The sequence below is a fragment of the Falco cherrug genome, chromosome 7 (genome assembly GCF_023634085.1).
Source record: "Falco cherrug isolate bFalChe1 chromosome 7, bFalChe1.pri, whole genome shotgun sequence".
Lineage (NCBI taxonomy): Eukaryota > Metazoa > Chordata > Aves > Falconiformes > Falconidae > Falco > Falco cherrug.
Window position 1 is genome coordinate 44,756,415 of NC_073703.1, and position 144,179 is coordinate 44,900,593.

Sequence of the window (144,179 nt, forward strand, 5' to 3'; positions counted from 1 at the left end):
CAAAGTATTTGTCTTTTTTGTTTGAGGAGGTGAAAGTACATTTGGGACAGAACTGTACGGTCAACAGAAATCCAGCCTCTTTTACTGCCTTTCTACTGATATGATCCATAGATGCTTAAACATTCCTGTAGGCCAGAAGCCATTCTCTCTGAGCCAAGATAGCCATGATAGAAAAGGAGATCAGTGTAGGATCAGACAAGATAGTGCTAGGAGCATGCTGCACTAAGGAAGCTATGCAATGATTTTGAAAGCCAAATGGGGTGCTGGAGGCTTTAGGATGGATTGAAAGCCATGAAGCTTTCTCAATAGAAGGCATGAGGAAGTCTGAGGTGGGAGAAAATTTGATAATTATATTCAAGGTACTATTGGAAGCTCTGCCTAGACCTAGTTATGCTTTTGGACATTAAAATTGCTCATGTATTTACAGGGATTTGTAGAGGTTGTAAGCAGGCAGCATCTTGTCACCTGCTGTTAATAGGAGTGGGTTCATTTGGGAGGCAGGAATGGAGAAAATGCTTCTAATTACTCTAAAATAAGAGCTGTGGAGATTACAGTGTGGGTGATCCAGAAACAACCAAGGAAGTACATGTAGTTGCTGTCTGTTAAGAGTACCATGTTTTTAAAACGATCAAACAGACCAATACAAAGCATTATTTTTCATAATGCAGGGCTTGATTCCTGATTCGCCTTGACTTAGGGAAATATACAGTGGGTACAAAGGTCATTAAACCAAAGTGTTGCATCTTTTCACTATTGGAAGATACAATCAGCAGATCATGCTGTGCTGGTGGGCATATTGGGAGGTTACAGTCCCCATACACAAGTCAGGTGATGTAGATACATCCTTTGGAACCTGTTTTCTGTGTGCCAAGGAGCACTCCCACCTGCAGTGTGACTCTGAGGGTTTTGGCTGTGCCTTTGTCATGGTTTTGAGGTCACACTCTAATATATGGGATTGATTACATTATTATTCTGCCTTAATTAGTACAAACTGTACATTGATGTCAAGACTTCTTTCTTCTAAAATGGAAAAAGAGAAAAAAATCTGTTGTATATCCACAGTGGTCTATTCTTAACCAAATAGTAAATTCATGATGGCTAAAAAGGTAATATAGTGAATACCCTGCAGGCTCTTGTTCCAGTTAAACTTCTGGGAGAGATGGATGTTCCTTTCAAATGTTTTTATTGGTTAAAGGTAATCACATGAAATAGTCCAGTCCTCACAAATTTTTAGAAGATTATATTGCAACCCATAAAAAGAATATATTAGTCTTTATTAATTTTCACATTAAAGACTTTCACTTTCTATTAGAAGGTAGCTTTTTTATGAGTTGTTTGAAAACAATGAAACAGTGAATTTTTACTTTTGGTTGAACACAAAGGACATTGTATGCTGTTTGCACAATGCTAAATGTTTTTTGGTGAATCCAGGATAGGAAGAAAAAGGGAGGCTAGTAAGAGCAACAGATGGAGTATACACTGTGACTGGGGATAGGGGATCATCATAGCAACGTAAGTGTTTCTGACTGCTTTTCTGTTTTAATGGTATTGTTGTTCAAGAAAATCCTGAATAAGGACTGCCGCGAGCTTGTCTTTTTACACCTATTCTGTGTGAATCAAAAAGTCCAATAGTTCTAGCATACCTGGATGCAGTTTGCTTGGATTTTCATCATGGGAAGAGAATTGTGCTTTAGCGTGGTGACAGCAGAAGCTATTAACACTGTGCCAGGCACAGAAGGTGGCATGTGGCTGAAAGGAAAAGAAGACAGCATGGATTAAAATAGGGTTTAGGCACTTTTGAGGGTGTTATGCATGGCACTTTAAACAGTTTAAAAGTCGGTAGTGGTCCACATAGTCATTTGGAAACCATCACTTTGTAGTCAATCACAAGGGCTCATGAGGCAGCGGTCATCCACATCTTCTGCCTGGGTACGTGGTGGGGACTCCAGCCCCTTTTTAGAATGATAGCAGAAATTTTGCAGATATGTGACTGCTGGCACAACACTAGGAGTGATGGGGAGAACCAGTTTCTTATTTTTCCTTCCCCACATGGACTATCAGGGTAGCAGTTGAAGAAAACCAGTTACTGCTGTTTCCCATACTTCAATTCCCTTCGTGTACTGAGAGGAAGTGGAGAGAGTGTGCAAAAGAGGAACAGAAACAAAGCTGAATAGCAAAGAAGGTCAAATATCAGCTGATGACTGTGAATCTTGAAATATATGTCCATCCCTAAAAGACATGATTCGAGGTGGCCACCCCACACTTTACCCTTAGTAAGTGAGAGAGATTAGCATAGCTGATGATCATGCGTAGTTACTGATATTCCTTTCATTCCCTCTGCACAAACTCTTCAGCTCCACATCTGCCTTTCCTTAACCTATAAATTCAATGCCCAAATCGAAACCTGTCCTTTTCTGCATCTCTTCGGTCTGTTGGTTTTTTTGGTGTGGTTTTTTTTGTTTTTGTTGGGTTTTTTGTTTGTTTGTTGTTTTTTTTATAAGAGTTTGTTGTAATTTTTCCTTTTTCCTGGCCTTTTGGGCAGGGTGATGTCTGTGTTTTCTTGTACCTGGCATGGTTGGTGCAGGTGAAAGGCTGGCTTGATCTGCAGCACCTCTCTGCTTTCCTCCAGCCCTTGCTCCTGGGAGAACAATGCGACTCCAAAAAGGAGTTCTTTTCCCCATTTGAGGAAGACGCTTCAAAGTGGCTTCCCAAAGGAAAACTGGAATTCATGTGAGGGCTGGGGACCAGCTTAGCCAGCTGCAACCACAGTGGCGTGACTTGAGAACAGCACAGGCAATGCTGTAATGAGCAAGATGCTGCCAACTGTTACTTCATCTGCCTTGAGAGTTTGGGAGTAAAGAAACAGAGAAAGGAAAGTGCAGCCAAAGGCACTTAAATATCATTAGAGTTATGTAAATCAGGCAAGTTAAAAAGACAGAACTGAAGTGTTATTTCCCTCTTGGGGACTTCTGGGGATAACTGGAAAGGGGAGGGATGTCTTGAACAAAGATGAATTAACAATTTTTCTAAAATGTGAGATTTTGTGGGTAGACAGGAAATAAACTCATATTGATGTCTTATTTTTCATGGTTGATAAATATAGATACATGTTGCAGCACAAACAAACAATCAAGCTACAACAAGGTCTTTTACCATCTCATACCATCATACTCTTCATACAGTCCCTCTGCTGCCTTCTTCACATCTCACCTCATCCAGGGCATGTGTTCTCTCTCTTCTTGCTTCTTCCTCAGCTGCTCTCTCTTCATTGGCTCTCAACTACTTAACATAACCAGCCACACCTGCACCTTATCCACATCAGCCAACCCGCCAGCCCACAGCTGTATATTATCAGTGTTAGTTAACCCAGCTTCATTCCTCTACAGATACAGAATATAATCCTTTAAGAATAATATTTTTCAAAAGGTTCATACCTGGCTTTAACAGTTTAACTGTGATGAGTATATTGATTCATGAAAAAAAACTTAACCCATTTATGTGATTTTTTTTTTTTTTTTTTTTACTCTCCCAAAGTGATTAAAGCAGTTTATTCTTAACTGCACGTTTTTAGGTTGTATGTAAGTAATTCAGAGCTCGGAGTAGCTAGTAAAAACAGGGCTATTGAAGACCACAACAGGTCATCTACTTCCCCAAGTCTTCTCATCCATGGGCAGGACCCATTACACCTGTGACTTTTCCCTACAAATAAGTGCTATCAATGATGATGTTCAGCCGGGGTACAGAAGACCGGTGCAAAGCAGCCTGTCCTGCACACCTCTGCTGTAACGGGGGGTGTGTGTGGGGGGTGTGACTGATGGGAGTGACTGCTTCTGCCCAGTGCTTGCCCTTTGAGGAGTTTTGCTCAGGTCAGGATGAGGTGACTGTATTTATAATTGTATGTCTCGAAATGCCGCAGAGCTTTGTGTCAACATTCAAAATTAGGAGGAGTTGAGTTGTGGTAGTCTATGAAACAGTAATCAGAAAAGCATGGCAGATTACTAAATATTTGTCTGGTCCACGTGGCAAAGGACTGGCAGCAGCACATTATGAAACTCTTGATCAGGTTGATGTTACAGATTCTAGCTCATGCCTCTTCCTATTCATTATATTGGAGAACAAAAATCTTATCTGAATTAAGGTGTTAAGGATTGAGAGATTAACGTGGAGATAAAACTTTCTATGTGTAACCAACCTTCTATTGTTGGTTGCGATGCCACCTGCAAAGAGAGAGACATACTGTAATGATGGCTCTCTGCAGCGTGCAGAGAAGTAACAGATGAAGAGGCAGGAGCTGACCTAAGTGCCGAGGAGCACTGAGCCGGGGCAGTGCCAGTTTTTATGGGGAAAAAGAACATGCATAAAGGGGTCAACAGCTAATGGAACATGGGCAAAGCCTGGGCCCAGCACATGGAAGCATTTTTGCCTGAAACTGCTAGTACATCTGCACTGCAAAATACTGTGCCACAGAGAGAACCAAGAAAGCTGACTGTGGCTGCAAGCAGTTCTGCATGGGATTGCTTTACTTCTTAGGAGCATTTAAAGCCTGCCCTATGCACCTAAACCAGCTAACATAAAGCTTCACCTTGCAGGCTCCCATCTGTTGTGGACATACCCTGATTCACAAAGTGTAGAGGTTGAGGCTGATGAAGGTTATGACAGCTGATAAATCTGAGCATTTGTTACAAGTAGTGGCTTTAGCATAATTTATGGCCGAGGCCCTGGCTTTTCACATCAAAGCAAATTGAGGGATTCAGAAGCTATTCATAATAGTAAAAAAAAAAGTATCTGATATTAAATGAGGTTATCTTAACAATGTATCATGGTACTAAAAATGTGCAATTATTTTAGCCATCTTGAACAGGTGTTAGATTTCAAATGTTTGAGAAGTGATGTGCTACAATAACTAGTCCAGGGGTTTTCAGTGAACCACAGTATACTCAGCTCTAGATGTGCAGTTACAGATTGATGACTGGGTGGAGATTTCTGGATTTGTTTTAATGGTTCAAGCAGCAAATGAGAGTGTAGGCGCTGCAGTTCCTGAGACAGGACTTTTTTTTGGAGACAGTTTTTGGGGTGGATTTTAGCAGCTAGTTCACCTGAGCAGTGAATGCCATCTCTAGTGCAGTCCTTGTGAATGTGCAAAACCAGGAGTTTGGACAGACAAACAGCAGCATTGTAGCCTACTTGCTGTTTTGGAAGTACAATTTTCTTCTCCAGTGCTGCCCACTGGACCTGGTCAAAGTGGGATTTCTCAGCTTTTTTGCAAGAAGAGAATAATCAAATCCTGAATTTAAGACTTAAATCCCTAGGAATGAATATCCCTAGAATTTAGTAAATGAACTACATATGAAGAAAAACACCTAAATGTTGAGAATTTTAATGACCAATGAAAGGATTTGAAAGGATTTTTTTGCTTTGTGTGGATATTGTGTACACACCACAGTGTCCTTGAGAACCTTCTGCTCTGGGGACAGAAGTAGTGCGACAGAGGTGTTGTACATTGTGCATCAGGGTTAGCCTGTCTGCTTTGCCCACTGATTCTGAGGGGACACTGGATGAAAGCTCATATTTAAACTCTGGGTCTTTCCAACACAACTGGTTGTTCTAGCTTTTTCATGAAGTTGCATGAGTTTCTCAGAGCTGTTAGACTAACCAGTAAGACAAAATTCACGTTAAGGAGCAATGCATGACACTGCTTAGAGGAGGCAGAAGATACCGTGTTTCGAGAATGACAGAAAAACTGTCTTGAAAGAAAACCTGCTGTGCTTCAACCTTACAGTAAGATGCTGCTTGGATAATATTGCAACAAGGCTGTACTTTTCAAAAGTATCTAAAAGATGTCTTTAAGTGTGAGCAATAGGAAACTGCACAGGTACCTGCTAATTGGGCCACTCTACTTGAGAGGCTTTTGACATGAGTCATAGGTGAAACCAAGTCATACATTTGTAACACTGTTTTATTCATAAATCTTAGCAGAGAGATGCAGAAGTGAATTATGCTTTTAGACATACAGGAGAAAAGATGAGCAATGGGGTGCACTTTTTAGAAACCTGAGAGTTGTGCTGAGAAGATGGAAAATGATTCCCAGCTCAGCAGAGCCTCACCTGCAGAGCTGCAGTCCGCAGAGGTCAGCTGTCCAAGGGAGACCACAGCCTTCCCCTCAGACAGGCAAGTGGGTAACCTTAGCGAGTCTGGACTCAGGCAAGTTGGGCTATAAGAGCAGCTGCTGCTCACACAAACAAAGTATGATACAAGGCAAGGATTTCCACCTGATGGTGAGTTCAGGACTCGGGCGAGGCTTGTAGGTCCTGATGCACAGTGGAAGAGAAATTGTGTGGTCTAAACCAGCAGCAGCTGCTGTATTACAGGCTTAGTGATTTCTCACACCTGTGACAGGCAGCTGTTTGGGATTTGGTGGGGTATGTAATGCTCTCCAGCACCACTGTGGTGCCTGCTGAGTTCCTGCAAGTGTTGTAAATGGAGATTTTTCTGCTCTGAATAGGCAATGGGACTCTTTCAAAACCAAGGAGGTGATCATGTATGCTGCTCTACCTTGGTGCTGTCCGGAGGTGCAGGGGAAGAGGCAGCTGGCTGGTTTTGGTCCTGCCTTGAAGTGCTGTCTTACGCAGTTCTCCGGGTGAGTAACCTGGGAGCTGCTCATGCTAGTGCTCTCTGTGGTGCAAAAAAACCTGGCTTACCCACAGGGCAGCAACAAATGCCTGGCTGAGGTGTGCAACAACCCAGTTGCCCCAGATAATCAACTGCCTCTCCACCGAGTTTGTGTAAAACGTGCTCCAGTACATTTTTGTAGCTTATTTGCAGAGATGTAAATGTTTATCCAGAGTGTAAAATCACGGTGAATCTGAATGTACATCTCAATCTCGGTTATTCTGTAGCTTCGTCCAGAAAAGGAGCAAGTCAGTCACTGTGCAGAGGTGCTGCATACCATCCCTTGAACACACTGGCCTTGTCTAATATTCACCTGAACTGAAACTGTGACTTAACTGCCTGCAGGTGTGGGGACTTTCTCCTTGAAAACAATGTAAACCTATGGAGATTTGATTCATAAAATATGTCTTGACTCTGTTTCACAGCTTTTATTGAAGTAGCTAACACTTAATGAGGCCTCGGAAACATTTGTATGATTTTTTACTTGAGGACCTAAACCAAGTCCTGACTATGTGATTCCAGTTTGATTCTGTTGCGGTCAGCTTATTAAGTTCTTTTCCTGGGAATAACCATCAGTTCCTTGTTTTTTCTGTTTTGTTTGTCTTTACAGTGCTCTATGAGAACATTGACCTCATGCACTGCTTTCCTTGGCAAGTGATGTCTTCAGCTCAAGTTGGAATGTGCAATTTGTATAAGGAAAGTAAAAATCATCTCACACCCTATTGAGAAATATTTGTTAGAAAATAGAGCAGTATAATACAGAGGGAGGCTGCAGAAGAAAACACATTTCTCACAAAAAAAGGTCATTAAAAGCAAAAGCAATATATACTTAAATTGCAAGAAAATACCCTCTAGAGGGCCGGGAAAGACAAATGCACAAACACTCTCAGATCAATATCAGGAAAAGCAAAAAAACCCAAGCAAATAACATAGCACGTCTCTTGCAGACACAGGGAGAACACAGATCTAAGGGGCACGATGTGGCTGGGGTGGGGGGCAAGGAGGGTTATATTCAGCCCTCAGGTGCAAAGAATAAAGCTTCCTCCTCTCCCGACAGGTGACCAGCTTTCCATAACCCAATGAGAACCTGTCTGCTCTAGCCCTGTCTAATAGTGACTTCATATTACCTACACCTGCTTCTCATGCTTAGCTGATTTGCATTTCTCTGCCTCTTTCAGTTTGAAAGCTGGATAATCCTGAGCTCTGTTAGTATGCTGAGGTCAAGTGCTGAAAAGACTACTAATCTGTTTCAACTTGGTCATGTAGCAAGTGGGCAGTATTTGAGGTATGGTCTTTCTTTACTATTTTTATGTTTTGCAGATAGCTACTGTGTGTATCAGTATATTCTTTTAATCAAAATTCCCTTTCTCTTGATCCTGTGAGTGCCTTGAGGTCCTCTTGTCTCCTGGGACAGGCAATTGTATGGTGACGTTACTGAAGTGTAAGGATCACTGTCTCTGAATTTTTGACTCTCTTCTAGAAGCTAAGAATTTGCTAATGTGTTGTGGCTGGTTTTGCATATCTTCTGTGATGCTTAATCCTGTTTTAAATGACTATCTTGCCGCTGCTCTGTATTAGAGGGCACATGGCCATTGAATTTCTCTTCTGGTAGACCTAGTGTGTCAGTCCTGGTGAACAGGTGTTTCCTGTGTCAAGTTGTATTGTTCTGGCCTTGCATTCGTCGATTTGTCTTCAAAGACAACCATTTCTAGCCTGGTCAAGGGGAAGTTCATTTTTTGGATGAAAAAGGTATATGTAAGAAATTGTGAGGAAACCAGAAATCCTGGCCCAGCTGGAAGTTGAATATTGCCTTCAGTGGGGCCTGAAAATGAACCTGAGACTTGCAGCCTAATTACTCCAAAAGGCAAAGCTTAGGGCTTCAAGTTCATTATCTCTTTGCTGTTCTTCTTTATTCCTCCTCCTGCCTCCTTTCTTCAAATTATTTCCTTAATATAGCAGTTCTGCCTGTATTTTTCTTCTTATTATACCTAACCCTAATTTTAGGCATAGGCAGAATGGAAGGTGGCTGCCTACTTGGCTTTATGCTCACATTAGACTTGGTGAAAGTGGCAGTGGCTGCTGCTGAGAGAGGCGTTGGTGTCGGTAGGGTGATAGCAACAGTTGACCAAGGGGGAAAAAAGGTAACAGAAAAAAAGCTTTTCTCAAATGTTTAATGCTGCTTTTCATCCCAGTTTTGTCCTACCTGCTGTGATAGCAAAAGTAACCTGTCCCTGTCTTCTCCTCCTCCAGTGGTACTTAATATTGCTAAAAATACTTAAGTCAGTTCTACTTACAGGCTGTTCTGCAGTAACAGTCAAGGCTAGTTTTACTGGAATTAAAGAAAGGCCCTTCCTCTTTTGACTTGAATGCTTGTTGGATCTGGGTTACAGCTTGTTAGAGACCTGTGTCTTGATTTAGACTCCCATCAAATAAGTTAATGCTAGTGGGAGTCCTCTCTGCAGGATTCTTCAGTGTCTAAAGACATTTTTGGTGGTTCCATGTCCTAGTAGCTTAATGCGTCTCAATTGTTTTACTGTTTGGTTTTCTTTCTTAGCTTAAAGCATTTTCCCCATTTGCCCCTATTAAGTGGTCTTTGAAGCCTACTTTTTGTTTAGATATTTAAAAAGCTGAAATGTTAATAAAAATGTTGCTGCTTGCCTTACTTTTATTAAATTCTAGGCTGTTCATATAAACTAAGGTTGCTCATGCCAAACCTGTAGGCTAATTGCTTCTGGGCCGTGCTCCAGGCTTGTCTATCATTGTGCGCCGTTATTCCTCTGGCCTTGTTGAACACGTTTTGCCTTTGGTTATACTCATTTCAGTTGGTGCAATAGTAAAAGGAATGAGTTGCTCTGAAGATGGTTGGCAAAGATTACCCAGATGTTTTTTTAAAGATTTATCAAGGGACAATAGGAAATGCATTTGTCTCCTGGTAAATTTATGAGGCCACAGCACCAGGTGGTTGCATTATATGAAGACTGTTCCTTGAACAGTCTGCTGTCTTCTGGGTAGTTTTATAAGTGATTTTTTTCTTCAAAGCTTCTGTGTGTTTGTGAACTGAAAAGTTCTGTAACAACATTTATGCAAGTTTGTTTTTTTCTCACAGCAAGTTGAATCAACTTCAGCTGTGCACTTACCAGCAACACAACACTTCACACGCAGAGTGCCCGCTGGGCAAAATTAGCTTCCAAAAGCAGTTGTGTTAGAAGTGGGAATATATTTTATCCAGAAGAACCTCAAGTATAAGAAAAACCCAAACGGCTTGCAGGTGGCCTAACAAATCACTGGCATAACCAGGACTTTTAATTTGTTGACACCCTTTTTCAAAGTTACGAGCCTGCCCACTGGCAGCTCGCTCTAGTTGATGTGACACCCTGAAAATCAGCCTAGGCTAAGGTTCTTAGCTTATAAATGCATCTCAGACACTAGGCTTATACAAATATGCATATGCTTCATTCAAAGTTGGTGTCAAGTTAGCTGCAGTCACCTTGTGCTGGTTCCCTAAGGATTTATTCTGTTTCTTATGTTACTTGTGCAGTCCATGTTGTTACAACTGCTTAGCTACCGCTGCCCAAATGAGTTAGCTTAAACCTGCATTGAGCTGCATTGTAGACAGCCTAAACATCTCTCAGCGGAAGAATGCTTACTCATGATTTTAAAAATGCAGTTTACTGGGGTAACGATCTGGCTGTGGGATGAGGAGGCTGTCTATCTGTGGTCCTGCTGTTGAGAGTGCTGGCCCCTGGGTTTATCAGTCCTTGTGATTTGTGTAGTTATAAAAAAAGCCCTGCTTACTAGTGTTTGCATTAGAGATGTCATCTTCATCTGTGTGTATAAATGTGTTGCTGTTTCTATTATTTCCACAAACTGTCGATTGTTCATCTGTCCTTTTCAGTGATCACACCCACTGAACTCCAGTGTGCAATAAATTACCTTCTGAACAAACTGGGTTCATTTGCCAAATGTTGCAGGGAAGCAGCCTGGCAGAAATTTATACTTAGCTGATAAGAAATGTCAGAGCTGAGTATTTATGTGTTAATTGCTGTAGCAACAATATGCTTACATCCATAATCTTGCCTACAGGATCACCACAGAATTACTTCAATTAAAGGCAGAAAAGATTGGTGTAGACAGATCATGTTAAACCATTCCCACAGTCTATTGCAGGATTCCCCTGTCTTTCCCGTAATGGCTTCTCGGGGCTTTTCCAACCTACTGTTAAAGGAATCAAGAGATGGAAGATTTCACTGTGTCCCTTGGGAGATATTTCTACTCTTGGAATGTGGGGTTTTTTTTCTAATGTTCATATTGCATTCTTGTTTACTTACTTTCATTCCTATTAATATTCTTCTATTATAAATTATAGCAATCATTGATGTGTAAAATCAGTGTAGAATCAGTGCCATATTTAAACAGTACAGTAAAATAAATGTAAACTTAACTGCGCTCTGTAGATTCTGATTCTTTTTAGGTTTTTTTTATAGTTGATATGCTATCAAATATAAACTGCCATAGTGGGACCTAACATGAGCCATTGTTACCATTAAAAGTGCATGGAGATTAAAAGACACTGACTTTTTTTTTTTTTACTGGTGTTTGGATGCTTGAATATTTCAGACAAAAGCAAAGGCAGTGTAACAAAATGACTGTATTTCAGTATAAAGTTATGTATTGAAGAGAGGTGTGCCAAAGAGTAATATGGTTATTATTGCTATTAATGTGGCCATCCAGATATTTCTGCCTAAGTCAAGACTTGTGAAATGCCACATGGATAATCTAGCAATGCTCAAGAGCTCAAATTGGTCCTTCACTACCACCTTTATGGCTAAACAGAGCCACATGATCTGCAAAACCAGCAGTTCCTTTACCACATACACAGAAACATTGGGATGTTTTGTGGATTTGTCCAGTAAATAGAACAAAATTGCTACTTTACATTTGTATCACTATTTATTGAGGGTTGAACTGAAGGAACCTGTGTGTATTTCTTCTGCATATGCTTTTCAGAGGTGTATATGTTACACATTGAAGTACAGCATTGTCAATTTGTGCAGTGGAATCACTGTCAATTCAGATCACCTTTCCAAACAGTTAGCTGTAAACTTAGTGGAAAAAATGAGTGCATGCAGTCTGAGCAGAGATAGGAATTATGCATCATCAAAGTGATGTGTGAACTGCTGTGACGTTATTAGATTTATTATTTTTTTTAAAGGCATGCACAGAATCTTTAGTTGTATTACATGTTATTGTAACAGCTGGACGAAACCTGCAAAAAGTTCTATTTAATGCTATTAAAAATGTCATTTAGGTGACAAGAATCTGAATACTCTTTACCTTTCCCTTTATTCAGACCTAATTGTCTTCTCAAATGCTTTTCCTCATGTAGCTTTTGCATTCTGCTGGAATAAAGCAAATGCAAACCTGTGTGTTGCCACAGTTGGATTTGAAAAAGCTGTGCTTGGTTTTGCTCTTCCTTTAATGGGTGTTTGAGTTTCACTTAAAGTTTGTGCTTATTTTGATCTAGAAAGTGTAAAGTGTGCATGGCTGCTGTGTGCCTGCTTACTGTGCTCTCTACTGGCTGGAGGTCTGTTGTTTGATTATAACATTAACACTGGTGCTGTGTGTTGGTGTGGCATGTGAAGGCACAGACTCAGGTTGTGGTGCAGCCAGAGACACTTTATTGTACAGAGAAGCTCATATTTATGTCTCTGAGCCTGGATACAAATTCCAGCTGTATGCACCACCAGGCTCAGGGCAGAAACCATTCATGCAGTTACATAGCTATATATCTCTACAAGCATGCAGACACCTTTTTGCTACTCAATATCCATGTTTATCTTTCTTTCTTTCCTTCACAATACCTAGCTGTTCTCTCATCTCCTGCCCGGTCAGACATTCTCCATCTTCTTCTCATATATATCTCTTCAGACATTCTCTGCCCTCCTCTCCTACATGTTGGAAAACCTTAGATTGCTGTGGTGGTTGGAGCCAGTGAAATACTTGGAACAAGAAGTCATGTAGGATCACCCTTAGGTGATGGCTAGAACAGGCTGCCCAGAGAGGTTGTGGAGTCTCCTTCCTGGAGATGTTCAAAACCTGCCAGGACACAACTCTGCAACCTGCTCTAGGAGAACCTGCTTTAGCAGGACTAGATGATCTCCAGAGGTCCCTTACAACCCCAGGCATTCTGTAATTTTGTGATGGTTACCCCTAAACTCAGTAGTTTACATTCATAGGCGCTTTTGAAATTGTGCAGTGCCTCCCTAGCTGTCAGCACCTCCTCTCTGTTGTGTTATAACCAGAGGGTATTACTGCCCTGTGTATGGTGACAGTCTGCATACCACAAGTTGGGAAAAGAGCACAGTGGCTGCTCTGGCCATTAAAAGCTATTGATTCTTGCTCTTAATGATTTGCAAATAACAATTCAAATACTTGATTAAAAACATGAATGTGCTGCTGTTTGGTGTTATTGCCTGTAATCCCCACCTCCGCCCAATTCCTACAGCGATAAAGGCTTGACCACTTGCATTTAAAGCTTGCTTTGTCTGGAGGGAGCAGTGCAATAGAGAACTAAATGTGTCATTCCCTGTTTAACTACTGTAGTGTGCGCTTCTAATAGGAAACTATGGACATTTCTAGTAGAGCCCATTTCTGACAACTGTGATGGTGTAGGTAGGAGTGCCTCTGTAAGGCTGCCTCTGGGGCAACAGCATGTCATGAGCTTGTTATTGCTGTGGATGTCAGTGCTTCTGTGCAGGTATTGCTGACAACTGGCTTCAGCATTTAACCCTCGGCCTATTTTCAGCTCTACCCAACTCCTGCTAGGGCTCTCCACTGTAGCTAACCCTTGATATCCTCCGTTCATGCACAACAACGCTCTCCTTGATCCTTCTTCCATTCTGTTTCTCTCCCTTGCTGCTTATCTTTGCTGGGCTTTGCAAAGAACCCTCCATAACTGAATGCTGGGTTAGATCACTTATCAGAAAAAAACTGTAGTCCCAGCTCTTCCTTTTTGTGTGTGTCAGGGGTGTAAATACTGTTATTTTCATTTGAATCTGGTTTCTGATGCACATGTTTCATCTCTCTGTCTTAAGCAAACTGCCTTCACAAAAATTGAGAAGTTTAGCCTTAACCCTTTCAGAAACGGTCCTCTTAAATCCTTCTGTGGAGAAGGAGAAGGAAGAGAAATCAAGAACTTTATGGGGACGGGGAGGAAATAACTGGATATAATCTTGCAAAATCCTATAAACAACTGGGCACTACCAAGACAATCCTCTTGGTATCATCTCAGTAAAGAACAGGCCATGAGAGAGCCAAATTACCCTTCAAGCAAATAATCCTGGAACTGGGAAGCAGATGATTTTCTCTGTTTTCCACCAGAGTGAGAAATTTTCAAGTCAGTCAGAGAAGAACAGGAACTGTAAACTGGCTGCATGGTAACAGTACCTCAAATGTGCAGCAACAGCCTGGTTAAATAATACTGCTAAGGTTGCATGGCCAGAACTGTCAGAAATATTTCCAGAATGAAGTGTGGCTGTGCAACCTTAATTCACCTGTAAACATGTATCTTTCACAGTGTAATCCTTAATTGCATTTATCATAACATTGTTCCCCCTGTACGGTATTGCATCAGCCTGTGCACAGCAGCTATCTAATGTAGGGATGAATTAGGGGTATAGTAAAGGAGCATTGCTGCAGCAGGCAAAGTGTGTATATATAGGGTCTGTATTGGGACCAGTACTGTTTAATATCTTCAACAGCAGCATAGATAGTGGGATCAAGTACACCCTCAGCAAGTTTGCAGATGACACCAAGCTGAGCGGTGCAGTTGACACGCTTGAGGGACAGGAGGCCATCCAGAGGGACCTGGACCAGCTCGAGAAGTGGGTCTGTGTGAGCCTCATGAGGTTCAACAAGGCCCAGTGCAAGGTCCTGCACCTGGGTCAGGGCATCCCCTGGTACCCATACAGGCTGGAGGATGAAGGGATTCTGAGAGCAGCCCTGCTGAGAAAGACCTGAGGGTACTGGTGGATGAAAAGCTGGATGTGAGCCGGCAACGTAGACTCACAGTCCAGAAAGCCAACTGTATCCTGGGCTGCATCCCAAGCAGCCTGCGCAGCCGGTCAGGGGAGGTGCTTCTGCCCCTCTGCTCTGGTGAGACCACACCTGCCAGACTGTGCTGTATTAAGGCACGGACTCGGGTTGTGGTGTAACCAGAGACACTTTATTGTGTAAAGAAGTTATATCTCTAAGCCTGGATACAAATTCCAGCTGTATGTTCCACCAGGTTCAGGGCGGAAGCTGTTCATGCAGTTGCATAGCTATATATGGTTATAAACGTGCAAACATCTTTTGGCCAGATAAACATTTTTTTTCTTTCTTACTTTCCTTCATAAGACCCAGCTGTTTTCTTACTTCCCATTGGTAACAATCAGACGGTCTCCATCCTCCTCTCCCATACAGGACTGTGTCCAGCTCTGGAGCCCTCAATTCAGGAAAGACATGGACGTGTTGGAGCGGGTCTGGAGGAGGGCCACAAAAATATGGAAGGGATGGAACACCTCTCCTATGAGGACAGGCTGAGAGAGCTGGGTTTGTTCACCCTGGAGAAGAGAAGGCTCCAGGGAGACCTTATTGCAGCCTTTCCAGACTTAGAGGGGGCTTGTGTGAAAGATGGGGACACTTTTTAGTGGGGCCTGTTACCAACAGAACAAGGGGTCATGGCCTTAAACTAAAAGAGCGTAGATTTAGACTAGATATAAGGAAGAAATTTTTTATTATGAGGGTGGTGAAACACTGCCACAGGTTGCCCAGAGAGGTGGCAGCTGCTCCATCCCTGGAAACATTTAAGGTCAGGCTGGACGGGGCTCTGAGCAATTTGATGTAGTAGAAGATGTCCCTGCTCATTGCAGGGGTGGGGTGGACTAGATGACCTTTAAAGGCCCCTTTAATCAAGTCTGATAAAGAATTATTTACTAGTTTTGTGTGTTTGGCACCTAGAAAATACTGAAGCCAGGGGTTTGACTTGCAGAATAACTGACTATGTGGAGATGTAGTTGGAATCTAGATCTGTAGACGGTTAAATAATCAATGATTATGTAGTTAGAAGAAAACAAGAGAGATGTCTTGCATCATATGGTGGTATCAACTATACCTTTACTAGTCTTAGACATGGTTGTCTAACTTGTTCTTAATATCCTTCATGGCAGATCTTCCAAGCAGCCTAAGCATGCTATCATAGCATTTAAAACAAAATAAAAATAAAATTGCCAAGTGTTTTGTCTCGATTATTCATCTGGCAATAATGGATAGGACAAGAAAAATAAACTGACATTGACAGCATATTATTGGGTTGGGGTTTTTGGGGGGTGGGGTGGCGGGCGCGTAGCACTGTTTCACATATATGACGATTTTTGGCTTCCCTCAGCCTTTTAAGGCTGTACAGTGCTTAGCTGTCTAACCTACTTCTTATAGGTGGCATATTTTAGCTTTCTATCATTTTCCTTTCTCTCTATCTGGATGTTCTTTGGCTCGATTTTATCATTCTTCCCTCAAATGGGTAGAAATATTTCTAATGAGACTTTACCAGTGCTCAGTGCAATAGAAAGGTAACCGCATGTGTCTTGAAGGCTCTTTTCAGCGTGATACAGGAAAGCAGGAATTTGTACTCCTATCTCATCTTGGATTTTAGTAGACACCAAACAGCTGTTCCACTGGTACTGTTTTCAGAAATGGGTGAAACAATGTGACTGAAAATTTCCAAAATAATTCAGCTCAAGGGGAACAAAAATGCTTCAAGCCAAGTAGTTGGAGTCTGGTGATTATAGACACCAGAAAGGCTCAGGTCATCTTGAAATCAGCTTGCCTCAACTCTACCTGTAATAAAGCTCTGTGTAGTCTAAGCATCTTTACAGGCCTTCAGGCAGAATTTCCTTACCTCCTCAGAGAAACCTTAAATGTGTTTATTGAATGAAGATGGTCAGAAAGTGAGCACAACAACATAAACTTCACCAGCCAGTAACTTCCATGGGAAACTCCTTTAGTGTTCAAAGAAAAACAGTTTGCATAGTGAATTGCCGTCCTTGTGTCTTGCACCATAGGGGTGTGTATGTGTTTTGGTTTTAGTGTTTTGTGATCTCCCATGTAAGCTGACTAAAAACTCATATTGGATTCAATGCTGATAAAGATGTAGTCTGTCATGTTACAGCTGCTTTCAACATAGCAAAGTTGTGTACCTCTTTCATATATGAATAGATTTCTTTTACTAGAAAATAAATCTTTAGTACTGATTGGTTGGTATAAGCACATCAAATATCATATCCAGTATCTGCTTCCCATACTCTGAAAAGCATTTGACTATTCGAGAAGGCCAACGTTTGACTCGGACGCTCAGTAGTTCTAATGAATGTTTCAAACAAAAGGCGATGCAACTGTCAGCCATCTCCAACAGGTTTCTGGCTTTGTGTTGACAGGCCATGCAGGAGAGTGCACTGTGGTTCTCAACCCCTCATCAAGAATTTACAAGAATTCTTGTAATACTTTATTCTGTGGTTAAAACCTTCTGCTGTTTAATACTTGCTGTCTGCTTCCGAGTGATTATTTACTCAAAGCTGGCATAAGAGATGTACTTATGTAAAATGTTAGCCACAAATTCTGGTGTCTAATTTGTATTAAACTCCATCAAGTGAAACAGTGTATTAGTTCAGGGTTCCAGATAGTTTGTGGTGGTGTTCGGGCATTGTTGAGTCTTGTCACTGTAAGACTCATTAACAAGATTGCTCTAAGCTGCTAGAGAAACTGTTGCATTAATGTTATGTCATCGTCAATGTCAAGAGAAATGAGATTTGAGCTTTGAGAACAGTGGCAGGGAAAAATGAAGGACATAGTCTTAAAGGTGTCTTGCTGCCTCAATTCAGAGCAGCAATTACCTTTCTCGGACCCAGATACCAAGACTTGACTGGATACAAATGCTACAAAGATTAAAATTTTCTCTAATAAATATGATAGATTTCTCAGTGATGCTTCTGATATCCAGAAACATGAATGTCATAGACTTAGATGCAATTCAAGAGGAAGGCTGAGGAGATCCCCTACTTACATAAACACTCCCAGTTGCTTCTCCAGGATGTGAGATCTGTGTTCAATAGTACTAAGTTTTGCAAACCTTTGGTAGAACACTTCTTACAGAACATAGCCTGAGTCTTGCTATGTATATGGAATGTTTGTATTCTTCATTTAATTATCTGTCATGCATTTTTAGTTGCTGTCATTGATGTGACTAGAGCAGAAACAATTTATCATGGTTCTTAATGATCCCTAATTAGTTAATAGTCAGTGAAGCTCTGAAATGCCTTCCCTCAGTATTGGGGCTATACTGAAGTTATGCTAAAGCTCTTATTTTTGTAAGTGAATTGCTGTTACCTATTCTTCTTTTCTATTCACTCACCTCCTTGGAGTCCCTCATGTCTTAAGGAGACCGCAAGCATGCACTTGGTTAGATGAAGGATGATTTCACTTCATGACAGATACTGGCATTTCTCTCTTACCTCTTCCTGGGAAACTGCTACCTCAGATTGTAGTTGGTCACCTACATACCCTGGTCGTGGCTCTGCCTGAAAACTCCTGAGGACAGCTGCTTAGATGTGGATCCCCTGCAGTATTCACAGCCAGTCCAGTTCAGCGTAGTGAGGAGCATCAGCATTTCTGTGGTGTCTGGATTGATTTGACAAAAGCATGTAATGCCTTCACTTGATATACTCTCTGAAAGTTGGAGTGAATTGGACTGTTCTGATAGTCCTTTGGCCCATTCTATTAATGATGAGAGAGATCCTGTGCAATAGGAAATCCTCCCTCAGTGGGGTTTCTCATAAAAAATGGAGCGGAGCAGGGTTGTATATCCATATCTATTCAACTTCTCTTTTCAGTACTGCAGATCTTGACCTTAGCCTGTGACATACTGAGGGTAATTTGCTCAGCCTTAGCAAAGTTATTCAAATCTGAGTTCTGTGAAACCAGCTGGCAGTAGATCTACAGGGTTTCACTGGCTGCTTTATGACCTCATCCAAACACTTTCATCTTGTGATTGGTATCCAAAAGGCGAGGCCATATTTCAGCTTGCCCAAAGCTAGCTCTGCAGCCCTCTATTTGTTGTAGTTGCAGACTCAAAAATGTACTGTTCTTGATACTTTACTCTCTCCTAATTGATGATAAATACCTCTGCATCTCTGGAAAACAAGTGTATCTTGAAAGATATATGCAAAATTTTCTTTTGCATGGAGGAGTACAGTGATCAGTACATATCACTGATGTAAATATTTGGCTGTATTCACTTGCCACAGGCTGGGCACAACATCAGGGTGCACATTCCAGAATGCCCAAGCAGGTCTTCTAAGTTAGCTTGTTTGTGGTGACAGACCACCTGAGTGACAGTGCAAGAGCAACCCAAAGTCCTCCCTTACAACATGCCACATCAATAATTCTGAGGGATAAGCTCTGAGACACCTGGAGACAAATCTTTCCTTGTGTGCATAGCTCTTGACATGAAACATGCAGCTAAGCTAGAGGTCAAGAGAGAAAAGACGTTTGGAGAAATTCTGTTGCCACATCTCAGTCATCTGAAAGTCTCATGTTCAGCTTGTAACCATGCATGTTATGTGTGGGATGATGAAACTAAATATGGCTACTTAGCACAGAAGAAATTGAAATTGTTGATTAATAGAAGGAGAGAGAACTAGAGGGAGTTAACCATTTTTCTTGGAAATGTTCCTTGATATTACAGTATGACCAATGCTGTGCTGCAGTCAGTGCCCTTCTGACTGAACTGAAATGAGTTGTTTCTGACGTTTTAAAACGATGAATGTGCTCTATTTCTTAGCATAATACATACCTGCAGTCTTAAACATAAACTATATTGCCTTGTGATGGCAGCTCAATGGTGTCTGTAAAATGGTTGGATGACTCGAGCCTAGCTAAGGCTGGACTGGAGCCTGTGTTGCAAAACCCCCCTTAAAAGCTGAAAATCTAAAGCCCAACACCTTGTGCTAAAGGACTGAACTGCCCGTAGAAACTTTTGTTCCCTTCTCCTCTCCTTTTGGCCTCTACAACAGCAGCACCAATGCACATGTGAGAAGCCCTGTGTGTGAGTGTTATGCAGTTGTGTAGTTTGGACTCTAAACAGAGGAGTTGAGTCTCTGGAGCCTTTGATCTTTCCTTAGAGCTAAATTCAGGATATATTTTATGTTTTCCAAATTGGAGTGTAAGCTAACGGGCTCAAGCAAAGCTGAAGGGAATAATATTAAGATAGAGAGGAGGCATTTGTAGAGGAGAGAATGAAAAACAGTCTAATCAGATTGAAAGACACTTTGTACCCAGTGCTGCATACATCCCTTGCTGTATTGGGACTTTGTTGTACTGTGCATGGGTCGTTATTGTATTAAAAGAAGAAAAAAAAAAAAGGCGGTGGGTGGGGGTGGAGGAGCAGGGGAGTGGAGAGGCAACAGACTGCTTTTTGAGAATATGTGATAGAGGTCGCCCACAGAGAGGGCAACAGATCTGGTGTAACAGCTTCTCCACTGTTTCTCAATTGTAGATTAAAGTGTTCTGTTGACGTGGTAAAGAAAAAAACCCCACAGTTTCCCGGGGCAGTGGTGCTCTCTGGTGCTGTAACAGTGCCTGGATGTGTGCTGACACTGGCTATGAGACCTTTATTCCAATTAAAGGATTATTAAGCAGTGCACAGTTCAGCTCAAGACCTTGAGAATGCAACATATCTTGAAGCTTCTTAGCTGTGGACAGATGAACTTCTTCCTGTTATTGGTGGTGCTGTCTGATTTTAATTTCAAGGGTTAATTGCTTGTAGATGTATATAGCAACTGGATTTCAGTCAAGAAGACAAACTTTAGAAGTTGAGAGGCTGTAATGTATTAATAGTATATATGGCAGTAACATGTTCTGGCAAGTGAGATCCTGTAGCTTCATCATTGTTCTTAAGTAGAACTATTTGTAAATTGACTTGCTCTTCTGGGGAGAGACTAGTTTTGTGATTTTATTTTTATTTTTTAACTCTTGGCCAAACTTGAAATGTAAATGTGAAATATCAAGGGGGTTTGTATTCAGCTGATTGAACTCCCTTAGGTCTAAAGGCTGGACTCAGTAGTTAGCCTCAGCTCCTGGGAAGTGCCCCATAACTATTGGCATCTCACTTCTGTCTTGTACTTGCTCAGGAGGGCAGAGGAGCAGGAGATGTGCAAGACGTCTGGGCAGCAGAGGAGAAACAGGACCCTAAGCTAAGGTCATCTGTCACTGAGGCAGCACACTCAAACAATGTAGATTAATGTTGAACTCATCCAAAACTGAATGGGTGATTCTACTTCCAAAAAAAAAATCAGTGGTTTTGTTTTGCAGCAGCTTGGCTCAGTTTTTTTTTTTTGTTTAGACTTTACTGAACAAAAGCTGTAGATCTGTGTACCTTCCAAAATTTTCCTCCAGAAAATTTCCCTGAAGAAACAGTCTTTTTTTGCTGAAGAGTGCTTCTTTGTCACTCAAGTCTACTACTTCTCAGGGCTCTGTAAAAATGTTCAAGTTGTGCATATCTCTGTCCTAAGATCTATACAGTCTATGTATATAAATAGATAAGGGGTAGGGGGTAAAAGGAAGCACAGTGAAATGAATCTGCTAGTTGTCTGTCACATCTTTGCCAGATAAACATATCACATTTATTTGAAGATTCACGTTATTTTGACAAACTTCTACACTTGGTACCAAAGCTTTTGGGCCTGAACCCAAACCCCAAACTCTCCAAAGCTTGCAATACCAAAGGAAAAGGCAGAGCAAGCCTGAGTGCCTCTGGTAGGAGAGTCTAGGGTAACAAACATTTTAGAGAGGTCTGTGCGTAAAGGTGGAGGTCAGGATGTCCCGTATAAGGGCTCGTTCTTAGTGCCTCAGACAGCTGTGCTTTGTGATAAACTAGGCATGCTGTATAGCTGATACAGCTGAGAGAAGGCTGAAGGGCAGTGTAGAGAAAAAAGCCAAATTGCTCTTCTTGTGCTGGGATGAACTGGCCTTACAGAGACCTGTGCTGTGAATGGTAATACTGCCTGGAAGGCTGAAACTGCAGCTATTTTATTTTGATGTGGCTGGGTAAAATAGGTTGTGGAAGACATCTGCTTTGGAAGTGTATTTGGCACGATAAATAACATTTACATGTCTCTTCCAGGAAATATCGCTGTGACATTTACTGTTGGGTTTTTTCCGGGTTTTTTGTTTGTTTTGTGGGGGTTTTTCCCTTGATTTTGTGTTTTTTTTAACCTGTATCCTTCCCTAACCTTTTTTGAGACTGACAGATCAGCTGCTTTAAAGAGATAGTTCATACTTTCCTTTTCTCCTCTGAGAAGTGGTTTTATTATTATCACAAGAGTGCTGCAGAGATGTATGGCATTTTACAGACACTTCCAGTTTATTACTCACAAGGATTTATAATTTGATCCCTAATCCTACACTGAGTTTTTCAAGAACCATCCACTGGGTCTTGCAGAGTCATAGCAAAGTGAATGAGGTACCCCAAGGTTTTAGGGTCTATGTATAGTACAGCAAGGGAAAACAAGAACAGCAAATACCACCCACACGTCAGCAGCTGCCAGAGGATCTGAGCAGATAAAACAGCAATGCGTGTGTATGCAATTCTTATTGTTACCTCTGAATCTTTATAGTCCTTCATTTAAACAGAACACATACAACACAAATTAATTTGTAGGCTAAAATCTAGAAATACTGGAATAAAGAGCCATGTGAAGATGAGTGGTAGAAATAAATTTCCAAGAAGAAAATACAGGAATGAGAAACTAAAGTTTTAATTTTTAGATTATATCTGTGTAGCATGAATAATAGAAAGTCACATCAATTTTAGCGTTACTTTTCACAATTTGTTGATTTAACTCTCACCAATCCTCCTCCTCCTTCCCCTCTGCCCCTTCACCCAAACCTACTCCTGGCAAATAGCTTTGTGGGGATTTTAAACTCTTCAGGGTTTTCTCTTCTTGTCCCCATTACCCTTTCCCTCTTCTTTCCACACCTTTTCTTTTTTCAGTAAAGGAATTATATCGGAATGAATAATGAAAGGTGGTAGAGTAGTATGGAGTGTTTGTGTTAGCATGAAATCATGCCAACAGAACATGTACTCATATTTCTAAAACTTGTAGTTTCAGGTCTGATGGTTAGTAGCCCTTCTATCATGGAGGAAATTAGGGGAAAGATAGAAGGAGAGATTCCTTTATTTGTAAGGTCTGCTTCAAACCTTCTTCAGGTTAGCAATGCAGAAAACCTGCCTGTATTGCTTTTAGGGATCCCATAGGGAAGAAAATGGTACTTTGTTCTTTTTGGACAGAAAAGGCTAGGATTATATTTGTCATGGGTGACATCACTCAGCTCTCTTAAAAGTGAGGCTAAGACTCAATGGACACGTGAAATGAAGCGTCCTTTATATCTTTGTGTCATTTTCTCTGCCTACAAGTTGCCCATGATTTTGCAAGTGTACCGTGAATAACCATGTTGAATCTCTTGCCATGACAAGTAAAAGATGGCAGGTCCTAGAACTGCCCACCTAGATTTTTTGGTAGTATTATTTTGAGAGGAGTATTCGGAGAGCAAGATGTTTTGTGAACAGTTTAGTCTGTAATCTGGTTCCTGCTTATTCCAAGTGGCATCAGCCACAACACTGAACAAATGCAGAGCAATGCTTTTCAGTTACTCTGCTTTGTTAGACTGGTTAGGTGTCTTACACAGTCATGAGGGCAGCGGTTGCTGCATTTGGAAAAAGCAGTGAGGGGAAGGCTGATGACATGTGGCAATGAAGCAGTATTTGTGGAAAAAGCTATGGCAGGTGACCTCTTGGATATCTCCCCTACGCATAAACAGGATTTTTAGACCGGTGATTGTGTTGTGATTAAAACTGGTTATTTCCCCTGCATCCTCCCCCACTTTCTCCTACCCCCTGCAGTTTCCTTGGAAAAATACTCCATTTATCACAACTAGAAATTTCTGGAAATGTATCAGTTCTGATCAAACTTACCAAGAATGTTCTCAAAAGCAGGAAAAATTGTGGGGAGGGTTTGAGAGGATTGACTGCAATAATTGCTTGAGTTTTGCATGCTTGTTGCATATGACCAACTTAACTATTTTAGAGCGCATTCCACTCCACCCCCAGCCCCCACCCCCACCCCCTTCTCTCCCTTTAAAGATCTAGTATCATTCTGGTACAGAATAGAAATATTTTAAGAATCTTAAAAAAATGGCATTGCAATACCAAGAACATTTCCCTCTCTGATCTGGTTGAGACTGGAAATTCCAAAATAAGGTGATAGAAGATGTAGACCACATAGTGCTCTCATGAGATGTGATGTTTTCAAGCTGCCTATGTTCTGTGTGCAGCTAATCCATTTCCATTGGCATCGTGGCTGCAGATTAGGCATGGTGCATCTTCACACAAGCATTACCTTTTATAGGGCAGAAATAGTCCTGTGGGGCTGACAGCCTTCTGGTTTGCTGCTCTGGCCCATACAGCTCTGAGTCACAATCCCACATGGGTCAATGTCAGTCATTTGAAAGGCCTAGCTCTTACAGAAGTTAATCTAATTCTTAGCTATATTTTTAAAACCCCATACTTTGTATTTCTTTAGTAGCGAAACATCCTATATGTTAGCTCCCAACCTGTATTAGTCCAATAAAGGCAATTAGTTTTTCCTATGGCAGAAAGCCTGCTCAGCGTTTGGCAGCTGCCCTTGGAGCATATCCTTGGAGCAGATGGCTGCTTGCCTGCCAGATGAGATACAAATTAGATTTCCAGATGATTGAAAGACGGTGGCAGGAAAGCAGCCATTCATCTTGACTCCTCCTCTATTACCAATCTGGTTAATCAGCAAGAACATAACCACTCACGGTTAGTGCATGTGCTCTGCACAGCCAAGATACCAGCGCATGGGCCCCATTGGGAGGAGGTGGGATAAGTTAAAAGGAAATGTTTTGTTCTTTGTAAGCATTTGGTTTATGATGAATACCAAATCTGCCTTCTATGTGAATGAATTGCTAAGCCTGATTTAGTCTGTAAGGAAAGCAAGAAATCTGTGTCAACAGTCCCAATACCCTGTCTCCATCAAAGTCCTGCACTGGCTCGTAACTAGGCTGGGCTCCCATGTAGCAGGAGGATAACTGTAGAGCTGTGTTGTGCAGCAGATTTATTTATGATCAGCTTTTAGATTCAAGCACCAACTTGACATTACCTGCATTTGTGTATCTGTGATCAAAGTATATGGGAGCACGCTCTGCTTGGCGCAGGAGGACAGGCAAGCAACCTAGTAACCTGTGCTCCTCTTTTGTGGTGTTTCTTTCTGAATTTTAAGTAAGATGCATCTTTATCTTTGAACATGTATTTTCAACACAGTCAAAGGTGAGCAGGTGATTGCTGACAGGTAAATTTAAGAGCTGGACAAAGGGCTTTAGTTCTGTTCCAGCACCCTTGGAAACAACCACAGACTTGCTGCGCGCTTGTGAAGTGGAGCCAGGTTCCTCATGTTCTAGCTAGATAACTGGGAAAAAAGCATTAAAAACAAAATAGCTTTGAAAACATAGTGGGGGAAAAATAGAAATATTTTTATTTCCGTAACAGGTGGAAGAATAAATACAGTAGGGCTACTATATGCTCAGTTGAACAAATGTGTTTCCAAATAAGTTAACAGAGTTATACTGATACAGTTGTGAAGGGAATTTGGCTGAGCACAGAAGTCAGGGACTAGATCTTCAGTTGATGCAAGCAGATGTGATTTCTGCTGAAGTCCGTGAGGTTACACTGATATGCAGAAATGGAAAGGAATAGCCCCAGGACAAGTACGGTTCTAGGGACAGCCTCTGTTGTTCCGTGTTCAAAATGCAGGTTTCTCTGTATCTTTATCATCTCTTCCTTTCATATAAACAGTGGGGAGAGAAAGATTTGTAAACCTGTCCTAATTTTATGAATCTCGTTTTTAATATTCTTTTCTTCCAGAGGATTATTCTTTCTAGTTAGTGTATCAATGTGTATATAGCTGTGAAAACATCTGTGTTAAAGTTACCGTGCAGAAAAAAACCCACCAAAAAAGCTTAGAAAGGTAGAGAAAAATATTGCAGCTATATCTACAAATGGTTTGTCAATTTTCTACCCTTGATTAAAAATGCATTACCTTCCAAAGCTGTTCTTCGACCCAAAGAGACGTAAAGCCAAAGAAATACATATTGTTACTTATGTTTTAAAGAAGAAATCTGGGAGGGCGAGGTCAGAGTCAGCACAAAGCTTTTCAGTAGGGTCAGCAACACTCAGGCTTGCTGTTCCAAGGGTACCTGGGGCGTTGGCTGCTGAGGCAGGGTGGAGGAGAGGCAGGGAGGGCTCGGCAGCATCCGAGGTAGATGCAGGGCCTGGGAAAGGGAAGGACAGCTGGATGACCACCAGAGCTCTGTGCAGGGGGCAGAGCTAGGAGATTACAGATTACGTCAGGATGTCAAGGATTAGCAATAGTGTTGATAGGTCAAAATGTTTAATAATGGCTAGTATGGAAGATTAGGAGTCTTCCCAGCAGGGTTTGGGGAAGGTATGGGGGGGGGGGGGGGGCGGGGCAGGCATGTCTCTCTTCTTTCCCCCACTTTTTTCTCCCCCACTGTTTCCTGCCTTCTGCAAGGAGGGATTGCATGATGAAGTGGCAGGGCCAAGGTGAAGTTCCACAGGAAGGTCCCAGAGTTTGTGTTGGGGATGGGGCTGCAAATGAAGGTGACAGTCGCTGTTGCTGTGTGGGGCTGCCTTAAACATCCCTCAGCAAAAGCAGAACTGTGCTGGCAAGAGGCCCACTGTGACAGTCACAGAAGAATCACATAGTAGCAAAGCAGGATGGTTTGCCACCCCAACCCAATATGTATTTTTTGTGTATAGGTTCTCTGGATGAGAATTGAAGTTTGGCTGTGCTCTGAAAAGAAACTAGAAGGGCTTTAAAGCTTCTGTGTCTATTATTTCTCAAAAAAAACCCACAACGGGTGTTCAGTTTAGAAGTAAAAGAAGGTTCCTTGTCCTGCTGTTTCTTTGAATGTTCAAGCTGAACTTTTTCTCTGGCTTTCACCTGTTACAAAGGCATACTGCCCTAGATTTAGACCTTCTAAAGCTGTATCTGCATTTGTTGAACAGATATGGTTTTTTCCTAGTTTCATCTAACGCGTTTGTGTTCAAATCTTAAAAGCAGACAAAGTGATTAGCAATTCAGGTGTATTTAGCTAGCTGAGAGAAATGCGTAGATTGTCCAGTGTCAAATTTTCATAGTTCTTCTGTATTTTATATATATATATATGTATTGCCATCAATGCACTAGAGATTTAGAAGGAACTAAATAAAACTTCTGCAAAGACTCTTTTTTTTTTCCTAGTAAAAGCAGCGCCAATGTCACTCCATTGCCTGAAAGCAACCAGCTCTATCGATTCAGGGTCAAAAAAGAGCTCACTTAGCTGTATTGGCTCTGCATTGGTATCACAATAAAAAGCCAGTGGTAGCCTAAAATGAATGAGGCTAAAGTCACTGCACTAAAATCAATAAGCCTAATAGTCACTACATAAAGAAAATGCATCTGAAGCTAAGCCTATGTCCTCATAGAATCTGTTCACCTTGGAAATATTAGTGGATTTATTTCTTGTTTTGCAAGGTTGATAAAAGGTTATTGGGTTTTGGTTTTAATTTCTTGATGAGGAAAGTGAGGCATAAACAGTACAAGACAGCTGTTGTAGTGCATTGTCTGTGGCACGGGTAGTATTTGAACTAAAACTTCTGCAATTTCTATTTTTACCTTCCTATAGCATCTCTAACATCCAAGGCCTAAAAAAGGCACTATCTTGGTATGTGCTGGCTGCATACACTCAGTATGCATATCTGCACGCTGCCAGTAAAATCTGTTTTGAGAGCAGCGTAGGGGCAATACGCAGACAGGGAAGAGAAATCTTTCAGCAAAAGTGCTTTTCAGAAATCATGTGGAACTTTTAACTTCCCATGAACTTTATTTATTTATTCATTCATTTTTCACTATTACATTTTAATCTTCCCTCCCTTATGAGGCAAGAACTTGTACAGCTAAATGACATATTTGGAAAGCCTGACATGGATCACCAGGGTGAATTGGTGCTACGTACAAAACTATATGAATACTTAGAGGTGGTGGATGGTCAGTGTAACAGAACAGAGCCTGGCTGCCCACTCTGTGGAAGAATCTAGCACCTAAAATAACTTGGGGGTGGTACATGTTTTATTTAATAATTTTGTCTTTCTCTGTTATGAGTCAGGTGAGTGCCAGTTACTAAATGGTCCTAGGATGTGTTGTGCTTCTTTAGGACCAAGGACTTGGTTATAGTTAGAGAAGATGCTGGAACTTACTCACAATTGTCTTCATGCTCATAAATCAAAGTTTCACTGTACACTTAATCCTTCAATTCCCTTCTCTCCCATAGCAGATTTTTCATGTCAGTGCTGAGCTTTCCTCCCAAGCTCCCTCTCTCCTCTTCCCTCATTTGTTAACCCTTATTAGAATGAATCTGCCCTGATGGACCTGTTCTGACCAATGTATCGTGCTTGCTTCAAGCAGTCTCAGATCTATTTTAATTACTCTCTTTTTCGTAATTACTGTCTCTGTCTTCATGCTTTTTTATTCTTCTTTCCCCACTTTGCTGATTCAAGCCTTTGAAAAGAGGTTTTGCGATTTCACAGCATCAGATAGAAGTCTGTTGATCAGCTAATATTGTTCCAACTCCTTGGTGAATTGCAGTTTCTCTCTTAAGCTGTTGAGGAAAGCAAGAAAAGTTCATATTCTGTATTACAGCAAAATTCTCCGACAGTTCACAGGAAGGAATATCCATCACTTCTACCTATTTACAAAAGTTAGGCTTCTGTCATTTTGATAGAGAACAATAAGAAAGGACAGATATCAAGGATATCTTGATAGAAGTTTATCCTCAAAATTAAAGTCTAACCAATATTGAAGTACATGTCTTACATTTTCACAGCCACTTTAATCCTAAAAAAAACCCAAGCTCACAAATAAACAAACCTCACCCAAGCCCACAAACAAACCTCAAAAAAAAAAAAAAAAAAAAGCCCCTCGCTTCCCCATTAAAGTTGCTTTACCATGGATGCATGAAAAAATTAGAAAATGTTAAGTTTCATTTAAGGTTGTCATTGTCTGTTCAGTTAAAATCTAAAAATAGTCTTACGAAAGGTGGATGTTTGATGTTTAGATCTAATTTGAATTAAAATTGAATCAAGCAAGACTAGAAGGAACAGATTCCATAAATAACCTTAACTGATGCTCTGCTGCCTATCCTTGTGTGGTGTGAATCATATATACATATTCTATTGTAATGTGCTTGTAAGAGTTAATGAAGTAGCCAGTATGATGTCTAGGCTGTGATGCTACTCAGGGCATTTTTACGGTTAAGAAGAGAGAAACTACAGTTTGTTGTGTGTAGATTGTGATTAAAATGGAGAAGTGTTTGCAGGTATGGCCCATATGCAATTCATGTGGAAGATACTGATGACATTTTCAGTTTCTTGCAGAACTAGTGCTTAGACAACTGTAATAATAAAGTGCTATAAATCATTTTCTTTAGAGCTTTGCATTTCCTTGATGGTACTCTCATCTATGACCTACTATTAGTATTTCTTACAGGAGACTAAAATTATCAGTTCAGGAAAAAAACCCCACCTTTTAGTTTATTGAGCTGGGCATTTTATTGCTGTATCTATAATGTGTTGTCATTAAAAAGGGTGTATTTGGGAGAAGTAGGGAGAAGGCAGTAGGCTTTGATTCATGCTTAAGTTTCCACTGCTCTCATTACTAATTGTTAACCGATGAGACGCTGTAACTGGTAGCTAGTCTAAACCTGTTCTTAAATATTGGGGAGTAGGCTGAGACTTGCATCAGTGACAGATAATCTTCTATCTGGTTACTAAGATTATTATTTATTTTTTTTAATCTTCCTTAAGCGTTCGGTGTTGCTGTCTTTCAGCTATAGAATGCTGAACTAGATAAACCAAAAGCTTGAATTGGGTACAGCAAATAACAACTAGTCAGTAACATGTGTTTGCTTGATCAGTACTGGTCCCTGCTTCACAGTACTCCATATAATAGCATCCATATCATGTTCTTTAGAACCTCTAAACAGAGTGGGGAGTTTGTGTTATTCTCAATGGTTTGCTTTTTTTTTTTAATTATTCAGCTATAAGTTCCTGATTAAATGTTTATCCTAAATGGTACTACTACCGGGTCTTTTTCCAGTTTGCACAGATTTTCACTGAGATTAGTAATTTTAATTCTGTACTTAGTGTGATGTAGATACTAGCAGCTGCTCTGATTGCACTATTCCACTTTTGTCTATGATACATCCTGTTTTAAAGACTGGCATTTTATCTGGATTATGCCATTCAGATTTCAGTACTGAACTATTTGTGCTGCCGTTTCATTTCTTCAGAAGCCTTTTTGTAGTCTTGCTTATTCCTGCTGTAATGCTATAATTTGTCAGTTGTCTCCAAAAGCTATTTTTTTCACCAAGGAATGAATGAAAAAATTGCACAGGTTATTTGCTCTTCCTTTGAATATCGAATGCTGTGTCTGTTTACAGATGCAGTGTCTGAAGAGGGCTAACAGCTGACCATGACTTGCTAAGGGAGTGGGGGTGACTTTGGTTTTGCCCGTGTAACTTGCAGGGGTTTGGATGTCAGCAAATGCCACAGTGAATGGTATTTTCTCTGGTATTTATTTGCTTGGAAACGTTTCTAGATTCTGATATTTCTTTCTACATTTTTTTGTGGAGAATTTGTGTGTGTGTGTGTGTGTGTGGTTCCTTCAGTAATGGAAGTTTTCCTGCAAATGCTCTGCTACAGTCATTCAGGTACCTGATGCAGTTTCTAGTGAAACACCTCTGGAAGTCACTATAATCCCAGTGGCATTCATAACAACTGCTGTCTGCTAAACAGGACTGCAAAGGAGAGCCACTGTTCATAAAACTCTACATGCCAAAATCCATTTAGTGTTTCCTTTTAAGGCCCCCAGCTGAGAAAACGCTGAGTTTTGTTAAACTTGACAAAGTAACATCTCACTCCCCAACCAAACGCAACTTGGTAGATCTGTTTTAACAACATCATCGGGAAGAGAATTTATATGTTTAACAGTAGCTAGTTTAAATGCACGTTTTCCTCTTAGTATGCAGAAACCTACGCTCTGCCCTACTGCCTGTATGTAACTGTCTGTACCTCTTGACCTCTACAGGGAAAAAGTGAGTTTCGTGCACTTAAAAAGAACCATGTTTGTGTATCTCATTCCCTTTGGGTTATCTGCTGGGCTGGCAGGAGTTAAGGTAGGAAATCACAAGGAAATGCATAACAAGGCCCTAGAAAACAACAGGAGAAGTATTGATTAGGAACAGCCTTTCTCTGCATTGTTTCTGTGCCAAACCTCAGGTTGGCAGGATCCTAGTGACTGAAAATCCTGACTGAAGCAAGAAGGTGAGCAAACAAGTTGTGAGCAAATTGAAGCTGAGAAAGAAATACAGAACAGTAAGTGCCTGTCTGATGGACTCAGCCCAAAGATGGGAGTCAGCTGATCTTACCCAAATTATTCATTAGAGACTGAGCTTTTGTGAGAAATTTTGTTTAAATGTCTTTTGTGTTAAGCTAGTATCCCGAATTTAAGGATCCTTTTGATCATTGAATAAACTGTCTTTAAATGAAGGCAGAATTTTGGCCTAGTTAACGTTATGGGTCCCCATAGAAAGTGGTCTAAAAAGTGGTGCATTATTACCGCCCTGGCCAGGTCTTAACATGGTTGACAAATGTAGCAGGACCATGTTGTTGTCAAGCAAGGGAGATGCAGAAGCTGTGGCTGTTACCTGAGACATGCTTGAGACAGACTGAAAGTGTACAAGGCACAGTTAGACCTGTAACACCCTCCCTGTTTCATTCCCCTTCTACTGCAGAATGTGGTTGCTGTAGTAGTGTTCACATTTCTTGCACTTTCATCCACAGGATTTTTCCTCCCTTTTCTTTTTGTAAAGCTTACTCATTGACCACAGTGCACTGGCCTGCTTACATGCTTTTCATGACACACTGGATGTTAATCCCAAGAACATTTATCAGTCTCATTATGCTCCTTCTGTTCAGCTGGATGTTTTGGTTTTGGGTTTTTTTAAATGCAGAATGGGCTTCGTAACATTTAGTGCGGGTAGACCGCATCACAGATTTGTCTCATCCATGAATAGTTAGAAATGTACAACTTATGGGGTTTTGCCAGTATTCATAAAACTGTGGTTGTATGTTATGTTTCCTGGCTCCTGATCCACTGATGCCAATTTATTCTTTTTTATTGTTTCCTTTATTTGGAATTGTAGTATTCATAAATTATTATGGTTGTCTCATCTGCACCTGTCTGTCCTGCCACTTCCCCCTATTATGAACACTTGGATGTACAATGATCTTACTTTTAACCAGAGCACAAAATATTGTTGCTTCACATTGCTTTTTCTTTTTTAACTTTGTTCATTCAATGTAGAAACAGAATTCTTCTCTTGTATTACTCATGGAAAATTTTATTGCTACTGCACCATAGTCATGATCAAGCCTATGTTTTCTATCGATTAACATTTCAAGATTTTGAGAAAAATATGTACTGCTCCCATCTGAGATTGGAGAACAGCCAATATATTGGAGAACAAAGAAGCTTGATTCCCGGTAAAGCTAAGTGCTTTGGGCAGACAGACCTCAGCAGGCTTCCCACCTCTGCAGAACATGGAGAGAATAAAGCACTTCCAGCGTCGCCACTCCGGACCCTAGAGCAGCTTTTCTTGAATTAGTATTTAGAACCACATGCGAGGATTCATTTACTCAGTAAATTAAATGCTTTTATGTGAGCCTGGGTATATTTGGAGCTTCATTAAGGGGCTCCCACAGTAGTTTGAGTACTTCCCCCCTCTCCATCCTATTCCTATTGTCACTAATATCTATAAATCTTAATTGAAATTACAGAGCTGAAAAAATGTGCTAGTCTGTAGTCTGCTGGGATAAGAAGTGACTCCCCGGTCCTGGGCCAGCAGAGGAATCCACACTGTTTAACCATTTCTGACTGCAGAGGATCAGTGCTTTAGGGTTTGAAATAAGATTGTCACACCTCAAAGTTAAATGCAAGTGAGGGGGATGTGGGAGCGACAGGAAAAGTCCACTGCTCAGGGCTATGTATGATCAGTGTGTGGCTCGGAATGCTAACCCAGTAGCAGGCAAGGCACTTTTTATTTAAATGCTTATTTCCTCTGACTGCATGTTACTTAAGAACTTATTTTCAGAATTAACTTTTGGAGAATGGTCTATCTAAAATGAGGATCTTTGTATTTAATCATAGGTTGAATGATTTTCAAGTAGATGCTAGGGAACTGCAGAAAATACTTGTTATCTAGTGAATTACTGTAATCTTCTGGTATAGAAATGATGCTATGTTTAATTTTTTTGTTGTCAAGCTTGGTGGCTGAGGTGCCATGGCCAAGGTAAGTTGTAAAATGAAGGATTAGGACTCTGTGCAGGAATTAAGCTGTCTTACCCCAACACCGAAGGAAAAGATCTGAATGACCCACATTAGAATTCTGACCTATTTAATGGATGTAATTTCAGTTGCGCCTGTGTAACACTTTCTCTCATGCATCCAAATTCCCATTACAATGAGTACATCCATCTGTCTACAGCAGGAGTGTGGGATATGACCCTGCTAATCTGGTTCTGAAACTTCCATCTATTTTTTCATTGCGTAATTCAGTTCTCTCTGCAGGTGTACTTGTGTGTGTGTGTGTCAGAGGGAGCAGTCCTTTGAGGAATTATTCTGCCCTGGTTTTTTGTTTTTAGCTAATGTTGTGGGTCAAGAATGCCTTTTGGACTAATTCTCATTTGTCTCCTAGAGCTCAATTTAACTTTTACAGCAAATACCACCTCTGCTGTGCTTCCTGCTCTGAGCTATTTGCAGCTGTTAATATCTGTAAGTCTCAGTGAAATGAAAAGGTTTGTTTCTTGTGTTACTCCCCTATTTGAATTCTTACTGGGACACTCCACAGGCTCCACTGACGTAAGGTGCCCTCCTTTAAAGCCCTTGGCTTTATCATGCACCAGGTATATTTAATCTGCCCCCCAGCCCACCCTCCCAATGTGATCTGAGGGCTTTAGCAAGCTGTTGCCATCTTCCTGCGGAGAAAGGGCTCTAGGGAGAGATGTGCTAGACTGATGGTGGAGGGAGAGAAGGCTTTTAGATGCTCTGTGTGCTACCTGTCTGAGAAGAAAAACACCAAAGTTAGAATAAGCAGGAAGAGTCTCCACAGACTTGACAGTTGAACTTCTGAATGAGCTGTAAAGTGCTTTTTAGCTCTTCTATGTGTTGGCATTTAAGATAGCCACTGCTTCTGAAGATGAGCCTTCTCTGCCTTCTGGTGACTTCTAGTGTTCATCCAGAACACTATGGAAGGTATGAGGAAAATGCAGTTCTTAGGCTTTGCTTCAGGAAATGAATTATTCGTCTCGGAGGCTGTCCTTCAAAGGATAATGCTCTTTATAAGCAATTAGACAAAAAAAAAAACTCTCAACCACTCTTCAATGGAGGATCATATAGATTTGAAACAGATTCCAGGATTTAAGTGATCATCTCAAGGCTCTTTGAAAAAGTCAGTGCATCTAGATTGTTCTGGTAGATGGTGACAAGTCCATTAGGTTCTGTGTGAAATGTTGCATGGTGTTCCCCTGTGAGCATCTCAGCATGGGTACAGAGGGGGGGCAAGTCAAAAGACAGTGTCAGGGGAGAGGTTATCAGAACATGAAAAAAAAAAAAAAAGGGAAGGTACATACAGTATCCAAATGGTAAGGCATTGACATTATTCCAGTCCCATTTAGTCACAGAATCTAACTGTGAAGGCATGAGCAGTGATTAACACCACAATACAGACAAATCTCGTTTGAGAGTTGCTGTGCATAGATGCATCTTCCTCAAATGAATGGGTTTTGGTTTAAGTAAAACACACAGTGTGCTTTTAAGTAAAATAAGTAATAATGAATAAATAATAATTTAAAATAATGACTAAATTTTAAGAGAGATTGTGTTATGCATTAATTGTGGATCTTAAGGCTCACAAGTTCAAAGGAAAGATTTTTCTTATGTATTGCTCTCTATACATCTGAGTATAAGACAAATACAGATGTAAGAAAAAATGATATATTGTATATGAGTACAAATTAAGCATTCTGCTTATATCCTTGTGTCATAACATGTGAAGCCATGCTAAAAAGGGGAAGGAAATAATGACCAACTCAAATATTAAATATTTTTTTATAATAAAAAATAATCCAGATTTACTTTTACCAGTAATCGCTTGGGGTGATAGTCTTATAATGCCATAGGATTAATTCTTTACTATTTCTTATTACAGTATGTGCTTAAATGTATCAGTGAACTGTGTGGAAAATGTAGGTTAAGAATGGTGGTGATATTCCTAAAGCTGTACGTTACTTACTGAGTCAGTCATGCTTCTTGAATTTTGATCTGGTGTCAGCTACAAGAGATGTATAGAAAACGGACTTGACTTGTACAGTCAGATGATTGGCTCTGCTCTTGTCCCAAATTCTTATTTGCCTAAAACAGTTTTTCTTGGAGACAGTAAGGCTTCTCAGTTGTTTTCCTCCTCCAAGTCTATGGTCTTACGGAGCCAGTTTCTCCTGTTCAGTGATGTTTTCCTGGGGAATGGAGTGGTTGTTCCTTGTTTCCATGTTCAGGAATCCTAACTATTTATTTGAAGCAGCCATTACCTTTCATCCTTGGTGTTTCCTAAAGGCTTTTAGGTATCTTTTTGTGACGTTTTTCCTCTGACTGCTTTCTGATGCTTAAAAAAACCAGAGCTCCTCTGTAGACTCCAAATCTACTATGCAACCACTCTGTGTGCCTTCTCTGTCACTTTAGTCAGGATCTTTTCCTTAGTTGTTCATCTTGCAATACACTCCATGCTTTATCTGGGCTTGACAGGCTTTCCTTTTTTACCTTTTTATTGGGAAATCAATATGTAATCCAGACCTAGATTTTGCTGTGTTGTAGTTTTGTCTAATGCTTTAAGGAGTTGATCTTCCACACACCAATCCTGAAAAATAAGTACAGGTATTATAAAAATGCACAAATTATTCTGTTAATCTACAAGGAAAAGAAAGAATTTTCGTAACTGTATTTACAGTTGCTCCTTTTTGTCATTCAGAAAGAACTCCAGAGTTCTGTTTCAGTTGGGAGCTTTGTAGTAATGGAAAAACATAATTCCTTATATGATCCAGCAACCAGTTCCTTTCAGTAGTAATATGAATGCAAATTAAGACCATGCACAGGGTTATTAAGACCAACCTAAGAATGTAAAATGCTATTATTTTTAACTCCTTTTTATTGCTAAGAGTGCTGTTATTCTCATACCTTGTTTAGCATCACAGCGGTACTCACTTTTTGATTCACTTTACCTGCTTACAAATAGAGCAAAACCAGTTTTCTTTTGAACACAGGTAGTGTTTTATACAGCACAGTATTGAGATATGGGGGTTTTGAATATGAAGTATGCCTAGAATTTTAATAGGGTTCAATTTTCATTAAATCTGTTCTAGATGAAATATAATGATGTATTCTTTCATGATTTTGCATCCTAAATCAAGAGTTAGTCATGTTGAAATCTGAAACTTTGAATCTTCTGTCAAATGTGACAGTATATAAATAGATTCAACTAGTAGTTTGGCAAATATTAGAAGTGCTTCTAGATTAAGAACTTTGAGGCTGAGAGTGGCAGTTGAATTAGCCAGATTCAATGAGGTTAAGGAAGCTGAAGGAACTTTCTTGTAAGTAATTTTGTAAAAAGAACTTTTTTCTCTGCCATTTATAACAGATCTATCAAGGGTAGCAAAGTTTAAACATTTATCAAAATTGCCACAGATCTGTGACCCATAGAAGAAGAGCTATCAGATCTTAATTGCAGTAGCTCTGTAATTTCAGAACTTCCCTTCCCTTGTTCACCTACTGTCTGACCTTTATGTTAGCTTCTAATTTCCTTCTGTAATTGACTCTTTCTAGTACAGGAAACTATGGCAGCAGACACATCTTCTTAATATGGTGGAAGACCCAAACAGTATCATCAAATGCCTAGCAAATTTACTTTTATCAATTTTGCAATCAAGCTTTTGGAAAAAAAGTAGTTTGAACAGTTTCAGATAGAAAAGGAATGAATTTCCCTAAATCTTGATGTTGTGGCTGTTTTGTTTTTAATACATAAACATCAATAAGGACTTAGAACACTATCTTCAAATTTGTGCTGAAGAAACTGTTTGGTTCAAGACTGGCTTATTTCAGTGACACATGCTAATGGAAGCAAAACCGAAGTTTATTCTGTTTTAAGGACAGCTGATCAATTGAGACAGGACCTAAAGAAAGGAGTTGGGTTAGCCTCTGATAGTACACTGAAAATGCTTGTGTATTCTCATCCAAAGTAAGGTTTCTATATCATACATGTTTCTGTAGCTTTTCTATATCACAATACCTCTCTATATTTTTTTTCTTGAAGAGATTTCTGTTTCAGCACTACCTTTCCCAGCTTTCCCTGCACACCACTGTGTTTATTGACCGGCACAGGACAAAGTGATTTGTGGACCTACTCATGAATGCCCTTACCTTACCTGGTGATCAACAACACTGACAGTCAGTAACTGGAAACACAAAAATATGTAGACTTTACTTCCAGCTGAAATAGCCTGGAAGTAATGTTTAAATAAACCAAAGTATCAGTTAATAAGATAATGTCGGCAATTAGAATAACTGGATTCCTAGAAATGACCTACTTTTACGTACCTGGTAGCCACAAACTTAAAAAAATCAAGATAGTTAATTCTTGTCAAACTATAATCAAACAGGCCTACCTACAGTTTTACAGGACAGAGAAGAAAGTACGCTAGCAGGAAAAAAAAATGTTGTAACTTTTCACGTCCTATTCATGCCTGGGTTTAGGGGAACAAACCGCTAATACACTGTATTTGCTTTAGATATTGTACTGTCTTGTAGTCCATAAACATTTTCTGCTGGCCATGTCTTTTGTCACTTGTAATTAAAATGTTTAGGCCACCAGAGTGTAGAGGGCCAAGACTAGGTCTTTACTTGGGTGTTTGAATCGCAAAATCTATGTGTCTGTATATTCTATTCAGAATTCAAGAACAAAACCAATACTATTTATCATTATGAACTATTTATCAATATTGCTATATTTTTAATATAACATTTTGCTATATAATATTGCAAATACTATTTATCAATAGGAACTGAGTAGTCTGTATGACAAAAATTAATAAACCCAACCCCAGTAAAAAGTTTTTAGGAACTCACTCCTCTACAGCCACAGAGAGCTCATGGTGCACAAGGGGAATGGCACCAAGAATGCATGTGTGTAGGGAAAAGGACAGTGTAGTCCTGTGGCACCCACTAAGCACAGGACTCCTTACCTTGCCTTAGTTCTCTCTGTTTTGTTTTTTAAAAAATTAACTTACGACAGCAGAAAGAGCAGCCCTTTGCCTTGAGGAAAGAATGGATTGTTCTTCAGAGTTTAGAAGGCAGATATGTACTCTTGTATCTCTATCCCCCTCTTAAAGATAATTATCTTTATCCATGCCAGAAATAGCATAGGCCTCCCCATTCTTGTCTTTATTATCTTTTGTGCTCATGCTATATTTCACCACTTTGGGCCTGGATGGGGATATGTATCCATCTAGGAAAAGTCTACTTACCCTTCCCTGTCTGTATGATTTCCTTTCCTTTCAAGGGGTTATTCAAGACATCAGCTCATACCATCGTTGTTGAAAATCAGCTGTGGTTTAAAGAGCAACCATCTCTGGAGATCAAGTATCCATCATCAGTTTCATTCTTATCAACTAGATCACTTCAAGGTGCTCCTTGAACTATTAAGGTAAGCAAAAAATATGCATGTTTATATTATTTTCTAAAATTTCATAAGTCAGTGAACATTTCACACTCTTCCATGCCTGGCAAGATAGATTGACTGTCTCTGAGTATTTTAAAGAAAGACCGCATCCAAACAGGATGGAAAGAACCGAAGTGCAATCCACAGAATGAAAACTTAGACATCACTCTTTACGCCTATCAAAGAGTACAGGAACTTGTTAGGATTTAAAAAAAAAAAAAGCTGTGAATACCTACTGGACTAAAGCTGTTATACATAAGAAACTGGCACACAGTCTTCACTTTCCTTGGATCAAAACATTCCAACACTCCAGGAACACTGTGTACTAATCAGACCGTAGTAAGAATTTGCCAGAAATCAGTAACAATATCTACGTTTTGTTCATTATTTTTGGGGTGTTGTTGTTGGTATATTTCTATATTTAACAGTGCTAGTCTTTGATACCAACTTAATACAGGTAACCATCTAGCATTCTTGGAGTGTGGTCTAGGTATGCCACTTAGCAAAAGTACAGTGTGTATTCTAAGACTATACAGAATTAATCAATAACCTTCCTGAAACAAGTATCTTAGCCCTGGAGGTATCTGCCTGTTTTCATGAATTCAAGCGAGGCTACAGGATATGGCATAGACACCACATCTAGATTAAAAAGATGAAGTTGTGCAAGATGATTTAAATAGTAAGAGTATCCTATGAGTTTTAAGAAAGCACTAGGAAGCACCAGAAGTCACTTCAGTGAAATGGAAATGTGCATTCACGTGCAAAACTGTGAGTCAAGTGAGGTACAGCTGAAGGAACAGATTTGGTAAAAGATTAGATGGAAGGGGAAGGGAAGAAGTAATACACACCGAAAACAGAAATAGGATGCATGTTTTGTCTGATGTAATAGTGCCTCTTCGGACTGAGTGAGAGGTAGAAATGGTAATTAGATGTGGCTTGAGACATGCTGGGTAACCTGAGCAATGGAAACTAGCAGAAGAGATTAGTTTCCCCAGGGAACACATAGTGTGCATTGGTCTAGCTAGACAGCCTTGCTTCTGCACCTTGCTTGTAGTGCAGCTGCTCCCAGCTGTCAAAGAAAACTTTTTATGATAATCTCTAGGTATATTGCTATTATTACTTTACATATATTGAGGAAAGTATGAACTGACAACTTACTCCTTGGTTAAGGTTTCTTAAGCAGACAAAAGTTTCCTATTCAGCCTAAAAAGTGGTTTTGCTACTGCAGCTGCTGTCCAGTCCAGAATTAGTATGTTGATAGAGATTTTAAATGGCATTTTCTCTGCATATAAAGAAAGTATTTGTCCCATCATATTATCTGAAGATAAGCACTGATCCAAATGTGGCGATATGTTTACCTTTTTCATAGTTATGCCCTGTAGCTTCATATACAGACTAAAAATTGAATCTATCCCTTTTGTAGGAATGAAAAGCCATTGACAGCTGAGGATTGGAGAGCAAATTGATCCAATACCCATGGAAGTTAGTGTTTTTAACCTTTTTATCTATAGTATGGAATGGTAATACAATACAATGCTATGGTTAAGGGGGAAAAGTAATATTAAACCACTAGTTTTAGTTAAATACTTAGCTAAAACAATGACAACTCATATCTAATTCCCTCAGTCATAGATCCTTTGTAAGGATTATTTTATTCTTGAAATCACCAGCATAATCGTCAGGGACTACTGTTACGATGGCAAACTGTGATAATTAAATTCCCATTCTATGAAGTCTAGAGAGGCCTTGCAGGAAACACACAGAGATGCTTGGTAGACAAAACAGCAAGAAAGGTCCTTGGCCAAGGGAGAACAGGTACAGAACTTCCAGTTCCATGACGGTCACTTCTTTTCTTCTACTGAGTGCTAAATTTCAGTGGAAGATTTTCTTAAACCCTCAACCTTTTGTTCTTCTCTTCATTAGCTCCTTAATAATTTTTAAGGCAAACTCCCTTAGGATTACAATGTCTGAACTCTTTTTAGATTAAGAGCTTTTGTTTAACTAAACTTTCCACTTTTCATTAAAACCACTTTGCTCATGTTAATTTAAACCAACCTTTGGAGTATAATAGTGATTACAACCTGATCTTCTGCTCTGCATACTGAACTGGGACACCTGCTCTAGTTCAGAGTGATATAAAGAACTTATACTTGATCAGTTTAAACATGATCTTAAGTCTTTTGAAAGGGGGAGAACTAAACATGCTGATTTGTAAGCACAACTTGCTAAACATTTTAGTCATTTCCATGAAATAACTGAGATATGCTCCAAAGAACTTGAATCAAATGTGAAACTGGTTGTAAAATCAGTGAGGTAGCACTGAAGGAAAATTTATTCTGTAAAAAAATGCAGTTGCCATACAAATATGTTAATTTCCTCTTTCAAGAAATTAACTGTTTTCTAGCTAATATTGTTTCCATGCAAAACAAAGCTGCGTAATCCTTGTGAAATATTTCTAGTCAGAAAAAAACATGTTTTATGTAACACACAGCTCAACTAATTATCTAGCTATACTAGAAAGTCCTCTTTCTAAACATGAAAAGAAGGTGAATGCCTTAAATACTGTAACTTGTGCTTTAACACAAAATCTTGCTCCTGTTTGTGTGCCAGCAAGTCTTATAATCCATGGCGAAGGGAGGTTGGGGGAAAAATCACACCAAAATTGTACCAGAGAAACCTATGATCAAGCCCTTATGCTGAACCAAATTACAGAATTGCCTTTTTTGTTTTAGCTGTGTGTTCAGACTCACCCTGGATATAATCAGACTCATCCCTAGTTGAGCTCTAGAGACTCTAAGTGGAAGAAAAATGTTCAGAGTGGAAGCTTGGTTTCATATACTTAATTTCAGAGCATGCAGAAAGACACTTGTCTTAGGGGTAAGCCTAGGACAGCAGGGTATTTCTTACTAGGACGGTATTCAAATAGCATACGTCATCAGCTGGTGGTGTAAGTCTAGTCAACGGAGCCACTGGCAATTCAGGTAAGTTAAGAATCCTGCCTACAATTCTGTATTTTTCTTTCCCCCCTGCCCTTCTGGAGGATCTGGAGCAATTACCTGCTTTGGAAATTAGAACAGGGAGGTGCAAGTCCCGTATCTTGCTGACAAACTGAACAGCCTTGAGCAAGCAGCCTGGAGAAGCCTCCAAAATGGGATGTACTGTGCTTGTCACTCTAATTAAATGCGAATGGTGTGGACACAAAGCACGAGGTTTCCAAGGCAGCAAAACTAGGAAAAACATGGCAAAATGAGCTGGGCTGCATTCTGCAAGTGGCAACATCAAGCCATTATATTTTGAGGTGAGGGAAATATTTCTGTGTTCTGCTCTGTATTCTTTGAAAGGAGTTTTTTTAAGGAAGAGATAGCAGAAGAAAACAAGATATTGACATAAAGGTCAGGAAGCAAAAGCAGTCTAAGGTGAATTGGCTACTTCCATTTCCCTCCAAGCTCTGTTTAAACAGTTAAGCAAGACCAAAAAAAACCCACCACCAAACAAACCTAGAATTCCCAAGCAGAAAAAAAAAAAACCCAAAACCTAAACACAAGCCCACCAAACAAGCAAAAAAAACCCCAAACCCACAACCCCCCACCCCCAAAAAAAACCCACAACCCCACACCTTATCTACCACCTAGTGACTGTGTTGCTTTGGCTTAGGAGTGTAGTGCTAGATGCTACTGTAATAGAGACAACCCTTGCACTGTACTCACATGTACAATAGATACCAAATGCTGTACAGGTGTCAGAACTGGTTTTGTTCAGCAATTTTCCAGCTGTCAAAGTTACTGAAGACTAGAAAGCCTGATCTACTTACTCTAGCAACTTAATACAGTTTCAAGTAACTTCCCCCTGCCATCCTCCCCCAGTTTATTGCAGTTGAATCATATACCTCAAAATCAGAACAGTTTAAGAATCATGATTTCTGAATGATGGGAACTGACCCTATTGCTACACCTCTTGCCCTGGGTTTGGAGCAAGCATCTTACTGGAATTCTTCTAACAGTGCAAAATGCCTCTTAGGGGAATCCCATGTGACCCATTTAAAATGCCTAAATAGCAATTTTCAATTAAAAATTCTCTCTACCTCCTATTTACTAGCTGCATCTTCAAAGATAGCTTTGTATGCAACTAAATAATTCATCGATTTTTAGTATACAATAGAACTTTTAAAAATACAGAAGTGGTAGTATACTTTCTACCTAGACATTCAGAGTCTTCACTGGGACTTACCAGAAAGTGCAAATATAGATTAATCTATCACAGTCTTAAGTTCTAGTTGTTTCTTTAAATGCTAATTTTACAAAGGCTTTAATTCCCCATATGGAGGCACTAAGCACCAGCCCATTTTGTTCCTGGCAAAACTGGAGGAAAGCTTACTTCAAATTTCTAATTAAAATTCTTTCTTGCTGCCTAAGGAGCCCTGATGAGATTCCTCAGGGTAGTTGGATGGGTTTGTGATTGAATTACAACTGGCCCGATTGCGTGAATATTTCATTTAAATGTTGTGAACTGAAAACATCAATTAATGACAACCTGAATAATAAAAAGCACTACTTTACCTTCAATCCTGTCTTCTCCCACAGTTGATTCAAATTAGATGCTTAGTCACTGGGAGAAAAAACAAAACACAAACCAACCCAGAAACAAAAAGCCAAGCAGGAGTCACTACGTGGGAAGAAGAGGTGACTGAAGTCAGAAACACTTTGCCTGGAGATGGTTGTGTATGCAACATCGTTGGAGAACTGCCCTCATGAAGTGTGGCCATGCTCCTGATCTGCCATTTATTCAATATCCTACATTACTTCTGTTTCTGTCCAATCTCACTTAAGGTAATTTCAGTCTATCTTCACATCTTTTATTTATCATTATCATTGCCTTTTTGGTTTTTTGTGGTGGTTTTTTGGTTGTTTGTTTTTTTTTTTTTTTTTTTTTTTTTTACTAGAGAACCACCTTGCCTGTAGGTTCATTGGGGAACATATGCTAATCTGGTTAAAAATTCTGAATCATCAGATTGGCCAAACTCTTCCAGTCCTAGGCATGAGCTTTTGGTGAATTGCCCACACTTACAAGTGAACGTTTTAGCTAGGGTGATTAGGAGCAATCCATCTGTGTCTGATTCCCTGGCTGGATTATAGGTGTCTCCTAAAATACACAGTCATATGAGCTGCTACTTGGAGTGAAAATACAAGAGTCTGGGAAGTCTTAAAGTAAAACTAAATGCTGAGGGTTGATAAACTGATAAAGATGCAGTTTCTTCTGATTGGTGCTGGAAATCCACAATTGATGACTTTGACAGGTTCTGTGTGCACCCTGCCTGCAGGGAGTCTGCTCCTTTTGGTTTTTGTAGCTTTGTCAAAGTAGTAAAATTAAAAGGCTCATGACAATTGGTCTAAATCTGGCCCAAGTTCTGCTGTTCCCAAACTGTTCTTAATAGTTGATGACTGATAGGACCTTGACAACTTGAAGAAAATAATTTTATTAATGATAACTTTATTGTTAATTATTAGTGATCCACAAGTTTAAATTGTCAACTTGATTGTCATAACAGCACAGTGACTAAATCAGGATAAGTTTTAGTAGGATTAAGGTGTTCCTATAATAGAGTTTTCAATGACTGTATCGATATCCCTAGATCAGAATAAAAACCTTCCTTGTGTTCCTACATCAGGAACAGGTCAAATGAAGCTAGCAGAGCTATACCGGGGAAACAAAAACAAAAACAGAAACCAGAGCCAGTGAAAAAGACAGGAAATAAACCCACAACTTAATTAGTCTTCTGCAGCAGCCATGGTGATTTCCTACGTAAAAATGCAGTCAGCACAAAGCACTGCGTGAGGATCAATATTACAAGCCTCACATGCAAGGATATAGGCTTATTCTGGCAGCTGCAAACTGTTCTGGTGCTGTCACCTGTCAGCCACGGAAGAACGCCTTTCACTTTGTCTTAGTAGTGTACCATCTCACGGGCTGATTCTTCCACAGAAACATGACCCCCCCCTACTTAATTTCAGTACTCCTCAAATTAATTTTCAGCTGGAAATACACCAAAATTGCACTTAATTATTTACTGATGCCATTCTGCTAGATTTTGGGGCTTCCTTCTTTGTGGCAAAATTCTGTAGATTACAGCAAATAGTCATAACATAATCTATATTTATATATAATTATAGTAATATAATTTAGCAAATACAATTTGAAACATATTCTGCATATGACTTCCTAAATTTAGTGTTTTTTTCTTTTTCTACAGGATAAACGTCACAATTAGAGTGTTTATAAAGCATTTCCTCCCTTGTACAGTTTTTCCTTTGTTTTTGAGCTACTATCCTCACACTAGGAGCAGTTTTCTCAAATCTATTCTGCCTGAATTTCTCATTCTATTTTTAGTTCCAAATAAATCCAAATCTGAAAGCAAAACTCAGCTGAAAAAACATATGATTTGGATTTAAGAAAATCTCTTCACAAGAAACCTTATGGTTTGATGATGTTTTGGTGCAAGTCTGTGAGCTGATCTCGGTACTGCTGGGAGTAAACCACAAATTTAGTCTTAGATGCTGGAAAAAAACCCAAACCTGAATTGATAACCTGGAAACTGTAATTCAGACCAAAATCTCACACAAGTTGCTTCTATGTGTCAGTGGCCTAAGCAACATATTTCTAATCACCCTTCAATGGTAACTCTGATCTCAAAATTCCACCAATACTGAAAACAATCAGACTGGATTTGGATTCTAGACTACAGTCATCTGCAGAACAACCTTTAGGAAATGTTTAGACATGGATCCATTTTTATTTCAAACTGTTTGCATTTCTAAGAATATATCTGAGAATCAGTTTGGTTCAAGCCAGGCTTTGGCTTCTAGGGAAATGAGGCGGAAATACAGGCAGGAGTTTAATTGTTTTTTAATAAGGAAAATACTTGGCTTTAAATTCCTTCAAAAGTGCATGGGCACAAATTTTATGTCAAACTTGGTATTTGAGCTGTCTGCGATAATTAGTGGCTCAGTCTGAGTGAAGATTCAGTGTCAGATCATTGCCTCTGCATGCACTGATGTCAGTCAAAGTACCATCTTGACTGTACATTCAGATTATGTAATTTTTTTTGGTAAATGGGGTGATTTTTGGGGGTGTGTGTGTGCTGGTTTTTTTTTTTTAACTTCCAAGAATTACTGACTTTGTAAGAAATATTTTAATGGGACTAAGAGAAACATTGTATTAAGTCTGCATCTTTTTAAATATAGTTGCCCTAGACAAGATAATAAATTCCTCAATAAGAAAAGTGCCTCTTAAGAAGAGTTGTTGCTTTATTGACAAAGAATTTTATCTCCATGCCTCAGTGGAGATCATGGAGTAACACTGGTCAGTGAAGTTACGTGGGTTACAAGGAGTGGAGTAGGCAAGGTGGAAAATCTAGAGATACTTACCTTCCATTCCTGGAAATCACCCTGCCATCAATACCAAACTAAATTTTGCTAGCCTGTAGATGGGCTCATATGCAAAGAGGCAAAATTATTTTTCTGCCTACATGATGAAAAGCCTGGAAAATGCACACTCAGAAATTATGAAACACTCCTCAAAGTGCACCATACATTTTAGTTGTACTGCAGAACTGTTTTACTGAGTCCAAATCCCCCACCTCCACATTACGTTTTTGTTCCCTGTGGGATTAGATATGACCTTAAAAAACATGCTGAACAGCAGTGTAAGACTAAAACCTTATTTCTAGAGAAACTGGCTTAAAGATTTGCCAACTTTGTTTTTCATATGGAAAACATTTTCGTGAATCTTTTTATTTAAGCTATTTCAAAGAAGTTTCATTTTGGAAACACAGGAGAAACATTAAAAGCATCCTGTTTGACATTGTTGAGAGTAGAACATTTTGATTTTGGTCCAAAATAACATGTCTAAAACTAATTTTAAAACTTCTAGAAAATTCATAAGGGGTCAAATTAGGGTGACATATTTTCATTTTAAACCAAAATAATTTTGTCACCCAAAACCTCAGCTTTCCTACATGAATTTCACTTTATAGGAAACCTAAATTCCTCCTTTTGTTTGAAAATTTAAGAAAATTTATTCTTTAAAAGTCACAAACCCCACTAAACAGAAAGCCTGTAGTTCATTCCCATTTCTTATATAACAAAAGCTGCCGCATTTATGGCATTAGATTACCGTTTCAAAAGCCTACAACAACCACAAATTTAATATAAATCATCATTTTAATGATTACTCATCAGCAAATTCTGTAAAAGATACATTTTTTTAAACCTTCAAACTTCTCACATCATTCTAGGTATTAAATATTCTGATTATTTTATAGCTGAATTTAGAATTCTCAGAACTGCCAAATATGCAGACCCAGGATTACTCTAGAAAGTGTCTCCAGTTTTACATGACTGCATCCCTTTATCTAGACAGTTTATTGCTGCCAGAAAAGAAAATTTGTTTGTCTGCATAGGCAGCCTGTAGGTTGCGGGTACAAAAAGAGTGCAAGATGTACAGCCTCCTCTGTCTTACATGCAGTGGGCTCACAGCTCATTAGAGTTTAGATTGTAGCATTTTTATTTGTAGAAATGAGTCAGAGCCAGCTGTATTTCCAGAGACTAGTTTGAAGTTCTAGTGCCAACTTAATCTGTCTTTTCACTGTAGAAATAGTAAAACTAGGCAAACTGAATGTAAAAATCACATAGTGATTATCATAACTTACAAAAGCAAGTTACACTAAGCTTTTGTTCACTTTTTATAAAGGGATACAAGAGTCGTCACTTAAGGAATGTGTGATGACTGACTTTTTTAAAATAAAAAACTAGTTAGTTTTTCATCCTATGTCAAATGCTGAGGTCTCAAGGCTGTAATGTAAACAAAGTTTCTATTTCATTATCACGTAGATTCACACAGGGACCCAACTATTTAAATACCCCTTTAAACACATAAACCCACAATTTAGATCCTCAACACCCCTGCTCAGCTTCCACCCTGGAGAGAACTGAACTTGTGTGGCACTTTGTGTTTTCCACTAGACAGGCACAGTACAGCACAGCCCGAGTCCTGGTGACGATCAAGGTGCCTGGTCATTTTCCACCCTAGGCATTTCTCTTCCTAACTTGAGAAATGATCCAATGATACGTTTGTGGTTCAAGTACTCCAGCTGCCTTTGACTTCCCAGGAAATACGTGCTGTCTGGAATGTTCACCTTTTCTCCAGTATCTCCATCACTGAGGTACTCGCTCATCTGCATGATTTGGTGAACAGAACTGGCCACCTTTCTTAAAAGAGAAGGTACTAATCATTAGCCTGCAGCTTTTCTTCCTCTGTGGCCCAGCAGCTATGAAAGTCAGCACGTTTCACCTGTGTCCCATTCTTAAGACAATTTCTATTCATAACCTCTCCCTTACTAGCCCCTCCTCAAGGCACGCAGGCCTGTGCCAGTGTGCAAGGTCAATCCTTACTCTGGAGGCACCTGGGACAGTACCTAAAGTGGGGTGTCAGCAAGGACTGGGTTTTGCAGCTGTGCCCTACATCTCTTCTGTGCCATGGTCTTTCAACAGCATAGCCGATTTACTTGTTTTATACACAGAACAGCTTTCGACAGGACAGAGACACTGGATGGGAAAAGGTGAGTCTTCTGCTCCTCAGTCACATGAAGGCCATCTGTAAAATATCTACTTCAAACCTCACTGACTTCAATTTGCCAGCTGCAAAACACTCCTGAACACTGTTGTAGAAGACTAAAAGCCACAAAACATTGTGTCATAACAACCCCCAGTTCCTAGCCACCTGCAAAAGGAGTGACAGCATCCAGATAGATCAAGGAACGTAGATTTGACCATTACCTGTTAGGATGCAAATCACTAAGCAAGCTTGGCAAAACTGCTGTTTGTCCCTATTCTCATGAAATACGGACATTGTTATATTCTATTTAATATGTCTCCTCAGACATACTGTAGCTGTAATGCATTTGACACAACCTATTAAATAAATCAACATTTGGAATTTCCCCAGGTAGGGATTCTTTTTCCTCATAATTACTATAGGAATCAGTTTTACAGGTTAAATTGTACTTACATGGATTTCATTGTTTAATAAAGGGACGCCTTTCAATTTCAGCTTCCATAATGGTACTTAATTTTATATATTCTTGCTTAGAAGTATAAGAGCCGAAAAGAAAACACATTTACGTGCTAGAGTGCCTTTCCTAAAACTACCAAATTGATGTTTTTAGACAAGAGTAGTGAAATCGTATCCTGAGGGCAAGCAAACTATGTTTCAGTGTTTTGTTGATTTTCAGAAGAGGCAGAAAACAGCAGATCACAATGCACAACACTTCCCGAATTACCTTAATGTTTAGATTATGTGGATTCTGTATGAAAGGCTGTCATGTACCTTACATGCTTCAAATTGACTGCTATGTGAACAGCTGAGTATTTCCGATGAGATATTTCAAAACCTGGAGTTCATTAAAAAACCCTCCGATCAACTCCCCTCCCACCCCAATCCTAATCAAAAAGACCCAAACCCACTGAAACCGCACTGACTCTGAAACAGTGACCTGCCCCTCTGACTATGAATAAATTGCTTTCTCAGTATGCTGTTCTGCAGTTTTCACTTTAAAAAAAAAAGACTGGAGCATTTCCAAACAGCTTTTCAATTATAACAGAATTCTTAGTCTGGCAACTTATAGACTGTAGGTTAAGAAACCACATTTATTACTGAAGACCTGAGAATGCAGCAATTAAGTGGCACAATGGAATCGTAACTAGATGAAATCTCAGATCAGGTTACATGCACACAACTGTGTTCCTGCTCCCATACACACAACACACACACCTGACATAGCCAAGTAAATTTGCTCCATGCCACAGCAGCTGTGAGCAAGAGTATTTCCAGGAAAACTGGGAAATCAATACCATAGCATACACTGATCACGGACACGGTTGTTTTCCACTTACAACATTCGTATCTTGCTGAGTCACCCATGAAGCACTGATGTAACTGGGAAACAAGTATGAACTTCTGACTAGTCCAGCAGTCTCAGGAATCCAGAACTCTGTTTGGTTTTTTATTATCATTAATTTTATTTATTATAGTAGCTGTGTCAGAGCTGACCAGAATCGGGGCACCCCTTTTTGCTGAGCACTTTAAGACAGCATAGCTGAGGCAATTTCTGTGTGGGGAAACTCAGGAAAGCACCAAACTGAATTTCCAGAGCTTTGCATTTAATACATACTGGACCCCGCTATAGACAATCACTTTGAAATAAGCTTATTTTCATTCCATTGACTCGGCTCAAGTGTAATATTGAAGTATCTGCCAGTATGTTATAGCCACAAATATTCTCATGAAAGTACAGCATATATAAATCAAGTTCCTTCCCAAATACAGCCTTTGGTTACAGCCTTGGGATTGTTACCACATTTCAAATGAAGTACAAGTCATAGGAATTTGTGGTTTGTTTGGTTGGTTTTTTTCCTTCTGCCCCTTCCCCCCTCCCCTGCCCCCCACCTCCCCATGAAAAACCAGCAGCACTAGGGTTTTGTTGCTGACACAGCTCTTGGGTACATACTATTTTGCCAGTTTTTAACCAACAAAACACCGTGCTAGCAACAGTTTGCAGTACAAATTGGGTCTGTCATTTAAAACACACAAACGTCCCTTTTTAAATACACTTAGAAAAAGAAGAGAACAAAAGGAAAGGCACAAAGGACTATGGTTGCAAATGGGGCAAGCTGTTACATTGGGTACCGCTACAATTTTCCTTTTCTCTGATACTATACGTCCCTGTGACATCCATTTTCATCCTTTTTGCTAGTGACCACACAGCATGACACAAACTGAAACCTGTCATCTTGCTGCTACAGTTCTGGCAGGAGCACACATTGTGTCACACTTCTCCGCAATGTTTGACATTCTCAGAACATATCTTTCCCTCACAGGCAGCATAGAAAATAAGATGTCCCACCTGAAACTTAGTATTGAAATAGAAATTTTCTTTCTCCATATAGGAACACAAGTTCAAACGTGCCCAATCCCAAGTGAATCCAGTTCTTCTTTCAATGTACCCCAAGTTTCAGGATATTCATTGGAATCTCAGCATCTCCTGTAGAAGTTCTTTCACTTGCCATAAAATACTGAAATGGGGACTGACAAACAACGGGGTCTTCCAAACAAGTCTTCCAACAACCACTCTAGAGAGTAATAGTCTTGACTTGCTGAATCTTGTGAAATCAAACTAGAGAGGCAGAGATTTAGCCAGTGACTACAAAACTTTTTGGGGCAGGATACTGTCTCCTGAGCAGTACAACTAACTTTGTATGGAGTTAAGCAAAAGGAAAAAAAATATATTTATTTTGGTGTCTCACCAACCATATGTGTGTTTTAAGTATTAGCTGTTAAGTGTAAGTGAGGCACTGGTGCCCATCTTTCCTTTAGAAGAGAGGTCAAAGCTATGAAGCTGAATGGGATATTTCCCTGAACCCTGAAGTTAGATGCTTGGGTCTGGAAAAAATAGTTCAAGAAACCATGCTTAGAAAGATTCCTGGTGAATTTTCTGATTTGTGTGAATTCCATCAGTATTCTGCCTTTCTATACGATAGCCTGAAAGTTACCCTGAGCTTTCAATAGGCTTATGTTAAAAAAAAATTAAGATCCCACAATCACTGTATATGACATATAGGTCACTAAGTATAATTCTAAAGACAGAGCTGTGCAAACAGTGTTTCCCAACATTTGCATTTACCGATGCAAACCATAGGTAAAGAAAGAAAGAAAAAAAACAATCAAAATCCTGATTTTGTTTTTCCACAGTGCAGAGCATGATTTCTTGCTATTTCATTTGGTTCAAGCTTGGTTGCTTTTGTTATTCAAAGGTGCTGGACAAGCTCAGCAGCCAAAGAACATGGGAAGAAGTTAGTTTTGCAATTCTTATTTGACCTGAAAAAGAACTGAACCTGATATCTGATGGAGAATATTTGTTTTAAAGACAATTTTTTTTAAAGCACAAAATCCTCACCAAGTGTAAGGCAGCATAGCCCCTCTGCAGTAATTGTGCATTTGTGCCATCTGAGACTACTGACTTTTGTGCTTTTTTTCTGGGCTTCACCCCTCCCCACCTTCTATCATGAAGGCTGCATTGCTACAAGTGTCAGTTAAGACCCCATGAGATACAGGATGTCTCATTACATTTAAAATCCAGTTTAATCTTAGAATATAGATGGAGGATGAACCCAAAGGTTTTTTTGCTTCTTTTAAATTCACTAGGGGACTGCATAATTCCACAAACATTTGAACAATGATGATCTATAAAAGGACAAGGAGGGGAACCCAACCTTTTTTTGCTTTAATTCCTCTACTTCCGAGCACTGTTTTGAGATATCGAGGCTTAAAGTGAGAAACATACATCAAGATTTATTTGCATTTAAACTGCACTGATTTTTCCATGTCAAATCTGACAAAGCTGAGGGCACGAGAAGAGCAATATTTCACACAAAATACTCATAGCTTCCCAAATTTACTAAAAGCTCTGAGGAATTCTAAATGACTGGGTCTTGTTTAGCCCATGGAGACACAAACTCATCAATTCTGCTGTCATACATGGTACATCATTTTCTTCAGCTTCTACAAACACACCTGCTTTAATCAGGATCCTTCCCTCTCAAACAGGAGATTTTTGTTATCTCTTGGATATGCAGCTAATACACACTCTGTGTCCCCCTCCCCCCTTAAAAGCAGTATTAGTTCTCTGTCTCAAAGAAATGGTTAAATCAAAACTGTCTATCCTAAGCAGCAAATAGAATAGCAGAAGCTCTTTGTTTTCAAACTAATTTGCACTAGTAAAGTCAACCATTCCTTTCTCTGGTGTCTTAATTAAAAGTCTTAATCCCTCTGATTTCACACTAGAAAAAGGAGGAATGTGGTAGTGGGACATGAGCATATTTATTTTACACAGGCACACATGATTTAGAAAGTCCATTTTACACACAGTATTAGTGTTAGTGGCATATGTTCTTGCTAATGATAATTCCAGCCTTTTGCTGGAATATTTAACCATACTCAAATATAGTTTTAGATCAAGGATCCAAAGTCCCCTGCCCAAACACATTGGCCTGGGTTATGATCTGGATCTGTAGCCTAATTTCATAGCTACAAACAGCCTGTTGATACCTTAACCACTTTAACAAATCCATAGATGACAGTACTGAGCTGCACATAGCACCTGCCACTGGTAGACTTCCATAATCATCACCCTTAAAGGGAAAACTTCTCAAAATGAGCCAGAAAAGAAATTTTGTAAGACACTTACTACATTTTAGCAGAGAGTAATGCTCCATATTTGCATCACACTGTACATTGTAATATGATTAATGTTCTTTTATATCCAGTGTCTGAACATAGTTTCATGTAACAAGGTTTCCTGAATGTTTTTCGTCTCATTACTACATATTTCAACCCCAGCTAGAGAAACATTTAGATAATGACCCTTAGTCAAAAGTCTTTGTATTCTTCTGCAGGATTACATCTATTAGACTCTGTTAATCTAAACCTGAATGTGTAATTACAGTTCTGTGGAGTAGGGAGCAGATGCTTCTGCCCCAGCAAAATCCTGCTCAACCTTTAGAACATGCTAATGTACACCAATTTATAGACAGATCAAAATGTGTTATGTGGGATCACCAGACAATTAGCTCGCAGCATGAAATAAATGTAGAGTTAAAAAGGTGTTTGAAAATGTTTTTTGCCCGTAAGTACATAAATCATGGTTATCTGAAATGAAAATGAGGGGGAGAAAGAAAGAAAGAAGTCTATAAATTCAAGAATATACACATAAAAAAATTAGAACACTATAAGAACCAGAGGACCTACCATCAAACCTACTTCAGTTGTAACCTTCTCCTGGTTTCTCCAGTCACTGCAATTACCAGGAAGAAAACTATGCTTAGTGTATACTTCTGCTTTATGGCACACAACACCCTCCTGAAGGCATTTTTTGGATTATGAGATGAGGCATGTGGCAGCACTGCTTCCAACAGCTTTTGGCAAGTTTAACATACTCCTTTCTAGAAAATGTGCTCATGACCACACTGTCATCTTTTAGGTATAATCCAGAGCATAGGGAGGCTGCCTTTATCACTTTGCTAAGGGTAGCCAGTGTTTACCAGGCATAGATCCATTTCCAGAATTTGCTCATTAAGGCCACTTCATGCCTGAATTCAAAGACTAAAAGCTACTCCACACTTATCAGAAGCTCTCCTTAAACTGATACAATTGAATGCTAGTCAAGGGCTTTCATAGATATACACTGTTAAAAAATCAAGAATAGTTAAATGAAGTGTAGAAGAGATACAAATTCAATTCATTCAGAAATGAAGTGCTGAAAAAGTACCTATTAAAGCAGCTAAGTAATGCAAATGCCTAGAGAGTATGTTAGCAGACACCCCAATCTGACTTTACTCTCACTGAATGTTCACTGTTGCAGAAGAATCATTTTCCTTTTGTCAAGTCAGAAGTTTCTGTATAAAATGTCATCTAAATTAAACACTGCAAAAGAAATGTCACCGACAGCTTTTAAAGACAAAATGCATGGGAATCCTCCGGGTTGATTCTTACGCTGAGAGGTGGGGAGAGAAAGAGACTGTGGCAGGGATCAAAGAGAGGTTTAATACAGCATTGTATGTCTTCAGTGGTTACTCAGTTTTAACTACACTTTTGCAAGATTCTGCAATATAAATTTAATTTCCCAAGAAAAGCCTGTTTTTCTAACTGGTTCATGATTACCAAAGGAAGAGGTGTCTAAGCCCACAAACAGATGTTGCTCAACTGCCTCAGCTTTTTGTTTGATACAGAAAAATAGAAGTGTGACTCAATAGTTATATCCTATGGAATTAATAAGAGGATTTTATATAGATGCTTTAAAACTACAAAACTGAAGAAAGCAGCAAAATACAGCACTCAGAAAGCTGAAGGTTTTTTTAAGTTGTCAATTAATAGGAAGAGCGGCTGGTGAGACCATTTTCAGCTTGTCTAGCAATATTTGCAACTATTTAGAAAGGAAAAGCAGGTGAAGAATGCATGGGGGAGAGGTTATAAAAGTTACAGCTGTATTAAAGTCCTTCATCCAATTAAGCATATAAACTGGTGTTGCAGGTTTTACCTGCAAAAGTTTGTTTAATATCAAGAGATCAAAAAGAATGTTATTGTGAAGTAACTCTCCCCACCACCACCCCAAAACATGACTATTTCTCTGCAAAACTGAGCAGTCTTGTACAATTTTCTTAGCTGTCATTTCAGCTCAGAAGGAATGAGTTTGCTCTCTCCCTTCTGACACTCTCCTAGTCTCAGCTATTCAAACTTCTGAAAAGCAACTAGATAAAATGAACAAAGTGCAAACAAAACATGGCACCCACTCCTCCTTCGTCCTACAAATTAGTACATGCCAGGATCCACCATCCCAAACACCTGCCCTACATATTTTTTCAGAAGCCGCTTAGTACTACCCGTCATCCAAAGCCACAGAGAAATCGCTCAAAAACTTGTTCTGCTTGACCTCCTTGAATCAGTTCCTCTCATATTATCTGCTGCCTCTTGCTAAATTATTTGACCTAAGCTTTTGAACCGGTCACTTAGCATTTTGTCCTTATGGTATTTTTGATAAGGATTTCCTCTCTGTCTTGAAAATGAATTAATAAAGTTGTGACCAAGTTTCATTCCTAATCTATTAAATCCTTCTTTCTTTTCTTCTAGGGGACTTGGATACAAGCAGAAACTAGTCCATCCTGAGCTTAAAACTTACATATACCCCCTGAGATAGATTCTTTTTTCCCCTTCCAGTTATTCAAAGCTGTATTCAAATCTTATATTTCCAGCTTCAGTTTTAATTTGGATTGACAATAACAATCTTTCCTGAGTTCTTTGACCTTTCCCCTCCAGGAACTTATCCTAGTTATCTCCCAGGGAATACAAGGGACAGGCCATTACAGAGCTGGGACAAAGTGCTCCATTAGAGTTCAGTGCCTGAATCAGCAGTATGCCAGCTTAACGAGCTGACACAAATTATTGTGCCTTTCTGGAAACAAGTGGACTTCTTGTCTCAGGAGACCAATATGAAGTGACATATTGAGGCAAGCACTGGCATTTCCATCATCACTGTTGCCAGGGCTTAAGCTTAAGGACAAGCCTACCGCTGATCTAAACAGCATGCAGCATCAGTACATAAAGCCATAAGAAAATTGCCAGGTCATAGCAGTGAGGCATCACTTTGACTCTCTGAGAGCCGTGGGTTAAAATGACTCAAGGAAGCTTTAAAAAGAAATTGCATTTGTTACATAAACCTTTATATGGGGCTCTGTGTCTTCTCCCAGCACAGGGCTGGCAGCAGGAATAAAGCCTGGGAAATGGATACCAGGAAACAAAAAAGGAAACCCAGTCATTTTCACCATTTTCATGCCTGCTTGCCTTCTTCCCACCCCCTCCACCACCTACTTCTGTACATATCTTGGTCCAAGTAGAGCTATGGTAACAGAGAAAGAAACATATATTTCTGGATTAATAACCCTGTCCCACCATTTCAATCCAGTGTCTAATACTAACCTACTAGACACTGAGAACCTGGTACAACATCCTATGGGTATCCCATTGAGCACAAGCTGTTGTATCAGGTCTAACATAAAAGGAAGTTCACTTCAGTGTGACAGCAATGGGAGATATCAATGTGCTGCAGGTATTCAGGTTACCTTAAGGGCTCTATGACCTCCTTGTGCCAAAATCTCCCTTTAAAGTAAAGCAGCTTTGTAGACAAATAGGCAGTTTGTATCAGTTTGACCCACTTTGGGTTTATGCCAGTGTGCCTCCACTAGTAGGACAGAACATAGAGAAATGGAAGGAAGAGATGGAAAACTTACCAAAACATGACCTAATTTATTTTTTTAACATTGACTCTGAAATGGTTTTAAGGTTATTCCTTTTTCCTCTACCCTTATTGTCCCACCTTACTTCACACAGAGAAACACACAACACCAGAACACAGAGGTTCTGCCTGACAGCTCACTGTGCACAGCCACACCAATAAATAAAAAAATCCCTGCAGCCCAACAAACAGCAGTCAACTAAGGTGACTGGAGTAGAGAAGCACTCTTACTGCAAAGAAATACATATTATTACTAGCTTTGAGTAATGCCTTTGTGGCTTGCAACAAGTGTGGTCCCCATTGTGCAACACTTTGCCCCCAGCAGCATCTTTGGTCTCCTACCTTCCTCATTTTTGGTCATTTGGCGAGACATGAGCAAGGAGGATGCTGATCCACTGAGCAATGGGGCAACTGAACAATTTTTACTCATCATCTCTGTCTTTGGCCATTTCAGTTCTCAATAGATGCTGCCAGCAGACAAGAAGGCAATTTGAGAAGTAAGCTACAGCCTGTCTTGGGTAAACACAGGAAAAGAACGCTACGTTTTAGGAGTCCAGTCTGAATTCAACTCAGAGCAAAAACGTATTTCACTGCAGTCTACTGCAGTTCATTCTGGTACCACAAACCCTCCTGGAACAGGCCACTGTCCTCCTGGTGTACTCCTGTTCATGCCTGCGTGGCTTTTGTTCTGTAGCTAGTGGGAAGTTAGTCTTTTGCTAAATAGCAAAATTATTCTGTGCTGTTCTCCTCGGTCCCTGCTGTCTCACTAGGTGGTGGCTCTCCAGCACTTCTCTCAAAGCATAAGACAGTAATTCCTCATTTTAAATTATGTTTGTCTCAGTTTTTTAAGTGTGGTTGTTACTGTACTGTGAGCATACATAATACTTCGCAGACTAGGGGAAAAGAATTGTCTGTCCTGTCTGGCATATATCAAAAAATTCAAAGTGTGCTAAACAGAATACCTGTTGAAACAAGGGAAGACAGAGCTGTACTTGATTTCAGTTCAGCTTTTCCTCATACCTGCAGCTGCACAATGCTGCAATTCAGCTGTATCCCACTGTGCAAAGAAAGGATTTACTGACACAGAACAACTGAGTATTCAATATCTGCACATCACCTGGTCTTAAATAACCCAGCTGGGGTATCAGAAGCAGCTTACATCTGTTAGCTCAGCACTCTACACAGACCATTGTACTCTGCTTAGCAGGCAGAGCACAGCACAGCACTAGCACAGCTATGCTGCTGGTACCAGCACAGGTAGCTCTGCTTGACCCCTCACTGTGCTATACCTAACATGCTTCAGTCACAAAGTTTGATGCATAATGGAATTAACCAGGCGTAAGTGAAGCTCAGATGGTTATACTGGTCCAGGACCGGCATCACAGGAGAAAGTGAGGATTGTTAAGATCTGATAACGCCCGTCAGAAAGTGTTTCTGTAATACACTTCATGGGAATTCACTGATTTGCAGAGGGTTTTTTTGGTGAGGAAGGCTGAGTTTCAACATTTTTAAAATTTACATCTTGAAAGCATTTCAAAGTCATCTAAACACTTTGTTTTGACATTTTTTAAAAATGAAGAATTGTCTTGCTTTGGTTCAGAATGATTGCTTTAAAATTGAAGCAGTTAAAGTCTAAATAAAATATTTGCCTTCAGCTGATACTTTGCTTATCAACATTTTTATTCAAAAAATTCAAATGGGTCTAAAGTTTGATACAGGAATATCTAATACAGTAATATCTCAAATCCCTGGCTTTCTCAACCTGTAATATCCAACCCAGTTCTGCTTGTCAGCAAAGAAATCAGATGCAGAAACTTTGCTGAATCACTTGTGCTCTGTGGAAGGATCCAGGCTCTCACATTCACACCGAAGCGAGAGCACAGCAAGCGTAAGAGAGGTTCCAACACCATTGTTACCCTGCTTCAATGGAGACAACTTGAAAGTTGAGGCTTAAAGTGTCATAAGGATTGAAAAGTCGTGGTAGGTGAAAGGATCAAAAGAAGCAATTATATATTGGAGTAAGGGTAGGTGAGAGGAGCACATGAAAGAAAGTTTAAGCTGAAGCTCTGTGTCATTGCCCAAGGTAAGAGCTGCTCCTGTCCATGTGCTGTTTGAGAAAGGAAGACCTTACACCACAGGATCATGCTTGACATGACGCAGGATTACAACATCTTCATTTAACGTATTTCCTAGTCTGAACAATATTCAAAAGGAGCACATCTCACAAGAAAGCATCCATAAATCCAAATACTATTCTTAGCAATTTCCTTCAACCTTCAGTAAATTTAGTGCTGGGTAAAAGGCAGCCAAACTGACAGCCCTGAGAAATGAAGCCTTTAGTTATCCCAGAAATGCCAGAGAAGGTGTAATCGCAGACTTCCTACATTGCTTTGGTCATCTCGATGGAGGATATCCAGGGCTGAAGAAGAAATTCCAGACCAAGGTCTCTGTCTGCAGCATCTGTCATCAAATGCCTAGCGAGCCTGCTTTTTGTTTTCATGGAGATTCTTCTCCACTAGAAACTGAACAGAATTATTTTAGCAAATCCTCCAGAGACCCATTAGACAGGAATAAGCTTAATTAAGTGCTAGTCAATCCAGATGCAAACTGGTAAGGGAATCTGCAAAGCGCAGATCATCAGACATATCACATTCAATGAACAGAAATCCTTCCTCTGTCTTCTTGCTCTATTTTCTGAGCCCTCAAGGGAGTTCTTGGTGACACCCATACTCACCAGTACTGAAGAAATTATATTAGATGCCTTTTTTGTTTTGAGGTAGAAACATGCCGGCATGACGTTGTATGCAATGAGACCAGCAAAGCTCTTACAGACCCTGTGGCAAGACAAGGGTCACTAATCAGACAGAATAGGTTTGTGCATGTCCCCTCTGCTTGTGAAAGATACACGTGGTTTCTGGATGAACAATTAATGCTGCACTGGGTGCTACTCACATCTAATAGTAACCCTTTTGAGAGTTTTCTTCTGTTTTCCACTCCTCAGTTTGAGCCAGTCTCTCTCACATTGGCAGCATTTTCATCATGAAACATTTATTCATTTAAAGTTCTTAGTCATCTAGATACACTTCCTTTTTCATTTGCATACATAGCTTCCAACTTGTTAGCTTCCATGTGTAACCTGACCTGTCATACATGGCAGAAATTGCAGAAATCGGGCCTGATTGTTACCAGGCCTTGTAGAGATCTCTCCCTGCAATGCCTTGTAGATACTTTGTGTTTCGAGAATCCTACCCTGGAAAGACATGCTAAAACCAGACTTCATCCAAAGAAATTCAGCTTTAATCTTGCTGTGCCTTGGGTCCCCAGATAAGCAGAGGAGCACTATCTCACTTTTACAGATAGGGTTTTATGGGAATAAATATCACATTACTTAAAAACTATCTTGATTCTGTAGCATTCAGAGAATGCTAAATGTACATAGCCTAAACCAAACCAATGCACACATACATCTAACTTCCTATTTTTTTCCTTGTCACTTCTTTACAAAAGTTTATTCTGGATTTATGATGGCAACATTGACATACCAATCCATCATGGCATGCTACCAAAGTCCAAGCACCTATAAGAAGTAGGAGTTTGAGCAGTAAATATCTTGCCAATACAGCTTTGATAGAAGTTCACACTCTCTCCCTCTACAAGCAGGTAAGTGACAGGCACTGGCTATGATGCAGAGAGCAAAGTTTGTGAAGAGCAACAAAGTAGCTTTTAGGTCCCAGATTCCTTCATCACTTGCATGACTTGTATTTTCTGTTTTCTAGAAGTGCCTTAAAAGAAAAGAAGCAGTGGATGGAAATTCATTTTGGAAGTTACCCGAGCTCTGAGATCCCGAGCTCATCAGTCAGCACAGCTCTATACAGGCAGAGAATCTCACACCAATGTTTCAACTATGACCGGCCATCCTGAACTGGTAACAAGGTTTAATGAAAGCTCATGCCCTCCTTCCCTGAAAAGACTTTCAGATTCTGCTTTTCAGATCATAAATTTCACATGCAGGCCATCAATGGACTAAATTTCTCCCCCTTTTTGGTTCACCTTGTAGGACAGAAGAAGATCTTGCAGCAGAACCAACAGTAGAACCACTGAAGTCACTCAGTGACCAAAGTTACATGTTAAACCATGTACTTCTCATCCTATTATAAACCTTTTATGCCCATGTCCCACCTCAAGTTCAGATCACACACTATGAAGTGAACTTAGTTCTTTGATTATTTGCTGTACCTGGGAGGAATTTTCCCTTCTCAGCCCAATTCCACCATCAAGAAGGGCCGAAACTTTACCTGCAGATCATACTGCAATTTTGTGAGGCTTTTATCTTCCTGGGTTTTTTTTGCCACAATGAGCTTAATCTCATGTTGGAGCACAAAACCTGTCTTTTCTGATGGAGAAAAACAATGGGAGGTTATGAAATGATTCTGTAATTGACTGACTGCACATGCACAGGGGAATTATAAGCAGTCGTTAAGATGCTAAAACAGGAAAAATGCATCATGAAGAATTCACACTAGTTTACCTGGATATTTTCACATAGGATTTTAAATAGATCTTATTGCTTATTCCCAGATAAGGTTACCACCATACTGCCACAGAATACCTTGTATTCCTGTGTGGACTTTCTACCATTTCTATAATTCTGTTACTTTTTTTTTTTTTTCTGTTAAGCCGCATCAGCTAAGGGCAGTGCCTTGATAAGAGGTCTTGGGGGTGATGGTCAGGAGACTAGGTACATAGCAATGACTGATCACAGCATGTTTTCTCTTTTCCGTAGTCCTGGAGCAACAACACTTAAAGAACTTACATTGTTAAAGACACATGTGATACACCTCATGATCTTGAACACTTGCAGTTTTCCACACAGAGGCGTTATAATCACCTGGTTTAGCAATTCTGTGCAGCATCTTTGCAGGATGTTTTAATCCTGATTTGTACCTAAACTTGTGTAATGTTTCTATAGACTATTATAAATTGGCTGTACTCTCTAACTGCTGTATTTCAGTGGCTACAGAAGCGATCTCTCTGGAGCTCTTGCAGGAGAAGTACTGTATTTATCATATTTAGCTAACTACCTGCCTTCCAAACTGTCATACTCAGATGCCTCTCTACCTTTGGCGCATTTTCCCCTTCATATTACTGTTTCGATTAAGGAGCTATTATTATGCAGGCATACAGATTGGGACCCAACATACAGAAAATAATTAATTACCTGTAGCCACACAGACAGGGAGCTTGAATCAACATTTTTAGTTTCCAGCAAAGCACCTCAAAATTCTTCAGCGATTCAGTAACAGTCAAGCAAAGATTTTATAACAATGTTGACAACTAAAACACTTGCATTCTGTTTCAACTGCAGGGAACCTGGAGATCTCTGTTGCATTTATTTCTGTGTGAAACAAAGCAGCACATCAAGTGTTCTGAAGAATTGTTACTTCTTTCCAAAATTGTCCAAGTTGCCTAGTGTTTGCAAATATGCCTGCAATTACTCTTGAGACTGGGCAGAAACAAGCAATAGTATTGTAAGCTCACTCAGAGAAGCTTAGAAACAGAATGGACAGGTAAATTTAGCATACTGTATTGTTTGCACTGGACTTGATGTCCAAATTTCAAAGAACAACAAGAAACAGCACACCTCCTGCTAGAAGGCCCTAACTCAGGTCGCTGATTATAAAGATATGAGAGAGCCAGAGAGTAGGCTGGCTGAGTTTTCTCCCACCTTTGGATATTAGATATCACTGAAGTGGAACCAAAAGAAAGAAAATAGAAGTTTGGCAGGGAAATAACTTGTGTTGAAAGTACCTGTGTTTCAGTATCCCACTGCATCTGACTTTGATCTGACAGTGTTTGAGATCTCTTTTGCGTGACTATGCAATGCAGTGGTCTGAATACCCCATTTTTTTGTCAGCAGCATTCAGACTGTAGTCTGCATCCATTGCTCACACAGCCTGTTTCTGCATCAGGTGTCCAAGTCTACCATCCCTAATTAGTATGTTTAGGCTAAGCCACACAGACTGAGTATTTGAGCATAAGGGTGCTGTGGCACACACTTTCCAATGAGGCTGGGTGGCCATAAACTAACCTCAAGACACAGCTGAGCCCAAGCTGTGCAGTGGAGCACAGCAGACTAGATTGGTTAGGCCAAGAGCGATGTACTGTCCCTTTGCCACGCTGCCTGTAAGTCCCTTGTCTTGAACATGCCTCTGTCTCCATCACAATGAAACAGAAATGAAATTAATGCATTGATCCTAAATTGGTTTATGTAATTTGTTTTAGACATAGTATGTCATCTCCATATGAAGGGAATCATGTAAAGAATACATCATCTGTTCTTCTTCCCCAGACAAAAGACAGAGCCAAACTAGAAAGATACAAAAGAAAGCGCAAAGTGGAGCATACATGCAAAACAGACTGTTATTTGATAGTCTCTTCATCGTTCTGAAAGCCAGCATCTAATGCAGGCTTCTGGCACAAGCTGGATACCTGCTAAGAGTGGGCATATTGAATTATTCATGCTTTTGGTTATAAATAATGCACTGCCGGCATATATCTAATTTAAATAGACCCACAAACCCCAGCGGATTAGTCCCTGCATGCTGCCTAAAAGTAACAGATCATCTAGCCAAAGTCTCTTGGCTATTGCCTGCCCTCAGCAAGGCTCTTCTGGAGGATAACATTTTAAAGAATTTTTCTCTGATGTTTTGTTGATACAGCGATAATATTTTGTATGTAAGAGCTTAAGAGACTTCAGTAGTAGCACTGCACTATACCAGGACACTGCCTGCTTGGAACTGTTCCTGCATAATTTTCCTGTATGATCATCCCGTAATGACAGCACTGTTCTCGCTAACAATGGGACTGCACATCCCATACTGCAGACAGAGTTAAAGAGTTGGTAACCCTACCAAGGAAGGAAGCTATACCTCAGGACAATGGTTCTTAGACATTATTTAAACAACAAAAACAAAGCATGCACTTAGACCTTAAGTACCATGTTTTAATAAAAAGGCTATATCCCTTGCTTCTCTGTACTTGAATTTTGTACATCAGTATCTACCTCCTGAATCTTTGCTGTGACCAGCAAACAATAGGGTAGTACTAGCTCAACAACCCTCCTGTCCTCAGCATAAATCTTAATGTAGGCTACAATCAAGGGAAGTTGGGGTAACATTCATTTTGCAGTATCTCACAGGGAATCCAAGGAGGATTTGTACTTCTGAGATAACAAAAACCTTGTAGACTGCAAATTTACCAGCTTCTCTAGAAAAGATTTTTAAATTCTGACTGACAAAAACAGTCCTGTCTCACCTGAGCTCCCTTTGTGAGATCCTGAGAAGTACTGTCTATCCGAGGTTATGAACGCCCAGTATAAGCTCAGTTCTGGGCCAGACAATTGTCTCAGAACTGCATATTGCCCCCTGCCCTCCCCCCAGATCCACACCTCCAGTTCTAACACAACAATGCTCAACTACTATGCATTTTCACAGAGCACCCAAAAATCAGGCCATTGTCACACCAACTTTTAAAAGGACGTAGCAAGTGCGTATCTCCTCAGCTAGTGAGCCAGGTCTTGATACTGATAAATCTGGCTCTTGGTTTCTAAATAATGAATACTGAAGATCTCACCTAGTGTTTTCCCTATCAATCTGAAGAGGAATATTCTGATGAAATCAAAGTTCTGGTTTTACTGAAATCCAGTATTTTTAGGTGTAAATCCCTAAGGCTTCCTCCCACAAATTATTATTTTTTCACTTTGGCTTAAAAAAAAAAGGAGGGGGGCAGCAAGGTGAGAGAAATAGCATTTTAGCTTCCTCTGTCAAAATTTTTCTTTACCCAATGATTTCAGCACAGAATAGGACATAAAACATTACAAAAGTCATGTCTTGTTAGGCATTACTGACACAGTGATTACACAGCAGCTTAAATATTCTCCCCTTAATTCATAAGGGGAAGTGCTATTCAGTGTTGAAAATCTTTTATATTTAACATTCAAGTATTCCCTTTTTATGAGATTAGAAATTAAATTTGTTCAGCTGCCACAGAGTGAGAAGACAGTATCCTGGGCTACATTAGGAAGAACATTGCCAGGGGGTTAAGGAAGGTGGTCCCCTCTCTGCTCAGTACAGGTGAAGCCTTATCAGGAGGAGTGCTGCCTCTAGTTCCGAGTGCTCCAACACAAGACATGGACTTCTTGGGCAAGGTCCAGCAAAGGGGCAACGAAGACGTTAAAGGGACTGGGGCAGCTCATACAAGGAAAAGCTGAGAGAACTGGGACTCTTCAGCTTTGAGAAGGTTTGGGGCAGGAGGGGGAAGTCTATAAATGCCTAATGGGAGGGCTTAAAAAAGATAGAGCTGGACTTGTCTCAGTGATGCCATGTGAGAAGACAGGAGGCAATGGGCACCAAAACTGAAGCACAGGTGATTCCACGTGAACACAGAACAATTTCTTTACTGCAGAGGTGGTCAAACACTGAAGCAGATTGCCCAGAGAGGTTGTAAAGTCTCCATCCTTGGAGATATTTATGACCTGACTGCACACTGTCCTGGGCAACCTGCTCCAGCTGATTCTGCTCGAGTGGGAGGTTGGAGTAGACAGTATTAAGAGCTTTGTTCAAACCTCAACTATTCTGTGAAAAGAGAGAATGGTTAATAAATACCCAAGGTGAGAAAATCTGGTCTTTGGCCATCAGAGATATGCCCATTAACACTGAATTGGGGATTTAGAAGTTTAAAGGAAAACCTCAGCTTTCAATTTAAAATGAACCAAAAAACAAGCAACCCCACAAACCCAGCAGTTCTTTGTAACCTTAACCTATAAAGTGGAAATTAAGGAAAGCCAATAGCCAGGTTGGTTTCCCGTTCTTCTTCTCATTGTAGTTAATGCCTATTGCAGGTTCCCAAGGCTGCTTCTGGGGACAGGCAGAAGCCTCTCTTGTCAGGAGGGCCCCAAATAGATTTGTTGCTAGAAGGAGAGGATCCACTGACTTTCCTCCATCAATATCAACTGAGTAAGTCTTGCTTCTGCAGCTGGCTTTTAGCCATGATTTCAGCTACGTTACAGGCTGCATAGCCTACCTCAAGAGACATGGAGACCTATTCCCAACACAAAGTTCAGCATTAATCTTTGAAACAGCTCCTGCATTTACCAAGAAGCAGCAATGCCCTCCTTGCTCTCGTAGCAAATTAGAGACATGGAACAGTCAATGTATGTACAACCGCTGTGTTCATTAGCATTGAATACTATGCATTCACAGCAATCTGATACTTTGCAATATAGTGGCATCAAGAACATCAGGGATCAATTTTTCCCTGAAGAAAAAGGATGAGGTAAACCTTATCAGCAGACAGTGGATTAATTTCTTATTGAATCACTATTAGCTGTGTCTGCTCCTTTTGTTACAGTCCTGAGAATTCTCAGCTGGCCTTTATCCGACTGGTCACACAGCACACCATGGGCCAGTGTTTAGGAGATGGAGGGGAGAAAAGCTGGTTTTGTGGGGCCTCTCCAAAGGCTAAGATCAGCCTTCAAAGGCAACACTGGCTAGAAAGTGGAATTATGCTGCAGAATTCTACTAAAGACATTTATGTCCTCAAAAAAACCCCAAAGTACACTCTAAAAGTAAAGCCATATAACTTGAAGAGGGGATTGGGGAGGAGTCAGTGCAGGCTTCAGGAATGAATCCTACAATAAGTTCAGAAACAGTCCTCTCCAAACAGAAAAATCAAAGCTTCATGATGAAAAGTAGGGGGGAAAAAAAAAAAGAAAAAAAAAGGCAAAAAAAACCCCCAACACCCACCACCACCACCACATTACTAATATCAAAGGCGTGAAGGTAGAAGGAAGTACTGAAAATCAGGGATGAATGGAATTATATTGTCAAGTTAGCCCTTCCAACTCCAATAACGTAGATAATACATTCAAACTTAACAAGAGATCAGGCATTGTAGAATAGCACAATGTACCAAAGGAAATTGCTCAAATAGAAAACAATGCGGCAAAGCAATAATTAGACAGTACAGCCTTATGTCTTCTGTGACAAGGGTTTCAAGCGAGAAAATCGTGCCAGTTGTTTGCTTCATAGTTGGACATTTGTTTGATATCGGTTGCCTATGGACACATGCTTCAAAACTGAACCAGTTAGAAACCAAGGAAAAGCATTCATCATGATCATGTAGTTGTTATCTCACTTGCCACCCTATTATTTTTTCTTGATAGCCTTTGGATGTAAGGTTCTCATCTTCCCCCCTTCCACATTCTCACAGACAAATCCTAAACCACCCCGGATGCTAACAGAAGTTGCAGTCTGCTGCTTGTTGCTTCTCAGCAATCCCAACATACATACTTCTGACTTTAATTTACTACTAACCTTTATTTGGTATGTTTTCCAACTCTCATCTACTAATAGGAATTTTGACATTTGCACATGCCCACTCAATCCGCTTTATTTAAAAAAAAAAATAAATTAATCACATAGAATTTAGAATTAAACACTAAGTTGGTAATTATGGATTCATTCCAGACACAGTGATCGACAAGATCTCCAAAGATTTGTATTGATTCTGCAAAACTTTGAGGGCTGTCTAGGGCAGCATGTCTGCCCTGCAAGAGATGTGCTTTTTTACAAGCAAACAGACACCAACACCACGCCCACCCCAGCCCAGTGCTTTCACTGGGAAAGAAACATAAACACTGGATAAGGGTATCCACTTGTTAGACTGGAGGACTGACCAGTGCACTCAGTCTCATTCACACATTCTAAAACATGCTGTTTTCTTGATGAAGTCGCGCAGACTTTTACTTAATCTGGTCAAGAACAAGGAGGCATCAGGAGGGAAAGCCATGCACTATTTAGAAGGTATTTCCAAGAAGAGATACACCACATGCACTGCAGATGTGTAGTATCCAGTCTGAAGGAGAGCAAGTGACACACTGAAAAAAGAGCTGAGGGTGAGTTTGAGTGGGAAGGAAAAGAAAAACTTGCCTGAGGAAAGATCATCATACCATCCTGCTGAAAACCTTGTATAGTCTCGAGAGCATTTTCCTCTGTATCCTAAGGGCAGCCACTTCACAGATGACACCGTTTGGGGAAATCTCCTTTATTAGAGATGAAAGACTCCTTCAGCACAAGTATGTGGGTAATTTGGAAGAAAAGGTTTCCTGCTGGGCTCCTTCCACAGCCCCTCTAGACTCCAGTATCTTTTATACATCACTATTATGTTTTTCCTTTCCCTATCATATTTAACAACAGTACATGTGCCTGCAAAATGTTTAGGCATAAACGTACACATCGATTCCCAGATCAACAAGTTCCTCTGGATCCAATTTATATAGATCAATAACATTTCATCATCTCAGCACTGTAAAGCTGGCTTTATTTTAGCTTAATTAAAAAAATATAATAAGCCAACAACAACCACCAAAAAAAAACCCAAAACACCAGAGAATTTGAAAGCTTTCAGATTTCCTTAGTGGAAACCTACCCTGTTAATCCCACCACTTGCTAGCATACACAATCTATGTTCTCATTTCCCCAGAGGATTTCAGCACAGCCTGCTTCCAGGGTGTGAAATGTCCTCTTACAAAATGGTTTCCTGTCGCCTTCAGTTTTTCCAAAAAAACATCTGAGTTCCTGCAAACCAGGGATTATCATCTCTATCAACAAGAACTTTGTGGGTGACCATTAGATAGAAGTCACCAGAAGCAGTAATAGGTGTCTTGCCTACTACTTCTACCCACCACCAATAACACTCTCTCAACAAAAACCCAGCTCAACACAAACAATGCACCACCTCCAAAAGAAACCTTGTTAAAAGAAGATACTCATCTTTCCCTCTCTTTTGTCTCAAGTTTTCTCCCCTTAGTAAAAATGGGGTTAGTTTACCCTACTCTTTATCCAGACTGCAAATATTAATAATACAGAATAAGATTCTCAATTGCCTGAAGCAATTTTATTTTCCACTAGCTGCCCACTAAATAGCAGTTAGGAGCTATTCCAGCAAATGGAGTGCTCCATGGCCTAGGGGAATGACGTGCCACATTCTCCTTCACAGTCACTGCTTTAGGTCCCCTACAGATTATCTAAATTATCCATAATACAGCCTTCTTCATTATAGCTATATGAACAGAGTAGGACTTCATGAAAGTTAGGCATCACTAGCCCCCATCATCAGCTCAATATATTCATTAATATTTTGAATATTCAGAAGCAGAAGTTGGATAAATCTGTTGATCCACCAGATTATTTTTTTTTGCGGGGGGGGGGGGGGGGTGTGGGGGGGTTGGGGGCGGAACAACATGCGTTTCCACAGATAAATCAACATAGAATTCAGAATATTTTTGTTCTGTGAGACTCTTTAGCAAAACATTAGACACAAAACCCAACTGCAAATGTTTTCAACTGTGAAAACTTTTCTCTTCCTAATGTTAGAGCAGAAGTAAATCTTTTGTGATTAAAATGTGTCTTTTTCCTAGGACATATCTATTTGATATAGATGGAGTGTGAAGCCAGTACAAATTTATCTGGAGCACGAAACTCAGAAAGGCTGTTTTCATCAATTTATAAAAATACCTAGGCACACATCGGGAAAAAGCTTACATGAGAGGGATGGACTCCGTCAGAATTATAATGGGACCAAGCTGCTAGTACTTTAAACAGAGACTGCGAGTGAACTCTGATGAGTGAGAAGAAGCTAAGCAAGTGCGGAACTCCACATACTTTGAAATAGCATTTCTTAGTATGCAAATATGAACATTCTTTACCTTATCTAAATGATAGATCAGAGGATGAAAATCAGATCAGAAGAAGAAAGCAGTTTCCACTAGGTGGAAAGGGTGGGCACCTACAAAAATACAACCTCCTTTAGACCTCTGTACCATACATGGATACAAGCACAGGCTCTGTAGAGGGAAACCTTGTCTTTCAAATTACTTGAAGTTTTTTAAGAAATCACCAAGAACAGAAAAACAGTTGATATAACCAAAAGGTTTGGTTTTTTTTACAAACTCACCACAGGCTTTTAAGAAAACTAAGCAGAAGTAGAGTAAGTGGGCATGTCCAGGAATGAGTAAGCAATTGGCTAAGACAGAAGGCAGAGGAGGTGGGATACAGATAATTGGTGAGTACCACCAAGTACAGTAGAGGGAAGCAATTAGTGAAAATTACTAGGTCTGTGCTATTCATTTTATTTATTCATAACCTTGAAAACGGTGTGAGTGGTAAGGCAAGGAAACATGCCAGTGATACAAGTACATTCAAAGGAGTAAGGATGAGATTGGGCTGTGAAACTTGAAGGACCTAACAAGACCATTCAATAAAGCAGCAGGTGAAACCCAATAGGAATAAGTGTAAAGCGATGCATACAAGGAAAAAGAATCCTAGCTTTATACTTTAAATGATGTCTCTGAGCTGGTCATTACCGGAGCAAGAATTGGAGGTCACAGTACTCGGTTGTACAAAAAAAAAAAACCCAACAAACAAGCCAGTATTCAATAGCAGTGTAAATACTAAGGAAACATTTGGAATTAGGAAAAGAATGAAGAACAGAAGAGGTCACCATGCCACTGTTTAAATCTACAGTTCACCTTACTGAACATTATATATATATATATATATGTATAGACATTGTGTGCATTGCTGAACACCTTGGCTTGAAAATCATCCATTATTAGAAAACCAGAAACATTCAGAAGAGGGCAACAGGGATAGTCAAAAGCATGAAACAGCTTCTGTATGAGGGCAAAAGGTAGAAAAAACATTGGCAGGGATTAAAGTGTGATATGACAGGTGTACAAAATAATGAATGACACGGAAAGACTGGATAGGGATAGACAGTCTTCTCAAGGAAGTCTGGCAAATTAAACTAGAGGGAGCCATGCTCAAAATAACCAGGAGGCCCCAGGGCAGCATGATCCTGGAATACCTTGCTGAAGGAAGTTTTGAATGCAAAAACATTTACATGGGCTCAAAGAAAGAAGGGACAGATACTTTGAGGTGAGATTCATTGGGCATTACCAGACAGACAAACCACAACAGAACTGGAAAATCCCCTGAACTGAAAAAAGGAGGAGATTTGGAGAGAATGCACACATGTATGTTAAACCTTGTACATACTTGCCCCATTTTTACTCTTCCTTATGTATTTGTTTATGAGCATGGTTAATTTTTGTTGATTTAGGGATTAACTGTTTCACTTCAGAAAACCTTTAAACACCCTGACACCAAAATAAACCCTTCCTCTCCCCCTGTCTTGTGCTACCTCCCCCAGGAGAAGTTAAAGCCTAATTTTCTACCCCATGCACTTCAGTATCTGTACTTTCAATCTAGACTTCCACTGAAACCAAAAGAGTTTCCATACTTTCAGTGTCATTTCCTTTAAGATGAACACCAGCCCTACATTAAATATAGCTCCCCATCCCCAAGACAAAGCAAAACTATTTTTGTAAGTATTATCACCTTTATATTACAAGTATGCACTCTCAGTGGGGGCTTTTTTCTTCTCTGCCTTCCCCCCACCCCTGAAGTATCAGGAGTTCTGCTCTCCAACACTATAATTGCATCGAGGTGAGTAGTTAAACTAGTATAAAATCAATGAAATGGAGAAGAAAGCTTAGCCCATACTATACACAAATTACTTCATGCACTACGTTTAATTTATAATGCAGCCCGGCAGTTTAATAGTGAAGAGGAGAACAACTACACAGTTTATAAAGAAGGAATTAGAAGCAGAACAATTGCTAAGCTGAAATTTGGCTGCAACTACTACAAATAAAGACCCTTGCTCTTGGGAAAACAGCAATAACGTTCTTCTCCTGTTTAAGACATTGACAATGCCGGGGAGCTCAGTCAATTGTGTTGGTTCACATTTTTTCTATACATATAAAAAAAGAATGTATATGTGTAAATATTATATATATATGAATATATAAAACCACTTTAAAAAAATATTTTCCTGTTACTTAACTACAGAAGTACAAGAGGAAAGGAGAAAAGTAAAAAGAAAGATTTCCAGGGACAAAAAGGATAACATAACCTTTGAAAATTTGCTAAGGCTTAAGATTTGTCTACTCAGACACTGCTTTATACCTCCATTTAATTAGATTTTAATTTTATTTTTACACCCTTTTCCTCTACAGATTCTGAGAAGCAATTATTTCAGTATCAATTGATTTGAAGGAACAGTCCCAAGTCAGAATTAAGCAGCTTATGGAAGTTTGTCTTGTTCCTGGTTAAACATTCCTGCTATGCAGCTGGGTAAGCTGCTTGCAGTAATAAAATCCAGCTGAAATAATGGAATTGTGCTTGTGAGCCCAGACTTGGCCTGGCTAAGGGGAACTTCTCAAATGGCTGTCATCAATGTCAGAGATTTAGAGAAAGCCTTCCCAAGTAATCAAGCAGAGGCACAGAAACAAAAGTACAAGCTCAATCTCTTCCCTCCAGTGTGCCTTTCATCAAAACAGTATCAAATTTTTACATGTTTCATACACAGCGTATAACATAAGCAGTTAATCTTCTGCTTATGTTGTAATAGGCAATCAGGTTCACAAACAAATATGGTCTTCACATTCTGTATACAAAATGCCAATCCGCTGTAAAGAGAACTTCAAATATACCTGAAAGTAAGAACTGTCTAAGTTCAGAGAACTTGGCAAACCAGAAATATATTTAAAATAATAATTTTTAAAAAACTAAACCCAAAATAGTGGATATTTTTGAGGGGTTTGTTGAAAATTATTTGCAAGACCCAGAAGGAGAGGGAGAACTTGGAAATTCTAGAAACTTAGCCTTATGCTTTGGCTTTTCATCTCTTTTATCCTTTTACTTACAGCTGACAAAAATAGTAGGAAAAAGAAAGCATAAGACCATAATTTTTAATAACATCAGTTACTAAATGAAGTGTAACTAGGGGCTGTTCGATAATAACTGTAACAAACCACAGAAAAACAATGCCTCAGTATCACTTGAGATCTCTTAAATGCTCCTGTGATTCCTGCCAGTCACTTTGCCCAAGAGCTGCAGCAGCAGGCTGCTATCAGCACCCCTTTTCTACAAAGTGGAAATCTCTGCTGAGATTAGAAAACGCATAGTATATCTCAGGATCTATAACTGTGGGCTTCTCAAGACATATTTTATAATCCATTCCTTAATATATATATATTAAATATGCCACAGAAAGCTACTTTTAAAGCATCTGCCTATTAGCAGAAATGCAAAAAGCCATTCTGTGCACCCATGCAGACAGGACATTTTCTTATTATCAGGAAGAACAAAAACTTTGCTTTATGGAGGTCAAAACTAGAAGGCAGCATTGCACAAACAAAACTCAGGAGCACTATTTCTACAGCCCTGGTGGGCACCCTACTGGAATGCTTCCCAGACTTCAGCAAGAATCTCCATTCTCTGGATATCTCGTGTTCATAAACTGCAAGAAGTAACCAGATTCCAATGGTATTTCACAATTAGCACTTCTAATCGTGCTCTTTGGGGTTCAGATGGTCTCACTTTTGCTCTTTCCTGAAAACGAGGACTACAGTCTGACAGCCCATGACCACCTAATATTGCAATTTTCCAGACCCTCTTCAAGAGCAACTGCACACTCCCCCAAATTCTGGATTCTCACCGATTAAAACTGATGTAACAGCTGAAGCGAGACTGGGAGAATATTTTCTGTGGGACTCCTTAAAATAAATTATGCTTCACACATGGACACCACACACAATATGATCAGAGCTACCAAAATAAACAGCCAGACATAACTGCCTTTCAACATGTTCAATTTAGTCAGTCCTTTCATTCCTTTAAATCCTCCCTCATTTTCCTGTGCAAGCCTCTTCATTTCTCCTAAATGCCTGTTACTGAAGTGGCCCCTCTGTAAAGTTTCAGCCCCACTTAGTGACCTTTTCTGCCACCCCCAGCACAAGTCAGTCAGTATTTTTGTTTGGCTGCAGCCCACCTAAATTCCTTACTGTTCTCTGTAGGCTGCAGCTATCCTGCTGGTCAAGAACAGGAAAGCAGACTCTGCATTTCAAGCTAGCATCATACAATCCAGCAGGAATAAATACCCAGACAGAATCCAGGATACAGCGTCATTTATAAATCAAATCAGCATTCACAACCACGAGTAGAGTTCACAGACTGATATATGGCCATATAGTGTTCCAGCCTAATTTCTTAACAACCACCTACCCAAGATGTACAAACTGACCTTAAACAATTCCAGAAATAGGACAGGATAAATCCCATATCTGTCACATTAAAAGCACTGTGCAAAGAAAATAATTTACAGCACATAAGAGGATATTTCCTTGATCTTTTGAAAATTGGAGAGCATCATATATTGCTCACTACTTCATCCTTTCTATCCACTTCTAAATATAGTTCAGAAGTTCTAAGCACAAACGCTGATCATTTTAAAAACTGTTCCTACTGTTGCCTCTACTAGACTTTCCTAGGCCTGGAACAGACTTGGGGGAAGGGTCCACGACAAGGTGTCAAAAATAACTGCCAGGAAAGCCACCACCATACTACATCTTTCAATGAGGTCCCTCCTTAGATAAATTGCTTTTCAACTTTATCTGTACATTCACCTTCCTGTGGAATCACAGTCTTTTGCTGTTGACCTCAAAACAGCTTCTGCTCAGAAGACCTTGAGTAACCAGGTCATCACCACTACTCACTGGGGACTTTATGTATTTGTTTTTAAATTATTCTATATTGGGGTAGATAAAAACAGCAAAATGAAAAATACAGTCTTTGGTGGACAACTGTGGTCTTGGAGTAACACATAAATTTATATAATTTAACTGATTAATAGATATGTATATATAAAAAGTCATCATCTTAGGTGGAGATGGTTGCAGGCATAGTTTTGTTTTTCGAAAGAGAGCTAATAATTTGTATTTGTACCTTGCATACCTGAGCAAATTCTTGCCCTCACCCCACTTTCTTTTTTATTTAAAACCATTCATTCTCTTATCACAGACCACAATTCTTTCAGGGAGGGTACATTCCTTATTTTAGAGCTGATCAGTGATTAGTGGAATAAATTTTATTGAAGCTTTTAGGTATTACTGCAATACAAGCACATAACAAGCACATTTAGACTCCCATTAGACTAGCTACACACCCCTTTTTTCAGAGGAAAAATGTGGACATTTTTAGCTAATGTCTAATCATTTCATATACAGTGCAACCACCAGGTATATCCTGTATTGAGGCAATCATGGTGTGTTTTGAATATGCTACAATTTATAACATCTGGTTGGAGATGTTATAACAATCCAGTTGGACAACATTTTATGAAACAGTTTTCTGATTGAATCTATACTATTTCAGAGCCATTGCCAGGACAACACAAGAGGCAACAAGCAAGTCTCAGTACAAACCCACTCTGAATTACCCACAGGCTGCATATGCTAAATTGGATTGCTGCTCAGTCATACTAGGTGAGCAAAAGAAGATAATGAAGAAATGACTCACAGTTTTAGGCTCCAGAACTGGCTCACATAGGCTTTCTTCATCTGCCGCTCAAAAAAGGGTGTGTGTGTGTGTATAACCAACCAAAAAAAAAAAAAAAAGACCTTAGCAATATTCTTTCCTTCTCTAAACTGAAAAGTTTACTTCTGTAAACACTCTAGAAGCTCAGAGTAAAACCTGTTTCTTCTTTGTGGCCAAAGCTGATTAGGTAGTACCTACACATGTGCCCATCTCTACTGCTGCAGTATCACCTGCCCCCTTGGCTGTTCCTAGGAGAGTCAGGCAACACCTGCTGGCCCACGAACTGAAAACCATTGCACTTTTAACCTCTGTATAGTTGACCACCGCACAATACTGTTCAACCGCACTGAGCTGGACCTAGGCTTCAGAACAACTGGGCTGTGACTGGTCTCAGCCCTGGGGGCTGAGACTGCTTGGATTTGCAGTCCAGTGTGTCACCATGAGGTACTCCTTTACAATTGTAAATACCTCACTGACAGGCTGATGAGGCAACGTGCTGCACCCCCAGATAGCAGCATATAGCCACAGATTAGATTTTTAGTCTTTTTTTTTTTTTCCCTTGTAAACAAAGGTTATATGATCCACCTGTGAGGGGCCTTCTTCCAATGACTTTGGAACCACCTGGCTGATTTCAACCAAATTCAAAAGAAGATTAGATGGCAAAAATGTAATTGGGATCCTAAAAATGTCATGAAAGCTTTAATGCTCTGGCTGACAGAAGAGCTGCAAAGTGACCTCTTGTTAAACACCAGGCAATCCGTGTAGGAGAGAAGCTTCATTAACAGCCCCAGTAGTGACTGCTCACAACCTCTTAGAGATCAAACTTAATTCACCACAGGGTATTAACCTATAGGAAATATAGATTTCTTAGTTCTGGGATGCCATGAACTAGATTTAAAAAAAAAAACAAAACCATACTAAAAACTTCTGGGCTTCGTAATAATAATGAATATACTTTTCTATATTTAACCAGTTAAGGCAAGAGTTTCTTAGGTAAATAACTGAAAAAACAAATAAACATATGAAAGAAGTCTTCTCTTAGCTTTTGACACTGCCAGGTAAACAGAAACAATTGCTTTCATTATCTCTTGTTAGCATAAACAGGACAAAAACCAAACGAATGGTTTACGGATTAGGTTAGCCCAAGGGGATATCAGTTAGTGGGCTATTTACAGATGCCTCCTGGAGAGGTATGTAAACTTGAGGCAAGTATGTAACTCTTAAATTCTTTTCTTGTTTTACATCTGCATGTAATAGGGTCAGTCCAACATGTGAACATGAAAAAGCTCAAGAGCACTCGTCTTGCTGGTGTTGTGATTGACAGTGGTGTTGTTCTGGGATGGAAGCTATTGGGTAATCCCCATTCCTAGCTGTGAGGAGGCATGAGCCGGCACTGAGGAAGCCAGTACTGCTATACCTCTGGGCCCTGCTGAGTGTCAAGTACCTTCCCCTATCTAAAAAGGGGTAGAATGGGCTTGGTTTTGTCAGGGAAGTTATGGTTAGGCTCCTCTTTCCCCTTGAGTTTTGGCTAAAGTGATAAATGGTTTGAGACGTTCTGGTGTGGAGAGACTTTTATGAGTTGGCTCAGAAGCTGAGAGATCTTGTTTAATCCAGGCAAGCAGAAATAAAAAGCCTGTCTACAGGTTCTGAGTGTAAGGTGGGAGTAGTAAGCAAAGTTCAAGCTTCAAATTAGAATTATTTGTATGTTTGCTGCATAGTATTTGATTTAAATTTGTGGCGTCTCTCACTCTACTGGATAGCTCTTGTGTTATATAGTGCTTTATCTATGATTGAGTACTTTATACAGTTAAATTATGGAAATAATAAAGCCAATACAGCTATGGAAATGTGGGTGGGAATCCTACTGAATAATTCTGTGAGTAACAAGGATGGGACAGGGAGAGGGTGGGTAGTAAAGTGCCTCAGTGATTCTTTTAATTTCCTAGGTCTTGTAAGAAAGTGAAAGGCTCTTTGAAGAGATATTTATCTAGTTCTCTCCTTTTCCTTGTAAATACTAATTCAGATAAAGATGAGTTACATTTATTTATTGATAGTTGATGCTTAAGATCACCATGCTAAAATGTTCACAGCGCTCTCATGGCTGAGCTCTCTGCACAAGATACATCAACTCACAATGACAGTGATATGAAGTGGTATACATAGTGTTTGTAACCAGCCTGTGCTAGCATACAAAGGTTACACACGGGGTGTTTGGGGAAAGAGTGACTGAAGTTACCAAACCATTGTAAAAGAAACAGCAGTAGTTAAATTTGGGATTAAATACCTTAAACTGTGCAAGAACTGGAAAATATCTTAGATATTCCACGTGAAATGCCACATTTCTCTGTCTTGTTCTAGCTCAAAAGAAAAGCCCTTTAGTTCAGTACAAGCTAAGAACATGGTTCACGCTAAAAACTGTTCTGCCCATGTTTTCTTTGACCCTGCTTTGGGTGTTCACTGAAAACAGGACAAGGACAGGCTATAACAGCACAAGTGATTATGTATGGATAAACACAAAATGAACAACTTGACCCTGAGTGCCATTTTCTCTGACCTCAGCCAAGGAGCAATGCATATAAACACTATTACAGGAGTTTTGCTGTAGTACCAGTCAATTTCTGCAGATGAAGACTGAACGTCAGTGCTAAAGAAACAACTAATGGTCCTAAGAGGTTCTGCCCTACTCGTCCTTCTCTGTCTCTGTGATTGACTTAAGAGAAGCAGGTCAATCTAACCCTTGCACTGTAAGGAAAACAGTCATAAAAACATAATACAATGCTAATAACACATTTGAGTGACAGGGCTGCTTGTTGGATAAAGCTATGGCAATCCTCTGATGCGCTATCAGAAAGCAGTGCCGGAATACTCACTGAAGATCACATGAGCAATTGAGATGGTTGTACCTTTATGAGCTCATAAACAGAAATTCACCTTGGATCACAAAGATTATAAATTACAAGACATCAACAGTTAAAAATAATATACATTTTAAAGAACCTTAAAATATTAGACATAAATTACAGATTTGGTACCAATTTGGATTAAAGTTTTACTAAAAAACTGCATTCTGATTCCTGTTTCTTTTAATAAATTAGACTTAAATTAATATTCTGTATGTCTTACAACAGAAACAGGGGCTTGGAAGGTGGATGCATTTAAAAAAATGCTGAAATAGAGTGTTCCCAACTTAAGATATCCTTTTTTTCTCATCCACATGGGTAAAATGATGGCTGGAGCCCCCCAGCCTCTATAGCTCTAAGCCAACCAACTCTCAGGCCATTGCTTGCCTGTTGGAAGGATTTTCACCCAGGACTTAGTTGGAATCGGACACCATATCTTTTTAACTCTGCACTCTGGATTTTGTTGATTGCTCATAAATTGGGTATCTTGGAATATTTCTGCCTCCAACTGGCTTGTATGCCCCGGAGCTGCAGACTCTGGAACATTCTTCCAACACTCCTTCAGGCTTCAAGTGTCATATCTTTGATGGGAATTTGGAAGCTGAGTCCCAGTGCATATGGTTTGTGTGCAACAGGATCTCAGCAGCCTGCTAGGAATCAGAGTGTGTTTCCATGCTAGAGACATTAGTCAAAATGTTTTATTTGAAACATTTTATATCCAATAAAGATTTCAACAAAATGCTGCTGAAGATTTGCCGATCAATTGTATTCTTGAACTCTCCTGTCAGGCCACTAAAATAAAAATTGAAGGAAGAATGGTCTGCCTAGATCTTGATTCTCATGCTGCCACCATAAAAATGTTTAAACACTGCATCTTCTGAGCACTTCTCTATAGTATGAAATATCCCATTCTGTGGATAAAATAGTTCAGATACAGAATAATTAAATTATTTTCCCAAGGTAATAGTATCTCTTCAGAAAACTGGGGGGGTGGGGTGGGGTGGGTAATGGGGAATATCATACACAGCTGGTCTATTATGCTATCACAGGAGAAAAAATCTTGGAGTAGAAAATTTGTCTGTCTCTTCAAAAATAAATTGGACTCAGAAAAGCTAGAATAAGCTTGTAGTTGCATTTTGTAACGTGCAATGAAGTCTAATGAACATAAACATATCATTAAGGGGGGAAAATGCTTTTAACTGATATGTTCCTAGATAGATCCATCCAAATTTGACAAAAACAATAACAGATTAATTCTTTTAGTGTGCACCTATCATCTGTAGGGTTTGACTTATAGATGACATCCTGAATGAGAAATCTGCACCACACTCATCAGAGATGATGTAACAGAAGGAAAAGTAGCTAGAAAGATCCACTCTGAAACTCACTGTACTATACTCCGGTATTATAATAAATTACTTTCAGACCTAAAATTCTTGCATAAAATACTGAAATTGCATCCCAGAGCTCCCTCTGGTAACTGAAGATTTATCACAGGAAAGTAGGTATTAGGTAGTGCTGCGTTATCTGAAATAACAGTAGGCTAAAAAGATATTCTATCTGAGCACGTGAGGTACCATTATACTGAAACTTTTTATTGGTTTCCAAAGGTACAAGTGATTGTCAAAATCAATAATAAAATCTTTGATTGGTAAGAAATACATCAACATGCTGATTACATTTCACAAACACCAAAGACGTGCACACATTTGTCTTTTTATCTGCAACGACGCTATTTTAGATTATACTGTTCATTTTTCATGAGTGCCAAATGCCTTACTCTCCTTGTAACCATTTTAAGAAGTCCCCAATTGCCTTCTTTACCCCTGTTACTTTGTGTACAGCAATTAATTGGTACTTGTATAAATGAGGAGGAGGACCTTCTATGGAGAAGGCAAGTAGTGGCTTTGGAGAGGAGAAGAGCAAAATGTAGGTGAGCAGGAAGGAAGCAGCAGTAGCTAACCAAATAGAAAATGTCGCTGTTGGGGCAGTGCCATGCTAGGAGACTCTGAGCTGTTTGTTCCCTCTTTCCTACCAAAGGTTTCTACCCCTTATACATCACACAACACAGAAAACACACTGATCAGCTTGTTGGTCAAACTAATAAAACCAGGACAGTGTGCTCAACTTTATGCAAATGTTCAAGATGAACGTAATGCTGAGAAACATCAATTCAGCCAAACTTGAGCAAATGAATGACCTTAATCATGTGAATGTTCCCATTGGGATCAATAAACTGGCCTGTGCTATTGCCACAAAGCGTACGAGAATAAATATCCTTACTGAAAAACAGAAGGTGATACTACAGAGAGCCCAACATAACTGAAGAAATTAATGATTAAGCTACAGACATGAAAATAAAAGAAGAAAAATGAAAAATAATAGCAATCTGTTAATAGAGACTCTCAACATTTTACAGACATTCAAAACAGTGCTTTTGAATAATGCAAGATGGCACAGATGTGAACATACTTGACAAGTCAGGGCAGACAGCACAGGGTACAGAGACTTGAGCATTAAAATTCCAGTAGCCTACACAATAGCCAGGACATATAATTCCTGTTCCTTTATTCTACGGCCATTGATTGATCTGAAAACAAAGTGTTCTTTTAATAAACAGGAAGGATGATAAGTTTATGCTTAGAACCTTTTCCTGTAAGTAGTTTGCACTCCAGATCAAGAGATGAGTTTAGGAGTTCTTTGGTAGTCTAGGTCCTTATGCCCAACCACCCTCTTGCAACTGGCAGAGAGAGCAGGTGACACAGCTGGGAAATACATCATGAGTTTGGGTTGTCACAATGGTCTGTGCCTCAGAACTGCCCATTTAAGAAGTGAACATGGTTGTTCTAATCTGGTTTTGGAATAACCAACTCAGAACAGGCTACCGCCAACATCAACAACCATCTCTCAGCTGCCCCAACCATTTCTCAGCTCTAACTGAGGATCAAGGCATCATTTCGAGCAACGTGAAAAATACCTTGCCAGTGCCCTTTTTAAAATGTCAGATTCTCACTTTGTTTTTCACATATTCTTAAGCACTTTAAACTAAGATCACCCTTGGTATCATTTTCAGAGGATCAGTCTCTCTGGGAACAGAGATTTTTCTTTTGACCTTTACATTTATCGCTAAAGAACATATTTTTATTCCTGACACTTGCTTGGAGAAGGTTTACAAAAATTGTCTCTTTCCATGGTTACACTGTACTTCCTTCTGTAGTGATGCTGGCAGCTGCTCCCGCCCCGGTGGGGTAAGCGCTGACACGCCGCTGACTTTTCCACTGGAAGTGCAGCTACAGCGTTGGCTCCGGACCGCACGGGGACAGCGGAACAAATGGGAACTGAGAATGCCATCTCATGGTGGAAATATAAACTGCAAATGCAGCCTGTGGAAGTACAAAAATGGCTGTTTCTCGGCTAGGTAAAGCAAGTACATCGAGTGCTTAAGGATGCAGCTGGGTGTGGGTGTATGAATAATTATTAATCTCTAGCCTTTCTTTAAGTGCTTAACAACAACTGGATTAATTTAGATGCCAAAGCTGAAGACTGTTTGTGATGACAAGTGAATAGAGAAGAGTACAAGGGAAAGGAAGAGAGAAATGCTCTTACATTCTTTACTCACTGACTTGCTTTCATTTTCTCTTCCAACTTTTTTAGCTCCCTTAGCATGGAAATAGAACCCACTGAACACGCATGACATGGTCAATATACCAACGTCCTCACCAACTTATCTTAAGCAGCAAACTCAGACCAACAGTTATATCATTGTTAGATACAAACTGGCCATTACAAACAAGACTAAAAGGAAGAAGTACAGGCTACTTCAGTGCTGGACTTCCTCACCATGCACAAAGCATCTCCACACATATGGGAAGCAGCACTTTGTTCTGGAACTTGGGGTATCCAGCAGTTAGGACGGGGGCTGTTAGATGCTCAGAGGTCCAGAAGATTTTACTGTCCAAAACAGCAGGGCACAAGGAGCACTAAATGCTATAAAATGAGTCCATATTGGAGAGAAAATCTGTGAATAGACCCTGCAAATTTCTATGGGAACGACATGGATTTTTATAATTGGACTGTCATTACACTGGAGTTATGACCATAATAACTAGTTCCTGAAACAGTCCTGGAGGGATACTGAGACAAAACAAAGGGAATTGTTACTAATCTAATAGAAACTTATTGGTTTTCAAACTGCAAGATATATAGCACAGGTGAGGTTGCTTTCCTCAGTGTGAAGGCAGCCTAGGGGCATGTATGTGAATGTGTGGCTAACAGAACGTGGGCTTAACCCTGGTACAACTGTGGTGTCAGTGCTCTTGGAGATAAGAAGTTGGAATTCCGACAAGAGCAGATCACGGGAGTCGTGGCAGCTGCCAGTGGGGAAGCATCCTTACACATGGTGGGCTGTGGTTTCACTATTGGTTTTTTTTTTTTAGTGTTGGTGTTGGGTTCTGTTCCTTCATGTCTGATTTTTTTCTTAAAATGCAGTGAAAGTTCCTACATTAAACCACCATCTTTAGAATTTCAGGCAAATCTTGTCATGTGACAGCAGAAGTATTGTGAATTTAACCTGTCCTCAGTGCATAATTGCTATGTGAACCCTGTTAAGTCTTCAGCTGGGAAAGTGTGGGAATGTGCTTTTTTGGAGGCAATGATATAATTTCTACTTTTTTTTTTTTTTTATAATTTTTATTTTCCTGTTGAGATATTTAACTCAAGCCATTGCTCTGAAGCAGAGAGAAAACTTGCCCAGGAGAACCGCACACATGCTGAATATTTATATAGGATGACAATGACATTTGACTTCAGATTTTCTTTGACAGAAACCAGTGCCATTCAGCTGTGACCCATACCTCCTTGTCTTGACAAGCTGAGGAAAACATAACACCTTGGACCAAAATTCAATGAGGCCTGAATTCCTCATTCTGTCCCCCAAAAATACTAACTTAAATTTGATACATCTTAGAGGATGAATGTGTTTTAAAGGGCAAATTTTAAAACATTATAAATGCTCTTATTCTGGCTTCTATTTGTCCATAGTACAATGTATGAAAAGCTGTTCAAACACATGCATAAATTTAGTCTTTTTTGTAATTATTATTATTTGAGGAGATTGAGAATAGAAAACAAATAGATCAAGGATAAGAAGGATGTGACAGAGAAGAAAAGTGGATAATATGATCATTATTCGCATTTTGCTAAAGCTACATTTAATAATAGTGCCTTCTTGAGACTAATAAAACTTGTCCTACTTTTCCAAAATATTCTAGCATATCTGTGAGTACTACAGCTCCACTAGAATCACACTCTATTAGGGTTTGGCCTGATCATTTATGTGATTAGGACAGCTCTCCCAGAAAACTGAGGTAATATGGAAAATAATATTGATGACCTGACACATCATGATTTCTAGAGTAAAATCTTAATGAGTTGCCCTGGAGGCAGCACCTGAAATAACCTCTTTGAAATGAAATGGAAAGCCATAGTTCTGATCACACACAAAAAAACCCCTACACTTTGTAAGTCTAGGAATATTAAATGGACACCAGTTCTGCTGTAGAACCCTCTAGTTTTGTTTGTGACTTCATAGCCTGATTTCTTTGTGTAACTAAAATATCACATTAAGACAATGCTGGTGCTGAATACTGAGGCACTCAAGAAGCCACAGGTGTCAAAATTGAAGTAGCTTGTTCAACTTTCACTCACCACTTTGTGAATAATCGGTTTATCACATACCAAATCTTACATTATAATATACTACTTGAAATTGATACATTAATATATAATAATTTTCCTAGCACAGTAAACACAAATATCATCATTTATTTATACATACTACTGTGTCAAAGATAAAATTCACAGAAATCGCTTTATGAAGCACCTGCAGTAAATATCTCAGCAAGAATGTCTTTCACCCTCTTGTTCACAAAAACATTCCTGTGTTTTCATTAAAGAGTCACTAGCTTTAAATTCCAAATCAAAGCCTCAGCCGCAGCTCAGAAATTTGAATCTGACCTTGCCTTGCTCCTGAGCAGTATACGCTACCCACTATGCCACACAGCTGTGCTACATTTTTCTTGCTCTCCTATGGTGATGAATCTAAGCAATCTGCGTGTTAGCTGCAAAGTCACAAGGGTCACATAAGTATCTGCAAGATAGGCAGACAATGACTCTTCTGGAATTTTTGAAAAATAAGGGGAAACAACAGAAAACAAACCAACCCATCTGGAATCTAAATCAAGGGTTGTTTTCTTTTTGGTGCACACACACAAACCTTGCAAGGAGAATATTCTATCATTCTGGCTCTTTGCGTAATACCTCTGGGCCCTTTTATAACATGTAACTATCAGAAGCCAAAAATCCCAACCCACACAGATTATTATTGCAGTGCTTGGAAAGTTATTCCAATGAATCAGACACACACACCCCCCTCCCCCCCCCCCCCCCAAAAAAAAAAAAAAAAGGGAGAGAGATACCCCCGTTCATTCAGAGGCTGTCCCACAGCTGCTTAAGTTTATAGGCCGATTCACTTGGCTTCTCTTGTTTTTTCACAGCTAGCAGAGACCTTGGATGCTCTGAGACTCTTGTATGCCAATCAAAACAAATTCTTAATAAACAAAGAAATCTTGCCTTTGAAATCCAGAGAGAATCATGCTGGAGAGCAGCAGCTATACAATATTTTCCTTTCTGACAAAGCAGCAGTAACCCTCTTAAAAGAATTCACGAAATGTCAGAAAATGTCCCTTCCTCATGCTCCAAACTAGATTTTTTTTGCCATTATCTTCACAGGATGAGCTGTTTGTGAATAGCAAAATTCTGTTTGATTTTTAGCAATGAGGAGTCAAGCAACTTTTTGCATCATGAATATTCCAGTACCTGCCTCAGCAGAACTTGTAGCAGGGCTTCAAAGAGCAATTGCTCCAGTTTTTTTTCCTTTTAAGGTCTGAAGACACTCCACTTCTGATCATAGTGTACCTTTAGAAATCTTGAGTAACAAAGACAGCAAGCTGAGAGTAAGAATAGGTTTAGTTTTCCTTTGGAAAATATAGCTTTACTACCAAGGCTCTTTAGAAACCATTAGAAAGCAAAACTGGTGATTTAGGGTCCTAGAGTGTGAGGGTACCCACAGTGTTTTCAAAAAATATTGATAGATGATGAACCCTGAGAGCCCAGACGCAGCGGGCATGAAGGAGTTATGGGGATGATTAATCTTATCTCATCTTACATTTCTCTATGTTTGCCTATTGCAGTAATGTGTGAAATTGCTGTCAATTCTTTCCACTGCAAAATCTCTAGAAGACACTATAAAATCTATTAATTTCAAATTTCCAGTAGCCCAGACCAGAAGTCTATATGATACCCAAAGAGCTATTGTGATTCCACAGTGTTAGGGATACAGATAGCTCAGCTAAGAAAGACAGTATGCTCAATTTACAGCTATTCATTGACTGAGATCAATACCAACGTCTGACAGACCTTGTTGCACATTGATTATAAGGAGTTCCAAGTGTCCTGAAAAAATCTGAACAGCAGCAAGAGGCTGGGATTTATGAAAAAGCACAGAAAATAAGGGGAGAGAACACACCATTATTCTGGGAATCCAAGAAGACAAGGAATTGTGCTCCTTTGGATAAGAATAAGGAAATCATGCTGAAGAAAACTCTAGACTGGCTGTAACAAAGGCGCCTGCAGAAAGAAATGCATTTGCAATAAAAGCTTTTGGAAAGTCAAGAGGCTCAGTGAGAGTACAAGCATCTTTTCTCTCCAAGGTGACCTCTCTCCAAGGAAAGCAGATATAAGCATTGGAGGGTAACACAGGAGAGAAGTACAGGGAGCAGAGAGTTAACTCCTCCACACATTAGCCATGATTTTGTGAATATCTGTTTTGATCATGGAGAAAGGAATTATCCAATGTTGAGGTGCTCATACCTCTATGGTACTTTGCTTTAAAGGCAACATGTTCTGACTCAACAAATGAGTCTTCTGGAACAAGTGGCCAAAAATGTCAGCTGTCTCTCATCCTTTGCTTTTATCTTGCCAATTTAATCACTGTCTTAAAGAACAAACAAACAAACAAAAAACCCAAAACAAAACAAAAACAAAAAAGAAAATAAAGCTTCAGATTATTTTTGCAGAGCATGTAATTCCAGATTCCACACATGTTTACAAAGACATTTCTGAAGTACTTCCAGCAGAAGTTAAAAAATACCAATTTTCTTAGTTACTTCTTTCCCTGGTTTGGCCCTCTGCTCAGGTACTGCCTTGGGGGGTTACCAACAAACCTGCCGAGGGATCTGTGAGGACTCTGCTGAGTTGTGAATCATAACTAGAGCTGCAAAGTGAAACATCACTTGGTTTTGCTGTGATGCTGACCAGAAAGATGAAAGTAAGAATATTTTGTACAATGTGTCCACATATGCACATTAACAATTAATATACTTAAAGAAGTCTTTAAGGAAAATAAGGACAAATTTATACAATGCTGCTCTGTGAAGTAAGTAGTAGAGTTTGTTCTGAAAACGTGTGGTTTACATGCTAGCACTTACTAACACATCGGTGAGACAGCCTTGAACACCTTTCCCTTCTATGCCTGTGCTGCGCACAGGGTAACAGAAGAGTCACAGAGAGGAACGCAGATGTGCTGACTCAGGAAGCATGCACCAGGAGTCCTTCCATTGTAAAAATGTATTCCAGAACTTGCCAATGATCAACTGCATTTAACCCAGAGCTCTGCTTTCACTCTGCTGCAGTTACCGAACCCCAAGGCCTGGATCTGAGCACTGTGCCGTATTATGAATTTACTGCTGAGAATGATGGCACAGAGAAATATGCATTTAACTTCTGGCATCTGCAACATGCTCACAGTTGTCCTTGGTCAGTAACAGAACCAGGTAAATGCTCATATGTGACTTCTGTGCGCTCATTTATTTCACTTAACTTCTAGCTTAGCGTGTAATATAAAATCTAAAGAACTATATTTCAGCATATGGGTATAGAAATGCTTGGCCCAGTGGATTCTCATGCACACAGAACTGTGCATTACGCACAGCTATGAGCACTGCGAGAGATGAACATTCACACTTGACCCTTAGCTGTCTCTTGTAAATTTGTAGTATAGGCATTGGAGTCAAAACAAATCATTCATTTCTTCCAGAGCTCCTCTGTCCCTCATGTGAAATTTCTATTTAAGTGGCTGGTGATCAGTGCTGCCTGCAGGATGCTTGCTGATTTAAATAGGTTTGTGTCAGTTTTCTATAGCCTTGTATTTGAGCCAAAGGGCATGATAACGTATGTGGGTGAAACCTGTCGGGAGAGCAGGAATAAGCAGATCTGAGTTTGAATGTCTGTAATTGCCGTTTCCCCTTTGAGCAAGCAGTCTGCCGAGTCCTCCAAATTGCGGTTTTCTTTTGTTGTCTGCACAGTTCCTATTCAAGGATAAAAAAGGGTCATGATCTGACAGTGAGACTCACACTTTTCAAATCTAGAAATTGGCCACAGGGAAGGTGAATAATGATGCTGTAGCCCCAAATCCCACTTTTTTGGTAGACAAAGTTTAGCGCCCATAGTGTGTGTGTGTGTATAAGGAAACTCCTTTAGGTTCACTTTCAGAAGAACAGCCTAACTGAAAATGTTTCTCTTCTGCATGACCTCTGATGTGCCACCTCCCTGCTTTTCTCTGTATGCTATAGCAACAGGGAGGATGGGGCCCAGTGGGAGACAGCCCAAGTAAGAGAGGGGAGAGAAAGACAGCATGAGAATAGATGAACGTGGACAGCAGTCAGACTGGTCTTGTGTTCCCCCACTCCCCCCCTTTTGTATTTTAATTACACAGTTTAAAATAATCTCCTCAACTTTGGGAGGAAATCTGCTTGTCAATGGGTATTTGATCTGGCATTGACTCTGTCTGTATCTGCAACCCCGTTACTACAGGGAGATCCTGGGGTTCCTTTGGAAGAGAAGAGGAGATGAAATGGGATGTAATATGCTGGCAAAAAGTGCTGAATAGAATTGGCTAATAGCCATATGGTTTCACTTCTAGCAGAAAGACATTAAATGAGACAGGCTACATTTAATTGAGCTGCTTTCTGATTAAAGAAATAGATAAAGAAACCTCTGTGTATATGCATGTACATTATATATTTTATATATATTTTACCATTCTAAAATACTTTCCTCATTCCCAGCCTACTGTAGACTGCTTTAAATCTTACAATAAGGTTGGGAATACCCAAAGAATGAAAGAGGAGAAGGTTCATGTTAGGATTATGTTTCTTTGCTTATTCCATGTTATCCAGGGCCAAACCCACCACCACGTTGCACATCAGGAATCAACCCGGCCCACTGCTTTTGCAGGTCTTACATAAACACTGCTTCAAAAAAAGCCAAGATGAAGAGAGGTCTAATCTTTCTTCTGTGGGTATTTTGCTGCATTTATTCATTGATCCTTCTTCTGGATGGCTCTCATAAATACAAGATTGGCTAATAAATTGGTCGAGGTAGAACAGAAGTGCTGTCTTGCATAGAGGTTGTCTAATACTCTCTACTGTGACCCTCTTTCTTCAGCTGCATATAACATAAGTAAATGTTAACTATTTGGGCTTGTGATTTCTGTGTTTTATCTCTTTCTGAAGTTGATTTATGTATGCATCAAAACCAAAGATGTCTCTGTGGTAGCTCACCCGCCTCAGACACATATGCTGTGGAATCAAGCAGTAGATTATTATTGAAACTAAATTTTGTACATGAGGAGGACAAAAAAAAAGTTTTCAATGTCAATGGCAAACTTCTCTGCAAGGCATAGAACACTCTGAACATCAAGATTATTCTGCCATTTTAGAGTGAAGTTTCAACTTTCGTTACTATCTATTTCTTTGCTAAAAATGCTGGTCATCCAGGGATGTGTTAGCACTTAATTAATTTACTAAGTAGAGTACCATGATAACCTTTGAAATCATCAACAGTTAAGGAAAGCCCTTGGCAAACAAAAGTTGATGAAATGGCTAGATCTCTAATTTACATTGCTTTCCCTAGAAGTCTAAATTCTGCACATATTTTAGTGAAATATCACTAGATTTTTGCTGCAGATGTCGAAGTCCAGCTACCTCTTTTCAGGTTCAAGATTTGGTGCTGTGTTTATTTTATTTGGTGCAATTTCTGTCCTTTTGTTTACCACCATCTTCTATGTATTTAAATTGGTATTCTCTGACTACATCCTCTGCTGACAAAATTCCTGTGGGGTCATTTCCATTTCTGAAAAATTCATGCAAAGAGGGCGTAAAAAGCTGTCAAGATAGAATAATGGCATTCACTTTGATTTTTCTCCAGTTAGAAGTGACTGTCTAAGCTGCAGAGCAGGGAAGAATCAAATCCTAAGGTTCTCAAGTCAGTATGTTCAAGTGACCCAAGACTGCACTGTACTCCATAGCACTGCACTGGCTTTTGGCACTAGAGTCATGTTTGCAGAACTCCTAATACTTTAATCCCACTGTATTCCCCAGAACTGATTTAACAAACGTCCACTGGCTACAGGGAGACTAACATCCACACTAATTTGCAGTGATATTTAACACTGTTCTGCAGATGTTAAAAATTCATATATATATATATATATATGTTGTGTGTGAATGTGTGTTTGTATTTTAAGTTAAAAATTCTACTGACTTCACTTGAAAGGATGGTATTTAGAAAAAATAGTAGTCTTCTAGTTTTATCCAATGGTCTGCTGTTGTAAAATGCTTGAGTTAAAAACCAGCAGGTTTTTAGGGATAAAAATAATACTAATAGCAGAGGTTTGCTGAGATCAGAAGTGAAATTTCTGACTGCACCTAGCTGGGCACAGTATCTAACTTCAAAGAGCTGAGGGAAATGGAGGTCATGAGGCATTAGGTTGATGAAAAGTAGAAGCTTAGGTCTGTAGGAGCAAATCAGATTAGCTGAGCTGATTTCAAAACAACTGAGAATCTACTTTAACATCTTTCATTCTCTTATCAAAGAACTGAGACTGAGTATACTTAAATGATTCATGATGGGGTATAACAATTTTAATTCCCTGATCATTCACATGCCTGTACATTTCTTTCAATTTAGGATTTACTCTTAGATGAGCTAAATATTCCCTGTGGAATATTTCCCTGAGGGAAGGAGAGATCTCCTGCCTAACGTATCTGGCACTAGCACTTGGGAAATCAAACTTCCCACTAAAGGCTAGCGAGTACTTGGCAGGGAAATAAAGGGCAGCATCCTTTTGGTAACAGACCTGCCTTTCCACAGTGTACAGTATGTTTGAGTGCTGTATCTACGGCCCTAACCTCTATCCTGTTGCGGACCACCTTACAGAAAGTGTTATTCCATGGAGTACTGTTCCATGGTCTGATCTGTCACCTGTATCGCTAGTGGCAGCAGTAGTCAGATCAAGAAAGACTAGGTGGTCAGTGCAAAGGAGAACATGAACCACTGTGTGTGGGATTTCACACAGAGCACATTGGAGCAGTTATGGTTTGTATGTGAGGTGGACAGACTGGAGTGGACTGCAGCCCAAAGAAGCATGTGTAACTGAGATGAAAAGGGCTGTTGACAGCAATACTGCTATGGTTTGCCCATGCTAATGTGTAACACGGATGCAACGGTTCCATCCCAACAGGTCAGGAGACTTCAACAGCAGGGATGGAAGCCTCAGCTGATCTCTTGGCTAGAAACTGTGGGATACTTGCCCACATTTATTATTCCTTGTTTATTCTTTCCTTTTCAAATAGCTCCACTTCAGTGAAGTATACTCCTACAAAATGGGAGCTTACCATGAGTAACATTGTTAGAACAATAAAAGGAAGTGACAAAGAATTATAACTCCACCAATGTATATTTTACCACCATTATGAGGTATTTCTTTTGAAGTACAGGTTTTTGTCATTATGTTTTTCCTAGATTATTTCCAGAGGGCTTTATTTTCCCATAAAATAACCATTTCACATTCTCCCTTGCTCAGTTACACGCTGTTACCATAAAAGCTAGAATCTTTTGGCTTTTCTTATGTAAATCCTTTGCACTTGAATCGTGCAAACATTTGTAGATGGTAGGTTATCCTACCTTCCTCCTTAAGATACGGGATTGGAAATGCTTGCCTCTGCATTTGTAATATCAGCAGCATTCCCACAAAGACCTGAATTTTAGTTTTGGGTCAAGTTTGACTATAGGATAAAGTGTTTTTTAAAAGAATTCTAAAATAGTTTTTCACATCTTAGCCTGGTTCAGTCATTTCATTTTGTACTTTTCCTGAAATGTCTGCACAAAACCTTTCAAATCTAGCTTTGCAATGTATGCTTAAAGCTGTTGACATTCTGTATGGCAAGGAATTGATTCTGAAATACTGTAATGTAGCCATACAGTAAGTTGGTATTGATCATCTCCACAGACACAATGGGTGAAATTACACAGGTATTAAATAGTTTAATTTTTATTTATGTATTTAATTCCTATTCTACTTTATACAAACACCAGATTATGTGAGTGGTTACTGGCTAAAATAGTTAAATTGCTGATATCCTACCAGTTAAAAACCCTTGCTTCTTCAAACTGTGAAACTAAAACTAAATGAGATAAATGTGGTATAGGCTAAAACTTGACAAGTTTCATCTGACAAAAAAATTAAGAAAATAAGGAAAGAATGGGTAGTAAAATACCCAGAAAAACTTTAATTTTCCATCTTTAATGCAAACTGACATCCTCAAATTACTATAGATTCTTGAAGCAGATAAATAACAACAGAGGGAGAGGCACAGGCAAGGAAAATAAGAAAAAATTGGTAGTGCCAGTGTACTCACAACAAAGCCACAAGAAGAGAGACTCGAGAAGAGACTCAAGAGCCACAGAAAGACCAACTATATTACTCTCCTTAAATCTTTAAATCCGTCAGCAGTCCTTAGACTATTTGTGAGAATATGGTGCAGATCTTATCACATCTCACTAACCAGAGCATCTGCGTTTCACCTAAATGGCATTTTTAATTGTATGGAATGAATTTCTTAGGTGTGGAGTGCTGTTCTTTGTAATGCTTCACAGCCTGTAGCCATTAAGAAAGGTGATTTGACTATTAAATCAGTTGGTCATAATGAACCAAAACGGGCTATTCTAGAGGTAACAGAGGAAAGCTTCAGAAGTTTCTGGTTTCTTTAGCCACGCAGAATGTGACTTTCTAAATTCAAGCATCAGTAATTGCCTATGCCCTTTTCAAACAAAACCGCTTACTTTTGATTTCAGCATTTACTGTGTCTTTCTCACACAGCTGTGCACCATGCTAATACTGTCGCTTTATCAGCTTCTCTCCAGCATGCTCACCTCACCAGAGAAGCATTGTTCTTTGCAGAACATCCCCTGATGCTTTGCCAAAGCCTAAATTTGAACAGCTCCAGCGAAGGGATTTCCAATGCTTCCCTTAAGAGGCTGATAACACTGTAATTAGTCTTTCTATTTGGCAAATAATTCTAGCTTTTCAGCCTTAGTTTCCCCTTTCTTTGTTTAATAGATACTTTCTTTCCTATGTTCACAAGCAATACTGTTCATCTCTTTAATATTTGCCTTCCAGCATTTACAGGCAGATTTCCCACTTTCTCTTCCTCAGTTTATAGTTATTTTATGCATACTTAATTCTTTTAACCTTTTCCTCATGAGCTTCCTTAGCTTTTCGTATGTCTTTAAAGTAGTTAAAAACACTAGCTTTTCAGACAGGATGTATGTGCATTGCTGATCGTGGTGACTTTATTAAGAATACATAAAGAGCATTCTGCTGAAGACGTATTTCGCTAAATAGTTAAATGTTGCTGGAAAAGCAGATCCTTTCAAAGAAATGTTCTGCAACATCACCAGGCAATTCTTTGTTTTCTCAGAATTCTCTGAGGGCACTTACAGGAGGAAAATTGCCTTGAGCTAGGGATTAGAAGCCCTGCAATGTCCTCATTATGAATTATAAGAGGATGAAGCAGTAACGTGACATTTCTGACACACAAGATTTTATGTAGACTTCTCTTGAAGTATAGAAGTGTTGAGTTACACAGAAAAAATAACGGAATAAAGCACCGTACGTATAGAGATCAAAGAAAAAAAACCCAACAGTTAAGACACATAGTATTATATTACTTAAAATATTTTTTGTTATTGAAATTTTTCATCTAGAAAACTACACAGATATTTCAAATGTCTATTGGAGAATTATTGTGCCATGTTTTGAGATGCAATTGTTTTTTACTCAATTTTCTGAAAATATGGAACAGAAGAATTTGAAACTTCTTTAAGCAGAAATCTCAGTACAGCCTTAACTATAAAGTTATTCTCACATTTTCATCTAAAAAAAAAATTACCATGTGATTTATTAGGTAGGTGAAATATTTAAATTTAATTTTCCTTTGGTACAGTTGTGTGTACACATGCCTTGACGTGAGCTGCTAACAACAAAAGATGTACTCACATCTTTGCTGTGTTAAAGTCTCCTGTACAAGATGTTCTAACTTTTTTATGAGTCATCAATACCCAAAGAATAGAAGTAACCAAAGCAAAGGAAGACAGACTTTATCTTTCAGACTAACATCTTTAAACTCCAAACAGACAGGACTACTTTGCAAGCCAGCAGCTTCACCCAGCTAATGATTGTCCACAAACTGTTAATAAGTATAGCCCCATTCGTCCACCTTAGCTAAATTCAAAGTTGTGTTTCGTGTCCTAAGGATAAGTTCCAGTCACCAAAAAAATGTTGATGCAGGTGATGGCATTGGAACAAAAGTGTTCAAAACCCATTTATTTTAGGAGCCTGTGGTACATGATTCCAAGTTTTAGGAGGTGGGTAAAAGTGCTCAAGAGACTCTGTTCTTCCTGAAGAAGAAAAGGATTAATTAAGTGGGCTATTCTACAGTGCCCCACAGACAGGGCATACTTCTATAGCATACCGTTACTCTCCACAGGGGCCTAGAGATGAAATATAAACACTTGTTATGATAGGAGGTGTTATGATGAGAGGTTACAGGAAACAGCAAGAGACATTGCTTTCAGAAGCAGCAGGGGTATCAGCAAGTGGAGAGGCACCTCATTAGCTCCTGTCTATAGACTGCAGACAGTTTGCTTTGCAACTTCTTGTTTCTCTTTGTGAGACTCCTTATAGTCAACTCCCAGCTTCCTAGGAAGAGATGAAACAAGAGAGAGGCTTCTCTCATTCCATTTGGTTATTTTCAGAGGAAAAAAGTGAAAGAAATCTTTCAACTCTGAATGGAGAATGAATGAACATCACCATCCTAATCACAGTGTCATGGATCAGTTTCCAAGTTTGTCCCTCTAACAGCTTCTGTGTTGTAATGAGTTCTGCCTCTCTTCTCCTACTCAAAAATTACACTCACAGCTACTTCTCCTGCTTGCCATCTTCCTTTTTTTCTCACTTCTTGTCCCAGCATACTAAGCAACCTCATCATCGTGTGATAGTAGAATCCCTGGCAAAGTTCCTTCACTTTTGACCGTATGTCCCTTGGTACTGTGCCAAAGCTTTTATTATTTACACTTGTCTCCCCCTAAAAAGAAGCTTGATTGCTTTTAATTGACATTAAAGCACTTAAAATCCATTTGTTTTACACAGATCTAAGACTGCCTGTGAATCAAAGCTCATCCTGATAGCAGCCATGAGAATCTGAGTATGCTATGTGACACGCCTAACCAGTCACAGCTAACCTAGCTCAGTTTCTTAGCAGTGACAGCACATTGATTGCAAACAGCCAAATAAACAAAGTGATAAAATATAACATTAAACTTTGCCCTAAAGTAAGGATAACTCTAGGAGTTGCAGATTCTAAATGCTATTCCACATGCACAGTTACTCTTCTAATTAATCCTTCCAGTGGGTTTTGTACCTTGGCTAACTTGTGTTGAAAATAAATACAATACAATTTTCAGGAAGAACAAAGTAACTCTATTAACACTGCTTTTGAGACCTTTCTCTTCTCATTTTTTTCATTATCACTGTGTAAAACTAATAACACATGATTATTGGGTATTTTTACTTGACTGAATAAAATCTATGACTTCAGTCTGAGGAGAAGTAAATGATGTATCAGGAAATAAGACAAAGCTAGCTTCTACGCAAAGCAACACAAATCTTACTCTGGAGAAGTCCAGTCTTTAATAGTGTGTTACAATGGCAATAGCCATTCTTCATAAACAGATGAATCACCTCTAACAAATGACTGAGATATTTATTCCATTCTGTCATTATTCATACAGGACCTCTAAGCTGAAATGTAAATGACTTATGCTATATCACTTAAAATATCACTTCCTTTATACCCACCTCATCTTGCCCTCCATTTGACAAAATGTCATTAATTGCTGGAATCGGTTTGCTTAAATATTGTTTGTTCTTACTCTGAACAAAAGAATGTCAAATTTTAGTGATGGAAAGAGAGAAATTCAAACCTAGCCCAAGGTGATGATTCCCTGTGAATATCATATGGTGTTTTTAACAAATATACAATTTACTTACAAATAATAAACAAAAATAAAGCCCTGAACAGACTCAGGCACTTTCCTTTTACTGGAATAACTAGTGTGTTTCAGAAGCCTTAGTGGTTAAAGAAGCACATACTCTGAACATCTAAAAATTATTGTGTAGCAAATATGAGTAAATACAAGTAATATATTCTTTGGCTCAGTGCTGCCAGCACTTTAGTGGCTGACAGTGAAAAAAAAAAAAAAAAGAAGTATGCTTATCAGACTTACACCATGACAGAAACCATGTTCACCATTGTGTTGGTTTTGGCTGGGATAGAGTTAATAATAAAGTAGCCAGTATGGGGCTGTATTTTGGATTTGTGCTGGAAACGGATGTTTTAGTTACTGCTGAGCAGTGCTTACACACTCAGGGCCTTTTCTGCTTCTCATGCCACCCCTCTGCCCGGGGGCTGGCTGGGCATTGGCTGGTTGGTGGTGAGAAATCATTTTCATTTGCACCACTTGTCTTTCCTGGGTTTTATTTTTCTCTCTCTTTGTTATTTTTTCTTTTCCTTACAATAATAATAATAATAATAACTACTACTCCTCCTATTAATTTATTATTAATACTTAAATTATCCATTTTTCTCTCAACCCATGCGTTTTCTCCCTTTTACACTTTTGATTCTCTCCCCCATCCCATTGGTGGGGAGAGTGAGTGGGTGGGTGGCAGTGTGGTGCTTAGTTGCCAGCTGGGGTTAAACCACAAGAGCCATAAAGGGCAGAAAGGCTTGGGCTGATGTTTATATCTGCCATTAAGCAACTCAGAAGTGAGAACTGGGCTCTGCCACATCCCAGACCCAACAAGAGTATGCAGGGCCAAGACTGAAGAGGACAGTATGTAGTCATTCCTGCAGGTGGATTACACAGTTTGTCCTAGTGCCAGGGCAGGACTACCTACTGCAAGTGCTCCCCACCAAAAACACCATCTCCTGCGCAGGGGCACTAGAGTCAATTCATTCCAACAGGAGCAGCCTGTGTTCAGGCACCATCATTTTTTAGTGTCCTGCAACTCTAGGACAAGCATTGCTAAGACTGAGCTGTGAGCCAAAGTAGTTTTTCTGATAGGGCATGGATTCCTGTTCCAACATGCCTAGGTGCCCAATTCATACTGATCATATATGAGCTTCTACGCATAGGTGATATTGGAACTTTCATCAAAGCTTGAAACAAAAGACTTCTCCCTTGCAGTCACTGCAGAGTTCACTAGACCATTTAGCAAGTGTAAAAGCAAATTTGGGAAGGGGAGAACAATTACTCTGTGTGGGTGTAAGAATGGGAAAAAGATGGAAGAAAGGGCAAGGGAAATTGTGCTAGGACACACACCCCCCACCACCACCCTTTTAAATTACCTATTTTGTTGAGAACAAGAACATGTACTTTGATCACAGGCTTCCTCTTCAATGTGTCCCACCGCAGGTTTTATACAATCATTGCAGACAAATCTGATGGGCTTTTTATTCTGCATCCTGTGTTTGGAACAGGTCCAGTTTCTGATTAAGTCAGTGGATATATACCCATTAACTTCCTAAATTTAGAGTCAAACTCGTTTGTAGGTATGCATTTTAGTGGTGGCATACATCAGGTTGCTTACAGCTTGTTACTGCACCTGTTTGGGAAATACAGTTCAAACTGACCTTGCAAGAATTCACAGCCTGCAGAGACAAACCCTTTCTAGCAGTAACCTTGCTTTGACTCAGCTATTAATTACTCTGCATATAGCATTGTCATTAATTAGTTTATCTATTAATTTTTCAGTTCAACATAGAGCATAAGCTAAATCAGTAGTATATAAAATAAAGACCAAACATCTCATCTAATACATATTTAATGTAAGAAAGTTGTGCTTTTCCAAAGTAAGAGTCATGTGTGGATCTCTATTCTCAAAGAAAAAGTTAAAGGACTAAAATTTAAAAATGTTTTTAAGTGTCCTTGTAAACCAGGAGCCTGAGTTCCGTTTTCCAATGTGTCTTGAAGCATTTTAGTTTTCCATGGTATCTGGGAATCTAAATGTCCAAATCTCATTTTAAAATAGAATTCAGATACTTTTTGAAATTTTACTTCTTGTCTAATAGTTTGTAGTCTGTTACATTCATGGTATTGTCAAGGTGGGAAATCTTCTGAGCCTGCTATATGTATGGGTGTTTCAGATTTCTTCTTCAGTTACTCTTTCATATCACAACCTCTAAGGGATGTCTGGAAATATTTTTTATCTTCCTTCAGATCTTTGCAAATCTGTTTTGAGAAGGCAGGGATTCAGGAGGCATTATTATGAACATTTTAGTTTTCCTTGTATGCCAAGTAACAAATGTGTAAAATAAAGGACTGCTATCAATAAGCAGATACTTTATACATTGAACACATGTCATGGATCAGAGTTCTAAGACAAATACCCAGCCTCATGACAAAACCAGAATCAAATTACCTCAGTGGTTTCTGATATACTACCAGCCAGAAGCCAGAGGGCATTATTTTTCACTGGTAGACAACATTTCAGTTCCAGTAAATATTCATTGACTGTTAATTTTCTGAGTAGCTGTGGTGCTGTTATAAATTTTGCCAGTTTGTGTAAGTCAGCAAAAAGCCACGAAAGCTAGCTCATAATATCACACATGGGCAGCTTAAGTCAGCACTGCAGTTACCACTACAGGAGACCAAAGTGACACAGAATAAGCTAAGCTAAATTTTTAAGGAAATTTAAGAACAAGAAAGAAAGGAAAAAAGTTTTTCATGAACTTGTGCGCTTGCTCTGTTATTTTATTATGCCTTGTTCTTTGGACTCTACAGCTCTTCTCCATCTGGCCTCAGGCATATAACTCTGATTTCAACAGAAGAGAGACACTAACTACTTTTGAGAATTGGGCCTGAAACTTTTTTGGATTAGGCACGGTCATTAAAAATAAAACAACAAACCAACCCAAACATCTTTTCCAATGTATAACTCATCTAGATGACCAAGGCGGCTAGACATTATTGTAATTTAAAATTTTAAATACATTGTTATAGTTGATGACAAGAAGACACAAATCAAGACAAAAGTAACAAAATGAAAAAAGGAATAGGAATAATTTTGTGCAGATGCTGTTGATATACTGGTTTAGAAGTACTCCACTTCATTGTGCACGCCCTCTCCAATTTGTCATTTCCTTCATCTGCCCTAGGCACTTATTTCTAACAAAGCATACTATGGAATACAGTATGAGCTGGGTATTAAGAATCATGAATATAATGTTTTAATAAGAATTGTCCCTCTGACTTCTTGAGTGAATTGGGTAAATCACTTCACTCTGTATACTCAGTCTGTCCGTTTGTAGAATGGATTATAACTATACCTGGAACAGAACTTCACCTGCTAACATCACTTTGAGAACTTGGTACCCATTTAACAAATACTTAAGAGCTGCAGGTGTGATTCTACTCTAGATTTTCTTCTGCCTCTTCCTGCTATTTCTAAAGATCTTGAGGAGGTGAAATACGTGGACCATAAATTCTGCAGTGAAGAGAAAGAGAACCATAATAAGCCAGTGTTCTGGGAATGACTGGGATTATAGTTGGCCATTGTGCTGCCTCTATAAAGAGAGGTGCTAACAGCAAGTTACCAAGCCACATTCATGAGAGCATTTGGTAGTCACCACCTGTTGCAATTTGGCGTCTTGTACAGTTTATTCTTTGGGATCATTTGGTGTCCACAGGGACACTATGACACAGGTCAGAAGATGAGAGATCAGATTGGATCAATGATTGATTCTGGTCTACTATTCCAATTTCTATTCAGCATATTACACTTACAGAATTTTCCATTCAGTGACCTCAATAATTTGAAGGCACTAATGAAGTAATTTCTCACAAGGGTACGATATTACTGTCACCACTTCTTAAGGAAGACAGAACTCATACTAACAGTCACCGCAGTTCAGCAATAGAGCAAGGTGAAATTTTTGGACCAAGTATTTTTTATACCCCAAACAAGTAGCTTTGGGTCAACTGACGTATTTAATAAATTAATGTCTATTTTGTGAAATAGTCTGAAATTAGACGAATGGGGAGATGTTTTAAAAAATGCTAATAATTGGAATTCCAAGCAATTGCAACATTATTTTTAAATTAATGTTTTACCTTGAAGTTAAGTTCAATTTAATTTTTAGAAAATAATTATAAATAATCATCTATTCAAAGTTGAACACAAATGAAATAACATTGTGATTTTTTAAAAAAAACAAAATTTGCATGGATATATTCTCAACTGTGTGAAAATGAAATCAGATCAAGGAATGCTCTTTTCTAGCTTGGACCTTCTCTGCTGTCAGTAACACAGCAAATAATTTGGAGCTGACGAAAACTGGAATTGCATTTATAATTAAAAAAAACCCAAACCCAAAGACAAATGAATGTCCACAGAAATGTTATGTTTCTTTCAGAAATTAACAAATGTGTAAACTGAGTACTTAGAAACAAGGTCTTTGAATTTTACTGGGTTGAATGTTAATTGGAAGATCAATGAAAAGGTGACAGACTTCAGCCATCACCATTACACTTTCTAGAGAGAAAATTCTTCGTTGACATCAGTCTACATCTATCTGGTGAACAAAACCCTGATCTTCTCCCACCTGGTTTTTGATTAATTATTGTCTTGGATTATCCTATGAAAGCATCCTCCAAGATCACCCAAGTACTAAACAAAAACAATAATAATCCAGTGACATTTATGTGAACAAGTTAAGCAGTCTGAGGCTGTGGAATACCAAAGTCTCAATGCACTTTCATAATAAGAAATCCTTGTTTCAGAGAATAGCTCAGTGCTGACTACCGAGTGAGAAGGGTAAGTGTGGATGAGCTTATATCACCTCTTAAACTTACATCACTTGTTAAAACCCTTTCAGTCAGCATGGCAGATATAGACTATATTTACCATTGATGAAAATACACATTTCAGTTTATGGTAGAATGGAACAGATTTTTTTTTTTTTTTAATTTTATTTCATTTTGGTAGTATGAAGCTCCTGCTTTGGTTTTACTGACTTTAGAACTCATTTACTGAATTTATAACTTAAAGAATTAAAAGTCACTAAGACTCTCAAAAAATATTTTCTTTTCCTTTAGGAGAAACACATACATTTTTATTTTTTTTTAAATGATCATAGATGTAGTCTAATCTTTTAGACGTAGTCTAATCTTTTAGACGTTGTCTGATCTTTTAGACAGGAACCTCAAAGCTTGTCTGTGAGAAACCTCACACAATCAAACACTGTCTTAGAAGGAAATCTCTAGGATGAGCAAAGTTTTACATCCATAATGCCATGAGAATTTCAGACATGATTCTATTGGTGATAAGAACAAAATTATATCTAAAAATAGAGAGAACACAAATTTAACTTTGAAAGGGTTAAAGTGGGATGACTGTTAATTCCAAATTTGGGTTGTCATTTTGAAAGAGACTCTTTACTTTGTCCAAAGGAACATCCCTATTAGTGAAATTGGTTCCTTTCTGATGTGAGGAACCCTACTGCATTCTGGTTTATCTGTTCCTTCTTCCCATTCTGAAGCAAGTCAAGAAAATAAATAACAATCATTGTATAATAGAAGCCAAATTAAATGATTTGCCACGTGGTGTCTGATAATTAACTAAATAAGACACCCTCAAACAAGCAAATCTAACTTGTTTTTATAGCTACATTAAAATGTGAATCTTAAGCAAAACAAGGACATAAATCTCACTAGAAGATGTTATAGCAAAATTCAAGCAGGATTCTGAGTAAAGAGAAGGCTTTATTGAAAGCCATAAAACTTCTTCAGATGCCAGTGGAAAAAATTATGATAATAAAATCAGCTCCAGTTTAATGGCTTGGTAAATGAAGAGAACATTATGCAGAGTCCTGCAGGGTGCTTACAGTCCACCCCATTATCATCTCCTCCCCACAGTCACAGCGTACTTTCTCTAAATGCCTCTCACTGTTTACTTTGGGGGCCACCCCTCCCTCCCCGCTGACAGAGGTTTTGCTGGCCAGTGCGTCCTTTCAAGGAAGTACAACTCTGGGGAGCTAAAACCTGGTGCAAAGGCTGCAGCCCTGACACGGGTGCATAGCCATTGCTCCAGGGAGAGGCCTCAGGAGAGTACATACAGGACGCTTAGTCTGTTAGCAAAACACACAGTAAGATGGTGGTTGGCACATGGAGGAAGGGCCCATTAACAGAACTATAATATCCTAAACTAGCATTAAATTCTGCTATCTCCAAGAGTTTCTTTTTTCCCTTAAGTTAAAAAGGATCAGCACAGAACCAACTACAGAGATCTTACCATGAAGAGATCTTACCATGAAGTTGGGGAAAGCCTCTGGCTAAAAATTAAAAAAGAAAATAACATGATGTCTTTTCTGACATACAGTCTGTCAGGGTGCTTCAAATTCTAGTCTTCCAGTCCTGAGCCTTACTTTGGAGAGAAAGTCCAAGAGAGAAGATTTTGGTCAACATGCAAACACATCATTAGGCCCTTACACGTGTGCAAATTCTAAATTAGGAAATTAGAATTTCTAAACCAAATGCAGTTATAGAAAAGCACACTGAAAACACTCTCATTCATCATATCATGGAAAGCTCTCTCCTACATGCTAGTCAGTTTACCATACCTTTTATTGGACATAATCTAAAATACAAAGGAGTTGTCAGAAGTTGGAATTAGTTGATTTTTTTCAATAAAAAGCTTTTTCCAATTTTAATTTCAATTCCAACTGTCCATTTAGTATTCCCAATTAAAACAGAAGATTTAAGCTTTCATGGATTTATTTTTTATTTTTTTTTAAGAAAACAATTAGATGTTTCACATATATCGTAAAATTAGGCAGGGCAGATGCTGAAAAAGACTTCTACAGAATTAAAGAACAATGCATGAAAAGGAGATAAAAGTTTCTAAGCCTAAACCTAGCTGTTCAGGACACAAAACCAGAACAAAATTAGAACGAACCATAAGACACATCTTGTTCAGTTTAAAACCACAGTTTTCTTTTGGCCTAGACTAGTAATTTCTCCTCTGAAATGTAACCTTCCAAATATGATCACAGAATCATGGAATAGTTTGGGTTGGAAGGGAACTTTTAAGGTTGTCTAGTCCACCCCTGCTGCAATGAGCAGGGACATCTACTACATCAGGTTGCTCAGAGCCCCGTCCAACCCGATCTTTAATGTTTCCAGGGATGGGACAGCTACCACCTCTCTGGGCAACCTATGCCAGTGTTTCACCACCTTCACTATAAACAATTTCTTCCTTATGTCTAATCTAAATCTACCTTCTTTCAGTTTAAAATCATTACCCCTTCTCCTATCCCTACAGACCCTGCTAAAAGGTCTGTCCCCATCTTTCTCACAAGCCCCCTTTAAGTATTGAAAGGCCACTGTAAGGTCTCCCCAGAACCTTTTCCAAGCTGAACAACCCCAACTCTTTCAGCCTGTTTTCATAGGAGAGGTGTTCCATCCCTCTGATCATTTTTGAGGCCCTCTCCTGGCCCCACTCCAACAGGTCCATGGCTTTCCTGTGTTGAGGGCTGCAGAGCTGGATGCAGTCCTGCATGTGGGGTCTCTCCAGAGCAGAGCAGAGGGGCAGAATCACCTCCCTTGACTTGAATCACAAGCCACACTGCTTATGATGCAGTCCAGGGTCTGGCTGGCTTTCTGGGCTGAAAATGCACATTGCTGACTCATGTCCATTGTTGACTCATGATGCGGGGGCAGGGGGGAGTTTCTTTTCCTATCATTCATGGTGTCTGCAAAAATTACATTTAAATCAAGGAATTTAAATGCAATTTGCACATCGCTATTCTCAGGTCACCTGTGAGCCTGTATCTGTAGGCTATGAAACTGGACGTTTTCTGTAGCTCTTCTTTATTTAAGCCAGCTGATAGGAGCGTGAAGCACATAGGCATGAATACGTTGCTAAAAAACAAAAGATTGATGAATATAGTCTAGAACCAACTAGACAGTGCAAGTCAACCCTATTAGAAATCTTACATATCTTTCTGTGGTCAAAGCTGTGGATCATGTGCATTTGAGGCACTGATGTATTAAACAAAGTGTTGCTGTTACACGTACCAGCACCATCCCTCTATATTGTGTGAATTCCACATGAACCAGGTGAATAGCTTTATGCCCACTATTTTCTTGTTGCTGTGTTTACACTATTTTCTTACAAAGAAATTAATGATGGTAGTGTTTATTCTGCAGCCCAGAATGAGAGCTATTCTGACAGCCTGTGTCACAACTACAGTTTGTAAAGAGAAGGAAAGGTCTAAAGGGTAAGCCTCAAATATTACAGGCTGAGAGAAAGAGAGGGATGAATATGGGTCGTTATGCACTGAAACAATGTGGGAAGTGGGGAGCTAAAAAATTTCTTGAGACAGGAGGAAAGAGCAGAGTCAAGTTCTGATTTTGCAGGGTTTTATGTGAAATACTGGGAAATGGCCATTCTTGCTATCTTCACCTTTCCCTACCATGCACGCTTATCCTTGCCAAACGCTGGGTTGTTCTACACACATATTATGTCCTCCACCTTGTGCTTGTTTAACGATTTGTTGCTATCTATTCAGTCTAGGTAGCCCAAAACTGAAGTCAGAATGAATAGTTAGAGAGTTATTCTATACTGTGATGTGCTAGCAATAGGGTTAAATATGTATGTACATTGAATCAGCAGAGGTAACTGGAATGAGAGGTCAGTAGTATGTGTTGGTTGTTGTGCAAGCTTGCAATGTCACTGATTACTGGCAGGTTACGCTAACTTAGGCTGACTGATTAAAAATGAGCGTATTACTAATGTTTGCATCAATTTGCGTATCTTCTGGGTGGAATAGGGTGTCCTGCCCATTCTTCTCTAGTTGGAAACAAGCAAATTGGAAACAGAATTCTTGACAGTACATCAAGTGTTGTTAGCCAGCATTGTCAGCAACTCTGCCTTTCAGAGTTCTTTGAACCTGCTGTTTCCAAATTGGAGCAGCAGAACAATTTTAGATAATCTTTATATTTCATTTTAGAGAAGGATGCATCTTATCCTGCCAGGTAAGCACCTACAGAAGTAAAAGCTGGGGCTGGGAATACTTTGAATATTAACAGCGCTTGAATTCACTAGAATTAAACGATAATCTGTGAATAAGTCAACCTCCACAATGTAATGGAATTGTACCAATATGAGAACTAGAGATGGACAGCAGCATATGACACGTGAAACAAACCTGAGATATATTTTTAGAAAGATATGTAGTTTTCAATTTGACCCGATTTATTCCAAAACAAAACTGATTTATCAGAAAGACTGAACAAGGTGAACATCAGATTAATCATAATATCTCATGGATGTAGCTGACATTGCCCTATAAATCAGAAAGAAGACATCTGAACTCAGCTTTTCTGCATCTTAAGGTTCACTAAAGCAGCATAACTACAAAATGTACTGTGATTTACACAAGTTCTCTGGATGTTATATTCATTCCAGTTGTAGTAGGCAAATAAGAACCTAAACAGGTACCTTTTATATGTATATATATATATATATATATATATAAAATTCCCCTTATTAATCAATATAAAGAATTGAAATAACATTTTTGGAAGTATTCGAATATTTTGTTTGATTTTTTTTCGGAATCTGGGGTTTTTTTACTTTTTTCCCTCCGCCTAAACTGTTCACTGTGTGTGACCTTTCTCTAGGGATATGTCAAATTTATGCTCTGGAAAAATTCCAGGCTTGTTAGTTAGTATGTCTGAATGAATAACTGGTTTACAAAGTATTACTTCATTTTGGCATCTTGTACCATAATAAGAGAATTGAGTGTGTTTCACGAAAAGGAAAAGGGAGTCTATTTAAAACCAGATACAGCAAATCACCATGAAGTTCAATTTCAGCCTGTAGCTCTCTGTACCACTTATAATCATATATTTAAATATCAGCCTAAGAAAATGTTACATTTCTACCTGTTAAGCACTAGAATTTGCATTCCACAACACAGCTGTTAAAGCCTAAGAGCACTAGCAGTTCAGAATAGCTACAAAGAAAAAAGTGCAGGTGAGTCTGGGAAGGGAGAGCACTTGTTAAGTCCTATACACCTTCTAATTTAATATATTATGAATATATTCACTTATTCTAGAAGAAAAATGAAATCGATGGTAGAGTATGGAGAATGACCAGCTATGAACATGCCCAGTTTATTCACTGTTTGGTGTAGTGATATTCATCAGGCATAAGCCGACTGCCACAGGTGCTGAGACCAAAATTCATCCCAAGTAACCTTTCTTCCACATATAGTGCCATAAATTAGGCAAGAATATTTTCAGTGGGGATTGACTGTCTGAAGCACCAGGACTCAGCCACTGCTAGAGCCAAGAATGGAGGTAAGACTGGACTGCAGCTTGATCCAACACAACTGTGCCTATACAAAATCAGCAGTGAGAGCACTCATCAGGTTACAGCACAGCACCGATGAGCAGGACGTTGTCAAAGTCCTTGGCAAGGTATAGGCAGTAAGGAAACTTGCCTGCAGTGAGAATTTAGGCTGTAGGAATTGAGAAGGAATGAACTGAGGAAAGGGAGGTTTCCAAATTGTCAGGCATGCCTCCAGACATATCATCTACAGCGTTGTACCACCAGGGAGCTGTTTCTGATGTCTGTTGAAACTGCTATTCAGTTGTGACTGGAAACATGTAAGTTGTTGGTCAGAGTATCTTTAATCAACTGTTTGCTTCATATAGTTCTAATTTTAAGATTTCTGCCTGTTCTACCACCACTATGAATATATTAGATAATGACATTTTATTCTAAATTTGAATCATCTTTAAAGTTAATCACAAATATTGAAAATGTTGATTTTCTTTTGTAGCTGCCTGGAAAGAATATACGAGGAAGTCTGAAAGTTGGCTTTGTAAGTTTTTAGTGAAATGTTCTTGTCTGAAAACATTAATTCATTAAAACAAAATTTCCAATTGTCCAAATGAGTTTTAATGAATCCTTCAATAAAGGCCTTTCAGCTCCAGTTTGGGATTTGGAGTCAGAGGCAGGCAGAGCTAGCCTGATTCTCTAAATTATTTCTTATGTACTTCAGAGTTCTCATCTCAGTAGTGAATGCCCTCATCAATCCATTCCTGGCTGTTTTGGAAAATGCACTTTGTTATGATTCAACCATCATTTATTTTTATTTTTATTTTTTTTGTGACTGTACAGAGAGAAAAAACTCTAGTTCTCCGTTTCACAGGAAGAGAGACAAGAACCTTTCACAGATCTACTCTATCAATAGTTTTGCTAAGTAGGAAATTTGAGGGCCTTGGGAAGGGGCAGGGAGGGCACTGAGACAGAGGTCACTCTCTCTCTATGATGGTGTTACCTTAAGTTTCACTCCAGAATAATTCCAAAAAAAATGAAATTCCTTTGGCCACTGAGTCCTAGAGATTTGTCTGTATAATTCTCATGAATTTTAGGCTGTGGTTATGCTTATATTTCAGTTATTATTTCATCAAATACAGGGCGTATAGACTATCACCAAAAGTTTTCCTCTGCCACACCATATAGGTACAAATGAAAATGTAATAATTACTGCACTACGGTACACTATTATAAAAAAAATACATTAAGACTAACAAAATACTTACAAAACCAGTGAAAGAACACATTGCTGGTTCATGTTCCAGCATACAGAAACTCTTGTCAGCTTTGCAGCATATCCAGCTGGCGCCCAGTCACAAGTGGTGTTCCCTGGGACTCAGTATTGAGGCCAGTTCTGTTTAATATCTTCATCAATTATTTGGATGAGGGGATTGAGTGCACTCTTAGTAAGCTTGCAGATGACACCAGATTGGGGGGGAGTGTTGATCTGCTGGAGGGCAGGAAGGCTCTGCAGAGGGATCTGGACAGGCTGGACAGACGGGCCAAGGCCAGTTGTATGAGGTTCCACAAGGCTCAGTGCCGGGTCCTGCCCTTGGGTCACACCAGCCCCACACAGCGCTACAGGCTGGGGGCAGAGCGGCTGGAAAGCTGCCTGGTGGGAAAGGGCCTGGGGGTGCTGGTTGGTGGGTGGCTGAACAGGTGGCCAACAGCATCCTGGCTTGTATCCAAAACACTGTGGCCAGCAGGACTAGGGGGGTGATTGTCCCCCTGTACTGGGCACTGGTGAGGCCACACCTGGAATATTGTGTTCAGTTTTAGTCTCCTCACTGCAAGATGGATGTAGAGGTGCTGGGGCATGTCCAGAGAAGAGCAACGAAGATAGTGAGGGGTCTAGAGAACAAGTCATACGAGGAGCAGCTGAGGGAACTGGCATTGCTTACTCCTGAGAAGGAGACTTGGGGGAATCTTATTGTTCTGTGTAACTACCTGAAAGGAGGCTGTAGGCAGGTGGAGGCAGGTCTCTTCTCCCAAATAACTGGTGACAGGACAAGAGGAAACAAGCTCAAGTTACACCAGGGAGGCTTAGACTGGATATTAGGGAAAAAAAATCACTGAAAGGGTGGTCAAGAATTGGTACAGGCTGCCTGGGGAGGTGGTGGAATCACCATCCCTGGAGGCATTTAGAAAACATGTAGATGTTTAGCAACGTGATGGACTCTGCAGTCCTGAGTTAACAGTTGGACTTGATGATCTTAAAGGTCTTTTTCAACCTAAATGATTCTCTGATTCTATGATATAACCTTTCCTAGAACAGGAGGCTTTAGATTTCAGTACTGATGTCTTGCTGGAGAGGTGTGCACAAACATGTCCTAGGAGATGTTCCATAGTTTTCATCTCTGTGGAAGCTTCATTGAGAGGGAACCAGAAGGAGCCATACCTTAATGCCTTCAGTAGCCATTTCCTCTGTCCCTCACACTGCAAGCCATTTCCATAACAGCTGAGCACTTTGTGACAGTTCATTAAGTTTGTAAGGTAATGTGTAACTGAGCAATGTGAGTACTCAAGGGAGACAGTGTTTCAGCTGCAAACCCTTCAAAAAGCCTTCCCTACCAGTATCTTACCCTGATTTGGTTTCTGCCAGCCCATTGGAACAAGTTAATCTCAGCCAGCCCCTTGCCCACTTTGGTCATACTAGTATGGTTACACATACCAAAGCAAGGGAGAACCATTTTCACCACTTGCTGCTGGATTCCAGGTGAATGTTATTTAGCTTTCAAAAACTGTTTCTGTACAAGTAACAAAACCAACTAGAGAGTAGCTGTCAATCACTTGTAATTCATTTTTTCTTCTCATGCCAAATGGAAATACATGTATGGTTTGAAGAAGAGTAGACACTGGAAAAAGGCCTTTCCTTTAGAACTGCACATGACCACCTAGACCAGACTAGAAGGGCTTTACATTGGATTTTAAACCAAATAATTAAATAACTGTCAGAAGGTGAGCAAATTCTGTTGAGCAAGTACCTAGACTAGATAAAACCCAACAATTTTGGAAGAAAAGTCTCTGCATCCCGTTGTCTGTTTCCTGAGCAATACAGACCCTAAAAAGATCTTCACTTCAATAATTAGTGTTGGTAAAACTTCAATGATTAAGCTTAGTTAATACACATAAGTTCATACAGCTTTTTTACTACCTCTAATGCTACTTTAAGAGACAAGTCTCTATGGAAAAAAAAAAAGTCATACTTCAATTTTTAAATGAAAACAGATATTGAAGACAACGTCAAATTCTGCTCTATTTTCTTTGTCCTGCATGTCAATGAATGACATAATAATGGCCATAATCTTACAGAAATGTAGGTATAAAATTGTTTTAAGAGTCTTAATTGAGGTGTCAATGAATACTTCATCTATATAATTAGTCTAGGATAAATTGCTTATAATTTCTTCAACACTTACAAGAGACCTTAAGTCCAAGGCACATAGGATTTTGAAGATATCTGTCTTTGTCTGTCATTTTGATTTTTAGTATTAGATTGAATTAGCTTTTAATGAAAATATTCAGTGAGATATTTCTTTCATGACACCCAGGGAAGGATGCCTTCTCAGACTGTGCTTTAACAATGAGGGGCAAAGTCTTATCTAACCTCTGGAAGCCAGTAGTAATTGTCTTTAATTGGCTGGCATTTACTCTGATGTTAAATGGGATAAATGTGACAGAAATCTGATTAAACTGGTTTAGGCAAAAAGCATTAATTACTGAGAAGGGAGACAAAGAGAAGCATAAGAAAAGGAGGCATAGTAGTTTCACTTGGGGACAGCATGGACCTCACCACCAAAATCTTATTAAAGTAATAGTTAAAAAATCTGGATAAACCAAACAAACCATGGAAAGAACACTAAGAGTGAATGGAATGAATTGGAAACTAGGCTGTGTAAACTAAGTGCTAGTTTCCTAAGAGACAACCAGAAAGTAAGAAAACAATTACACTAACATGATGCCCTGTATTCTGTGGTTAATAAAGCTTCAACTGAGCTACTTGTAGGGTAGAGAGACTTGCAACAGAAGCTGAAGTGTCTGCTTTCAGACTCTTTGACTGCAAAGAAAATTTGGTACATGATCCATGCTTTAAAGCAGTGACATTTTAGCAGAATAGTGGTGACAACTACAAAGTTACAAAGATATCCAGAGTGCTTCCAACACCTTTATGTTGGTTAGCCATATAGGGCAGCAGGACTATTTAGCTTTAATTAGAAATATTTTAAGTTCTGTGTCCGGAACTTCAGAAAATCGGACACAGTGGTATGAAGCTTTCTTCCTTTTGTCTGTTTGTTCTTTGGTCTTAGTGATGCAATTCAAAAGACTGTCATGTTTCCAGAAGAAACATGTACCATAAGGGATGCACTGGTTCCAAAGAATACTCAACAAGCCAGTAAGAGCTGACTCAAACAAAACAGACTAAGGGGATATAATAAGTTTTTTGTGTGTCCAAACCGCCTTTAAAGCACACTGTTGCATACGTAAATATTGAATAACACTCAGTACTATAGTCTGGCTAGAAATACATTTTGCGTCAAAATCTGAAATCCAAAGAGACCATTCCTTTGTATTAGAAGGAGACTATACAAAAATGGGACAAAAAGTCCATTACATATCAACACCAAAAACAAACATCCAGGACCTTTTTGGCTAAGTTACAAAACATGATTCCACTTTGAAAAAATCAAAATGCTTTATCTGAATAATTGGGAAACCTGTATTTCAACCATTTTAATACAACTAATTTCAAGAGTGCTTTTTGACAAATGTGTTCTTCTGCAAAACATTATTCTTTTAAAAGATTTCCTACCACATTTTCTGTATGGCAGTCTGTACACCTGTCTTGGACTTGCAGGGGTTTTCTGGGCAGATTTCATAACTAAGGCCAGAATATGAAAATCCAGTTGGAGGAAAGGAATGCCGTTCAGTTCCCTTTCTTTTGTGAAGAGCAACATTTGATTTCTATTGTAGAAGAGGATATAGTTAGATCTTGATCTGAAGAGCCCACTCATTTCTTGATTTTAACCAATATACTTTTGAATGTGAAAGAGTCACACCTAATGCCAATTTTGATACATACTTATAACTGATGAGCTTGTATTAATATCTCGTTAGAAACAGGTACTTGAACTGATGAAAATTTAGGTAAAACTTCTAATTGCATTTTTTTCTTGTATTTGAACAAGTAGGGTTCCAGTATTACGCACTTAGAAGACAGAAGATGCTGACATGATAAATAAAATTTGCTTATGTCCAGGAGGATCTTGAAGAGGATGATGAAGGATATAAATTAGTTAGATACATGATCAGCAGGTTTTTTTATTCCTGTGTGTTTACTTTGTCTTGTGCTTCACTGTGGCTTTGCGGCACTCACGGCAAGCCTGTGACTGGCAGCTCAGCCACACCAAGCTCAGGCAGAGCAAAAGCCTGTGTACTTTATTGGTAGTCAATCATTAGAAGGAAACTTGAAGGGCGTTCTGTTTGAGAATATGGTATGGGAATAGCATAAAACGTAATTAGTATTACTATCACTATATCTTCTTGTGTAAAAAGATGAATAGAAAACTCTCATTATTGAACGGTGCTTTAAATAACTAAGAAGAAAACTGCTCTCTGGGAAATACTTACAAAATTAAGTATCTCAAATTACATTATTTTGATTAAAAACAGATGAGTAATTATAGATTCCAGACTTCATTAACATTTAGTAGAGCCAGTAGTAATGCTCCTATTGTGTTTATCCCATTAGTCCAACTATTTCACTGTGATTACCTTTCATCACTAGTGCCTGCAGAGCACCAATTAGAATAGCTCCATACCAGCTTATTTCAGCACAAACACCACACCACAAGCTGTGTGTTGGCAGGTTCCTGTAAGATACTGGGTGACTTAAAAGGGAACTCTTAGGAGCAATGGGAGTATTAAAACTTATAAGATGTAGTATAGAAAACCTTATAGTCATCTCTAATTTTAGAGGAAGTAGTAGACAAAGCAGGGAGTAAAACACAGGGAATCCTGCCCAGTTAGGAATGTGACTCAGTCTGAATATTTTTGTGGTCAGAAAATACCTGGACCATGGAGAATGAAACAGAAATTGACAATAATTTATGCTGCAAAAGCCAGTGCAAGGATAAGTTAGTACTACACAGGCTACTAATTACTCAGTGCCTTGGTTGTCCTGAGCTGAAGCAAAACCTGAGCCCCCTGAGTACTCCAAGGGTCTAAAGCAGGGGTCCTCAAACTTTTTAAGCAGGGGGCCAGCACGGATGCAGTGGCAGGCAGCCATCTGCGGCTGCTTGGTTCCCCCCCAGCCCCCGGCGGGGGGTGTCTGTAAATACCGGGGGCCGGATTGAGGACCCTGGGGGGCTGTATCCAGCCCGTGGGCCATAGTTTGAGGACCCCTGGTCTAAAGATACCAACTGGTCTGTTGGGAGTTTCACCCCACTGAGATTTCCAGACACATCAGGTCCCACACATTTAGTTAAACTCAAAGACACAGTTAATGAGTCTTTACATAAACTAAATCACCACTGTCCTTTAGTTAAAAACAATGGCCAGATAATATAGAATATATTCAAAGAAGCTAAAAGTAAAACCCCTACATTCTCAGATTCCTACCTACATAATTTTTTGTCTGGTATTAAGCTACCAAAGTTTTTACTTGTAGGCATTTGCAGAGTCCTTGAAAAATTTTGAGAGTATTTGTTCCTTGATGTGTATCTCAGGGCAACAGTTCTTCCACCTGCATCTTCAAAAGGTTCCATTTCAGTATTTAAGTTTGTAAAATTATGCTAAAATTATTTTCTGGAGTTAATATTTAAATAAGGAGTTTTTCAACTTATATAAAGTTCATATTGTATAGTACAACTTAATACTTGTTACTTTTATAAAATCCAGTTGGAAAAAGCTTTTTGTGTTATTTTCTTTCATTAAGCAACAAACACCTCAGAACAGCATTATAGCTGACATGTTTGACACCTAAGGATTATTCAGTACTTGAATTGTATGTTCTATTTCTTGAATTTAGTAGTTCATATAAAAACTCTGGGCACTGAAAATTCACTTGTATATTACCTATTTTCTGACAACAACCTAGTGAACTTACTAAAAAATATGAAAAAGAAACACACTCTGTCCAGAAGTACAGAGGATTCCATTGAAAGGAGTTAGTCTTTCTTGCTTATATCCCTTCAGAATGTGTGGTGCTGTCTCATTCAGCTCTATAGGAAGCCTCAAGATACACAGTTTGTGGTGCGGAAGTGACCAGTGACACACTGAACTCAAAATATTTTCCACTGGATATTTATGGATAATTTTCCCCTTTAGGCAATTGTTAATTTATAGGCCAGGAATTATTCAGAAAACTCTAGGGCTTACACAGTAGTCAGGGTTATGAAATCATAACAGTGTTCTCAGTCTTCCCTTCAAAAGTATGATTCAAAGACAGAAAACCATGTTTATGGTGAATTACTTATGGAGCTCAAATTTACCTAGCTTAAAAAAAAAAAAAAAAAAAAGTGTTACAATGATGACCCAGAGCAGATGAACAAGAAATTTGGGCAAGGATTAGAACTCATCATAAAATTCTTTAATCAAGCAGATAAATACTTCATGGCTAAAAAACAGTAATTGGAAATGAAACTAGAAAAAGACAGGTTGGAAAGAAGGTAGCATTTTGTTTTAATGGTAACTGTGTACTGACACAGTTAATCTCAGGTTATGCCTATTTCCAGTAGCTGAATTTGATTGTATTTCCAACAGAGATTCACTAGCTCAAACCACAAGTTACAGAGGTTTAATTCAGGAATTAAACAGGATGATTTTATGGCTGAAAGACTACTTATACATAATGGTGCTTTGTTGCTTCAAAAATCAGACTCAGTTCCCTAGAAGTTGGATGGGTGCTGTTTCTATCCTATTTCATAGGTAAAGTTTCATTATCTTGATTAAAGAAAACCTAAACCAGTCCTTGAAATACCTTTGCTTGGTGCCCATAGAGTAGCACTAAGCAAACTTAGAAGTAATATAGTTGTCACCTTTTCTTCTGACCCTGCATCCAGGATCCCTGCCACCAATCTCAAAACCTTTTCTAATTGTAAAGTTCATTGGTGCATTCAGTATAAAATGAGTAAGTTAGGTTTTGAAGGTTTGCTTTTTAGCTGACAAGGGAACAACTACAGAGGTTTTTAAGATGATAAGGTGGTTTATCTTTCAAGTAAGTTTGGTTAAAGATCCAGTAGGAACTGCTGAAGGCATATAGATGATCACTTCATCAAGTAGAGAAAAGATAATAAACTGAAATTAATCTCATTTTCTATTTCAATATGTTTCAATTACATCAAGACATCTGACATTATTTGTTGCCTCAGATCAGAAACTCTTTAAAGATGAAAGCTACCCAGAGTGGTCAGAGAAACTCCTTATCTAATGTGTGCAAATATTTAGCAAGCCTGAGACATGCTTTTGCATAAAGCTGGAGCTGAGTTATAAATATCTTTTGCTGAATTTTAATGAAAACCATTTTGAACCCATTGTAGTCTAATGACTTCAACTTCAAACCAAAAAACACATATCAGTAGAAATAAAATTTCTTCAAAATTCACTGGGGTTGAGATGCTACTCCTTGTATTAGTTTCCACCTTAGTTTCCTGCTATGATAGTATTTACTGAGTGTTTTACCTACTTTGTTATGCATTTTTTCTTTAACATGAAGTCTACAAAACAAGAAGAAAGGAAAGGAGGGGAAGCAGGGGTGACTCTTATGCCGGTGTGATAGTTCCTTCCCATGAAAGAACCTGCTGTAACAGCACTATTAGGGTTGCAGGTGCCAGGCCATAAGAAAAAACAGTACGTGAATAAAAGCAGAGAACAAAAAGGGAAAATGTTTCCACAGAGGCTCTGGAAAACAGCACTATAGCAGTCTGGTGGCACGTTACAGAGCTGCAAAGAACAAGCCCTTAGTATTACTAATGCTAAAAAAACAGGGGAACTTTAAGGTATTGTGAAATGCAAGACAACTACATTGTGTGTGTTAGGATGGAATTTTCAGACGTATACCAGAAACATGCTTATTTTGAGCAGTCCTACTTCCCGCGTGGAAGCCTACTGTCCTCTCGGAATGATACTGATACTTCTACATCACCGTGACTGTTGAGAATACCTGGCTCAACCATATGTTTTCCTGTCAACATATTAAGCGCCAGCAGGGCTCATCAGTCCTTGATTAACATCCAATTGCAGATTCAAATCTCGAATGCTTAAGCAGGCTTTTTGCCTAAGGACATTTTCCCTGAGCCACCACTGTTGGTTAATCATGGCAAGTGGAATATATTCATACAAAAGTTTCACAACATCCAGAAATGAGGGTGTTTAAATGGGTTTCATTGTATTCCTTGTGATGCAGGATTTATGAATGCAAGGTCTTTTTCCTTCTAGCTTTAACAAATATGACAGTTGCACACATAAGCAGATGTGATTTACTCCTACAAAGAAACTAATAACACTTAGGTCAATGGAAGATGGGATAGAGGCTCTGCACACCAATCGTCAAGTGTATAGGCACATCTGTTTCAGTCCAAAGAGGGCAAATTGTTGTGTAAAGCACCATCAACTACATCCGAAAGACCATGTGCTACAGTGTTGAAGAAGAGAGATTCACAGTGCCTCTTCAATATGCGTTATAATGCTAGGTTTCCCCAAAAACAAATAGTTCAGATTTTCCTCAGTGAAAATGTCCCTGAGGCAAGAATACTGTTTTTATTTTACACCCGAAAATGAGATGACTCAAGGCAGCTGCTCCTTCTGTTTCTGTTATCTTCACTTACACTATAGACCTTCAAGTTGCTTTTAAGAATGAACGTGCTCTGCTCAGACTTTGTAATTTTATTACCCTTGGGATAGTTTTGAAGCATAGACGAAGAACAGACTCTTCTTGCTTATAATTTAGTCTTTGATTTGCATTTCCATTAATTAGTGAGAGGGAAGGAAGTTCATAGAAAAGAACTAGCTCTAAAATAGTTAATTGTGTTTGTGCAGACAAATATTGCATCCAATCAGTGAGCTACGTGTCTATGCTACAGTCTTCTAAATGTCTACATGGTGCGGAGGCCAAGAGAACACCAGTGAATCAGATCCACTGTACCTGAGATGCACTGTCTGAACTCTGTGCAGGGACATGCTGGTTACAGCACAAAACATCATTGGGCATCCATGATTTATGGACAACCAACAGCTTAGTCAAAGAAGGAGCAAAAACTTGAACTATATGGTGCATATACAGCAAATCTGCCTTTTCCAGAAAGTCTGTATCTTCCCTACACAATAGCTGCCTGTGCAGTACAGTTATTTCTGCATTTGCTGTCTTCTCAATTTGTCTTTGATGGAAAATAAAGAAACTCTAGCCAGCCTCTTGCTTTCTTCTCTCCATTCACATCCAGGCTGAGTAGCAGCTATTTCCCCAAAGACAGCAGGGACTGCAATTCTTAGGGGTCATTGCACAAGCGCGTACAAGGAGGGAGTAACAGCTCCTCTGCCTTGCCAGCTTTATATATCTATGTAAGGCCAGGCATAGGAGGAAGCACGAGATACAGGAATTAATAGCTATCTACAGAAGCTGGAAAGCACTGAGAAAGCACTTGGCCCTTCTAGCTTGTCCTGAACTTACCGCAGTAAGAATTCATTTTCATTTATTAAAAAACATCAAAGATTATTAAAGGGAATGACATCTATTTTCCCAAAGCTGTATGTGTCAGGTTATCTCCTCTTTACACACTTTGTGAGCACTTGTACTCTCCATCAGGTAAAACAGCATCACAAAGAAAAAGCAACTGATGCTCCCAGAGTCATAAGCTAGATCACCCATTTTATTATATTGTTTCTTCAGTAGGTATCTGTCCCATATATCCATACCAAAACTTCTACCTCAGGTTTGCTGATGCAGGTTCACACTGCAGGTTTTTAAACATAAATATATATTGTATCACAGTGCCTAACCAGAAACGGATAAGAAAATTTTAACTTTCATACAGCCCTGACTAGTTACAGCTAGACTTGCCACCACATGACAGAGAAAAGACTGGACTGAAAAAAGCCACAGAGGCTGGATTGATGAAATGGCTAAATTGAGGGCCAAGGACACAACATACTTCAATACACTGAGATGTTACCTTTAAGAAGTAGTGAAGACCCTGTAGCAGTTACTACCATGATAATAAATAAAATAATAAAAAAAAAGGGGGGGGGGGGGTGACTGAAACCCCACTTGTATTTCCAAGTCAGTTGATCTTGGTGGTTGTGGATGTCTCAAAGACAACTTCTGCTCAGAAAAGTGTTACAAGCTTGAAGTTAGACTTTGTATGCAATTCATGTGGTGGCTGTGGGCAGTGCTGCCATGCCTAAGTAATTTATGGCATCCTCATTTTGAAAGAACTTGTGCAGCAGAAACACACCATCCAGACAAGAGTTCCTCCAGAGAAACCAGGCTGGGGGGGTCTTGCAGCCACACTTCCGTTCTCCTTAGTTCATACCCTTATCTCTTCAGCAGCAGCTTGCAGGGAATTGTAACTTCTGACCCAGAGAGCCTATTACTGAAGCTAGGACTCTAATGTCTGGAGAATACCAAGACTGAAATAACAGTCTGCGTGTGGAACAGGCACAAGATGAATAGCACTCTACAGCTGGTTTTGCTCCCATATCACAGCCACACTAAAGCTCTGCAGAGCTGTCACAAGTGCTTGCAGAGATTGCTTTTTTTTTTCCTCAGTCACAACACAAGGCCATTTATTTGCAGATTTCCACTATTTACAAAGTAGGAACATCACTGGTTTTATTTCCAACTTCCATAGGATTATAGATAGATACCTCTGGCGATTATGTAACATAACTTAATTTTTTTGATTTGGCCTGTCTTCCTACGAAAGTATACTTCACATGCTTGCGCTATCTGTTCAAGTGACCATTCAGCTATTAGTTTCTTCATAATATATTTTTTCACTAATCGCCAGTTACAGCCAATTTTGCCAGAGTAACTGAATAAAGGAGAAAGACTCAAACTGTGTCCTGTAGTGGGAAGCAGAATTAAAGCTTTCTGCATCCCCAGGCAGCCGTCTAACAGCACATGTACAGTTTAAAGGCACCCACAGCACATGCTGCCACTCTCTCAGGCAAAAAGGCAGGGGATGCAGGGGCATTCAGGGAACACAAAAGGAATTGAATACCTTGTTATGGTGTCTTTAAGGAATGCAGCACACAGATCTGCAAGAAATCATCCTTCATTAGCTCTATGGATCATGGAACAACTTGCTACTCCATACTTCATTGTGGCTTAACCTTGCAGGTGAAAGTCTAAACCAACTCTCTTCTCACCTGACCTAGAGGGGTGGCTTTTCACCTAGAACTCTCTCCCTCCACCAGAATTTAGTTAGCCACCATTGCCAGCACCTTACTGTTCTGGAAAAGTGTTCAGAGAGCACAGCAAATGCATTCACCGATTTTCCAATAATTGCTGACATACAGGGCATTAATAATTGGCTTGAAGGAGCTGATGGCCTGAAGTACAGCTCCAGTAATCAATAATCCTTAGAACACCCTGTGCCAAGGCTATTTCTGCCCACAGGAATTAAGTAGGAGGCAGGGAGATAATCTATTTAGCCTATTCATAAAAGCATTTATTTAGAGGTGTCTGAGCACAAAGCAATAAAAACTAAATCATGATGTTAAAAACAAAGATAAGAAGATAGAACATTTAAAAATAAAAGCAAATCTTGCTAACAAGTACAGCCAGTTGTTGTCAGCTAATCTAATCCAAATAAAGAACTGGTAGAACAACAAAGAGCAGATAGACACACAATGAAAGAGCCTAAGTATTATGAATAAAATTCCTCTGCTCCTGAAACAACCTGCCATATACTCTAAAATCAGCCATTAACAGACAGTCATGAAACCGATTTTGGAAGTAATTTCACACCTGAAGGTTTTCAGCTAAGAAAGATGTTAGTCAGCCAAAGTAGATGAATATCAGGTATTCATAGTTAACCTCTAAAATCACAGGAGATCCAGCTCAGCCTAATCCAAAGTAGGACAGCTACTAGATACAAAATGTTGAAATACTACAAGTTATTCACTTAGCACTATTTGCTTCTTATGGTGTTGCAGGATACATGGAGAGGTGCAGCTACTTCAGTGTAATACTGGTACATCCTTCCCAGTGTTGTACATTTCTAAAAGGACGTGAATTGCAGCATGTTTTAAACTAGGAGATATTATTTATTTCCTGACCACCTAAGAGTTCAGAAAATTTTACATATTATGTATATAGGAGATAATTAAAGTCTGATGTCAGTACTTCCCACTATAGACATCAGCAATACCACAGCCACATGTTTGTTCTGTTTGATCTTTCAGTTTCTTCTGTATTGCCTTTGAATTTTATTTCTGCAGGGCCATTGTAAGGGTGCTGGAGACTCTGGACATTATGCATCCATGCATAGTGCTATGCATATGCACGTGCAGATCAAGACCACCGTAGAGTTGCTCCCACAGTGAACAACCAGGCTGAAGTGTCAAGAATCAGATCTGCTTGTTTTGGCTATAGGTCCCTTTTCAAACCGAGTCTGGGGCCTGAGGCTGCAACCTTTGTAAAAAAAGCATCTGTGTTACTGACTATGGAAGAAGATGTTCCACCAGAGCTGGCTACCAAGCGGGATGTGGTGTTGCAGAAATCCATTTGCAGTTCTTCTCAGAGGTTAAAAGATTTTCATCTCTTTTGGGTGAACCCAGAAAATGCATCCAACAACAGTTCTGCCTCCCTGCATGAGCTATGTGCCTCTTAGAAATTATTGGAGGTTTCTCACCTTCTTTTCTACTGTTCTGTCATTTTACTAGCCATCTTGTTCATGAACTCCCTCTACATTCTTTTATGGTCTGGAGGGTTTAAAGGAAGAGCCACAGAAATTAGATTGTGTTCCTGTGATTCTAGCAGTACCTTACCAATGTAACCTTTTCAAAAGGTTCACTCTCTCTGCAGGTCCCAAGCTCTGTGTCACAGCCACTGTCTAACAGCCCAAAGGACCACCTGTGCTTTTCCGGTTCCAGCTGACACAAAAGTAACACCACAGATAGCCACCCTAGCTCAAAAAGGTGTAGTAGTAATTAAATATATAGCAGTTCTGTGACAAAAAGCGGCAGCATAAAAATGCCACTGTAGGCTTCTGTGTTTATCATGCTTCTTTGACTCCAGATGTACTCACTTTGCAGCTAAAAGATTTTCTTAACCTGCCTGTTTGGCCAAGCCAATGTGAATCAGCGTCATTACAAGGTCCTTTCTTCATTCCCTGCATTACTACTAGCAACAGAGGGCATAACTGGCCAAAATGGCTCTTCAGCAACACAAATATCATCCTATCACGTCAAAATTTATATGTTCAGGTCTGTCCGACCAGCTCAAGCCCAGTGCTTCTAGAACTGTTTACCTCAGAAGGTTCTACTTACTATCACTGATCATGGCTCTGCAGAGATAATATGCAGGAGCACATGCTTAATGTTAACATCAGCATATGCAACTGATAGAGGAAAGAAGCAGCTTTGCTGGGCAAGAAGGTGCCATTTCAACACAGCCATTTTTCTGACTGGGGTAGCACTTTCTATGAGCTCAGGCTCTAGAGCAAACCACTTTATGATGATGGTAAGTGAGCTGAGAGCCAGTCTTCATCAGCAATAAAATGACAGGATCAGATTAAGAAAGAAGTGGTGATCTATCAAAAACATGGAGTATATTTGACAAAAGATGCGATGTGGAAGCCAGAGGCTAAAGAGAAGGAAGTAATGAGAATGAGAAACTGGAAAACCACTAGATAGACAAAGATAAGGGAATCTAAAAGGGTTGGGTTGAGGACAGCAAAAATAAGGACTAGAAAGCCAACTGCAAAAACATTTAATAGGAAGTTAATTAAAGAAACAGAAGACAGAGATCACTAGAAACTAAAAGAATGAAGGAGACAACAGTGATAAGATCACAGTGACAGAAGGCTAAGGGAAAACACTCAAGGGGAAAGAAACAGAATTTTAGGGAGGACAGTTTAGGAAAAAACATTTTGCATCACTCAGATGCGGAAGCCTCATGAAGTCTCTTTCTTCTCATCTAAGAAAAAAAGAAAGCAAAACAATGAAAAAAAATAGGCTATTCATTTATTTAAGGGGCAGGGTGGGTATTTTGCCTTAAGGTGCACTTCCAAGGCAGGAATAGTTTCATTTTAGGGCATCCTCAGGGCTCTTGTGCTGCATCATTTAGCAATGTTGTAAAAAGGGTAATCCCACTGGCTGTTCTCAAGGGCACTTGACAGTGGAAGTTTCAACAAAGCAGAGTCATGTGGAGTCACGGTTATTTTGACTTTGTTCTTTTCCTAGATGACTTTCCTAGGGCAGTATGTAATTTCTTCTTGACTGCCCACCATCCTTCTTGCACTAATCTAGCTATCTCAGAAAGACTGTCTACTAATGTTAATTTTATGCTGTGAAAATTCACTTCTTAGTTTGTTCTCTTCATATACTATCTTATGCTTTTTTGAAAAGAATATCTATGCAAGTGAAGATGGTATATGTTGGTCTTTGACGCTTATCTTTTCATCCCAAACAATAATTCTATTATTCTACTTCATGCTCATAATCCATCTTCCCACTTGTCTGAGCTCAGTCCTCCTCTGACTTTACACTTCAGTCATCTCATCTGAAAGAATTAAACAAAGCAAGGTCTGACCTTATATATGATCTCCCAAAGGTGTATTTGCATTGTATGAGGAAAGATTTAACTGTCTGGCTGCTGCTGTCACTACTGTCATTATATCATGGTGATAACTTCTGAAAGATCAGATGCAGGACATATTCTGCTCGGACTTACCTAGAAAATTTATGAGTTCCACTCTACCTGGAAACAGTTTCAATCAGCATGCATCTAAAGCTCCTCTAGGGCTGGTACATACTACTTCTAACTGCTGTCTGGGTTGCACTTGTAGGATTTCAGACAATGCACAAAGCTAAACTACAGTGTCATCTTCTGAAAGTTTCACAAGCAGGTGGACGTTGTTCACAAAAAAAATACCTAAATCGCTAACAGTAACAAATAGCAGATAATGGGTGTATATAGGGGAGTGCATAAATGTCTGAAAACGAACTTTAAAATTCTCAGGCTGAAGTGTGCCACTTACTTGCTGTCACTGCTATAGGCTGGTTGTAAATTTTACTAACAGCTGGACTAAAGAAATAGTGTGTCCTGAATCCTCAAATTAATAGTGACATGAAAGAACCACTACTTAGGAGGCTAATTACATGTTGTACTTCTGCACATAGACTATGTATGCATAGACACATGTAATACTACAGGCTTGGGGAAGGGTGGCTGGAAAGCTGCCTTGCAGAAAAGGACCTGGGGGTGCTGGTTGGTGGCCAGCTGAACATGAGCCAGCAGTGTGCCCAGGTGGCCAAGGAGGCCAACAGCATCTTGGTTGTATCTGAAACAGTGTGGCCAGCAGGACAAGGGCAGTGATTGTCCCCCTGTACTCAGCACTGGTGAGGCTGCACCTCAAATCCTGTGTTCAGTTCTGGGCCCCTCACTGCAGGAGGATGCAGAGGTGCTGGAGCGTGTCCAGAGAAGGGCAACGAGGCTTGTGAAGGGTCTGCAGCACAAGCCTTATGAGGAGCAGCTGAGGGAACTGGGGTTGTTTACTCTGGAGAAAAGGAGGCTGAGGGGAGACCTTATCGTTCCCTACAGCTCCCTGAAATGAGGTTGTAGTGAGGTGGTCATCGATCTCTTCTCCCAAGCAACAAACAACAGAACAAGAGGAAATGGTCTCAAGTTGCACCAGGGGAGGTTTAGATTGGATATTAGGAAAAGTTTCTTCACTGAAAGGGTGGGCGAGCATTGGAACAAGTTGCCCAGGGAGGTGGTGGAGTCACCATCCCTGGAGGTACATTAAAAAACATGCAGATGCTTAGCAACATGGCTTAGTGATGGACTCTGCAGTCCTGGGTTAATGGTTGGACTTGATGATCTTAAAGGTCTTTTTCAGCATAAATGATTCTATGATTCTGTCTCAACCGGGTTCCCAGAAAGAAGTGGTCTCAAAGAAGTGGGTCTGGAAAGAAGGCAAAGAGCCTGGCTAGAGGACAGATCCTAGCAGCAGGGAAAGACCCTGCAGATCAGGGAGTGCATGGAGGCAAATGCTGGGAGATGCTGAAGGGCCTTGGCTGATAATAACTAAGACTAGTAACTGTGAGCAGCTGCACAGCACAAACTGGCACAACTTTCTGCTCAGCCTTCCTGGATTGGCAGTGATCTCCCTGCTAGGAACAGGGAAATGAAGCCCCAGGGAAGGTAATACTGGGCTGGGAATGAGCGAGTGAGATAATCAGAGTAAAAGCTCAAACCTCACTTTTCTTAAACAAACACCAGTACCCAGATCCGCTACTGATTGTGGTTTACTTTGTCTTCCTTGTGACAGCGAATAAGAAAGATGCTTTTTATAGCATATTGCATTTTATCACTCTTCAAAACCATGATTTCCTGCTAAGGATTCTCAGAACTTTAACAAACTTCCTATGCAGTATTACTTTGTAATATACCATAAATTAGGCCTCCTGAACTCAGAAATAACATAATAGTTTAAATTCTACCTCATAGTAGAATTTATGATCCTCTAAATAGGGCACAAATGACCAGTGCAGAATAACTTTATTACAGGTTTAAGTACAGTTGCATCCCCTTGAACCATCCCCTTTGCTTAACGTTACATGCTGGTACACAAAAGGAAGTTCAGAAATTCTATTTAATAGCGGTTGTGTTCTTGTATATTTTACAAAAGAGATTTAACTGTCAGTAAATTAAATGTTACATGCAAAATTACCAACTTTGTCAATCTCCACGTCCTTATTCCTTTTTTTAAAAGATACTGTAGACCGTGATGCTTAAATAAGGAAATAGAATTCCTAAATAGAATATGGTAGAGTAGTAAAATGGAGTAACTCATTTAAATGCTCTTTTAAAACTCACGCTGAAAACAGACTATGCTGAATAATAATTGTTCTAATTGTAGCTAAAAATTTCAGTGGGAGGATCTCAGATGCACATGAAGTGGAAAAAAAGAGAATCACTCTTACACTATTAGATGAAAAGCCTTATAATGAATCTACAAAGGTCGTGAAGGAAGCACAGGAAGTGGGGATCTGAGATAATATAGTTGGAAAACTGTATTAATGGTGGAGGTATATAACATATTGACCTATGTAAATGGAGTGCATAGAAATATCTCCACTCCTTTAATAAACACAGAAATTATGAGTGTAAGGTGAATATAAGAAACAAATTTTGTACTGCAAAGAAAATTGCTAGAATGTTCTTCTGAGAACATATGTATCATATGATGCTGGGTTTGGACTGTGAGCTATGTTGTGATATATCTGGCTATTTAAACCCATTAATTTTGTACACGATCTCTTATTCCAAGTTAAGTCAGAAGTAATCAAGAAGGACATTATGCTTTATTGGCATAGTTGCAACATGGGATACAAAGCAGGCTGTGGTTCCTGAATTCTTAGTCCCAGTCAAATTATGACCAACCAGGTCAGAGGGTGGAGAGGAACACCACCATACAAAAAAAAAACAAACAAACAAAAAAAAAAACAAACCACCAAAAAACCATTGGAGGTTCTCCAGCCTCTGGAATAAGAAAAATACTTCTTCTGCCTAAAGAAAAATGTCACCTGGATTAGAGCAGAGAAAAGAAGGAGAAACTTCTTTCTACTACTGCCACCACTAGGAGAATTATCATATTTTAATAGTCAACACAGCTTTCACTGTAGACAGAATCTAACATCTGCAGAACATTTTAAGACAAATCTACTTTTGATTTGTTGAACAATAAATGAATTGGAAAAAGATAAGCTGGGAGACTGGAACAGATCGGATTGTAGATATAGGTTAGAGAAAAACATCTTCTATTCCATATTCCCTTCCCCAACTAAACATGTTTCTCCCCATCAGCATTTCTTAGGTTCTGCTGCACTGCTGTGTAATTGCATTTCTATATATCAAGCTCTCTTCTCTCGTTTCAGTTGTACCACAGAGCTCCGACACCCCTGTCCCAGTTTTCACACACTATCTTACATAATCTCATAAGAATTTCATCAGTGACATGAACATCTTCCCACAACAACGTCAGTCTCACAGATCGTTTGCCAGAAAAGGACATAAGGTCACCCTGAAGCAGTGTTTCAAGCACCAAATGAAAAAAAAATTCTCAGGTTACTGGAGGAAAAAAAGAACAACGAAAGAAAGCCAACACACATATTAAAGGAGGAAACAAAGAGGGGCAGGAAAAGAAACTGAACAAGTAGAGAGCGTGTGAAGCTGATATGAAATATTGATTTAAAAAGTTAAATATTTTAAAGACTTATCTGTCTGAACAGGTGCCCTCAGTACAGCAATGCCCCTTGATATCCTGGCAGGAATGGGCAAGACTATGTATCTTAGTCTCCCTTCTCTCCCAAGAATTTTTAGTAGATTTAATGCTAATGAAATCAGTAGTTACTCCCCTCCAGCCATTGTACATTTCCAAACTAAAAGGCAAAGCTGAGTGAGAGTGTCATGCAGTCTTTGAAGCAGGCTTAGGCAGTTTATACAAGGATAAGTACATCAGATTTGTTAATACACACTGCCCTTTTACAGTACCTCATCTCAATAAACTTGGTATGGTTTATGAAGATTCATTTCCACAAATGTCATAATCTAAGCAAATCAAATAAGAGGTAGATAATGACTATCTCCATTACATAGGTGGCAAAGAAAAAAATTAATAAGCTGCTGAAGGCTTTACAGTGAGTTAGAGAGATCAAGGAACAGGACTTGGCAGACTGACTTTCTTCCCTTTGGCATCAGGGAACCAGTAAACAGAGATTAAGAACCGTTCACCATTCAGATTTAAAATGCCATACAGGACCTATTACATTCCTGGTATTCTGCTGATATTCCACCTTTTATGGTAATGGGGAAGCTTTCAAAACTTTAGAAAATTCCTGAAATAGTTTTGATTTAATGATAATGCCCTCTGCTGAGGGTACAGCTGTGGCAGTATGTGTAAACTGATAATTTACCTTTAGGCTTTCTAATATCTTGTTGGGAATACATTTGAATCTTCTTTAAAATGTCCCATTTTTGCTGGGCTATTCACTCAGAAGGCTGCCTTTGGAAATCCTGCTATATATTATTCTACATTTTAGGATTTCTTGCATCATGTGGATAAATATGGCAAAATTACTTATAGTGAGATGCTCAGGGAACTAAGCGTGACAAACCAGCTCTAAGGCAAAGATGGGAAACTCCTTTTTAGCCACAGAGAGAAGGATCAGGAATAAAGTAATGAGCTCAGAAAATGCCTGGGTGCTAAGGAAGCCTTTCAGTTCCTGAATTCTTGTCTTTAAATTTTGTCTTAATTTTGGTTGCTGCATGATTTAAACTTATTTAACAATAACTGATAATTTACAGAAAACATGCAAAAATCAAATATAAGCCTTTAAGAAATATGAGGTGTTAATATTTAACATACTTTGTTTTTTTTCAAATGCAACGAAGAAGTATTTCCCTTCTCGGTCCTGTCGCTAAATCAGGGGAAAAAATAATGTGAGAAAAGTAACAGATCTAGTACTTCTACTTAAAGAAATACTCACCTGGTCTTTCTTTTGGAGAGCAAGACAGGAAAGCCGTGGGTTTTTTTCCATTTAGAAATACAAAGTAGACTGGCCACAGTTAAGGTGTTTAAATACTTGCAGGGATAAACCCCATTCAGAATTGTTGATACTGTGTAAGGAGTTCCTGTTCTTTGGTCATATTATGTGATATTTCACTAGGATATGACTTCACAAACCTGGACAAAATAACCCAGAGGCCAAGGATTGAGCAGCCTTTAATATGTCCTTCATCCTCATCATGACCAGAAGTGACCTCCTCCTCCTCCTCTCATCGAGACAGAGGCATATTGGCAAGGGCTAAAACTGTCAAGCTGTCAAGCCAAGTAATACCCATTCAGGAGATAAACAGAGAGCTTCTGTATCCAAGGCTGGCAGCGTAGCACCAAATTCATTTTCAAATACAAGATTAAAAATAATAAAAAAAAAAACCCTTCACAGACATGTTTTGACTGTAAAATTCAGGATTCCCCCACTATTTACAATCCAATACAAACTGCATTTCATCTCATTCCAAGATCTACACGTGGGATAGTTAATATCTTTTGCCTCAGCTAATATACGAGTGAACTTAGATCTAATTAAAGAGGTTTCAGAAATAGCACAGGCATAAAAGTCATTCTAGAACTGATTATTCCTAATTGACAAATTATTCTGCCACCTCTGCAGAGTAGGTAACATATCCATTTCCTGTAATTGCACAACTTTAAATAAAGCGTCCAGAAACCATCTTGCTCAGGGGCAAGATCAATAATTCTGTATTAGGAAAAGACAATAATAAATAGTAGAATGACTTATACTATGTATCACTTCCTACTCTAATTAAGACCAAACTGGCCACTACCATTCACAGCCATGTTGTAGGTGTGAGGAGTAACAAAACAGATTTAAGTAACAAAACAGGTTGGTTGGGTCTTCATTTCTGTGCAGGAGTGGTCTTGACTTTGGTGAAAGACACTGACTGCACTATAGCCTTGCTAGAGTACTCTCTTAGCTCCACTCTCTAAGGCTATCCAGTTGGTACTTCCCAGCGATAAACTTTTCTTCAGAATTTAGCTAAGGTTGATTTGCTGTTTGGATGAAGCCAGCTGCATGTACTTTGCACAAATACCTCCACTTTGCCAACTGTCTTTACTCCCATGACAAGTTTGAGGGGATCTTATCAATGCCTATAAATATCTTAAGGGCAGGTGTCAAGAGGATGGGGCCAGGCTCTTTTCAGTTGTGGCCAGTGACAGAACAAGAGGCAACAGGCACAAACTGCAACACAAGAAGTTCCATCTAAGGAAAAACTTCTTTACTGTGAGGGTGCCAGAGCACTGGGACAGGCTGCCCAGAGAGTGTGCAGAGTCTCTTTCTCTGGAGGCGTTCAAAACCCGCTGGGACGCGACTCAGAGCAAGTGCTACAAAGAGAACCTGCTTTAGCAGGGGCTTGGACTAAATGATCTCCAGAGGCCCCTTCCAACCCCAACAATTCTGTGATTCTGTGATGAAGACAAGATATCACCCCTGTTTTCACCAAGGATGAATGAGATTTCTATGCACTTTGCAGTCAGTTCTCCTGAGTTTCTACAGTCCAATTACTAGAACCTTTTCATCACCACAAAAACCCCCATGTAAATAGAAAGCACCTACAATATTTTCAATAACACACACACAGAATCCTTTGCTGTGTAAATTGGAAGTACCTATTGACATCTATTTTTCTACTAGCTCTACTTTCAAGCCTCACAATGACTGGAGGTCCTGCCCAGTCTAACGGCAGTGCATCTGGAGAAGCTGAAGGCATTGCTTGCTGTCTCATCACACTGTACCATTTCACACTTTAGGATGAGATCAGGAAGCCTTATTCTGTATATCTTTGGAAATTGCCTCTGTAGAGGTGTCTTCTCCACAGTTACTAAGGTGGCATTCCAGCATCTTGCACCCTGCGTATTCCTGTTGTCCTCTTCCAATTAAGCATGGACAAAGGATGAAGGCAACACCAGTATTCTCTGCCACTTTACTGCCACCAGGAATAACCTGCAGGCCAAGGCACTATAGGTCTTTACTCTGGACCTGAAATGGCAAAGCGTTGTTTAGCTTAACCCAGCTGCAAACAACTGGATTCTCCTGTGCTCCAAAACTAGGTTGCATCATCCAACTTCTGATGAGGAATGTCCCTTATCCTGTTTTAGCTCTGATACGATGTCCACACTTGATTTGGGCAAGCACTAGTCAGTGTGGAGTGGCAATACCAAAATGTTAATACTAACCTAGCAACAGTTTAAGTGTGTGAATGGTAACAAGGCAATGCCCAAACCTAGGCTCTCTGGTGCCTAGGTAGTAACATAAGTGTAGTCTTAGGTATGAAAGCATGAGCATGGGTCCTTCTGAGCTGACCTAAGTGGGCACAGTCTGCTGGTTGGGCAGTACAAGATATATCGTTCAAGAATCAGTCATAAAATTGCTTGCTTTGTTATTGGGTTGCTGTATTTCCTCTCTTTCCCCAACTGATGTTAATTCTGAGGGTCATAACTGGGCTGCAATAACACAGAAACAAAATCATTTGATAGGACTGGTGAAAGAAAAGATGGTCATTTAATTTCCAAATAGGAAGACTTGTAACCCCCTTGGTGAGAGCCAAGGACTGTGTGACTGTGAAATTCATCACACCATTACTGTAGTAATGATGAAGAAAGGGCAGTTATATAATGCCATTAATCCAATGGTCCCAAAGTAAAGGGCAAACAATTAGTGATGTGCCCTGGGGATGCTTCCAGTGGAAGACCGCAAAAAGAAGGACAAATCAATGAAAATTGCTTATGGCTGTTAATTCACAGCTGCTGTGTTTCATCCTCCATCCCTACTGTGCAGGCGAGAGCCAAAGCAATAAAAGGCTGAGGATAGGATCTGAAAAATAGCCAAAAGCAAAGGCTCTCTGGGAAGTTCTGTGTCCTGCTCTAGCCTAAGGAATGTTTTCTTTTCTTGTATGGTATTCTTGAAGTAAAACCTCCTTTCTAGGTCTGACAAGACAGCTGGCTTCATGGCCATTAGGTTGAGTCCTTTAATAGCATCCACAAAATTTAATGTTTGCTTAGCTAAGAGCTATCAGTGAAAACATGTTGTCTAGGGAGGGTGCTGTTTCCCTATCCTTCCCTGTGTGCAAAACGAACTACATTTGCCTAGTTATCTTTCCATCTGCCTACTTCTTTGGCTTGTGACTACAGCTTACAACCTCTGAATGTTTTTATGTCTTTCCTTTAAAGCTGTCACGTACAGATCAAGTACTGTTAAGTAGCTGGGCAGGGTAGTGCTTTTTAAAGCTTGCTGACAAAGATATAACATCCAGTATCTGGAAACTGGAGTCAGATAAATTCTTGAAATAAGATACAGATTTTTAGCAATGAGAGTATTAAAAACTGGAATGATTTCTCAAGGGATGGGGATTTGGAGCTGCATGGAATGTTTAAGGTCAGATTCAGTACTTTTCTGAAAAAACTGGCTTTATTTGGAAAAGTTCTACAGATTGTATATCCTGAAGATTTGGCTAGGGAAAAAAATAACATATTCCCTTCTTATAAGGACTCCTGGGCAGCTCAGATTGGAACCCTCATTTTAAAACTCCATGGAAAATAGCATCCACAACAAAATACATTTATGTGCTCGTTTATTGTCTCAGTGTCACCTAAGAAATAAATCAGTCATGAGTAGAATTTTTATTGTCATTATTGTATGTTACAAATGAGACCTTTGAAGTTTTCAGACTTTAAAGTCCTGCAATATTTAGTAAATTAAAATATTCACTTTGGAGTTTTTGATGGGTTGGGTTTTTTTTTTTGTTTTTTGAGATCCAAAGATTTTCAAACATTTCTTTACAAGGCTAGAAACATACTTTTAGAAAAATGAAGACTAACATTCTGGCTGGAATTACAGGATATCAGAAACTGTGAATTTATAATAAACAAAAGTACTGCAAGTCTCCAATACTGCTTGTGATAGGCCACAGAAACTTTTTGGATTCTTCCCTTACTAATGCTATATAGACTTCATAAGGCAGTTTCAGTTCCAGTTGCTGTGTTGATATTTTTCTTTAACCAAGCTTACTCAAAACACATTGGCAGAAAGATAACTTTAAAATATTTTCAGTTCAATATTGTCAAACAATTGGTCTTTTAGTGTGGGGCTTACTTGTTTTCTTTATTTTGGTTAACCCTTCAGTTCAAATCACACAATAAGAACTTTTGACAATAAAAGTTGAGTTATATTTGTGTAGTAAAATAACTCTTCAGCAAGGCTGTTCATGTTTTCAAGTCTGGTTATTTTGGTATTCTAGAAAGTACAGGAAGGCAATAAGATGTTCCCCTTAGTCAAATATCCTTAAGAGTAATATATTTCTCATACTATGCAGGAAAATAATTTGTTTTAATGGTATACTCCTATAGCAGAACTATGGTGATGAGAAACTCAGAAGCTGATAAAGGGAGGATCACACTGATCATTGAAATGTTTTACATATTTCCCTGCTATAAAGATTGCAGGCCTCAAGTGGCAAAGAAAAATGGTTACAGTTTTAGGCTGTCAAATTTCTCTCTTATCTGAAAGGTATTTGGTGCATATACTTTGAAATCTTCTGCAGGCAGGAGTTGGTGCATCCTCTAAGAAACCTATTCTTACAGATAAGAAACCAAGTGCACATCAGAAATGATTAACGAGAAATGTATAATCTCTTCTAGTGATGCAGGGGGCAGGTGGAGGGCAGTGCAGCAAAAGTGTATGGAAAAATAGCCATGGCAACCCTGTGCATGGTATCCTGCACACACTAGTGCCACATCCAGCATTGCTGCAATGCCTGTCACTGCTTACACCCTCCATGAAATGGCTTCTGCCATTACCATGCTAGTGTAGTCATCATTCCAGCTCGCTCAATCTAGTACCCGTGCAATCAGCATACATTGAATTTGAAAACCCCTTCAGAGCTTCCTTGTTTCTCACCATATATCCATTCTCAAACAGCATCCTTGTGCAATCTATTCTACTGCATAGGCAAACTATATTGCTGTTGTAACTGTAACCAAAAGTAATTATTATTACTGCAAACCATTAACAGCAACACTGCCATGACCATCCTGGCAAGTACTGTTGTTATTAATACCACTTACCTTCGCATCCACCAACACTTACAGACTTTAGAGCTGCATCACTCATTCTATAGAGCTATTACCTTCTGTGATCTATTACTTTCAACTGTAATTCTTTTTACTGCATTTGCACTGGACTACAGTCTAACCATATGAGACAGACTTATGCATGGCTTAATTTATTGAGTTCTGACGTGCTGCACATTTTGTTTCCAATATCTAGGCTAGCTCATTAAAGACAGAATTGGTTATCTTTGTACTACAGTGCAGCATGCAGTATAGACAGCAAAAAAAAAAAAAAAAATCAAGCACTACAATATGGAGTAAACACACACCTGCCGAATTTCCTACAGCACTACTAAAAATTATAGTATTAAGTACATGAAACAACCACTAAAAAAATCCTAACTATAAAATTTTATTTCATACTTGGAGGTTAAAAATTAAGTCATCGATATCAGTGTCAAGGGGTTATGTTCTGTGACTCTAAAAATTACATTCCACAGGCATATAAGATATACCAAGCAGTATTTGCATTTAAGAACATGTTCTGTCCAGCAGCTATCAAATGACATTGAAAAAGCTGAAGAGTAAAAGAAAATCAACATTTTCCTTAAAAATGTTAAGCTTGCAACTGGTTAGCAAGTTCTATAAATTTTTGGTACCCTAGCTGACAACATAAAGTAACTTCACTTTCAAAAGGCTGGTGTGGAAAACAACAAAAACAATCTCCAAAAAACTCAGACAAGTCAATTCCCATCCACTTTAGATGACTTAGATTATTATTTTCTAGGTTTGTATTGTTTTCTATGCTCTCTAAAAGTATAGTCTGAGAAATTATCAAATATCTTTGAAAAATTGTTTGGGTTTTTTATTCCTTCAGGAATTTTTTTTTAACTAGCTGGAATTTTTCTGAGAAAAAAAAAAAAAGAAACTTTGTTTTTTAAAGCCACTCTTTTCCAAAGCCAGCAATCAAATTGAAAAATGCAACTAATATTTTTTGCCAGAAAAATATGGGCAGTTTAATTTATTTCCATCAGGGTATGATGAGGAAACAGCAAAAAACAAAATCAACAATTCTTTCAAGTTAATATATTTACAAAAAACGTGCTTCAGGTGTAGAATCTGTTTCACCTTAGAAATTATGTTGAAAATTTCCAGTAATTAATAACATGTTTCCATAGTTTGAATAGTCTTCCACTTGTCTTAATTTCTGCTCTCTCTACCCTCCTGTTAGGAAATATATCAGAGAACTCCTACAATAATTTATTTAGCAGCAACACCTGGAGTACTGCATTCATCTCTGGAGCTTCCAACATAAGAAGGACATGGACCATGGATGGAGAGGGTCCAGAGGAAGGCCACAGAGATGGTCAGAGGGCTGGAGCCCCTCTCCTGTGAAGACAGGCTGAGGCAGTCAGGGTTGTTCAACCTGCAGAAGAGAAGGCTCTGGGGAGACTTTACAGAGCCTTCCAGTACCTAAAGGGGCCAACAAGAAGGCTGGAGAGGGTTACAAGGGTATGTAGTGATGGGCAAGGAGGACTGCCTTTAGACTGAAAGAGGGTAGATTTAGATTAGATATTAGGAAGAAAATTTTTATTGTGAGGGTAGTGAGGCACTGGAACAGGTTGCCCAGAGAAGCTGCGGATGCCCCATTCCTGGAATACTTCAAGGCCAGGCTGGATGGGGCTTATAAGCAACTTGGTCTAGTGAAAGGTGCCCCTGACCATGGCAGGAGGATTGGAACTAGATGATCTTTGGGTCCCTTCCAACCCAAACCATTCTATGATTCTATGAACACCTGGTCCCAATTGTCTGCAAGGTTACACATGTATGGAAGGAAACACCTCTCCATCACATATCTTCCCCTACATACATACATCAACTTGAAAACCATGCTTCTCCTTACATCATTCTCCTACCACACACCCCTTTATTCTTGGCCTCGAACTCTATATTCCTACGCACTTCCACACTCCTAAGTGTCCAAAGTATAGGCATACTTGTCTTCTGCAGGACAGGGCTATAATTACTTACAGGATTAGTATAAACCTTAAACCACTAATATTATGATGGAGTTCTTCCTAGTACATGTAAAATTTAGCTTGCAGAAGAATGTTATTGCTAAGCTCATCTTGTCATAAGACCAAAGTTCACCTTGAAAATTTCAAATGTGCAATTCTTTTCATTCTAAAAGTACATATTTGTATCAGGAAGCTGCTCCTGTAGTGCCTGCTCACACAGGCATTACAGCACACACCTTCCACAGAAAGTCTTAGGTTCTTCAACATCTGCCATTGTGTTGGGTCTGACTTCAGGATAGCGAGAGTCAAACCAGATAGAAGTTGCAGCAAAGTATCTTACTGACTCACGAGAGGGGAAAAAAAAAGAACAAAACCAATAACACTCATGCAAATTTTTCACAGTGTTTTTTTCTGCCCTGCTACCCAAGTTTCAAAAGAACACACAAGTCTTTGCTGTCCCAGCTCTCCAATCCCAAGTGGGTTTTTGCAAGTTGTTGCTCATCAAACTAGATTACATGATACAATTGCCTTCTCATCACTTTGACCAACCTGACATTTCTCTGCTTATTCTAATACTTCATTTAAAATTTTGGGAATCACTCTGTGGGCATTCCCTTTTTCTTGATTAAAGAAATCACAGGTTTAATGTTAAAGGTATAAAATCTAGGCATGATCAAATATCTCCTTCTCTAAAAGGAGCTTGAGCACAAGGCTGGAGCCTCAAGTAATTTAGGAATGAAAATAGTGTCATGCTGCTTGGTGCATTCTTATAGTGTATTTGTATCATGTAATGGATGTTTCCTAGCATGTTGTTCATGCACAATAAAAATGGGACAAATTGACTATGCAGCTCTAAGTAAATTGGGTATTGTCTGTGATCTAGAACCAAGGCTCATATAATGACAGTACAAGAATTTCTCTAAGGATATTCTTCTGCAGGCAATGAAAAAAGTCCTAGTTGATCATTGTCATTGTGAAATTTCTTCTAAGTCTGAAGATGGAAAAAAACTGCAATGTGCATATCTTGACAATGCTAGTTACACAGCTTGGCAGAGTACTTTCCTTTACCCTTCTATTTCACCAGGTCTTTTTTTAAAGGAGATAAAACCAAGTACGAATGCTGGAAGACTTTTTTAATTCCACAGTCCAAGCATCTATAGCTATAATTTTAGTTTCAAACCTATACCCAGAGTTAAAGCAGACAGCTCCTAATTTCCATATTATACATGGAATATACATGTATATATCTATTATATATACACGCATATATCTACATTATACAATACAGTATCTATTCTCAGCATTAGCATTGATTTCTATGGGATCCTGAGGAGGTCACTTCACTTTGCATATTTTGTCTCATTTCAAAATATAATTATACAGCTAAATTAAAAACTAGTATTGACCTCAATATTAGAGGTATTGACCATAATATACCAACCTGTCAGTAAAGACCCCAAATATGGTTCTTGTTTCCAGGACTCCTCAGAGGAAGAAAATTCAACAGGATTTATCTTAGACTGCTAAATCCCCCACTGCCTTTGGAAGGAATCAGATTCCTGTTCTGAAAGCAGCTTGTGTGATCCCAAAGCACCATTTCTTTCCTACTTTTAATTATCTAATTATGTTTTTTGAAGGACTTTAACAGATGTTTTTGTACTGGAGTAGCATTTCCACAGAGCAGCATTTCATCTGTTATACTGTCAGTGATAAGCTTTCCAACTCTTTATTTTTTAATTCATATAACATTCTTATTTTCATGCTCCCTCCTCTAACTTCCACATTGCCATCAGGGCCAGAATTGCTCTAATAATTCACACTGACATTACAGATACCATTAAGTCTACATACTTCAATGAAATTGCCTTTTTGCTGTCTCCTTTATGGCTTATAAAGATTCCTCATGGCTCACAAAATCTTATTTTGTTGTGGAATCTGTTGCATTGTCCTCCACAAACCATATCCAAGGCTAAAGTGATTTTTTTCAATTAATCTTCATGCTGATACCCAATAAAAGTTACTCAGAACAATGAATGCTTTTTACTTCCTAAATTTTGGCCTCTCATGCAATTCACTCCTAGATATCAATGTAATTTGGTACTGATTCTCAGCAGTGAGAGTAAATACAAGTAAACAGTAATTGTGCAATGTGACCATATGGAAATATTCATGAACAACTGATTCTGCAAGAATGAACATTCACAGCCATCTGTATGAGTTCTTTGACATACAGAAGCACTCTGCACAGAAATAAAAGGAAGTGCAGCTTCTTCAGCATTCATCAAGACCATGTATTTTTTTCCTCCATTCTTTAACCCCTCCTGCAAGATCAGGATGACCTTGTAAAGTAGCCACCTGAAATGAGAAACAATCAGTCTGGGATAGTTCTGATCTCCTTAGCCACTAGTGCAAAGCAGATGGGAAAGAAGGAACAGCAGATGCCCTTTCCCTGAGTGCAGCACAAGGTGACTGCATATTCCACTAACGTAAGGACTTTCCTACTCTGCTGCTAAATAAGATAGAGGTCACTTCAGAAATATTAGTCAAAGGAGACTCAGAACAGTAATTCCCAGAGAACTGGAGTCAGGTCTGCCCTGGACACCTCGGTACCTGGAAACTATACTGTTGACATGAATTTGGGAGTGTGATGTAACCAATAGGGAAAGAGAAATTCAAGCATTAAGGAAATTTGTCTTTTGGATAGTCACAAAAGCAGGAGAAACAGATCACTGCCATGCATTTTGATAAGGGGTATATTTTATTCACCACTTAAGATTAGCTTTACTTTTTTGTCAATGGTAGTTACAGTAAATAATCATTTCATTCATGCTCTGTTTGTAAGGGAAGTTGGGGGTGTTTTTTTGTGTTTTTTGTTTGGTTTTTCTTTTCTTAGTTTTATTGTTTTGTGGTTGTTTCTTTTTAATGTTGCTATAACAACTTTAAAAAAAATTACTTCTTAAATCACCTGATAGGCTAATCACAACCTTATTTTCCATTCACAGTGCCAAAAAGACCTAGTAATGCTGACTGTTCAAATCTGCTTGTATACCAAGTTTTACAACAAGACTCATATTTGGAGGCATACTCACTATATGCCCCAATCCTTACTTGAATTTCAATCATTAAATACCTTAAGGTGCCATAAAGGAAATATTTTTTTCTTTTACATTAGAAAGTTTAAATTTAAACAGTTTTTAAAATCCTATTTACACAGTCTCTTGTTCTCAATATGAAATAGAGGAGAATGCTGTTATCTGAAAACCAGAGAGTGGAAGGATAGATTAGATTTCTGAGATGCATTCCATTTTAATAGTCCCATATTTTTTAGTAACATAGGTACGCATTTCTTATGATGTCATTTTTATCTTAAAAATTCTCCTTTAATCTATTCAGTTCTGTCTCTTTAGCCCTGGCCTTTTTCCTCCCACTCTGAGGTTTCATAATGCTTTTTCAACCATTATCTTTTCACCTAAATAATCCCTCATTTTCTGATTCTCAGAAGCAGTGTCTCAGCTGAAAGTGTAATCCTGGCTACTGGCTATAATAGCTCCCCAGGATAAGTAATCATCTGAGCTATTTGACATCCACTTATGTTGACTTTAGTGGGGCAGTGGAAGGAAAGCATTTTGCACCTCCTAACTTTCTTTACCAGCAGTATCTTGCTACACAAAATCCTTTGGACATGTACAGTATAGGTAGCACTGGTTCCCAGAAATCAGATCACTATCTGTAAAGGACTCTTTGGGTTCCTAAACCAAAAATATCATTAAACAGGGAAGAATTATTCACCGTTGCCTTCCCACTCAGGACACATGAACTCTGCCTGGGCATTTTATTAATCAATATACATTATCATTCCACTAGTGTGTGATCAGGCATGGCACCTACTTCAGCCTCCGCTCAAGTAGCGCCCATTCAGAACAGGCTGGCAAAGTTCCAATATCCTTTTATCCTTTAATGCTGAACTACACACTAGTGGTTCAGTAACAACAATAACTAACTTTTAACAAGTGAAACTTATCCTCCCCAAAATCCTTCAACAATTTTCTTCTCCACTGCCCTTTCTGGGTATCTTCCAGAAATGACATTTTCTCAAGTGTTTTCCCTGCAGAAACCCCAGAGTTTCCAACACTCCATCTATAGCCTCTGCAGCTGCTGTTTCTTACACCCCTGACAACCATCCCATGATTACTTGTAGCCACAGCACCAGCCCTGCAATTCTATGTACTGCACTCCAGAACAGCTCTGCTCTGAAGCAAAGTGGGGAGCAAAAACTTGTTGTGTCTGGTTCTATGTATAACATCAGAGCTACAGTTCCCTTACGCTCCAAAATATGATGACGAAAGTTTATTATTCACATGATTCTTCGGTGAATGTCTGTTTGCAGAAGGGCAAGGGGTTTACCCATTCAAAAACATGGGTATTCATTCTATCTATTAATTATTTTAATCCTCTCCCTTTTCCTGCTTATGAAGCTTCAGCTTTCTAATAAGGCCTTCTTTAAAAATGAAAGAGACAACACCCCAGGTGGCTTAAGTGATCTGTTGTTTCAGCTGCTAATGATGTACAAGTACTCTGAAGACATTTGTCAGAAGCACAGACTGTGCAGACTGCTAGACACACCTATCCGAAAACTTAAAAATTCTAGTGAAATCAGGACCTTCTACTGAGCAGCCATGACTGGGAGAAAAGGAACACATCAATAAATATAAAAGATTATATAATTCTGTCAACACCTACAACATGAAATATATTGTAAAAAGAAATCTACATGATGTACCAGATAGCTATATATAAGAACATTTCTGTTTAGCTGAAGAGTTGAAGTTGTTCATTGGTATTTACTAACATTCTTTCGATAGTCAAAGGCACCAGTTAAAATCTGGACCTTGTTAATCTGAGTTGATTTTATATGCCAAATATAAAAGAACCAAATCTTGCAAAACTATTTCAAGAGGCAGTCATGACACCAAGACTTAGAGATACTCATTTTCTCCCAGGACCAGACGCCAATCAGTCGTAGAGAAGCAGAAATACCAAGAGTAAAAAGAAAGGGAAAGCAAAGTAGTGAAGAAGGGGAAATATCTGGAAAAGTAAAGAAGAAATAACGACTGAGAAAGACATGTTGAAGGAAGATCAGTAAATGCAAGACACAGTAAAAGAGTAAGTCCCAGTTAAGTAGAGAGAAAGGGCTGGTTATGTGTAAACAAATCAACTAGGGATAATATATCAGTTTAGCAAACACGGCAATGTGAAGTATTATCAGATCTAGAAACCGTGAAGAATAGTTTACAGTAAAATAAAATCAAGAGTTTAGGCTTCTAATGGTTGAGTAATACAGTGCCTTGCATTGCTGTGCCTGAATTCCAGGACTGAACCTAAACCAGTATGTTAGAGCCCTCGCTCCCCTGACTGTGTTTGGGAAATAGCAGGTGCCTAGCAATGAGGAGCCAAAGCAGCCAGAAAACCAAGCAGGCAGCTGCTAAAACTGAGTAAACTCCTCAGACGTTTACCCCTACATTACAACTATATCACCCTGAGGAAATGAGACTTGGGGCCCAGAGAGAAAACACACATGCTAGAAGAAAGAACATTATTATGGACCAATCACTAAGATATCAGCTTTAGTAGAGAGATCAATATACAGCCTGTTTCCAGAAGTTCATTTACTTCAAACCATAGACACACAAGCAACAAATAACCCAAAACAAACCCCTTGCTATTGCCTGCCATTCGATTTCTGGGTAAAACTCTAGGTTTGCTAGTTTTTCAAATTAGATAAATTTAATCTGGAGTGATTTTAGTACTGGGGAGGTTAAGTTCCTCCAGAGTGAGGTGGCGACTTGGGCAAGTCTAAGTGTAGGTGCACACATTATGCTGTAAGTGCCTACAATATCACGTACTCAATCCTGCCAGTAGTAAGTTAGTTGGGCAGTTAGACTGTGCAATGCTCGGTAACTGCAGCTGAACTCATAGTTCAAGAGCCCTGACCCTGATGCTGAGCCTGCTGTAACTTGATGATGCTGTCAGCTGTCAGAAGAGGTTTGTATGACAGTGAAGGATCACCAGGGCAGAGCAGTGGAGCTCTTCTATACCTACTTTCTAACATTCAAGTCACCTTTGCTTTGTAAAGATAGCAGAGATGCCTACTTAATTGTCTTTTCCCTCTTTTGATTTATTACATTTAATAAATGGATGGGCTATACGCTTTTCTCAGTGAACATTATGTCACTTTTGACATGTTATGTATTTTACGAGATAATATCTGTCTTTAATGAGTATATTGAGTTTGGTTCTGGCTTGATCTGATTTACCCAGGTGATTTATGTGGTGATGATCCAACATCTGAATGATGGATTTGACAGGAAATCTGTCCCACTGGGACAAACATGGTCTGATAGACACGGGTGAAAATCTGGATTATTGCCAGGCAGTGAAGCACTCAAAACTCTCTGATTTGTTAGTATCCTTTAGCTCAGACCAATACACCTACAGTAAAGCACTGAGCAGAATGGATATTTTTCCATAACCTTAGTTATAACAGAACTGCAAGTCAACAGCAATGTGAGAGTTACTTCCTAACAAATTAATATAACCCAATGCTCAGGATGCCCTAAGCCTACAAAATAAGGCTTGAAGTCTCCCGTAAATAATCCTCTCAAGTACTTCCACTCTCACAGTCTACTCAAGGTGACAGTTAAAGCAATACACCTTCCTCAGCTTTTTCAACCATCCACTGTGACGACATCAACAATTAATAAAAATGCTTTGCATGTACCACATGACACGAAACTACTTTCAGCCAAAGAGAAAACATTTTCTTTAACAGCACCTTTACTGCTTCCTCATTATCAGAATCTTCCCGAAATGCAAAATTCAGGGTTTTAATTATGGAGTCCTGCGCATAAGGGATAGGTTTCAAAAATCTTCGTTTTAAGATTATTTTTAAACAGTTCCTCATCTTTTTAAACAGAGGTGTCTCTTCATCTAATACTTTCTTTTAGGGTTTGCAAACCAATTTGGATTCATTTATCTCTAACACCCATTAAGTTAGAAAATTAAACAGCTTGCAACTAGCTTTTAGATTTCATAATTCATTCAGTAGGGAAAAGGCTGCATACTAGAATGTATAAAGAAATCATACATGATCCATTTTTCTCCCGCTGGCCATCACATCTGCAGCAGCATTCCACTTTTCTTTATCTTCATCTTTACATGACACTGTGTAATTTTGTTATGTCACAAATTCTAGTCAGATTACTAGTTACTAGTGATTTGTGGGAAATACTCTGTCCTAGGATAGAAAGTAAGTGGGATCTGCTGAGAATGAAAAGAGACTTTTTTAGTTTCTTCACTTTCATTTCATACCTTTTATTTCTGAAGGTATGCCAGCGACCAATAGTTGCTGAATACTGTCCCATGTCAGGACATTCAGGTTGGAAGAAATCTCTGGGGGCCATCTGGTACAAACTTCCACTCAACACAAGGTCAGTGATATTTAAAACTCTCCAAGAACAGAGAATGTGTTCTTTTGGGACAGAATCTGACAGGAAAATCTTTTCCACTGTAGAAAACGTCCTAAACTTAGTGGTAAGACACCATTCAGACAAAATTAAACAGCTATTTGAGAATTCCTTTGTGCTTTTCCCATTATAGTCTCCCTATTACTTTTTCTTCTCAGCCTTCTACTTTCATCAAGGCCAACCTGAGGGAAGTGTTCTGGGGAAAGAGATTAGGCAGTACCAAGCCACACAGGGTCTGCTGCACAGGTTTCTGCAGGCAAAAGGCCTAATTGTTTATACATTTTTAAACTGAAATTAATAAGCTTAAGAGTAAACTCCTTATCCCTCCCCATGCTCCAGCTTTAGACTGACAGTTCAGGTTCACTGATTTATCTGATTTAGTTTATCCAAAATAACTAATAGCTTTTTTGCAACAAGGCAAAATGTGAAAATATTAAGTGAAAATGTAGAATCATAGAATTCATTTAGGTTGGAAGGTACCTTCAAAGATCATATAATCCAACCCCCCTGCCAAGGGCAGGGGTATCTTTCACTAGATCAAGGCCCCATCCAAACTGGCCTTGAAGTATTCAAGGGATGGGGCAACCACAACTTCTCTGGGCAACCTGTTCCAGTGCCTCACCACCCTCACTGTAAAAAAATTTCTTCCTTATGTCCAATCTAAATATACCCTCTTTCAGTTTAAAACTGTTACCTCTTGTCTTGTCACTACAAGCCTTGGTAAAAAGGCTCTGTCTTTCCTATAAGCCCCCTTTATGTATTGAATGGTGGTAACAAAGCCTCCTTGGAGCCTTTGCCTCTCCAAACTTAACACAATTATTTAGCACAATTTTTAAAGACAACTGTAAGCAGTAGGATCCAAACAGAATAAGAAATTCAAGCTAAATTTCAAGAATACAGGTTTGAAATTATCTACGCTGCATCAAAACTTCACAGTGCAAGTTCTGTCTGTGAATACACTTTAAAAAAGACTGGACAGAATTACTTCCTAAAGACATTAAAGAGAATGTAAACACTCTAGCAAGGGTTAGTCTAACACGTTGTTCTTCTCCCCTGTCCTCTCAGCACCCTCAACACTGTCCAAATTGTGTAAATTAAAGAAGGTGTGTTGTTTAAGGAAATGGAAACTGTTCTAAACCAGCTACTCAAGGAACAGACTAGAATAAAAAAAAAAATTGTGTATTATTCAAAAAACACATGAAAACCCAACTTTGAAAGTAAATCCTTAAACAAAGCGATGATCCAAAATACAGTAGGAACATTATTTCATACCATAAAGAAAAAGCAGTTTAGAATCTAAAATACAGGTCTGAATTCAATGGAGAATTGCCATGCTAAGTATTGTCCCTGCTTCTTTATTTTAAGTCATAGGCACTCAGTTTTCCACACCCATCAGCAAACACCGTACACACAAGCAAGTGATTTGAAACAGAGACTGCCACAGCATATGGGTTCTATACCGCTGATATGAAATCATTGCCTTTCATTGAAATAGGTTTCAGCAGCAAACAGCTTTTTGTTTCAAAAATGCAGAAGCCAGGAAATAAGTCTTGTAAAAAAAGGGAAGGGGAAGCTCTGAAAGTTTTGACTTGGAATGTCTTGTCTTTTAATTTCAGCAACAAGCCTGCACAGACAGAAAGGCTGGCTCCTGCCAGTTCATTATGTTTTTAGGAGAGGAGAAGAAAATCTACAGTGCAACAGCGCCCACAGGATCACTCTAGCAGATAGAGATAAGGAATTCCCAAACTCCCAGCTTATTTGGAGAATTGGCCCTAGAAATAAACATTGTTTCTACTGGACTGGCCAATCAGGGACCGATGCAACGGACAGAAGAATACAGAAAGTCAATGAAAACTCACCTGAGTAAATGGGAATTCCTAAATTTTTTATCAAGATTTTTTTTTAAAATCGATACCAAAAATCAGACTGCCTAATCTTCATATACCTAAGCAGCTAGATGATGTTTCAATAGTACTGAGAAAGCAGAGATTTCCCACTGGAGAAAACATGCCGTTCAGTTTGATGCTTCAATACAGAGGCTAAGTTTCCCTGCATATTTTTCAAAATTATCTGTAAGTGACTGAAGAAAGTAACTTTGCTAATTAAAGAGCAATGGTAAATTCAGTGAAACTGAAGTGCCGCAAGTACCAAATAAAATTAACTTAATAAAACATTTTAGCTTTTATCACACTGCATAGTTAAGCTACAGAAATCACTGCCACAAGAAACTGCTGATGCCAAAAGCTTAGGACTCTAAGTAGGACTTCACACTCATATGAAAAACTAAGACATTCACAGTTATATCAGGTAAAAAAGCTATAGTAAGGAAAGAAAAAAACTTTAAAGGTTTATAAGCCTTCATGCATCAGGAAACAAGCAACTCTGTATTGAGAATTAGGAAGAAACCTTCCATGGGGGCAAGTTATTCCATAATTGCCCACCTTGGAGTTTCTTGCACTTCTCTCTGAAGCATCTGGCACTGGCTCTTAACCAAGGCAGATAGATGATGAGCTTGACTCTTAACAGTAATTCCCACTCTAAAATGCAGTGTCATCTTTTTTACTTCGTGTAGAACATTACAAACAAAGGATACAGAAAACTGTATCACGGGTGTTTTACCTGTAAAAATGAAGTGCTATTAGTTAATCTCAGTCCTCCAGTATTAGTTATGCATATAATAGCTATCCCTTCAGTCAGGGTTAAGTACCTTACCAGTAGTGTCCAGTAATATCAATCTCAGCAATCAGTGTTAATTTCTAGCCATGCATTATGATTTTGTCATTGCTAATATCAGGTTTTGGAAGTTTACAGAGGCCTCAGGACTATAGCTTGTTAGGCTTGCTTTGCCTGAACTCTTT

The 144,179-nt window shown here is 39.2% G+C and overlaps 1 long non-coding RNA gene across 3 annotated transcripts; it reads left to right on the forward strand.

Annotated features, from left to right (window-relative positions):
• Positions 1 to 7,339: 7,339 nt before the first annotated feature.
• On the forward strand, positions 7,340 to 63,634 carry LOC114018033 (uncharacterized). 3 transcript variants are annotated; one of them, XR_008733347.1, is made up of 6 exons: positions 7,340 to 7,954; positions 38,560 to 38,703; positions 43,299 to 43,544; positions 60,122 to 60,274; positions 60,391 to 60,539; positions 61,980 to 63,634. It is a non-coding gene; the product is annotated as an uncharacterized LOC114018033 (long non-coding RNA). The 3 variants fall into 3 exon arrangements; XR_003563428.2 differs by having other exon boundaries at positions 7,348 to 7,954; positions 60,391 to 63,634; XR_003563429.2 differs by lacking the exon at positions 60,122 to 60,274 and having other exon boundaries at positions 7,350 to 7,954; positions 60,391 to 63,634.
• Positions 63,635 to 144,179: the final 80,545 nt, after the last annotated feature.